The sequence below is a fragment of the Centrocercus urophasianus genome, unplaced genomic scaffold (assembly GCF_019232065.1).
Source record: "Centrocercus urophasianus isolate 14NV4802_14NV808 unplaced genomic scaffold, USGS_Curo_1.0 seq_10, whole genome shotgun sequence".
Lineage (NCBI taxonomy): Eukaryota > Metazoa > Chordata > Aves > Galliformes > Phasianidae > Centrocercus > Centrocercus urophasianus.
Window position 1 is genome coordinate 43,201,606 of NW_024884142.1, and position 135,110 is coordinate 43,336,715.

At 39.5% G+C, this 135,110-nt stretch overlaps 3 protein-coding genes across 8 annotated transcripts; all 3 read left to right on the plus strand.

Moving 5' to 3' along the window:
- The first annotated feature begins 19,584 nt into the window (after positions 1–19,584).
- Positions 19,585–72,125, plus strand: PKIB (cAMP-dependent protein kinase inhibitor beta). Of its 4 annotated transcripts, none has more exons than XM_042818390.1 (3): positions 19,585–19,663; positions 66,635–66,812; positions 71,231–72,125. In XM_042818390.1, exons 2-3 carry the CDS (start codon positions 66,662–66,664, stop codon positions 71,314–71,316), a joined length of 237 nt encoding a protein of 78 aa, XP_042674324.1. In that variant the 5' UTR covers positions 19,585–19,663; positions 66,635–66,661; the 3' UTR covers positions 71,317–72,125. The 4 variants fall into 4 exon arrangements, with proteins under 4 accessions (XP_042674324.1, XP_042674350.1, XP_042674333.1 ...); XM_042818416.1 differs by having other exon boundaries at positions 66,635–66,809; XM_042818399.1 differs by lacking the exon at positions 19,585–19,663 and adding an exon at positions 39,543–39,596.
- An 11,663-nt stretch (positions 72,126–83,788) lies between these two features.
- Positions 83,789–87,008, plus strand: FABP7 (fatty acid binding protein 7). 2 transcript variants are annotated; one of them, XM_042817679.1, is made up of 4 exons: positions 83,789–83,906; positions 84,426–84,598; positions 85,215–85,316; positions 85,399–86,834. In XM_042817679.1, the coding sequence occupies exons 1-4, from the start codon at positions 83,834–83,836 to the stop codon at positions 85,483–85,485; spliced, it is 435 nt and encodes a 144-aa protein (XP_042673613.1). In that variant the 5' UTR covers positions 83,789–83,833; the 3' UTR covers positions 85,486–86,834. The 2 variants fall into 2 exon arrangements, with proteins under 2 accessions (XP_042673613.1, XP_042673622.1); XM_042817688.1 differs by lacking the exon at positions 85,399–86,834 and adding an exon at positions 86,841–87,008 and having other exon boundaries at positions 83,791–83,906.
- Positions 87,009–89,646: 2,638 nt separating this feature from the next.
- SMPDL3A (sphingomyelin phosphodiesterase acid like 3A) lies at positions 89,647–103,162 on the plus strand. Of its 2 annotated transcripts, none has more exons than XM_042823336.1 (8): positions 89,647–89,817; positions 91,477–91,693; positions 92,189–92,333; positions 95,370–95,466; positions 96,648–96,826; positions 97,934–98,114; positions 100,206–100,330; positions 101,517–103,162. In XM_042823336.1, the coding sequence occupies exons 1-8, from the start codon at positions 89,703–89,705 to the stop codon at positions 101,826–101,828; spliced, it is 1,371 nt and encodes a 456-aa protein (XP_042679270.1). In that variant the 5' UTR covers positions 89,647–89,702; the 3' UTR covers positions 101,829–103,162. The 2 variants fall into 2 exon arrangements, with proteins under 2 accessions (XP_042679270.1, XP_042679280.1); XM_042823346.1 differs by lacking the exon at positions 89,647–89,817 and adding an exon at positions 90,503–90,521.
- Positions 103,163–135,110: the final 31,948 nt, after the last annotated feature.

The following is a 135,110-nucleotide window of genomic DNA, read 5'->3' on the forward strand; positions in this document are numbered from 1 at the left end:
CCGCGGCCTTACCTCACTCAGGGTTAGCGAGTGCTTGGTGTTGGGAATGAAATGGCTGCAGGGATGCAGCTGCCATTGGGTGACATCTCAAATGTATCCACTGAGCAGGGTGGCTATAGCGGGTAGGCTGCAACTCGTTGTAATGTTTCTGCTCTGCAGTGCAGTTCCACAGTTGGAAACCTAATTTAAGCCACCCTCTCACAAGCCTCAGATCTCTGTACAAAGATCAGTGAAAGTCACTGTTATGTGCTAAACCGTGGTACATGCCATGGGTGAGTGCTAGTTGTGTCCCCATAGGCCAACCTCTGACTTTATCCACAGGCAAGGACAGTTAGCTTTACCATGTGACCGTCACATTTTATGTTACTTCCCCAAATGCATTCAACTTTTGCTTCTTTCTTCCTTCCTTCCCTATACATACCTAAACCTGGGTATACTTGAAAGCAGAGATGTAGTCCAGAGTTGGTAAGTTAAGCCCCCTACATAGCAGTTGCTAGTGCTTGTTGTTTTCAAGCATATTTATTAATTATTTAATGAGTTAGAACTGGGCATACATAGTTAATGTCTCACATACCTGAATAATATTTCCAGGTAGGCTATGTTGCATGACTCTGTAAGATTTTCATCATACTAAATTTATTAGTGACTGTATTACATAATTTCACTAGTACTAATAAGAACTTCAGAAACAAAAATGATTTATAAAATAGTGGGACTATCAGGAAATAGAAAATGTAAATTTTAACAGTATAGGAAATATTAGTTACTTCGTCCGCAAAAATATGACCATCTAATTTGTCCAATGTGTTTTAATATCCAAACCTCTCTCTTCTACTTCCTCTACCCAAGCAGCATAGGGGAATTGGGAACAGGGGCTGTTGTCAGTCCCTAACACTTCATCTCTGCCCTGCTGTAGCAGGGGGTCCCTTCCCACAGGATTCTGTCCTTCCTGAACTAATCCCGCATGAGTTCTCATGGGCTGTGGCTCTCCAAGTACAATTCTGACATGGTTCTGTAGCATGAGGACCATCCTTCAACATCTGCTCTAGCACAGGGCCATATCAGCAGCAGCTCCCCCAGACCTCCTGCTCATTGCCTCTTGTCCTGTTGACAGGCACCACAGAAAACAGCCTGGCTCCATCCTGTTGATACCCTCCATTACCATATTTGTACACATTAATAAGATCATCTCTCAGTTTTCTCCAGCTCTATCAAACTTTCCTCATAGGATGCTTCAGCCTTTTATTAATCTCTGCCAGAGACACAACCAGCATTGCTCATGGCTCCGCTATGGCCAGTGGTGCTTCCCTTTTGAAGCTGGCTGGAGGTGGCTCTGATCTGACATGGGGCAGCCACCAGGCTCTACTCATAGAAGCCACTCCTGCAGTCCCCTGCTACCAAAACTTTGCCATGTAAGTCTAATAAAGCATCATTATTATTATTTTCCTTCCTCCCTTCCTCCCTTCCTTCCTAACGTATTCCTGCAGTCCATACTCTTTCTCATTGTAAAAACCCCTGACAGCCCAGTTTCTACGCAGACCAACCTTATGTCTTTTATTTCAAAATATTAAATCACATAATTGTTCTGGGATTACTTCATTATTTGTGTTATCTTATTTGTAGTATCTACTGTGAAAAAACATTGAAGCATTATGTGCATAGTGAACCAAGTCCTCCTTCATCACAGACTTTTTCCAAGAAATGGTGCAAAAACAATCTGCTATAGGGATTTGTCTTCTGGAATTTATCTTCAAGTGAAATGCAGCTTGTCTGATAGCTATTAATCATACTGTGAAATCTAGGTTGTGTAGAAACTAGTGATTTATCAAAATTGTTCTTCAGGAATTTGAACAGCTCTATTTTGGCTGTTCTTATGGCTGCTATGGAAATACCTAGAATTCTTTTTACCTTCAGCAATGATGGTAAGTACTTCCTTCTGTGCTGGAGTTTACGTATTTGCTATCATTCCATATGCCAAAGCTCTCTTGCAGCATTTCTGTGTTTTAGTCATTTCTTTATTGTAGTATTTGCACTTCATTTGATTTGAAGTGGGATAGAATCCATCATTCTCAGAAATTGCTTTCCAGTGTGATCTGTTTCCCTATGAACTTCTCGAGCTTGTATAGATACAAGAACCATAGCACCCCATTATTTGAGTAGCTCTCTGAAAATGTTTAGAAAATAACAGGACTCAAAGGGAAGGGAAAAGGGGAGAGGAAAAGCAGTGGTATCAATGTTAACAAGGCCAGGAGCCCAGCCTGGCATGGACAGACTCCCTCCATAGCAGTTAACGGCACAGTGCTAGGAAGGAATTGACCGCTGAAAATGAATCACAGAATCACAGAATGGCCAGGGTTGGAAGGGACCTCAAGGATCATGAATCTCCAACCTCCCTGCCACATGCAGGGCCACCAACCTCCACGTTTAATGCTAAACCAGGTATCCAAGCAGAAAAAGCGAATGTGTAGGAGAAGAAAAGATAAATAAATAAAAATTGAAGGTAACAGCAGCGGAGCCGCCCTCTTCTTTGAACTGTCATCTCGTCACATGAAACATCAGCCCAGTATTGTGAGAAAGAACAGCCTCAGGGGTGGGCGCTGGGGGGATCGCAGCCGTCCCTGAGGCGTGCGGCCCCTAGGGGGCACTGCGACACCGGAGTGGAGGCGACGCCCGGCCGCGACGCGCGGCGTGTGAGCGGCAACTGGAGCGGGCCGGGGCGGGTTCGGCGCGACAGGGTGAAAGAGGGTCCGTAGGGGTGCGACAGTCGTTGTGAGCTCTGGTTAAGTGAATGCTACAAAAAATCGGCGTTTTACCTCCTCAGTCCTTTAAATCAAATAGCAATAAATTTTGTGATGACAGATGAAGATATCCAGGCTTTCGTCTGTTGTGAGAGAGAAGTGGAGCACAAAATAAATTGCATTAAGCACAAGCATAACATCCTTGTTTCTGGTAGACTGTGCCAAGGCCCGTACAGGAGAGCTCTGAAGTGACTGGAGCTCAGAGGCCGTGATTTTTGGGGACTTGAACAGACACAAATGGGATTATGAGTAAAAAAAAAAATAAGGCTGTAGAATAAACATTTCTCTTTATTCTCCTCTTACAAGTGGTTTTCCTATTCTATTAAACATTAATGCAGATCAAAATCTAGTGTTGCAACGGATTTAAATGGGGAAGCATATCACTGAGTAGAAATTGATCAGCAACAGCCTTTTTTTTTTTTTTTTTTTTTTTTTTAAATAAGGATTTAATCCTTCTTTTGGAAAGACTGAATAACATAGGGTGGTTCTGTACAGCTGCTTTCACAAAGCAAAGAACAAAACACATTAGGCTACAGATTGCAGATTGCTGTCACTCCGCTCATGGCAGCAATAGATAAAATGATGGCTGGGCGCAGACGTTACAAGTGGGGGAGGAAAACTAATTTCTACCTCTGTTATTTTCTGCTGGGGAAAAAAAACACCAAACATACATACACACACAAAAACACTCTCCAAGCGTAAATTAACAAGACAGCTCCACATCACGACATAGTGCTTTACCTTCTTAACAGGAAAAGACAGGAACATTTGTAATAGAACACCTTCAATTTGAGCAGCATAGTAACATTCAGTGTTTTAAAATAATGAGCATCTTGTGCACTGCTGCTAGCACTGTGCCTTTTACCACTGTGTGACAGATGCACTTAGCCCAAAATTTACAATTTTCAGTCTATTCCCATCTTTCCCAATGATCCAGTGATGGAAACCTTTGCATTCATGTTATTTATACTGAGGATAAATCTAAAGAGTTCTATGGAATTCATCAAGGAATTCATTTTTCCTGTTATTTTTTATTAGTCAGTTAAATTTTAGAATACTTGGATCTGTTTGTGTTCTCCAGAATCATCCTATCCTGTGTACTGGAGAACTCCAGTGGGCGTCTGAGATGATCTAAGGACACAGAACTGGCAGCACATTGGGTTGGCTCTGTTTCCAAGCCTCGGTGATTGGAGATGTGGTCTCACTGGGTTTCATCACAAGTTGGAGGGATCTAGGCTTGCCTGGATGCACACTGTCAGGCAGCAATTTCTCTGGTGCCCTGTCTTCTGCCTATGCACAACCACTAATCAACATCCTAACAAGAACAGAGAGTTCAAAAGCTTTGAAAGCTGTGCATCTTTCATGTATCACAGGAGATTATGCTTTTGGGATATGGAGTCAGTCAGCTGTAAGCTTTATTTGAAATGTATCTCACAGTTTAGCAACATCAACTGCTTCTACTCCGATGGAGGATCAGGCTGTTTTGGCAGAAGGCTGTGAACTCTTCTGTGACACCAACCTTGTCCATGTTCCCACATTCCTGTGGGGAGGAAGAGGACCCAGCTCCAGGTCCTGCTCCTGCCCCAGGCTTTGCAAAGTGAGTATGACATCTCAGATAGAAATATTTCTTCTGATTCTGTTCTGAATCAAGTAGCACTTAGAGTCTATGGGTTTTGGTGAAGTGAGCAACCACCAGCTGTGTTGACAACGCTAAGGAGCTGGTACATCTTCTTATGTACAGGCTTGTGCAAAGCCTCCGAACTGTCAGTTCTCCTACACCTTCCAGCTGGCTAGAGAACAGCAGAAGTGAGTGGCAATGTGCTTCTCTTCACTGGATATATATATATATATATATGTATTTCCTCTTTCAGATTTCCTCATCTTTTATTCTGAGACGATTGAGTAAAAACTAGTTCAGGACTGTAAGCCATGCTGTCATCATCTATGGTTATGTGTGTAAATTATCCAATGAGGTGCAGCCATAAACATTTTTTTGTTGTTTGTCATTTTGCATGTAGATGTGTATATATAAATATGTGCACGTGCATTTACATATTTGCATGTTGCACACAAGTATATGATGCATATACATATATGCAAACACACAGACAGAGAAATACATGTATGTGTCTCCGTGTTAATATGTTACTTGAAATGATCTGCATTGGATCTGTATGTAATAGCTGCACTTCAAATGAGTTTGTTGGCACCTTGCTTTTCATTTCAACATAGTAGATACACAGCTATTCGTTTTTTACTTATTTCTATAAGTAATGGCTAATTTGGAGGCAAATTCTTTTCCTGAATTTTTTATAAATCCCTCTTAAATTGTGAGTGAAATCTGCCTCTGGGCCAAAAACCTTACCTGGCACAGGGTCACCTGTCTTCGCTGAATTTAATGGAGATATGTGTACTGCTATTAATTAAAAAGATGGCGATTTTTCTATATATAGTAGGCAGCATGTATAATTATGCATGCTGTAACATTTTTGTAATTGCTTCTCTTTTGACTAATACAAGTAACTCCCGCCTCATCTAAAAGTAGGTCTAGAAAAGTAGTTATTTTTAGCTTGGGATTAATAGGCAAGTTTTAAATGAGACAATTTAATTCTAAATGACCTCAGAATTTTGTACTTCATTCTTAGGGCCTTAGAGGAAGACAGTGGTCTAGCCAGCATCTTCCTGATCTGTTTTCTAGATAGATCTGGGGCCAGTTGAATACTGGAGCAAACTTTTTTTCAGTAACTTTTAGAATGCGCATCAATATAAACCCAAATTGTTACAGAGTGCTGATATTAATTTTTCAGATACAATAATTTATTTTAATTTTGATGATTATTTTGTACCTGTGGGGATGTTATTGCAGCTGTACTAATATACACCCGTTGTTAATAATCTGTTATTAATGAACTTCCTTTCAGTTTTGAAGTCAATGAGGACATATTACCCTCAGTTATGTACTCCTATTAAGCACAAATTTTGCCAGAGAGGAGTAGCAATACTCTAATCTTAAAATATGATTAAGTAGAACTGTAAGATTTTAATATTTGCTTCATAAAAACTCTTACCTGTTGCAGTAACGAGAAAACAACAGCTGAGGACCCTTCTGCAGACTAATATTTCAGGCACTGCGGCTAATATTGAAGAAATTAATGACATTGGTGGGTTCAGATGCTGCTCACTGGTTATTTTAAACAAACTGCAGATTTGCTGAACCACTGACTGTTATTTAGGTGGTTCTCCCAGAAGACAGGACAAGAGATCTGACATGATTTTTTTCCAGAGTTTCCAGGAGCACCTTTAGAGCTCAGTCTGTGGAGAATACATGCTTCACAGCTCTAATAGCATTCTTTTGAAAGGTTAGTGAGCATGTGAATAAGGGTGATTTGGCTTATACAGCGTACCTGGATTTTTAAAAGCCTTATGCAGGGTCCTCAGGAAGAGTGCTCAAAGAAACTAATCAGTTATGAAATGACAAAAGAGGCTTCATTTTTGATTAATAGCTACTAGTGAGATCTATCAAGGGCTATTAAACATAATTGTCCAGTCGCAACCTCTATTCAGGCAATCCTTAAAATGGTAATTGCTGGAACCGGGCTGGCAAAGATATCGCCACCTGCTCATCCTTCACTTATGCTCTTTCCTGAAGCATTTGCTATTGGCCTCTGTCAAGAACATAATACTGAGCAAGGAAAATTTTACTCTGACCTAGAGCAGCCTTTCTGATATTCTTAGCTAAGTATAGAAATTTACACCAAGGAATAAAAAGCATCTATATTTTTGCTCTTTTTAATGATAAAAGGTCTCTTCTTTATGTAATACAATGAATTTATTTAGAAATAGACCAACAGTTTTCACAACAGTAACTTATTTTCTGAAGGGTATCAAACTCACAACCTTTGAGACCTTATTGTCCTTTTTATTATTTTACTTGTTGCAGTACAATGCCGGGGGCAGTGCAGAAATACATAATTCATATAGGTTTTAGAACATTTCAGGGAAAAGAACATTGCTAAGGCAGTCCAGTGAGTTCAGTGAGTTGTCTGCAGAGCTCTGTGTGGCTGGCAGGAACAGGAGATGGCCAGAATGACTTGTGTGCCTGACATAACTGGCCTTGGGTAACTCGCACAGCTAGAAGCACTGAAGTAGTGAACACAAGGAGGGGTTGGAATGCAATGTATATGCATTGGTAACAATTTGTGACAGTGTAAGAGTTTAAGAGACAGCAAATTTGTTCAAGTCAACTTCCGTAAAAATGAGCATTCTACCCTTTCTTATATATTATTTCCCAGTGAGACTGCATACATACAGTGATGAGCTCTAATGTATACAGAAGCATCCCATAAGAAATACTTGTAGGAGGAAAGATTTATGCCTGCATTCTAAACAGAAAAACTGACCTCTCAGTCTGTCAAGCTGTCAGGAAGATCTCTTGGCAAGTTATAATTGTTCACTCTTACTTTTTGGCCAATCTATTTGGCTTCAGAGGTACAACTTATTTTAACAACAAAGATGCCATTCTTTTGGGGCACTAACACTTCTCTTTCACCTTTTTTAAACCCTTTTTTGATTTAAGACTATTTTGTCTGTTGGTAAGGATTGGCACTATGTTTTTCAACAGCCTCATACCATTTGTAGAATGCCCCCAGCCCCTTGTTTTGAGTAATTTGGCAAAAGGTGACCAAGTTGCAAATAGCATTTGCTTGTGTCCATGAAGTGAACCTGTTTTAGGTGAGAGGTCTAATAAAAGGCAAAGAGATTTCCTGATAGCAGTGAATCAGAGCTTGGTGACAAAGATGCTGTACATGCCTTCCCACCTGGTAACTAGATAACAAGAGCCAGATTCAGGCTACTCAACAACAGAGGCAGATTTCAGCTCTGGTGCTCCATAAAAAGAATAAAATGTAAATTGACTTTTTTTTTTTTTTTTTCTTTTTTTTTTTGAAAGTCTGCAAGTTGAGAGACCAGGTGTGAAAGATATCAGGGTGGTTTCAGGGTGATGTGGATGTTAACTGAGAGAGATCCACACAGAGCTGGACTGAATGGTGCTGGAGGTGTATTGAAGTTCACTGTCCAGTGCTCATTAACCTGGCAAAATCAGAGGCCAAGAAAAGCTCTTATTTATCTCATGCAAAGGGAAGGCTACTCAAAAGCTTTCCTAATGCTTTCTTAAATTACATGCTTCAGATTAACATCTAGTTCCCTAAGCTTCTCTAAGAAGTCAGTGAGAGGATGATAGTTAATCCATAGCTGTTTTTCTCACTGGCTTAAAGAGGAATTGGAGGAGAGGGGGGGCTTTAAACTCTGATAAACTCTGACAGGACTCAGAGCTTCAGGATAGCGGTGGGATGTGTTTCAGGAGGGATGAGCTCTTTCTTGTGTGTATTTCATAAACCAGATAATGGAGAATGAAAGTGGAGAGCAGCCAGAAGAGTTAGATCAGGTAGAATGAACCAAGACTTGCTCATTCAACAGACAGCGGTCTTTCATTTGCAGTCAGCGCAGTCTGTATTCATATGTAAAATGTGGACATTAGCTCAAAAGAAATGCATTAAATCCATTTTTTTTTTAAATACCATTTTTATCAATTAAATTTGCGATGATGGATTCTTAACATTAAATGCTTAGCTAGTGACAGATGCTATGGTACATTCCGAGTAACTTTCCTACCATTCAATTTAGTAACAAGCATTTTCACATAAGTGGTACAAATGCTGATTCTTGCTGAAAGACAGGAAAGAAAACCTAGATGAAATATGAATGTGTAATCAATACAGAGGTTGAACCACCTGCAATAAGAATATGCATCTGAACAACCCTGCCTAATCTAGCTTCATTTGATTTGGTATGTTTGGTATGTGTTATTTTCAACTTCTGATACTTGTAGCATTTCCTTAATATCTAGTAAACATCTGAAAGCAAGATAATTAGAAGTTTTATGCACACTCTTGCCACAGTCATTTTTTATTTCTGAGTAAGATATTTTCATACTTTTCTTTTTCAGATATACTTTTTACTTTACTTTTTCAGATATGAGGCTATACTCCACTAAGTACTAAAGGTTTGGAAAATATTTTTTCCTATGTTCCAATTAAAAGGTTTTTTCATCTCACGTTGGTGGAAACCTATTTGTATGTGCAGTCCTATTAAATTTAGAAGCAAATTCAAATGAGTAAATATTGCATGAATAACAGCAAATGAATTTTCCAATGATTCCATCAGATTTTTATTGATTTGTAAGGCCAGCCATCTACATATTGCAAACTAATCTTTTTTCTACTGGAAGTTTAGAGGGAACATATACGTCAAGGATTATGAGTATGGAAAAAAACCTCTCAGTCTGTGTATCTTTTACATACCAATGATTTTAAGTTTATGTGAGCTCTGCAGTGCTGCTGTCATGGCAGGAACTTCATGTTAAGTTTGAATTATGGAAAGATTACATATATCATTTCTGCAGACATCAAACTCTTGTGTGACTTGTTAAATCTGCTCTTACAATAGTGGAAAGACTGCAACCAAAGACACTGCTGTGGTATTCCAGTGACATATAATTAAGTTGGAGATACTCCCATCCATTGGTTCTGTACGAAGATATCATTTCTAATTGGTACCATCTGACTTAATTCAACTTTTCTTTGAATGTTTTTCTTGAAATTCTTTTGGTAGATTTGGTTTGACTTTCCCTGTTTTAATTACCAGCAGGGGAAAAATATTTCAGTTCTATTTCCTAAAAGCTCATCTCTTTTCCCAATCCTTCACTGACAGTCCCTCCGTCAGCTAGAGTCTTGTCTCTACTTGTCTCAGAAGTGAAAAAATCTCAGTTATGTTCATTCTTGATCTCTTCTCCTATGACATAATTACCTGATGTAATGTTTTGGACCTCCAATCCATGGAGATCAATCTCTTAATGATTTTCTCAATTATTAATATTTCCATTTTACAGAAGCCCAGAGAGCCTTGCACAAGATTACATAAGGGGGTCAGCCTGTATCTTCCAATCCATCACCTATACCCTAATTATGTTCCCCTGCAAAAGTTTTCTAAAGAACCAAATATTTGCTTTCTTGCCATTTTCAGGTAATTATGACTGTGGCCGAGACTGATAAACACGAAGTTAAGAACTTTGCTCTTCAAGGATGCTTACATTTGAGATTAATTGTATGACTTTTTTTTTTTTTCAGGAAAAAAAAAAATTCTTAACGCTAAGATCATTTAATGAAGGAGCAAGAATGAGATGATAGGTGATCAGTCACATTGCTTGACAGCTGAATTATGAGGATTAATACTCCAAGGCATTACTGAGAAATTTTCCTAAAGAAATTAATTCACTGATTCACTGCGGATTTCTGAACAGAGAATGCATAGAAACAGTCTGTTTTGTAAAGCTAACTTGGTGCACTCCAAACAGCTGATTCATTCTTTCATAAAACATCTCTGCCTTCCTTTAAGACAAAATGTACTTTCACTCCTCTTTGGACTTTCACTCCTCTTTGGCTGTTGCTGGTTTTCAGCATCCAAATTCCCTTTCCCTGGAGAAGGAACCAGCCACAAAATACATAACCCCCAAGAAGGCACAGTGCCTTTTTACATCACCTCTGACTTAAATATCTCTACATCTGAGATGTGAACTTAAATTCAAGTCCGTTCTGTTCTCTGAGTTCTCCAAATGAGTCGTGTTAAGTAAATGTCATCTTTTTTTGAAATTTTTTAGTCCACATTGCTCAGATTCCTAATTTACCTTGTGATGCCATGCAGATAACTCTTCATGGTGATTCTATTTCTTCTGTCTTTTTTCTCTCTGCTGATCTGCGTGTTATTCGTTATTACATCTCAGCTTTTTTTGCTCCTCTAGCTGTTGGAGCCACTGAGAAGCTGTTTTATAAGTTTCTGTATCTCCAGCTCCTTTATGCAACACCTGCTGCTGAGTGCTCCTTAGTTAACAAAATCAGAGGATGAGCGTAGAAAAGTTAAGCTGGACAACTTAATGTGGCTGGTTATTTAGATGGGACTAGCACTCTGATAAGAGCCATGTTCCAAAGCTCTGGACAATCATAGTTGAAGGAGGATGTATTACTTGCTTTGCTTCAAAACACACCAAAAAAAAAGAGTAGAGAGCAATGTTGTGAAATGGTTACAGAAGTATCAAATACATTATAAATGGCAAGAGAAATGGGACCTGACAGAGACATCACTGTAGCCTATTTGCATCATTTGATCAGTGAATGAATGAATGTGTTATCTCAGAGTTACAGGAGGGAATCAGGCATGCAGCAATTCTGGTCTTATTTGTTGCAATTCACTGAGCTACAATATTATGCAAGTAGTCCTTACTGCTAAAGTTATGCTGATGTCAGGAGCACTGGCTGGCTTGCTTGCTGTCAGACTGCATGTGTTGCACCTTGTGTTCATGTTTGTGTAGGCAGAAGGGATGTCCCCTGTTATTTGCATTTCCTGCAATTTGAGTAACCTGTGCTTTTGACAGTCCTGTTACATGGCCTGGTTTGAGAGATGGGTTAAACATCCTTGGAAGAGGTAAACATGGAAGGGGACTAGGGGGATGTTGTGAAAACCTGTTCCTTTTGAAGTGAGAAAATTGGAGACTATCGTTGTATTTTGGCTATTTTGGGTCCTCTTTCCTTCCCCTCCTCTCCACTTCCCTCGCCTCAGTTCTTTGCTTTTCTAGCATCTTTCCTCAGTAATTACAGCCTGCCATTGACATCTGAGAAGATTGCTCCTGTTAGGACATTTTTTCAGAGTTTCATCTAGGACATGTTGATAGTCTTACAAGTCTTTCATCTGAGCCAACTTTCTAAATAATGTCTATCAACAAAGGTCCTACGATCACTGAGTAGAGCAGATGAAATTACGAAAACTGAGAAGTATTAAGAAACCATTTGACAATATAAAAGCAATTTGCAAAAAAAAAAAAGGCAATTTTTTAGTGTCTACATTTTACTTTTATTGCACCTCATGCTGCAAAACTCAGGTAAGAAACACACAGTGGCCTTGCAATTTTTCTGGAATTTAGAGTTGTACAATGAAAGGAAACAATATTCTCTTTACATACTAACACATAAAAAGAACAGTGTCCAAGGACACTTCTTCCTGCACAGTCAATCCCACTTCTCAAAAATTCACCTGACATTTAAGTTAAGCATATTGGGGGTTGTGGTATAGCAGAGCTTGAGTGGAGACTGCTCTTTCATGATACCACTCTGTCAGTGTTCATGTGTGCCTGTTTCCCGTTCTGCTCTGTTTGCTTGTCCAGTTTACAGCATGGTCCTACACCCAGTTGCACAGAACAACTGATGATATGATGCACCATTCTGTAGAGCTAAAGCAGATCATCTGTAAACTATAAGTGCAGGGACAGAAGGACTCCATAAGTCGATGCTGCTGCCAGAGCATGCCTACCATGAAAAAACAGTCTTACTATGTGTATTTCAGTGAGAGCATCCCAGTAGTACCATATTAAGCTTGAAAAACAAAAAAAACTCTAGACGTGCTTGTAAACAGCAGCTCTTAGGTTTTCCTGAGCCTTTGAGACTCCAGCTTGCCTTTATTGTCTTTTGGGGAATGGACTTGGAACGGTGTTGCTGTGGTTTATCTGAACAAAAAGTTTGTCTGTTTATTGATCTGAAAAGAAGATATTTTCTCCCCAGCTAGATGAAGCATGTAAATGTAGCCTGGAGAATGACTGAATACACATTCCTATTTGCTATGTCTTTTTACCTCTTTTTTCCCCTCTTTGTTTCATATTTTCACCCCAGTTAGCTTAAGTTCTCAAGGTTAATCTGTGTATTTCAGAGAGTGATGCTTTGTAAAACAATTAGCTAAGCATTAATCATTTATTTTGTCATTTTGGCTGCTGCTGACATATATTAAACTTTACCTCAGGATATATACACATCTGGTGGTGACAGTCATTGGTTAATTGAATGTGACTTTTAATGAACTTTTCGCCCAGCAGGCTATACCGGGATTTATGAACCACTGTATTTTTTTGCAAGTGTTTTTGTAATTTTTGGTAGTTAGAGTCAAACACAAATATAGAGCCTTTGTGATAGCTGCTACAGATTGCAGTTGTACATGCATTGCCAGTTAATCTCCACGGGGACCAAAATCACCAGAGTTATGTTTGCCTTGGTGAAGGGGTTTATATATCATCTGAAAATGAATCATCTATGTATGGCTACTCATCATACCAGCCCTCACTGAGGGTGTGTTTCTCAGTGGCAGTATCACCAGACTTGCCTTCCTTTATCTCAGTTTCTCTGATAGAAAATGGCTGCCTGGTGCGTGTGTTATTGGTGAGACTGTTGGTGTGTTCTCCGTGGAGGTGGCACAAGGGAATACATTTCATGTTGCCTTAGAAAATGGGAACAGGCTTGAAAGGATTGTGCATGCTTTTCACACTAAAGAAGTGAGGGTGGCCAAAATTCAACTCAATTCAACAGCATGTGTATTTGGAACTCAGAAAAACAACCTGAGAGTGTGAAGAGACCCTTTCCCAATTATTTTGGTTTTGATACTAATAAGGATTTAGTTGTGATGATCAGCTCATCAGATTTCTTTTTATCTCAGTTTCTGATTGCCATTGTTTGTATGCCTTGGAAGAACAGACGATCAAAAACTGAACGGAGTGAGGGAACCTTTGGAAATTAGTTATGTATACAGAGAATTGGCAAGAGCATTAATAGATGCAAAGGAAATTTGCAAGAAGATAGGAAACAATCTAAATGAAGTCAACTCACAGTATGAATAACAAAAGAGAACTAGTTTGGAAATGGAAATCCAACACACTTGGAATTAATGTAGAATCATTCTAAGCCTGGCATGATTCACACAGTGCCAAAAGGCTGTGCAATTTGCATCAGTATCTATGTTTCAATACAATTTTGTAACCAGGCTATTTAAATGCTTTAATCCTTTTATGGCTGTGTGTGGGAGTCTGGAGATGAGGAAGGGTGGGCGAGGGCTGGATATCTGCACAGCACATCTCACATACAGCCCATCAGGGCCAACTGCAGGCTGAAAAAGCAGCATCTCTGATCAAACCCTTGCTTTTTCATTCTGATACACGCATCTCAGCTTCAGATCCTTGCAGCAGACATTCCTGAATGTAGGCAAAATAATCTTGCCCTCAGAATGCTTTAATTTAAAATGCATGTATAGTGGTCAGTTGTACTTCGGATCACTACGAGATGCAAAGCCTGATGCTTTACACTGCATGCATTTAGAAGTTGGCGTACATTTGGATGCATATATGTAATCTCACGAATCAGAAGCTAGATTTTTGCTTTACCTCCTTTAAACTTTCATAGAGTTAACTCTTGATTTGTAGTGATGAGAGATGAGTTGCTGGAGGCTGATATTTTGGAAGCAGTTTCCCATTTTTCATCAGTGTGCAGATATAACAGTTGCAAGAAGAAAATGTTACCAGTTTGAATAATGGTGCTGTCCAAGCTAGAAGGGGCTCCATGCATTGCTCATGCTGTCAGTATTGTAATGAATATACTGGCACACTAGAAATAAAAATTCTAGAATTCGTACTGAAACTTCTTTTCCAAATAACATTCTCACCTACAGTATTTTGGAGAGTAGAAAACTCAGAGTCTATTCTTTGCCCAAGCAAGTTGGCAAATTTCAGGCCTTAAAGATGTAGGGAGCTGTGACACCAATGATACACCTGAGCTTCCTTCTTTGTTCCCAAAGCCTATTGTAAGACATGTCACTTTTGGTTTTATATTAGAGGCCTCACACTAATAAAGAATGGGAAATTAGAATTTTTGTGTTTAATTTTACCTTACGAGTATTACTTCCATAACTTGCACTTAGTTACCTTTTCAGCTATTTTCCTTTTCTCTGCATCATTCTCTGACTATGTGGGCAAAGTGTCTCTTAATAATGTGCTTCCTTTTACTTTTTGCAAACATGCTGAGAATCTCATTCTGTGCCTTTTTTGCTGTGTTGAGACAAATTGCACCTGGACCATTTTCTCTAATATCCTTTGATGGGTCTATAAGTAATTATTAATCTCAAGATAGTTTGGTTTCTTTATAAAATTCTTCATAGATCTTACCTGAAAGATCCTGACAAAAGTATTGATATTAGAAAGACACCAAGCTGGCCAGATCATCTATGTATGATGATGCTTGTAGTAGGTAGTGGGGCATGGCTTTCTTCCACCAAAGTCAGGCTGATGTTTTCCATTAGTTCAGATTTACTTGCACATCAACTGATAGCATTGTTTAGGACATTTCCTATGTGGATTATCTCAAATGCAAATACCTTCTGGAGCCCTGTTGAAGATCTGGTATCTTCTGTTTTGCTTACTTCAAGATCTGTTTATGTGGTAAGTTTACCCTTCAGTTAGTTGAACAGCTGATCGATATCTGACATCCATAGGGACTACTGGGTGAATAATTTTGGCTGGCTGATTTTATTATTAATTTATGTGAGATATTTTTTCCTTCAACCATTCAAGACGCTGTAACTCTCCAGACCTTATTTCTGTGTAGAAAGTATGAATACGATATTCTCTGAATTCTTCAGTAGTGAACAAAGACTTCAGTTAGCCCCTCTTGTATGACCTCCTTAGAGATCCTACTCCTTGTTCAACTACAGAGAAGGAGTTTTATTAGCAATCAGGATACTTGCCTTTAGCAAAATATACCTTGAAATCTTTGTTTATAGTTTTAAACCTAATACCCCAATTTGTGTGGGTTTATGTCCTATGTCAACTCCCATGTCTGCACACAACTTCCTCTTTTGAAAAATGCTTTTTTTTAGCTTCAGATAATGCCTCTTATTCTTTTCAGCTCTGACAGTGTATTTATAGCCCTCTAAGTTCTTTTTTTTTTTTTTTTTTTTTTTTTTAACAACAAATATTCATTTATTCTGAATCTCTTAAGATGATGCTTTCAGTGAGGGCAAAATGTCAGCTTCCTAAAGCCAAATCTCCAGAATAGAAGGGAGTTCAGAAGCCTTACTGAGGCAAGGCCCTGCCTCCAGCTTAAAAGGCCACATAAAACTCTTATATATTGCTGCAGGCAGTCTCGTGGCTGTTCAGATCCTATGAAAACTCTGCTAAGCACAGCTCTACCCGTAGATCAGAAGAAGGGCTCAATGCTGGTGGTTTTCTTCATGGCTAATCCAGTGCAACGGCAGGATGTTTGACCTATCCTCTCCTGCCAGTGCCCACCACAATGCAGGCACCACACCAGGAGCAAAATAATCCAGGTCTGCCAGCAGACCTTGTGCATGTTCACCCACTGGTTCAGCCTCCTGAGCTTGCTGGGTCAGGCACAAGCAGCCAGAATTGGACATGGGTTAAGGGAGACAAGCCCTTTTTGCCAGCCCTTAAACTTAGCTATGTGGTAAAACCATATTCACACTTTCTTCCTCAGATAGAAGGGTAATCCTTCGTAATTCATGAAAGCAGTCACTACTATTGTGCAGCCCTGAGGCTCAAACAATCTTGCATTTTGCTTTTGTCTCATTTTGACTTTATAGATACACTGCTCATCTCACAAATTGTAGATGTTACTTTAGGGTCACAGGACTACTAAGGATCTCGGTCACTGAATTCAATCTCCTGCTTCTAAGCATCACTGTACAGCATAATCTTCACCAATTTCTCATCTGGAAATAAAAAATATTAATCTACAATATTTTCTTCACTGGATTTTTTTTTTTATAACAATCAATTTCATTAAAAGGTTATCTGGGATTTAATCTTCTCTTGTATCCTACCAGAAATATTCAACAATGCAAAGAAAGGCTTTCATGAATATTATTAAAATACATTAGGATTTTTCCTAATCCTCTGTGTGTCTAAGTATATATAAACTGCACAGAGTTGCATCAAAACTTCTCATCAAGGCTTTCAGGTATAAAATCTGTTTTTCAAGTGACATTGATTTTGCTATAAGAAGGGAAAAAATGAAACTATATCAAAGAAATACCAGTTTACAATGAAGAAGGGCTCTAAGTGAACTGTTCTGTGTTAAGGAATGTCAACAGCAGAAAACCACAGAGCCAAAGAATCACAGAATATCCTGAGCTAGAAGATACCAAAAAGAATCACTGAGTCCAACTGCTGGACTTATGGGTCAATATCAGTTGGAAGTACTGTCTTTCTTTTACTAAATTTTCACTGTCCATACAAAGGGCCTCCCCCTTAATAGGTGAATCCCAGCTCTCCCACATATTGTTCTTCCTGCTCTCCACTACTGAATATCGCTGCGGTCACTGATTTGCTCCTTAGCACAAAGGATTTTTCTCTTAGGGCTACGCTGGGAGCTTGCAGTTCTCTTAAGAACCTTTTGCCTTATAGGAGCCATTTCACTTATTGGCACCTTCTGGACACCCATCTTGAGTTTGATTCAGGTTGGGTGACTGAAGGGCTCTGTACCAAACAACACATGTCCCAGTCAGCCTGGATGCAGCAGACCTAGGCTGCATGAAGAGCGGCAATCATCACCATGGACTGCCTCAGAAGCACTCCCCCATCAGTCTGAAGCAATACGGAAGTTGGGTTTTCTCTCTGAAGACATCCAGATGGGCTACAAAGATGTTAAGACCTTCAGATTATATTGGCAAGTTAAATCCGAAAGTCTTGTGTTTAGACACAAATACCTGTATTGCAGAAATGCACAGAATTGGGCCTTTCTTCTCTTTCCTCATGCATCCTTATGCAAACGATGCACTGGAGGTGAACAGCACAGTGACTTCTCATTCCTGCAGCAAGAATGAACTGCTGAGTGTAAATCAGCAGCATAAATATTGCCTTCATGAGCAAATAATTGCAGTACCTGAGTAAGTCTTTTCTTTTTCCAGTCTTTTTCAACAAGGCCAAATGCTGGGTCCTGCACCTTGGCCACAACAACCCCAGGCAATGCTACAGGCTTGGGTGGAGTGGCTGGAAGATTGCATAGAGGAAATGGACCTGGGGGTATTGATTGATGCTCAGCTGAACGTGAGCCAGCAGTGTGCCCAGGTGGCCAAGAAGGCCAATGGCATCCTGGCTTGCAACAGAAACAGTGTTGCCAGCAGGAATAGGGCAGTGATTGTGCCCCTGTACTCAGCTCTGGTGAGGTCGCACCTCGAGTACTGTGTCCAGTTTTGGGCCCCTCACTGCAAGAAAGACATTGAGGCCATGGAGCGGGTTCAAAGAAGGGCAACAAAGCTGGTGAGGGGTCTGGAGCACAGGGCTTATGAGGAGCGGCTGAAGGAGCTGGGAATGTTCAGCCTGGAGAAGAGGAGGCTCAGGGCAGACTTTATTGCTCTCTATAACTACATGAAGGTAGCGAGCTGGGGGTTGGCCTCTTCTCTCGTGTAACTGGTGATAAAACTAGAGGGAATGCCTTAAAGCTGCACCAGGGGAGATTTAGGCTGGATATTAGGAAATACTTCTCTGAAAGAGTGGTCAGGCACTGGAATGGGCTGCCCAGGGAGGTGGTGGAGTCATCGACCCTGGAGGTGTTCAAGAAACTGTTGGATTTTGTGTTGAGGGGCATGTTTTAGTGAGAGCTAAATAGTGGTAGAGCTAAATGGTGATAGGTGGATGGTTGGATTGGATGATCTTGTAGGTCTTTTCCAACCTTGGTGTTTCTGTGATTCTGTGATTCAGAAAATGAAAGATGTCTGCCATTTATTTCCATAATTAAGTTAAAAATAGTAGTCATTACGGGTTTGGTGATTTTTTTTTTTTTTTTTTTTTTTTTTTGAGAAATCAAACCTTAAGACCCAGTGACAAAATAAATGACAAAGTGACTAATCATTAAAGGAGATGTAGTAAATTATATTCTAAGAAAAAGGATTCTAGAGTTTCGAGAATGTAATGGCAGAACTCCAAACCGGAGCTCTCATACTATATTTGGAATGGTCTAATAAAAATGCAAGATAATCAACCAATTTTAAACCATCCACTGAGTTCTCAGGTATTTAAAGCTCCCATTGTAAACTGAGTTACTGTAATAAATGGATAAAAAATCTTGACAACAGATTCCAGGCATTCTTGTTCACATCAGGAAAATGAAGATAGTAAAATAAGGGGATTTTAGGTTCAGAACCCCAATTTAAAATAGTATAAAATCCCAACTTTTCCACTGCCTTCATTTATTATCATATATAATGATGATAAAAAGCTTGACATAGTGTAGTGTAGTGTAGTGCTTTGTAGTGTAAGCATTGAAAAACCCACATGTAATACCCATCTTTAGCTGAACCTGTCCAGTCCTGGGTATTATCTATACATGGAAAACCTCTGTGAGGGTCACTCATCATTTGGCTGGAGGTTAATGGAAGGATAAGGGCTCAGGTAGATTTGCACCGGTTGTAATGAGACTTCCAAAAAAGGATTTCAGAGTGAATAGCCTAGAGCCCTTTGCAATAACATAAAAACTATATCAAAATCAATGTCTAAAATTTCGAGATCACTCAAGAAGCTTTCAAAGCTTGAGTAATATAATACAATCTTATGCAAACGGATGTCCAGGGCTGGATGATTCCTCCATACACCCTAACAAGCCAGGTCTTAACTTTCGAGTTTTCATTGCAACGCAACCATTCACACCCAGAACTTGCTACACTGTCCCCAGGGCAGCACTTCGGGAAGAATACTCAGAGCTATTGCTGCCCAGCTGCTGCTCGAGGCGCGTCCCGGCGGGCGGGAGCCCTCCGTCAGGCTGCAGGCGCAGCGCGGCCCCGGGACGGCAAGGGGGCGGCCGCCGGCGGGGCCGGGCTCCCGCGGGGGCGGCGCTCGAGCGGGCGGCAGCGGAGCTGCGGGGCAGCTGCGCCCGGAGCCGGGCTCCTGCGGCCGGCAGAGCCCCGCCGAGCGGGGACCCACAGGCGTGCAGGTAACGCGTGTCCGTGCCGGGACGGCCGGTCCTGCGGGCATCACCTCGGCTCGGGTCTGCCCTAGTACGCTGCTGGGGAGGAGGACGGGGAGAAGTGAGAGCAGGGGAAGGGAGCCCGGGTGCTCCGGGGCAATTTGAGCATCTGGTGTATGGGGGGGCTGCTGCTGGGCGTCCCACCGTGTCACCGGGAGAGTCTGCGCCGCGCTGCCCTGCAGATCGGCACCAGGTGTGATGTTGTTAGGGCTGTGTTCTAGCGCTTAGGATTTACCGGGAGAAACTACGAGTAGATGTCATCGGGAGGTTGCATCTCATCGCGGAGAAAACTAAAGTGACGTTTTCCTCAGGCAGAAAAGCAATCAGAAGTGCTCTTGTTGCGATTTCTCTCTCCCAGATTCTATTTCTACAATTAATCAGTACAAGGAACATAGAAAAGTACGGAGTTAAAATAATCTGCTCTGTTCACGTGGTGGTACTGCTTAGTAAGATTAAAATAAATTTCTGAAAAATAAGTCTTGTGCATAATGTCTGTAACTGAAGTTGAGTGACAAGAGAATGAAGTAACCCTTAGTTTGTCAGTGCAGAAGATGGCCCTGAGAAGTCAGTTAAAATACATCACTGACTTCCATCCTTCTGTGATTGTTAGGAGAGTCCTTATAAAAGAGTATTTTGAACACTGACAAGAAGAAATTTTTCTGATTGCAACAGAATTGTGGCAGTGTGACGGTTTTTCTGAATTCAGTTAGAATAGATGCGCCTCTGCATTTGTGAAAAGTTCTTTGTGGACTCAGGAGGCCAGGCAAGGGCTTTCAGAGAAGGAAAAAGTGAGAATATTATAAATATTTTGCAGCGATACATAAAGTGGTCTCCATCATGCTGTTTGGTTGGTACAAATACACCCAATTCTTGAATGTTTGAATTTTGGAAAATAGTGACATTTTGGTAATTTCAGGAAAATCTTTGCCTTTGGGAGCAGCAGAGTTAGAAATGATGAATGTGAAAATAGATAGGGTGTGCTGGCTTACCCAGTATACCTTCATCCCCTTTTGTACACAGCAAAAACCAGATCGGAGCCTGAAAATGTGTGAAGTAAAAGCCATGACTGTTTGTTTACCTTTCCTCACTGAAAAAGCCATAGGGATGATGATGGTCTAGATGCTTTTTGTTTATTTGGTTGGTTGGGTATTTTTTTTCTATTGTTATTATTCCCTTTGAAATAATAAATGTCTTTTTTACGATGTCTATGAAATGTTACACTGTGACTGATAAAAACCATTTATGTGGAAGTAAAAATAAATTGGAACTTCACTAGAAATATCCAATTAACTTCTGAAAACGATCGCTTTACCATTAGCATGTTTCATTCTATAGACATTTTGAAATAAACCCTGTTGGAATAGACTGATCTATTTTGTCTTTGATATGTCAAGACGGTTACAAATTTAAGCAAAGCAGCACAACATGCATCAGCACACTATGAAAATATTAATGGGCTTCAAAATCAAGACAAATATAAAAAAAATATTGATGTAAGTCATAAAATACAGAGGTAGAAAAACTCATTGCATATTGTTAATGTGCCTGGGAGAGCAAATTTTTTCCCTTACATCCATTTGTTGGCTGATCCTGTTCAAGTAATATTTTCTGCCAGTGTAATGGTGGACGTTTTTAATGTATCATTCAGAATGTACCTTTTTTCCTTGGCTTTCAAAACCTGGGAGAATCCTGTGTACTTTTCTTCATCAGCTAAAGATGATTCTCTTGTGAGACTGAACACTGTCTGAACTCCTATTGGGCTTCTTCCTGCAATTTATTGATTTATTTTTCTGGTGAGTGTACTCCAGGGCCTTACTTACCTCTGTTTTGGAGAAAAGAAAGGCTCTACGAAAACAGTGAAGGAAATTTGTGTTATCTCTCCATTTCTTGAGTGCTGAAGAACTTTCATTCACTGCACGTGTTAGCACGTTCCTTGTTTTATCAAACAGTTTTGTGAGCAGTGAAACAATTGAAGATCAAGAATTGAGCAATAGCTCACATGGAAATGAATTATCAACCTATTATGTCAGGCTTGGAAATGCCAACAGTTGTTACTGTATCATATTGACTCGATTTGTATTTGAGTAACCTCGAGCAGTGACTTCTCTTCAGAAGATACGTAATGAAGTCGTGGCTTTCTGAAGAATAAGGAAGCACACTTTAATACCAGACATGCCAGAAAGACAACCATACCAGCTTTATCCTAAGTCTGTCTTTGTCATTTAAAAGTGTACATTTCTCAAAGGCTGCTAATGACTTGATTTATTCCACTGTTTGGCAGCCAGGCTGGCCACACCCATGGGACTGTTTTGCTCTGTGACAGCCTGCACCAAAAGGCAGTAATTTTAAAAATACATCCAATAGATCTTTCCTGGTAGGCATATTTGAATAGTCAAGTACTTATGTTTTAGAATTTGGATAGTCAGATATTCTTTGTTAGAGTGGATTTTGATTCTGGCATTTAAATTTTTGCAAGGACATGGAGATCATCCAGATTTTCGTTGCAACCTGTGAGTGTGGCTTAGCAGAAATTGTAGGAAGTCAAGAATGGTGATCAGTGTGAAAAGCTCCAAAATCTATCTTTCCACGCATACAATAATACCTTCTTTACCAGACATAATAGTTCTAATTGTGGGAGGTTTCCCAGTTTGAGATTTCTGTATATTATTTCTTGCCTTCTGTACTGACTATATTTTTTCACCTGTTTTCCTACAGAGATGAAGTTGAAATAATAATGATGTCCAATTGATAACTCCACTCATAGCCCTGCAGTAATTCATTATTTTTTTTTTACCCCTGGTTATCAGTTTCAACCAGTATAAATATAAGAGCAGAGATTTCAAAGTGATAAAATTCTGACACACCTCAAGACTGCTGGTGACCAGGGAGATAAGAGAGGTGATGTTGATGCCCCACTGAGGGAAGGGCAGTGGCAAGCATTCAGCTTATTAGGCACCAGAAGAATCTTGTAGGTACTCCATAGGATGCTGAACATCATAGCTTTTGCTGCTCACAAGGTTGGTGATTACAGCTTTCAATTTCTGTGCTCCTTGGGAGTGCAGAGTCTCTGGGATGTTTTGATCATGCATTTTCTTCTCTGTAGTCAGTTCAAATAAGCTCTTGTCAGAGATGTTTCCAGTAATGAGATAGATGGCAGTGCTGCTGTTGTTCCTCAACTTTATAAATCTGATGTGTTGCTTTCCTAACCCCTAATTTAATACTTTTTGATACAGGTCAATAACCTACCGAGGAGTAATTTTCTTTGTTGTCCTGTCTCAGTGCAAACACTTGGTTGCTGTGAGCACAATAAAATGTACTCCTTTTCACAGTCAGTTTCTCTGAGTTTCATGCAAGTTTTTGATCAGGATGTTATTTGTTTCTTACTGTCACTACTGTTTCTTCTGGTTACGTCTGCATCTGAACTTCCTCTTCTGCTTTCTTTTCATAGAATGGTGTCAAAACAATGTGTGCATTATGACAGCAGAAAGATAATCAGGATAAATAGGAAAATGTGTCGTAAGCTTATCTAGCTTATTTTTTATAAATAACTATTGCTCTTATTGTCTTTTAAGTGGCAAGCGTTCTAATTATTTTTTTCTGTTACATAACTGCAGTTAAGAGAATTATTTGTGGGATACTGATGGATAATTACCAATTTTTTCCTTTCTTGCTTTTCCAGTATTAATGCTATTACAGTATTTGCCTTTCTTCTCTCTTTCATTACTTCTCTTGAAAATAACTTTGGATGTTTGGATCTAGAAAGTTTTAATGGTAGTTGATTTGCTAGCTTAATCCTACTGTACAAGTCCTATTGACTGGACTTGCTGTCTGTGCATGAATGTATACAGATTAAATCAGCTGAGAAAAGTGCTTAGTGGCTAATGCTGATTTCTTGTTAAATATTCATCTGCTTTCAGGTCGTGTTAAGTTCTTCTTTACATACTATAGAAATCATTTAAATATTATTAAAATCAGCATTCCCCACTCAGAGTGTTGAGCTTGAATAGCAATTACATTTGACTCTATTCTACTGGTTTATATTAGTCAGAGGGAAAAGGAATGAAGCACATAAAAATGTTTGTTTTTTTTTTCCTGCAGAAGCAAAAATGTATGCAGGTGTGACAGCTTGCCCTGCTTCCTCATCTTGTACTGTGACAGGGATGAACAGCCACCTTCCCCACTGCAAGGGTCAGGGCCTCCTGGCACTCGCAAAGTTGAGCTCCATGGCAGTGCCCACTACTGCATGCAGTGAAGCCAGGTCTGCGCCTCTGGTCATCACCCAGCTGGTTGGAGAGACATTTCCCTCTGCTGCCTCTCCACCCCAGCCAGCACCTCGAATTATTGCCTCTCTTCTGGGAGCGTGGGATGTAGCACCACATGTAGGTGCTACCCAGTCTGCTTCAGTTAAGCTGGATCCAGAGGGTCTTGGAAACCTTTGCCATTGAGAGTGTTTAATGTGAATCTCTTTGGCAGATCTGATAGGGTGTGGAAACACCTGGGGTTATGTCGGCAGGTCTGGGAAGGAAGGGCAGTGACATCCTGCAGAGAAAGGGAAACAGCCCGAGGCCAGGAGAGTGGGTTGGGATGTGACAACCAGCAGCTGGGCTCTGAGCAGCCTTCTGGCTTGACTCAGCTGCAGACAAAGCAGCATAGCTGGCTTCAGCCTGAAAAAGAGTGTCAACAGAAGGAGGCAAAGGTTCCACCAAATTGTCAGATATCTGTTCCTGTGGAAAGATGTGTACTTTGAGCAGTCTCTGAACTTAGGGACTAAGCATTTGTACAGAAGCTCTTACAGCTCACTTTCCGCAACACAGTAAGTACTGAATGTTTGCAGCAGAAGCTCTTCTCTATGTGCTTTCCTGGATATATAGTACAGATCTTTCCTTGATAATGGCAATTCTGTGCTAGGCTATGCTGCAAAGACACAGATTTTAATTAAAAATGCAATTTCACTGTGTTGTCTTTCGGAGGATCCCAGGGAAACAATTGCTGATCAGGAAGCACTTCCTTCTTTTTTTCTTCTGTAATCCACATTATGCAGTATTTGCTACATGTGTTATGTTAGCAACAAGTTGTGTTCCTCTCTGTTGGCTTTCCCCTTCCTGTCTGCACATTCCATCTGAATGAGGAAGGTGAAGTGGGTTTGCTGCCCACAACGTTTATGTCTGCAGACCTAAGCACACACTGATGTAGGACAGGGGAATCATTTCTGCCACTTTCCAGCCTTCTTGGACAAACAGACCACCATTTATTAGCCTTTTTTTGTTACTTTTAAACTGGATCACAGCATTCCATGGAGAAACCACAAGTTTGACAATAGACTCCTGAACAACCTGAAACTGTGTTCAATCATGCAACTGCAGAGTTTTTGAAGCATCCTTGCAAAAGATGTAGGAGCAGCTTTTCCTCTTAAATCAAAGCTGATTTGGAGGCAGCCTTGAGTGAGACTGAACTTATGCACCTTTCTTTGTGTAAGGAGGAGCTAGTAAGTCAAGAAACAAGTATTCAAGTGAATATTGCTGTAGTGCACAAAACATTCTTATAAAACAAATCTAAATGCTTTCAGATCTCTTTATGATTATTATTCCAAATGGAATAAGCTGACTTGTAGGATATCCTCCAAAGCATCTTGAGTCAGTTGTAAATTCGTAGTGACTAGCAGTGCTCACATGGTAGGTCTTAATAGAAAAGGAACTAACAAAAATTCAAGTGATGAAAACCAAGGAGGAAGTTTCAGTCTGTGTGCCCTAAGCATTAATAGCATTATTTCTTTGTACTTCGCAGACTTTATTGCATTAGAGCTTGTAAATTTTTGCCACGATATAGCATGTTACAACTAGGAAGCTTCGCAGAGATATCTTAGGAGCTCTGTGGGTTTCAGTACACTCATGTGCTACAGAAAAGACTTGAAAATGTGGTATTTCATGAGCTCTGTACCACTGTTTAGTGAAAGAGATACTAGACAGACATTAATAAAATTTATGCAACTATGTATTCTGTCTGGATAATGAATTCCTTTTTGTTCAGATTTGACACATTCTTTAAATTCCATTTTGCCTAGCTTTGAGTCCTGCTTAATTTGTATTCTCTAGGTGAGATCCTCACCCATTGGTATTTATGATGTCTTCATTACAAGGTGTCTGCTTAGGCAGAACCAGAAGTCTTGGCAGCTGCTGCATATTTCACACAAGCTAATGAAAGTGTTCTGTCACACACCACCGTGTGATGCCAGAAAGATTATTTCTAAGTTGAATATATGCCCTTCCAGTGTCTTGTAAAAAATAGCTGTAATTCTTGGTCAGTACGTAGTATGCTTTGTTCATAAGTAATCAGTAACTACAAAGTTGGATATTAGAGTCCTTAACAAAGAGAGTATTTGTCTAACAGTGTCAGTAAGATTTGCCATGGAAGTATTTATATGAAGTACTTGGTCTCTTCTGTCTGTTGTGGACAGTGTTTGGTTAGCTGTGAGGAATAAAAGAGCAGAACACAGGAAGAGGATATCTGGAAGTTCTATCTCCGAGTGGAAAGCAGTTCTGAAAATAGTATTTGCAATGTAACTAGAGTTTCCCTGAAGGTACCACACAGAAGGATGTGGCTTGCTCAGTGCCTGAAGTATATCGACATATGTCAAGGCTCAGGCAGTTTTGAATAGCACTGTTTGATTTGGCAGCTGGCGTGACAGGATGTTAAGCAATCATGTGGCACCTCATTTTAATTTAAGCCTAAGGTACAGTGGGAATACTGGAGCTTTTCTGCTGCTGTATGAATAAAAATCTGGAGGACTAGCTTTATATACAGTCCTTGGAAAAAGGAAAGCTGCTCTGGAACCAAGGAGCAGAACAAAGCTCTTTGTTTCTGCTGCCATTATTCCAAGGGTAAATGGGATGTTCTTACAGAGAAAACCTGTAGCAGGAAGATGAGGTAGATGCCAGGTATGGTGGTTTGCCTGCAGTCCTGCCTAGAGCAGAGACTTGCTTGGATGTACTTGGATAGTGCTGCAGCTCAAGTTCACCAGGGCTGTCAGCATGACCCATTTTCCTCTCATAGAAGACTTCTTCCCTCAAGGAATGTTGGGGGACCAGGGCTGGCCCAGCCTTAAGGAGGTGGTGGAGAAAGGGAGATGGAGATATGAGGAATCTCATCTGAACCAAGGGAAAAATTTACTCCTTGTGGAGCAAGCTACAAGGGAAGGCCATGCTGGCTCCATCTTCAGGGTTTCCAGCCCCAGCCACACTCAGCCTTGAGCACCTGGCCTGGCCTCAGTTCAGCTTATTTCCAGAGCTGGGCCATGAGCATCCTAAGCACCCCTGCCAGGCCCAGCTGTCCTGAGATCCCACCATCCGAAGTACAAAGCTAAGTCTCTGAGTGGTTCTTGTCAAGATCTCATTGCCATCTGCGCATGAGAAACAACAAAGACGAGAGACCCTTGTTTCCCAGACTAGAAGAAGGACGGTGAAAAATTATTAAGAAATAACAAAGAGGTCATTACAACAGCATGCAGGTTTGCAATCCCCACCTTTAAAAGAGATTACATTGCATTAGCAATATATTTAATACGATTGCATTCAATTTTGTGAAATCATTTGTAAGTGTACTCCACGTGCTCTGTTTCAGGCTTCAAGTATAACTCAGTGAGCAGCTGCTTTTGTTAACCTAAGAAAAGCTTTCTGCAGAGCACAATGAACTATTATGAATAGCAGGGACTTCTGTAAACATGTTTTGCTTGAGCGTTTGCATGTGATACTTATGTTCTACTAATTCTCTTGCTTTCTTGGAAGTAGTTGTCACTTGTAAAGATGTGATGTTGAGGCTTTGAAGAAAAAGGTCTCTTGGTGGAGATAGGCTCCTTAACATACATTTTTTATCTTGTAAAACTCAAATATTAAAAATTCTACACTACTGTTCTTGTGTTTTCTTTAAGTGTCTTCTCAGGGGAGCTGCAATGCAGTGAAACCTTGTGAGGATGAAGTCTCTGGAGGAGACAGTCATTCACTACTGTGTTATTAAGACTGTAGGTTGCTTCTACTTAGAGAGAGAGAGAAAGGCAAAATAAAAGCAATTGCTTCCACAGTCTCATTTAAACAAATATCAAGCAAAAAGCTCCTGTCAGTGTTGTCAAAGTTAGTTCATAAGCAGTAATTGAACATATGTTCCTGAGTAGTATAAAGGAGTTTGAGTTAACAAGCCAGAGGTGCTTTCAACCACCTCCTTGCTCTTCCCCCTCATTAGTTGGAAATTGTCACTAGCAGTGCTTGCTGTTTACATCAGAGAGCTTAAAAAAGCTTAAGAAGATGAGCGTGTGAGGGCTCATATTTTTTTCCCTCTCCTTGAGATTTCATTTGTTTGCTGGAAAAGCTAGAATTATGAAAGGAATTAAACTGAATAAAAAACCTCTTCCAGTTACTAATGGAGGCATCCCTTTATTGATGTGGTTATAAGCTCTCCACTCCAATGTGAAAGACACATATCACAGAGCCAGGGCACAATGTCCTTACAAAAAGGACACTGGGAGGACAGTGGTAGCTTTTGCTGTTCTGAATTTGGTAGCTTTGTTACTGATAGTTTGCAGAGAGTGCACGCACTCTCCATGCAGTTTCTTTTATAAATAGATTCCCTCTTTTGTTTACCTTTGCTCCTTCCAGATTCTCATTACTTAGACGTAGCTGGAAGTAGCACTTAAAATAGAATAAATGGGAACAAATTCTCAAACAGATTTAATAGAGCCAGCTTTTTTTTTCTGTTCTACCAAGTTTTGAAAGTAAAATAAGTATATATTCATAATACAAATTCATTAGACTTCACTGATTATTAAAGTAACTCCAGATGGAAATCTAGTTGCTGTAATCACATTTGAGTAGGGACAGCTACTTGTTTTGAGTGAGCTATAACAAATCATGCTTCTCACCATGGAAATTGAATTCTGTTATGGGAAACTCATTTATATTGAATGGAAATAGTAAAAGATTTAATTGTATAGTCTCTGTGTTAATTAAATGACTGGTTAATAACATTTGTAGAGAGTTTAATTATGTCACGTAGAGAACAAACAAGTTTGTATCCTCCTTTAGAAAGAAGTAGTAATTGTTGAAGCATTTAAAGAGAACAGAAGAAAACTGAACTAATTTACCCAGCTGACCTATTTTGCAAGTTCACATGAAGTGATATTTGCCTCTTTTGACATCCAAACAATATCAATTAAAGCCTTGTACTGTAAAGATATTAAAAGTTGTTTATTCCTTTAATTTCTATAAAATTTCTTTAAATTTCTATAGAAAGCTATTGCTTAAAACTGGTTACAATTTATACTATGGAAAAAGTGAAAGATGAGATGCAGGGACATATTTCTTTTTAAAAGGGAACTTTTAAGATATATTTGATTGCTTGATCAGCTTTTGCTGTAAGTATTTGACTATGAATGTTTTCTAAGCGTGTGTTATGAAATGGTCGTTATTTTATCTATTTCTGTGCTTTTTTTAGTATAATTTTTCTGCCTAGAGCTTAAGAAAAAGTGTTTAAGATTACAGTGGATGCAAATGTGTTTTGTTGTTGATGTAAATTCACATTTTGGACTATGGAGGCAAACACTCCTCCCCTCTGATTTTGTGCCTTGCAAATAGATACAAATACAATCAATGCTTTTCACAGCTTGTTGAAAGTTCATGGATGTGTTGAGTGAGTGAGTAATCGGTCTGACAGTGAATGGGAGCACGTGTTTTTAAAAGGGGGATGAACATGGAGGAAAGATGCTTAGCCCTATTGACCTGTGAGAGGAAGAATTGTGTTGCTGAGATGCAAGGCTCCCAGTCTCTTTTTGAGAAGCTTGTAAGCAGGTTGATTTGCCTGTGACTCTGTAGTTGGACAACATTTTCAAATTCCAAGGTGACAGCAACGAACCACACATGAGCTGAGCTGGCAGGTGGTTCTGGCTCCATTCCAGCCATTCTGAGCTGAAAATGAGACAATTTAGACAGCTGAACAAAATATGTGCAGAGTAAGACCTAGTTATGATTTTTCTGGTATTCATGTTGACCTGTCCTATATTTTCAGGCAAGGAGCTGGTGGAGACACATGCTCTCTCAACTGAGTTCTTTTTAAGACTTGATCTCACAAGAGAGAGTGTAGGGGTTCAGAAGCATGAGAATAGATGGCTCATCACTAAATGGGATGTGATGAGGAGGAAGACGCTAAGTCTAAAGCAATGTGGGAGCTAAAATCAGCTTGGTGTTTTGGGATCTGTATTTGCACAGATCCAGCAGGAGTGTGTCAGTTGGTACAGTAAGCACTGAAGTTGTGAGCAGTTTGAGTAGTTCTGGGGCTGTTCAAAGGTGTGTATCCTCGGGGAGGGAAAAACCCCTAAGCTGTGTAAAGAATACTACAGCATATCTATGGCTAGTGTCAGTATGTGAGTTTCAAAACTTGTTAAGCAAATAAGCATATGGGCTGCAGTGCCTAAAAGGCACATTGGCTTTTTTGAGCAAGAATATAACAGGCACTCTTCTCCATTTTATGTCTCTTTGGAAAGTGTCTTCACACATTTTATTGTATATTTATGACTCTGAATTTAGAGAGGGAGGCTGGGGAGAAAGGGAAGCTGAGGAGACAGCAGTGCTGGGATTTGATGGAGATAAGCACCAGTTTGTTTGCAAATTGAAGCTGCAGAGGAGCGCAGTGATGTGTTATATTGTTAATTATGTTTCAGTGTAAAAGCTGCTGCTCAGGAGAAAAAGGCATTTCCAGTAACAGCTCTGGAGCTGGAGCTCCAAGCAGAAATGCTTGCCTACACGAATGTGGTGCTTTGTATCGTTTGGTGAACTGTGACATGTGAAATGATCCTGCTGTAAATAAAAATAGAACCTAGCTGTGCTGAACAGTCAAGCACTTACTGAGACTCCAATTTCAATGTTTAAACTGTGAACATAATATCAAGAAAAAAAAAAAAACAAATTCTGTGGCATCTAGTTTCTGAAGAAAATTGCTTCCTCATTTTCTAAACTAGAGAACCAAAAATCAGTCATAGGTTTTGTTTGTTTTTGTTGTTGTTTTGCCTTGGACTGTGCTGCATTTGGTCACAAATAGCAGCAAAATAGCTCACAAAGTTCCTGTGCTTCTCATTTGGATCACTGAGTTTGTAGGATGCAGTTGCACCTGCTGTTAAACACATGGCGCAGGAACTGTGGCAGGTTATTTTCCTCTGTCAAGGTAGAAGACACTTTGATAGTAGTACTGAGCTGTATCATAGAATAATAGAATCGTAGCATTGTAGAATGGCCTGGGTTGAAAAGGACCACAGTGATCATTTAGTTTCAAACCCCCTGCTATGTGCAGGGTCGCCAACCACCAGATCAGGCTGCCCAGAGCCACATCCAGCCTGGCCTTGAATGCCTCCAGGGATGGGGCATCCACAGCCTCCCTGGGCAACCTGTTCCAGTGTGTCACCACCCTCTGTGCAAAAAAATTCCACCTAACATCTAACCTAAACCTCCCCTATCTCAGTTTAAAAACATTCCCCCTTGTCCTATCGCTATCCACCCTTATAAACAGCATTTGCCCCTCCTGTACTGTTAAGCTTCTTCTGTTCTGGTTGCAAACACTACCTTGTTCTCTTTCACAGCTTAGGAAAACTCTCATGTTGCAATGTACCATTTTTTTGGACAGGAAATGTAATAAAAGACTATACGTACAGGGTGAGTCTACATAATCGGGAAATAAATCTGTAATCAAGCTTGAACACCTGTAGGAAAGGTGACTTTTCGCAGTTTAGGCTGTGGCATCGCACAGATGCTCCCCATTGTGGTTTGGCAGAGGCCAGCAGTATGTTTTCAGTCTGAAGAAAGGGTTCTGAGAATGCTTTACAGGCCTGAGATCCTGTAAAACAGACTACAGGAAAGTGTGTGTTCTCATGAAGAAATTTCAAGTTGCCCTGTAATCTGTAATAGTCTTGAGAGTAAACTTTACCTTCTGAATTGTAAGTCAAAGCCTTCAGAATGCAGAACAGACAACGTTACAGGGAAACTCCATTGAAAGGTTGAATAGTTTCTTTTCTTTAATGAGGCAAATGGGTGACATCCTCAGGGTTCAGTTGTACCAAACAGATGATAAAGGAAAATCATTATTTGTGAAAAAGTTTAAAATTCCAGGTGTTTCTTGACACATAAGTAAAGCATTCTGTATAATCCAAGTGATCTGACATCACACTGACTGAGGTCCATTATTTCACTTTAATTATATTTCCCTACAGCCATCTCCAATGAACTATTTTGAGTTACTTAATAAGCAATCTGAAATGACTGCTATGTGAAACCACATCTATTAAATACAGCTTTTCTGGATATGTAGTTTCAGCATATTCTCTTGCTGATTGAAATCTCAGTAAGGCTGTTGTTTTATCCTGCCTTTTATTTATTTGTTTGTTATAGCTGTTTACAGTTTCAAGTAAAACTTCCACTTACAATGGACTTAAAATGAGCTTCAGGTTCACCATCCTTTGACTAATTTATTTTGTCAACGTCAATATATGGTATCTGGAAACAACTTTTCAACCTCCAATTCTGTAGCTGAAAAACTGTACTTACAGGAGAGCGATTTATTTGTGAATGGTGCTGCTTTTTTTTCTTCATAGAGATGTAAATTTCGTATGTTCATTGAATAATTTGACGGCCCCAGGTGTTTTCAAAATGAACTTGTCACTAGAAATAAATAATGAAATTTAGTGAGCATGAAAACTGAGAGGACAGTATAAGACCAGCTGACTGATGCATCTGTAGAAAAACCCATGGTAAGAAGAAAAATGAGCAACAGACACAGAACTGAACAGTGGTATTTGTGGCAGGGTAGCTTTCATGTTAGATAATAGATGTGATAGTGCTGCTAATTCTGTGCTGTCTCCTCTCATTCATGCTGCCCTGAGAATTCTCTGGAATACCACAGAAGCACTAAGTGCAAACAGTGAGAGAAGACCCAGTACCATACAGAAGAAGCTGGCTGTGGGGCTGTATGGGCATGCATTCTTCTGAGGCTGAACGCAACCCCAGAGGAAACCTGGCTGAATCATGAGGGCTATGCCACATGCTTATTTGGTTCTGTGAGATCTATCCTGCACCTCGCAGGTTATCTCAAAGCGAGAGCAGGTTCTTCAGGGCTTTCTGTTTGAGGAAAAAGCTTCACAGCCACTCTGGGCCCCATTTTCACAGCTTGAGCACGTTCACTACAAATCTTTGCCCAAACTGAACTTCCCTTGTGAATGATGTGTCTTGGATCGAATGGTGCCACTTGCTCAGCCTCACCTTGTATGTCATTTGCTCCAGCCCCCTAAATCATGCCGTGTCCCCCAGCAGGCTACCCTTGTATGCAGGGCTCTGGTGCTGGGTTGCCATTGGACACAAGCAGTCATGGCTTGGCCTTGCCACTGCTGAACAGTGGGAATGAATTATGGGATGTCTTTTTAATTCATGTAAGCTACAAATGTTCTATTAAGAGCAAAGTGGATTGTACATAAACATATTCTTCCTGTTGCTGTGCATACTTGAGAGATGAAGCAGGAGTAATAGTTGGTGAATTAAAATCAGAATTACATTCACTTACAGGCTGCTAAAAGCCACATAAGTAGTCTCCTGTCATATATAAACGATTTACATAGCAGACAGAAAGGCAAGAATGCCATTAGAATGCCTGAGGTTTGGTTTCATAGCACAGTGAATCCGGAGGTGACCTTTAGTTATCATCAATGTGATATCCTTGGAGATACCAGGCGCCAAGGGTTCCTTCCTTCCCAGGGCTTATCTGGGGCTTGATATCAGCGATACCTGATGCGGAACAATGAGCTGCTGATCAGCCTGCTAGGTTAAAAGCAACTGTAGCAGATATCATTGCGGATCCTGCATGACAGAAACTCAGGTGCTAACAAGCACAGGGATTTGTGCAGGAGATGGAGGGAGAAAGTGCTCTGATAAAGCGGCATGAAACTGAGGAGGGAAAATCTCTGAAGTGTAATAGAGTGGGGGATGCTGTGGTCAATCTGGACATAAGATGGCAGTTTTCAAACACACTTCTTTTTAGGCTTATCATCTTCCTGCTTTAGCATCAGTTATGTTTATTGCTGTTGTTGTCATTGCTATGTGAAAATGCAAATAGTGTGTTTTTCTGATGTGTAAAATTGCATTCTCATACTGATAGTGCCAAGAGGTCTTGCAAGGGGAATTGCAAAACACTTGTGAAAAGTCTGTTTTGTGGATGAACTATAATGGAATATGCAGTTGGTAGGGCTGGACCATAGCGATTCCTGCTCTCCCTCTCCTGCTTTTTGCAGAAATGCTGTTGTTCACGGGAAGGGCTAAGAGGTGCAGTCTTAATCCTCAGGGATCTCCTTGGGCTGCAGCTGTGCCTGATCTAAGCTTTGCGTATTCTAAGAACAGAATCCAAGGAAAACTTTCTGTTGTCCCTCTACACCTCCTAAGGGATCAGAGACAATTTACAGTCTTTCCCAGCGGCCCACTGCCCCTCACCTCCAAATGTCATTCAGCCTTAGGCAAGCCCTAGTGGAGCAGCAGATTTCTGCAGCTGAGCACTAGCAAGCCACTGCAAGCTGTGGCTGTGGTGGCTATGGGCTTCTGGCATCCTTTTCCTTCAAACATGTTTGTTTGAAAGAGGGTTTTAGTTTTGGAACTGCTGACTTCAGCTCTCATGTCCATGCTTTATTTACAACAGATGCAGCATATAAGCCGTCATGTCCTGACTGTCCAATGTCAGAGATGTCTCTGTAGGCAGGAGAGCAGGTGTTGCACCTTTGGAGCATTTGCCTTTTAAATTTCCACAGTGTCACCTTGCTTGAAAGGGCACTGCCTGTGGAACTGATTGCTGCCCTTTTGGAAGGGCAACCTGCAGCCCTGTAAGGCTGCCTCTGCAGCCACCAGCAAGAATGCCAGGGCTTTGGGGATGATCGATACAGAAAAACCTGTGTACTCAGCTGTATATACTCTGCAAAACTTACTTTTTCTCACTCGAGCAGAGTTCAGTGCAAGTACAGGGGTCACACAACTTCAATAGGAGGACAAAATTGATAATCTTTATGCTCTTTCCTGATTGAGCTTTTTCAATCACTAGAGAGTTTTTTCATTCCCTTATTCTTTTTTGAAATCAAAAACCAAACCAAATGAACAGATAATAGAGTCTTTTCCCTTGAAAGCTATAATGTCTTATTAGTCCAAAATACCCATGCAATTTGCCACTTTCACATTCTGCTTTTTGCCTTTCCAAAATCAGCAGACGATCTGAGTTTTCCTTGCCACAGGAGGAACTGGTTCTTCCCATCTGGAGGGCTACTGTAAGGCTAGTTGGAGGACATCTCATGGACCAACTACTGGAAGTGGAAAATCAAAACTGAAGATGTTTTTTATGCTCTTCTTTTCACTGAAAATCTGATGTAATTCCTTGTTTCAGCACAAGGCTGCAAACATCAAAGCCTGTGTGTGTGCTGTGCTGTGTCTGGAAAGGGATGGTTTTACCTAAATCAGTGTAGACTAAATTATTTGAAGGACCTGGGTGTCCTGGTGGACTACAGGTTGGCCATAAGCCAGCAGCACGCCCTGGTGGCCTAGAAGGCTGGTGGTATCCTGGGGTGCATTAAAAAGAGTTGGCCATCAGGTTGAGGGAGGTGATCCTACACCTCTGCTCTGCCCTAGAGAGGCCAGAATACTGTGTCCAGTTCTAGGCTCCCTAGAGGGAGATTTCATTTGTGTCTTTTTAGTTTATTATTTTATTTTCATATTTTCCTACAGATTACAAGAAGAGTTGTACTGGATCAGATTGAATGGCTGTTATTAATTATTAATATGTTATTATTTACCTGCTAGACTCCTCAATTATTTCTTCAGATGCTCACATCCAGGATTGATTTGCTATAGACATCCAGGTGTTGCTACTTAATGTCACCTGTGTGACACCAACCAACTTCTGTTTGGGAAACAGTTGAGATTTGTAACAACTTCCAGATTCTGTGGACATCTGAAATGCTAAGACGTGCAGTGGAAAGCAAGCCATACATCCACCTGTGGAAGTGTGGGAATTTGCAGTGCTGGTTTCCAACACGGATCCTGGCCAAGTGACAAGACATACAGAATGAAAGCCCTGGTCTTTTCAAAGCCGAGCCTTACTACTGCATTATCCTTATTTGTTTTCATTTATTCTTATTTCTTCCTTACTGTCTTCTGCCAGCTGTGTGACTGTCTCCTTGTCCCAACCCCAGATATGCCCACTGTTTTTGTTCAGGTGTGTAGAGAAGTTGCCGGTGCCTTATAGAGTAAGAAGTTTTGGGGGCAGGAACATTGTTTCCCAGCACACAAAGATGTACTGAGGTGAGATGAGTTGCTAGGTGCACTGAACACCCTTCAGATCATTTAGCTGCTGTTCTTTTGGTTTCAGAAGGTATACGTTCAGATGTCTCAGAGAAGAATGAAATAGGAACTTGTCACTGCTCTGGAAGAAACCAAAATAATCCTGGTGATTTCTAACATGCTGTTTAGGCATAGAGAGCTACTTAATGTTCTGTTTGTCAAACAGAAGAAAATGTATATTAAAGGTAGCTTCTAAACTAGTGCCATTAAAACTGAAGCCTAATTACAGTAGATGATTTCTATATTGTGTCACTTGCCCATGTTTGTAGAGCTTTCATATGAGAAGTGCAGATATTCAGCAGGAGTTCAAATCAGATATTCAGTAAGTACGCACAGCCAGAAGTTTTGAAGAGAAGGATGGTTACTTTGGCCTCCTTCATGTAGAATGACTTGGGCTTGAAGATTTTCTGTTGCTGGAAACAAGTTTTTTTGGGGGGTATTCATTCCTGAATGTTGAGAACAGACTTTAAATATCTCAATGTTTGAAATACTTATGAATAAGTTGAAGTAACACAGGATATGAAAAACAGTTTTTTTCCATCTGCAGCTGTGAAATTTCTTCTGAATGCAGCAGAATGTTCTTGCTTAGGCAAGTGACTGGTAGAGGAAGGAGCTACAACAGGGAATAGAAGCAGCTTAAGCATGATTAATCTCTTGATGTTCTGTTGACATTTTTCTTTTTAACTTAATAGAAGCAGAATTTCTGAAATATGGGTGTTTTTTTTTTTCCTTATTTCACTATAGATAACACTCATGACACAAGTTATGTAGCTTAATAGTTTACAGCATGAGATCAGAAATTAAATTAACCTCTTATATCTGTTCTGAGGTAGAACTCTCATATCTGTCCAGGAATGATGAAAATGTGGAAATTGATAAGCTGCATCCTTTTTTTTTTTTTTTTTTAAGATAAATTTCTCAAATGTGGGTTTGCAGTGTGGAAATCAGGCCTGCCAATATTCTTTCATATCTAGCACAGTCTGCATGAGGAGGATTAAGTGGTCATGCACCTTCCTGACATTCAGAGATGTCTGACCAAAGGCAGAATTCTGCATTGCTAGTCCAAGCCTTGATAAAATCCCTCTATTTTGAATCTGAAGTCCTGAGAAGGCTCTCCTGATTTCAGTGTGACTTGGGTTAGGTGCTCAATGCATGTTAACTTCATATATTTATTTTTTTAATACAGATACTTCCTGCCCCCCTTTTCTTTAATTCAGAGCTCTCTGTACTGCATAGGCCCAACACTGAAGTGGACAACACTGACACCAAAGTCAATATAATTAAGTTATACAAGGTGGGAATTACGATAAAGAACTTCTGCATTGGAGAGACCATGTGTAAACTCATTTAAAAAAAAAAAAAAAAAAAAAAAAAAAAGATGGTGGAATCTGTAAAGCTATTCTGTGTGCATATTAAGGTGTCTTATTAAAGCACTGCATGAACTAAACTTCTACCATGTTTATGTATTTCCAAAGATAGAGCAAGTTGTCCTTATGCAGCCAAAGAGATGCTGTAATTACTGTCATGGGAGCAAGTAGGAAACCTAAGAAGGAGACAGCTCTGTCCCTAGGATGAACTTTTGGTCCTTCATCTGCTGTAGGGCTTTCTCCAGCCAGCAAGCCTCTGGATCTCCACAGTTGTCATTAAATGCCTTTCAGGTGAGATCAGCACTCTGGAGGCTGACTCCTAACAATGGTGAAAAGTGACCTGAAGGCAGAGTGAGCCAAATACTAAGTGTGTCAGGATCCTGTGACTGAGAAGCACTTCATCAGTATGATCTATAGGCTGTGTCTTTCTGTGGATGATGGGACAGGGCTGTCTCCTCTGTGTTACTCTTCTCCAGTCCATGGTGGACAAGGAGCAGATGCACATTTGATATAAGTGTTTGGAGAAGCTTTCACTCCTCATTCTAAAGTAAGCAGGAATTGGGAGTGGAGATGCTCTCGCTGGCCTAGTTTAGCTTCTGTTTTTTTCTGAAAACAGAACATACACTAAAATCAAAAGAACAGCAGTAATATGTCATTTCTATATTTTTTTGTTGAAGTCAGTAACCTCTTATAATTTATCTTGAGAATGATTGGGAAAGGCAAGTCTACCTTGGGGAACAGTGGCAGGTGAGCATCTAGAAAGCGTACTGATGTTTGCTGTGACTTTCATGGCACATAAATCAGACATCTGGGTCCTTAAAGCTGGGCTCAAAGGTATTTTACATTTAGCCCATTCAAATCCCCTGGAAGTTCCATTTTATCTGAATAGGTAAAATTATTTGTGAAAAGACAGAAGCGAATGTGATGGGGTGCATCAAAGATCATAGAATCATAGACTTATAGAATGGCTTGGGTTGGGAGAGACCTTAAAGATCATCTAGTTCCAACCCACTGGTGTGGGCAGGGTTGCCACCCACTAAATCTGAAGTTCAAATAAGGACTCCCAAAATAGATGCCCCCATCCTGTGGGGAGGGCTAACCTGCAGGCTGGACCCAGGGCTTGTTGGTGTGGCTGGTGGAGAGGTGAGGTGTGCTGCAGGGGGTAGCAATTCCTCTTATTTTTCACAGCTAATTGCTGGTGGTTGCTCCATCTAAATCACAAGTAAATGAAAACCATAAATTCTCTCTTAGGAGGCATGTCTCTGTCTTCAAATGGTTTCGAGGCTGTTCAACAAGATTTGGGCAGTGCTACAGCATAGACTGTTGGTGCCCTTATTCCTCACTGCTTCTGAGAAATGTAGTTTTTAATGTTTTTCAAGGTTAAATAATAATAAAAAATTCAACAGAATCAGTGTCAGCATCATCTATCACAGCATAATGGCAAATCTGTCATGGAAGCCAAGCTCTGTCTTCGCTTTTTGCTCTTCTCTGAGACAAAGAAAGAGAAGGGGAAAAAAGCTAGCGAATACTTCCAGGTGGTTGCATTGAAGTTTAGAAATTAGAACTGGGCTAGGGGAACACAGCCTTCGATGTAGGTTCCAGAGAAGCAAATTTGAATTTGAAAGAGGAATACAAAAGATAGAATTTTTGACTTGTTTTGCTTGTTTGTTCTGATGCTCTGCTTATGTTTGCTTTTTATGGGCCAAATTTTTATCAGGCAAATGTCATTCCACTACAATCTTACACTAGTACAGAAGGAAAGTATATTATCAAATATAGTGGTTTGCTGTTTGTAGTCATATGAATAAATGTTCAGCAAGCTATTTACTATAGTTGTTTATAGAAATTATAGTTGTTTAACACCAGAAGAAACAAAAGAGCCAGAGAGTAGATGTAGTTATATAAAGATTGTATTTCCAAGAGAGCGCTGGGAGTGTAAAAAGGAAACAGTCTAAAAGGCACATATCATGTTTTTGAGGCTCATGTACATAAAGATAGTAGTAAAGAAAAGCAGCTGGAGCAGAGCACTGGTTTAGCATTTCTAAACTTGCAGTGTTAATGGCTTCTACAGTGGTGCTGAGTCAGCTGCATAAGAGTGCAAGGTTTGTGATCTTGAAGTCAGCAAAAGCATATGGAGAGAAGGTAATGAAAATATTCATGAGATTTGTGACCCTTACTGTTTTTTTTTTTGTTTTGTTTTGTTTTGTTTTTTGTCGTAATGATGACCTTGGTTTTAGAAATGAATGTGGAAGACAAATGAATCATCATTTTGGTGTGGCAAATACAATAGTATTGTGCAATATTCTGTTCTTTACTGGGTTTTTCTGTAATGCCTGCATGGGAATGCCTTCCATGTTGGCCTGCATGGTAAATGAGTTATTTATGACAAAACTCTTTCAGGTCAAAGGTAGGCTGTTTCTATTCATTCTACTGCATAATCTTTAAACTAAGGATTTTGGAATTGTGGCTTTTTAGTTTTTTCTTATTGGCTGTTAGAGCTCAGGGAGCTTTCTCACTTGCTCTAACAACTTACTTGCATGTTTCTGATCTTCCCTTGCCATTTCCCTTTGCAAAATGTAACGGATATAATCAAAGTACGGTCTTTGATCGTAAGGATCATCCAGCATCAGTGGGTCTGTTCTTCAGTTGATTCCTATGCAGTTTGAAAACCATAATTTGGCCCTGTCATAGTTTAAAACTGAAATCGTTAGCGGCTTCTGAATTTTGATTTTGGAACAAACATTTTACCTATTGGGGTCTGGTGCCCTGCTGGACAATATTGCCACCTGCTGAGAGACAAGTCAGAAGTGGAGCTGAATAGATTTAATTCCACACGATGAAAGCAGATGTAAAGCACAGCTTCCTTGCGCATAATGGTACTCTGTTACTGCCTATCCTTACTCCTGAAGTGTTACAGAGAGCACAAATACCTTGAACAGCTTTCAGGAGGTATCTGTATTTCATGATTACTTGTTAGTGAAATACATGTTAGTGAAATAGTGAAATGAACTTAATTTGTAGGAGAAAACTACAAAGATGATTGCTTTTCACTGAATTGCACTTTAATGAGGTGTATTAACACTCTGCTGCAAAGGCTTACATATCATCAATTCCCTTTATTTTTCTAGCTTCAAAACAGCATGCAGCTTGGTTCTATCTCTGCTCCTCGTTTTGGTCATGTAACACACATGTAAGAAAGAGGCCAACAGCACACTGAAGTTCAGGGCAACTCGATTTTTTTCCTATCTAAGCAAAATAAACATCTGTGTCTTTTTCTGATTTGACATTTCAGCTGTAGTATATGCAAAGTGATACAAACACTTATCTATCTTAACAGCTGCCATATATATATGTCATGAATGCCCACTTTACAAAGATTAGGACAGCCCTAGTGAAAGGAGTAGAATGGAAGAAGTTACAGCTTTTTTCTAAGTGATCTTCTAATGATTTAAGAAGTTATTCCTGGAGCTGACCAGTTGTCTGGGAATGAGTTGTGGGAGCATTTTTGTAAGCTATTTTTGTGTATCACCCCAGATAAGCTCAAAAACTTATGAGCATGTAACTTACTCTGGTGGGTCAAAGGGGGAGACAGGCTTCAGTAAGCTTAGTGAAGGATGTCTCATTACCCATTACCCACTGACCCAGTGTCTACTCACAGTATTTTTGCACACGTCTCCAGGGTGCTGTAAGAATTTCAAGCAAGTTTGTTACTAGCATTATGACAGCTAGATATACAGCTATGATCAGTCAATGGCATTGGCAGATTCAGTTGCTGTCCTGTTCTGAAATCGTGCCTAATGAAAGAGGGGCACTGTCACACAATAAATGTTTACACCTGAGACTTACATGAGAAATAAAACATAGATGAATGGAAGATATAAGAGGTGGTTGTTTCTGTTCAAATGGCTTCCATTTTTGAAGGAAAATTACAAAGTGCTAGGCTGTCAGAAAGCAGTGATATTTAGGGATATAATCAATTAGACAATACCAAGACTATCTTACTGAGGCTGGCTGAAGTTTGTGCATGGGTCTTTGCGTTGGAATTATTTTCATCCACATTTAGTAATGTGCCTGCTAGAATAACAACAGGCAGCAGGCTGTTGAAAACAGTTATAGCAGGAACCTGCTACAAGAGTGGAGGGGGGGGAGGGGAAAGGGGAAAACAAACAAACAAAAAACAATGTAGAGATATCAGCAACTTTGCTGATGCTTTGGCTGCTGGATATTTCTGGGATGAGTATGGCAGAAATTTGCCCTGCAAGCTGAATGCAGAAATCGTTGTCGAAAAGATCATTTTCTTCAGGAATTTTTACCCAGAGAGAGGAACACATTTCTAATGAAAAATAAAAGTAAGTAACAAGCTGGGAAAGAAAGGGAAAAGAAGCTGACGAAATTTCTATTTAATTAGCACTTGTAAAGACTGCTTTCTTGGGAAGGTGAAGAGGCATTATAGTGGAAATATTTATGCATTGTTTCAGCTACCAGAGTATGGCTGTATTCTCAGAAGTCACTTTTAATGCTCAAGGCAAAAAAAATGCAAGGTATCATTTACATGCTGCACTTTGTTGCTTGCCATTCTGTTTGGCACAGAACCATTGCTCTTTTACCACTGACCTTTTTTATTTTCTACCATTTTTTTCAATTGATATATAAAAATTAGGGTTGAATGGAGGAATTAAATGATTATAATGTACAATTTCCATTTTTGTTAGAAGAGAACATTTTCGTGGTAGACATAAACTTCCACCTGCAGTTTTCCAGGAGTCTGTTTCTTTAAAAAGATGTTTTCAAGATTGATTGGTATCAGGTGCGCAGTGCCGTGTGATTTAGGCGTTACTATGGTGATAACTCTTTTTAGAGAGGATATCAGGGACCATAATTGCACTTAAAAAATCCTGTGTGCAGTATGATAACCTGCACGGAAATAAGCTGTAGCCTCCCTCAGATTTAGGTCTATCTGTGTGACTGAGTCACAACTGCAAACCACCAAAGATTACAGACTGTTTTGGGGGGAGATTGCTCTCCCTCTCGCTTTCTGTGTGACAAATAGGCAGGATCAGCTCTAGCAGCTGAAAAGATGAGATCATTCTGAGCTGAGTCCCTTCCCATCTACTTTTGAGTCTGTGGCTTTCTCTGTGTCTCAGCCTAGCAGATCCAGCCTGTAGGTGCTCTGGTGAAGTCCACAGTCTTTCAGTTATGTCCACCTTGTGCTAGGGCTTATGAATAAAGGGATTTTTCTTACTTCCACACTAATATCTCCCCGGTTGCACAGTGGACGGGGATAAGCCTGGACCTCTTCCTCAGTCTTCAACGAATCTCTGACTGGTGATTAAAATTAAACTTCCCGAAGTTGAACTTACTCTTCAAAATGCTCCTTGCTCATCCCGTGTATGTCTTAGGTCCTAGCACTGCAGCCATACGTTTGCTTTTTTCACAGTGCAGCCAGTAGTGATACACTTGTTCACAAAATTCTAACTTGTGCCCCAAGCCCTGCAACTGTCCCTCTCTGTAGAGTGCCCATGCTCAGTTTCCATAGCCTGTAGATCCTGGATTTCTGCTTCAAGCCAAATAGTATATAGTTCTTTCTCAGAGTAATAAACTCACAAAGCTTATTAGCTTGAATTCCGTGTCAGTAAGATGGAAGGAAAAAAGGCAGGTTGATAAAGCATGAGGAAACCATGACCTGGCTTCAAGGCCAAGAGGCATGGGCTGAAGAAGCAGTGGAGTCAGGGGTTTCTGTGCTGTTCTGTCCCAGCTCCTCCACCCCAGCTATTGTTGCTCAGCAGCAGCAAGGAGCTTCATGCTCACCTCCTCTCATTGTGCATTAACAGGATGGTATGAGTAACAAGGTGAATCCTGTTTTTTGTGCCTTGGCCCTTTTGGTCTTCTCAGAGGATTTGAGCTCTGGGCCATGGCTGCCTGTATGTGGGCTTACCAGGCTGCTACATGCTTTCAAACACAGGGAATGAACTCCTGTTAGTAAATAACTTTTCCTTGGAGTTTATTAATGACAGAAACTTCTGATAAAAGCTTGCAGATTGCTACAATTTTAGTAGAGCTTGATCCTTTAAGTCATTAAGTAACTTCAGCTCTCCCCAATACCTGTAGAACTCAAAAATACTCAGGACTTATCAGCATTAAGAATATAAAGTTGCATATTTTGACCTGTTGTCCCTTGATGGTCTTAAGCTTGTGACTGCTATTTTGAAAGACCAAACTTGAAAATATGAGCAAATGAGCAATTATGGCCCCAGCTGAACAGAGTACTTATGTGTGTGCTTTTAAGTGTGCAATTACAAAAATTAAACACGACTGAATGCTGTAACCTACTGGAGCTATGCAGTACAATGATGTACAGAGCCACAACTTTAGAGTAAATGTGCCATTTGATTTAATATTGCTCTGTAGCTCAGTTCAGTGATTTGACATTATCCTCTATTGTATTTGAGTTTTCTTTTGCTACATAATAAGTAGGCTCTAATACAATAAATACACGGAATTTAGTAAAATAGCTAAAGGTGGGTGAATTCAGCACTCCCATGTCCCTACTCTTTTAAGAATGTGCCCATCAGCCATTCCTTTAGAAGCCAGGATTACTACCACAGTTAAATTATTTGATTTAATTTTCCCATTGATTTTTAATGGTATTTATCGGCTAATTGGATTTAAACAGTCCTTAATACAAGCACCAAGCAGTTTGAAAAATTTGCTCAAAAGCAAATAAGGAGCAAAACAAGTCAGACTTGGTAGAGCACAGAGTACAGACACCAATATGGAGATGGTTGAAATCCAAGGGGATGATAAACAACAACATCTGTCCTTTCAAAGACCATGTTTGTTAATAAAGTTATAAATAAACATGGTAATTGGCTGCTTTGCATCTAGCCATATAAATGAGACTGGAAAATGCCAGCCAAAGCTGCTATGGACCACAGAGTCAGCTGAATTGTTTGGCATAAAAGTGAGAGCTTTCACGTTTTTTTTTTCTTATTTGAGAAAACAGTGACACAGGATGTTACTTAATTTACTGATTATTGCCTTAGTCTTTTCATTTTTGCTTCAGTTTCCCTGATTTCTTGTTTCTCTTTGGGAAAGGCTTTCAATTCTGATTTTGCTGCATTCCCCTATGTAATAGAAACACACAACAGAAAACCATCTGGAAACCAGTATCGGTGCCAGCCCCATTCAGAATAACTGAGCTGATTTTTTGATGCCTGATTTGTATATCACATGCTCTGCCTGACAGGAAATCTGGTGCTATGCCAGTTTCACAAAGATAGAGGCTTTCAGAATGCAAAGTAATGTGGATTCAGTTGAAAGCTCTCCATCTTTTGGGCACTTCTCTGGGTGAGCAGCTCAGTCTGAAAACTTTCAGTAACTGTGATGGTCTTAATCCTGCTTTGTTCATTGCCTTCAGCAAACTTAATGTTACTTGGAGACTGTGCTGGCAACAAGGAAGGTGTAATGAGATACTGAGTTGCATTTGTTAGACTATGTCTGGAAGAACGTGACTCACTTTGCCTCTGCCTTACAAGAAGGATGTTGATAACTGGAGCAGAAGACCATGAGGTAAGTCAGGGAAAAAACATTTGCAGTGTTAATAGAGGCTGAAGGTTTGGGGCTTTCGCAGCCTGGAAAAGAGTCTAGGGGGGTCTGAGAGTGGCCTTCCCTTACCTACAAAGGATTACTGAGAAGATGGAGTTAGGCTCTTTATAGTGTTGCACAACAGAGAGGACATAAGATTGTGGTTTCAAATTAGAACGTGGCAGATTCTGACTTGATGTAAAGAAAAGCTTTTTTGCCATGAGAACAGTTAAGTCCTGGCAGAGATTGTTCAGAAAGGTTGTGGAGTCTCTGTCCTTGGAGGCATTCAAAACCCAAATTTTTGGACAAATCCCTGAGCAACTTGGTTTGTATAGTAGAGCCTGCTTTGATCAGGAGGTTGGAATAGATGTGGTCCCTTCCAACTTGAATTTTTCTTTTAGTATATATCACCAAGTTTTCAGCCTTACTTCATCCTATGCTTCTGGCTCTGTCCCAGACATCTCCTGGCTGCATGTCCTGTCCCATTTGGAGACCTGTGAGTAATCCAAGATATCACTGCTGTTCGCTGTCAAATGAGCCTTGACGTGATAGAAAGTATGTTGGTTTTGAGGTGTTGGCAGACTGTTACTTTGAGACAACCATACCTTGACTTCTTGAAAGAGGTGATTAACTAGGATTAGTAGGCAACTGTCCAAACAGGAAGTATCTTTTTGTTTTCCTTCCATGCTGCCAGAAATGCATTTCAACAAATACCTGGATGAGTTGATATAAGTAAAATAGAAAAAATAAATTTTATTTCTGCTTTTACAAATTAAGAAATAATATTTCTTTCAAGAGTTCTAACATCAAATAAGTTCAAAGGTTTTGTGTTCAGAGTCCAAAATTAAATGGAAGAATTTCTGAGAGTAGAAGCAGGAAATGAGCCAAAGACAGTGTCTTTGAATATCAAATGAACAGTGTATGTTCATTTAGACAAAAAGACAGATGTTTGTGGACTATACAACAGTAAGGGGCAAGGGAATGAGTCTTTCTGCATTAGTGAAGTGCAGAATATGTTCAACTGGCTCTGTACCAGAGTTGAAACGTATGCCACTCTATCCTTGCTGCCTTTTAACTGCTTAATAAGAAGATGGCTTTGACCAGAAGAGTAAATTACTAATTTCCACCTGTTTGCCATATCAATTTACTTTCATCTGAATAGCAAAACTTGTTCTGTTAGCCTTTTCTCAATGTGAAATAAATGGTTACTGCACCCCCCCCCCCCCCCCAGACATTGACATTTTAGGATATTCCTAAATTTATTTCTGTTTAGTATTCAGAAGAATGTACAAGCAGCCTCTGAAAAACCACCAGAGTTTGCTTCCCCTGAGATATTTCTTTACGGCTCCTTCACTCCATCTATTTGTAAAGTCTTCAGCAAAGTCAAGTAGGATATCTTGTTTTGATTTAATTAAGCTTTCGATTGTCCCAGAAGTGGTGACCCTAATTCATTTTCATATGCAGAACTCTTTTAGAAGACTGGGCAGGATGAAGTTGAATTATTTTATTTTTCCTAATGCTAATGCTTCCTTTCCCCCCTATTAGAAAATATTAGAAAAACTCAAAAAGCTCATGCTTTTCTTCAGGAACAAAGTCAGAAATAAAGTTAGGAAAATTGCAGAATTTATTTTCTTTCCTAAAATTAGAGGACTCTCAGGTCTTATTTCTAAAGTTGATTAATGATATATAATTCTTCTAAAATTGTGATGAAATATAACACTTTCTCTTTGGACCAGTCCTGAATCTTTAGTAAGGCATTTTTGGGAGGCTGAAATTTGCTAGTGGCTGACAGTGAGTGTTCTCTTAGCAGTTGTTAAGAGTTCACTGACTTCAAATTCAGTCATTAACTTGAGAAGTAACTGAGAATATCTCTCTAGAAAGGCAAATGCAACTTGAGTGTCTGGAGATTGAACTCATAGTGGAAACGCAGCTGATGTAGAGGTGACACTCAGAAATTCCAAACCAAATACCTAATTGTCTTTGATTCATTTTATGTGTATTAAAGACTAGTTTTTCTCAAGCACAGTGTATTCAACAGCTTATGCTGATCTCCTTTACTGTTTTTTTCAGGACTCTAACTCCAACATTTTGGACAAATTCATGCATGCAAAGCGTTTAAACTTCACTAAGACTAGCAAGATGAAAATGTTAATTTTCTTATGAGTTTTGTTGCCCTAGAAATGTCTAGAAGTTCCTCCAGAGCAAATAATCACTGATTGAGTATGGGACTTGCAATTAATACATGTAATTGAAAATCTTTCAATTCTTCAGTTGACTCTTCAGTTTTCTCTTAATCCTGTTTCTTTCTTACTACCATGGACAAATTCTAACAAGTAGGGAGAGGAGAGTGAGATAAGACAAACTGTTAGTTATTCTGAGCAAAGAGAGCATGAGTCAACAGAGGAAATCGTAACTGTCCTATAATCTGATTAGCAGGTCTGTTTTGTGATTCATCTCATTTACTTTCAGTTACAAAAAAGGTAGATCTTTTGCAACTGTTACTTCTAACACAGCATCTTGTTGGAATGCTTTCTTTATCAGTATTTTGCCAATGTAATGCTGGCAGTGCAAAGAAAATATTGTTTCAGAGAAATCATTAGCAGTGCCTTGGAACATGATCAGTGTTTTCAGTGTCAAGTCTTACTTAAATAAACGGACAATGTTTTTAATTTAATTTTGTTTTCATTTTACTCATGTTTTCTTTAACTCCTCCTAACAGCTCAGTGCTCTGGATGTTTTTACTTGCCTTTTTGGGAGCTAAATAAAGAGGACAGGCAAGAATTCATGATTTAGGAGTGCAAAATGAGTACAGTCATTAACAGCTTTAGTGGAAAACGTGGGAGTTTTGAACCTTGTTCTGACACCAAAGGCTCTTTCTTCTGCTGTAAGAACTAGTCACTGCACAAATCATAGAAGAAATCTAGATTTCAAGCATAATATTTTCCCTCTGTTTCAAGTGGTGGTCTGACATGCCAATCCTGACCTCAACTTCTGTGGCATGCCACTTTTTTTCCTATAAAGAAGACATTGTTACTTATAATCAAATAAATAAAGTAATATATTAGAATATTAGTCATTGAAGCGTGAAGATTGTAGCAAAAGTTAATTGACATTGAAAGGACTGAATTTCACTTAGAATACTTTCACTGTCTTATGCACATTGGAAAGTACTGTTGGTCAGCTTAATCTTTTCCCTAGCTATCAAAGCATTCACCTAGGAGACAGAAGCTCAAGGCAGTTTTCCTTAAAAACTCTAAGTATGCTCTTCTAGGCATATTTTCAAAAAAAGGATTGAGCCCTGCTTGGTGATTTGAAGGGGTCATAGAATTGTTTGAGTTGGAAGGTACTGTTAAGGGTCATCTAAGTCCAACTCCCCTGCAATGAACAGGGACACTGACACCTAGATCAGGTTGCTCAGAGCCCCATCAGCCTGACCTTGAACGTCTCCAAGGAAGGGGCATCTACCGCGTATCTGGGCAATCTGTTCTAGCGCTTCACCACCCTCACTGTAAAAAACATTTTTCTATATCCAGTCTAAATCTCTACTCTTTTAGTTTGAAATAATTTCCCCTTGTCCTGTCACCACAGACCCTGCTAATGAATCTGCCTCCTTCCTTATAACCCCTCTTTAAATACTGAAAGGCCACTGCCAGGTCTCCCCAGCGCCTTCTCTTCTCCAGGTTGAACAGCCCCAGCTCTCTCAACCTATTCTCAATAGGGAGATGAGTCATTGCAGAGGTGGTTATTTCTTCATCTGATTAACTTGCTGGTGAGTAAATGGAGGCACTTCTTCAGCAAAGCCAAGTCTGCAATGGCTAAGGATCCCTAGGCATGCCTTTCTCCCAGGTATTATCTATTGACTAGTTTCAGGTGACTCTCTTTTTATACGTGAGATCTGTAGATTGAAGCAGTTTTCTGAAGCATCAATCTCATTGGTGCTTTGGCATCTACTTGCATGATTTGGATTCGTTCTACCTTGCAGGGCTGGTACCTCAAGTGAAAGTATAGTGGCACCCATCTTAAGTGCACACACTGAAAAAGGAAGAAGAATCCAGACCCAGATGTTGTGAAGAACTGTAGTTCGTAGAACAAGAAATGAGGCATGATAAAGTCCAGGGACAGTATTGGCCTTCATAGTGACAATCCACAAAAAGCTTAATTTGTATATGGCTAATATGTAAGTTATTCAATTAATACAATTTACTCCATCTTTGCTCACTTCAGAGAGATTTTTTTTTTCTCATCAGGTGTAGTATGAGCCTGAACAGTTCCATAGCCAGTCAAATTTAGAGAAGTCTCTTTTCATCCATAGTCACGTTACTTTAAAGTCCTTTGCAACAGTACAAGGTGGAAAAATAATTTAGATGACATATGTCCTCAGACATCAATATAGAAGCGTGTGTATTATGTCCATATAATACAAAATAAATGCTAAATGACCTGAAATGGCCTTTATATGCATAGGTGAGCATTTGATTTATAAAACTAAGACCATTCTGGACATAAATATCATATCTCATGCTCTAGCTTTAATTTATTTAAAGATTTTGTAAAGAATAGCTTGGTTGAAGTATAGTCAGTAGTTCTTGAGCTCAGACTTAACTGAGCTCAAGCGTACTGAGCTTAAGTTGAGAAGACTTTGTAAACTTCCTTCATCTGTTTAAAAAATAATAAGTAAACTTCTTACTGTAGAAAAAGTCAGCAAGGAAAAGTCTGAGCAGTACAATTTGGAAAATAAATTTCTTGGAATGGAAATGCAAAATTCTTTCTTAATAAATGATAACATGCCAGAATAGACTTTCCACAGCCCAAACATCTTGTTGCGTGGGAGACTGTAATTACTCTGAGCATTGCAAGACCAATGAAGTTTATCCACATTTACAGCAAATAATCTGTCCTTACATGTGTAATGAGTGAACTTTAATCAGAGCATCCTGCTACTTGTAAGGAAGCTGTTAGATGAAGAATAGCTTATCTTGCACCAAGCCACTTGCCAAAAGTGTTGTTGCTGAGTCACAGTTTCAGAAGCTGCAGCTACAGCTCAGAAAAATCTGTCCTTGTGAATAGCTGATGAAAACCCTGGAGAGCTTCAAAGGTGTAGAATATATGTGCTTCTGAACTTCAGAATAGAAGAGAGAGAACACATTGACAGACTTTTTATGTATGCATGTTTTTTTCTTCCTCTCTCAGAATTTAGGTAAATACAGAGCATCTAAAGTCAACAAATGAAATGTCAAATCGGAAAGGGCACGTATGTGAAAAAAGCATTTCAGACAGGGTGTGGCTTGGAGCACTGACTGTACCCACTGCCTGTCCAGTAATACAGCAGCTCAGGTAAAAACATGATTTTCGGTATTCAGGAAAGAAAGAGATTTGGACTGAAAGAATGTTTTACCTTCAAATCCTGTTTCTTAAGTAGAACTCAATTCTTGCTTTGACTTAAAGCTGTATTTGTAAAATCAACAAAGTTATCTTGTATGTGATCAAGAATGGTTATGTTAATTGAGCAAAGCCAATAAGATAGGCATAATTGACAAACACAAGAACACAACTAATTTAGAAGGTGCTAAAGGCTACAGGGAAGGCTGCAATTTTTCATGTAAATGTTTGCTTATTTATGGTAGTAATTACTGTTACAAAAATACTGAGGTGGAGGTCAAGAAGTGATACAACTGATTCTGCATCATTTTGAAATACAGTAATCTCCATAATGAACTCACATCTACTTCAAAATGCTGATCTTCATACTACTATTCTAGTAACTTTCTGGACAGTTGTTTTTTATAATTAGTACCTTTGGAAGGTCAGGGGTTTGTACTGTGTTTGTACAGAGCTTCAAGAATTAATATCGACTAAGGTGATGAAGTGCAAAAAAGGAATGTAAATCTATGCAAACTGATCTCTATTTTTGCTAACTTACTTATGATTCTACTGACATCTACTCAAATATCCTGTTTTATATAAGCCTTTTTCTCTTTAGTAAGAAAACAATTGGCTGATGTGTACATTTTGTGGGATGACCCTGATCTCAGTTGCTCTGATATATGAGGGCTGCTCCAAAAGTAATGCATTCTATTTTATTTTGTCCGCCCACAACATCAGGGGCAGATGTTGGTGGCCTGGCAGTGGAGGTTGAATCTTCCCATCAGTACTCAAGTACATCTTGCTGCCATGTGACAGATGGCAGCAGAGGGGCAGCCTCTGGTATCTGGCATGGAAGTGTGTATGAAGCAAAGGTGTGTCATTTAATTTCTCCATGTGGAAAAAATTGCACCTGTTGATATTCATGGACACTTGCTGAGCATTGGAGACCAAGTGTGGATGTGAGCACAGTGAGGGGGTGGGCAGTACGTTTCAGCAGTGGTGACAGTGGCAGTGAATCACCTCCTCGTGTGCAGATATTTATGACCGCAGCAGGCAAGCTCTTCTTCATCACTCATGAAAATGCATAGCTAAAGGTGGTGACTGTGTTGAAAACCAGTGTTTTGTAGGTGAGAATTTGCTCTATCAAACAGTGTTATTGTGCTGTTTGTATCTGCTGTAGCTTCCATAAAAATAAATAGGAGGTTTTACTTTCAGAGTGAGCTACATACATCTGGAGGAATGCAATCCCAGAGGCGTTGTCCCAGATTCACAGCAGTAGTTTAATTCAACTTGGGTTCTGTGTCAGAAGAAGTCTACCCAGCAGTAAATAAAACCCCGTCTTCCCTTTGGTATACCTAGCTGTAGGTATCTGACCCTTGGAAAATGTCTTTATATAAGTGGTTGAGTCATTTTCTTGATTGAGAAGTTCGTTTTTCCTCAGTGTTCCTCTTCTTGTTTTTCCTTGTTGATGCACTCTGCATATAAGAGCTTTTTTTATTATTTGTATAGCTTCAAGTTGTTTCAGCCTTTCAGATTTTTAAAAGCAGGGAGGCTTTTCCAATGTCAGTCTGCCTCTCTGGCAGATGTGTACTTTATTTTTGAGGAGATGCTGGAAGCCAAGCTACCCTTGCCTGTCTGGATGTTCTCTGCTGTGATCGCTCACAGCTCCACCAATGGCTTTCTCCTCTTGCTAGCTCATACCCAGCACATTTTCAGGAACAATCATTTTGGGGGCCGAATGCATGCCTGAACCATGGACTGTAATGTACTTGGCATTTTAGTTGACGAGACTGGCCAACTGATTCTCTTCCCTGCAGGCCAGTTGATTCTCCACACAAATGTGCTGATATCTAATACAAAATTAAGCAATGTGGTTATTTCCAGGTAGCTTTTTTTGAGTGCTGTGACACAGTGTGTAGATGCTGAAATATCTGTTGTAGCAGACATTTGCTGCAAGTTGGGTGGAAAAGTATTGTTTATCTCATAAGTGTGAAAGCAGTTTTTATGCTACAGTGTTGTCTTGACTGGCTATTGACATCTTCTGAATTATCACTTCTGATAGATGCCATTGAATAGACACAGCTTGCTTTCTTATGTAGCATCCAGGCAGTAATTACTACCTTTGGAGTGAATGCGGCAGCACAGCTTGTGCAGAGAATTTCACTCTTACCAGAGGATGGAGAATTCATTCTAAGACACTGTTGTTAAGGACTGAGTGTAGAAAGTTGATTTTTCTACCATAAATGCCCTAAATGAAGATGTGGAAGATTTAAAGGCTTCCTGCAAGGCATATGATCTTTCTGTATGTGGACGTATTCTTTACTTATTTGAAAGGTGTTCAAGTTTTCTTTCCCCCTTGGCAATAATTCAGCTTTCCCTTGGAAAGCTGTAGTCAGTTCAAAGTCAGACACTGAGATCGTGTTTTAGTTGTTCCTGTGATACTCAGTAACCCCTTTTTGCTATCCTGTGAGCTCTCATTTTGCTGTTCTTATGCTCTCATCTGCTATATTCTGTCACTTAAATTCTCTACCTCTTGTAGGCAGGGATTTAATAAAAACAACAACAAACAAAATCAAAACAAATAAAACAAGCAAACAAGCGTAAAAAAACCCAATAACAATTATTTTATGAGGTTTCATAAATGTCCACCATTTCTAAGGAGCTTTAGTTAACGAGCTGTGCATATCTCTGTGTTGCTGTTAACAAATTAGGCAAACAGAAAAAGAACTCTTAAATGCAAAAGTTCCTAGCCTTGCTGATGTTTTCCTTCTTGCTTAGCTTTTCTAAAGATTTCTTCGTCTTCGTAGGCCTTCCATTTAAACATTAGAATAAGTATCTATCCGGAATAATGAATGTGGTTGGATTAAAAAAAAACCCCGAACCTCTAGATTTATGTCCACATTTTATTCTTTGCCTGTGAGTGTCAGTGCTTTACAGTGCTCTTTCTTGAGAAGTGCAGAAGTGGGTTCAATTTTATTGTGGATGCATTTCTTCCTGCTTCAGAGAGGTAGAGTGATTAATCGGGCAGGTCTGGGGAAAGCCTCTGTTTATGTGGCCCTTCACACGCAGACTGTCACGGCTGTCCTACTGAGAGACCTGTATCACTGCTGGATTTTTGGAGTGCCCCATAGCCAGGAGGAGCCTGAGATGGGGCATTGACCATAAGTAACTCTGAGCTGAACAAAGAATACTGCGTGCCTTGGACCTCCCCTGTCGGTTCTCCACACAGTCCTTGTGAATTCCAGGGACTTAAAATTTTGGGATGACTTTTACAGTTTTCAAGGCAGGAACAATTCCTGCCTCTTTTTTTTTTTTTTTTTAATCCCTCAAAATGAATGAGCAAGTCTTTTGTGGAGTGATATCTGCAGAGATTTCTTTTTTATCAGCTTTCTCCTAAACCTCTGTTTTGCTGAACAAATCTGTAGTGACTGATATTACAAGGAACTGAATATTAGTGCAGCACAGAGGGCTATTCAGTGAAAATCTACAACTAAGAAAAATCTGAATTATTTCTTCTTCTTTTTTTAAAGAAAAACTCATGAATAAAATAAAAATAAACTTTGCAACAGCTTACTTGAAAGTAGCCTGTACAAATGTGGCGAAGAAAATCAAACAAAAATGTGTCCCATGTTCCCTGTGGCCTTCTGTATCTCTTCCAGGTGATCATCTGAGAAAAAACAGTGGACTGAAATCACATCATCTGCAGTTCTCCACTCAGATTCACTTGAAAGTTTAGAGCTGTACTCATCTCCAATGTTGACTGGAGTTTAGAAAAACAGAATCCACTGTCTCTAAGGATATACGTTGAGCAGGAAAGCATAGCAAGCATCCTTCTTATTTTTGTCTTTTCAAAAATGCAAGCCTTAATGGAGAAGTAAATGCCAGGAGGCAAAACAGAAAGTAAATATTTGGAATGCTAGAACAACATTAAACAGAGCCCCAGTTATGCTAACACGGTTATTATAATATCTAGGGTTTTGTTTTGAAAATCATAACTCTATTTCTGTAAACAAAACTCTCCTGGATCTTCCATCAAGCAATGCAATTTAGTCTCTGTGTTTCTGGGAAAAAATTCATCTTTTTAGAGTGCATCCTCCAAGACTGTGTTTGTGTTGGTTTAAATCCATCTGAAAAAATAAATTTTGCTCAGTGATATTGCCTATCTATTTTCCTTCTTCTCTCCCTGCCTGCCTAGTAAGACAAAATTGGGGAAAATTCAATTCTGAGGGATTTGCTTGGAAAAAGAAATAAAAAATTAATTTACACTGCCAGGTATCATGCTGTAATATGATTAGGCTGGCAAAGATAAAACAAAGGAAATGTTTAGAGCATGTAGAAATTTTAGGAAAGGTCATTAGCTGAAGTGGATGGGAAATATTTTGTTTCTGAGCATTCAGCAGTTCCTGATCCCGCACAACATGTTACATGCACGTGCACATCGGCCAATTGCTGCGGACGCTGGTAGCTTATGATGGCGGTATTCCAGTTTAATATAAAGCCTTAGGGCTACAAAATGTCAGTGCTGAAGAGTAATCCGTTGCCAACTGGAAACTGCTTCTCTCAGGCATTGTTCAACTTTCCGACTGATCACAGACATGGTGCTTGCTGTTTAACTCCCTCCCTCTCGGTAGGAAATCCTACCCAATTCTGCTCTGAAGAAAAACTGAGTGGAAAAATCTTTCTCAGACTGCTCTTGTTTGTTCCTTTTTCTGTTGTTAGTGGGAGAAGGTCTTTCATCTGATGTGTCAAAACTAAACCCATTTTGCACTTTTTTCAGAATACAACAGACAGAAATGTTAAATTAAAAATAATGAGGACAAAGGACAAATGAAAGCTGATGGTTGAACTTTTAAAAGTAAAATGTTCATCAAGTAAACTAGTATGCAGGCCTGCAAACTGAAGTTATTTGTATGACAGACAGGAAGAAGACTCGTTGTCTTTTTTATGTTTTAGTTTCCACCCCTCCACCTTTCCTTAGGCATGGGTGGCCCGTGCAGATTAAGAAAGTTAAATAAAAATTCTGTGCTTGGTTGCATTCCAGCTAAAAATAGCTTAAGGATCTAGCTATGCTTGATTCAATTCCTTTCTAAAAGCACACTTTTTTTTTTTTTTTTTTTTCACTTTCTCCCTGCAAACTTTTAAGTGTCCTGTTTGTACTGGCTGTTTTCACAGCCTCATTATGATTTGGGACTTAAAAAGTGTTTTTGCTTGGTTCTTATTTAAAGCTCTTTAAAAGATGTTTCTATAGTTAGGCATGTTTACTGAAGGAGAATGTACCAAAATGGAAAAGACTGAGAGTGATCTGTCTTGATTAGAAGTATTTTTAATTGAATTAATTTACAATATATTAAATCAATCATGTGGAAATTTTCTGATTGCCAGCGCAGTACATGCCTTGGAAATGACAGTTTGGTGTTTATTCTTGTATAACAGGCAGGCCATAGTACTTGGTGGTAGAGATTTGGTTTTAGAGCTCACTCACTTTTTTTTGTGTGACAGTAATTCTCCTCAATTGCTGAATAATCTCAGTGAGACCGTAAAACCATTTCCTTAGTATATTTTACTGAGATTTTGATCAAAATGTCTGTTTCACCGAGCTACTCTGTAACTGTGAAGGTCTAAGACAGTAAGGCTGTTTAATATCCTAGAGTAAGGGCACTGGAGGGTAATCGAGCTGATTCATACTTTCATAAAATGGAAGTACATTGAAAGGCTGAAGTATTAAACCAAATGAATCCCAAGCGTAATTCCACTGACTTGTTTAGCCTTATAACTAGTATGAATTTCACCTATCAGGCCAATTCTCTTGGGGGAAGGAGATGCTCTGAAATAGCATAAAAGTCGGGGAGTTTATAAATCACTCTGATTGCTTTTAGGAGAGCTGCAGAAGGAAAAAAAAAATGGAACCATCTAAAAATAGGAAGGCAAGAGCAAGTTGAGTGCTACAGTAAACCCTTCACCTGAGTGTAAAATTAATCCAAATCAATTGCAAGGAAAAAGTTCTTAGTACGTACTGTGTTTAATCATACAGCCTACTTGTTTCCATCATTGGTCCTCAAGAAATTGTGGTTTCAGGGTTTTTTGGTTTTTTTTCTCAATAATTTGAAATTTTATTTCTGCAGTGTTATTCAGTGCAGCAGGCTGTAGCTGGTTTATTCCCAGGAAATTTAGGGACAAGATGCTCTCAAATATTTATGCCACTATTCTGTGGAAAACTTAGACAAGCTTTTACTCCAGTCTCATATTTTTCTCACAGATGAGTAAATCTAAGACTTGCCCCACTTTCAGCTTCTCTGCCTGTATGCACACGCAGATCTCCAAAGTCTCTGACCATTACATCAGCCATGATCATCTCTGTGTAGACAAATCACCAAGGGCCTGAACAGGCAGGTGTCTAATCCAGTGGAGATGAGTGTTGTCTCCACAAATCACAGTTGGAGAAATCCCTCCTGGTGATGTGTTGTTGAGTGTTAGAGAGCATATTCCTACATCAGTGTCTTAGAATCATAGAACATACTGAGTTGGAATGGACCACAAGGATCACTGAGTCCAACACAGGCTCCACACAGGACTGCCTGAAATTCTAACCCTATGTCTGAACCCTTCTTGAACATCTGGAGCTCTGCCCACTGCCCTGGTGTAAAGTGAAATTGAAATGAAAAATTATTAATTCGATACTGAAGAAATATTGTAAATGAGGTAAAATAAATGCTAAAGCGTAAGGAAAATATAAATGCAACGTGCAGAGCAAGGGAAAAAGGTGGAAATGAGAATCGAGATTTAGAATTCAATTTCAGAAGAAAATGCAGAAATGCAGTATAACACAAATTCTCAAAATGTAGCCTTACGTTCTACTGACTTTACATCTCTGTGAATGTTAAAGCCATTGGGTTGTTGAGCAGTAGGAGGCTTCAGTGCATCAGGATGACTTGCAGGTCAGAGTTAGCTCTCTTCTGTTTGTGTTAGGCTTCACATGCCAAGTGATTGTTTTCTTCCAGGGCTCACTTGGAAACCCTCAGATTACTGTGAAAAACACAGAAGCCTCCATTGGTTCATCTTTTTCAGAGGGCAGATTGAACAAAAGTGATTTTCTTTCCATCATCTGTGATGGCCTAAGGATGTGGTTGAGACAGAGGTTTTTTGGAGGAGAAAGTATCTTTTATTAGTTAGGTAAATGTCCTTGGAAGAACTTTTGGGTATACTAATTCTCCTTCAAAGTGAGATGGTATTTTAGAATTATCCTAAAATAGCTCTCTTATATTTATAAAGTCAAAGACCTTTTACTAGCATTGAGCTAATAAAATAATATTTTATTACCTAACTAAACATTGATTCAGTTGAGCAAACACATTTTGCTTTCCAGCATCCTATCCACTGAAGAATGCCAAATGCAGTATTCTGATGGGGTTTTCCAGAATCGTGGGTGAGCTAGAAGAAAATTTCCGGAAAACCAAGTCGTTTGTGGGTAAAAGAAGCAAGTGAGGGACAGAATAAACTATAGGGAAAATAGTTATGCAGAACTTCATGGTGAAACTGAAGAACTTGAGATGATGGAAACCCTGAGAGCCATGTCTTGTAGCCATCACCCCAGTATTTCACTCAAACATCCGAGCAGCTACTGAACTGATATTTGCTCTTTGTGAGTAGAGTGGAATAGGTGCTAGCATCAACAATAAGCACTAGTGAATTATCTGAAGTTGTCGTCAGCTTTGCCTTGCAATCTGGTTTTTAAAGAAGCTAGTCAAATAATAAAAACTTGACCAGTGTTAGATTTAGAAACTCCTTCATGAAAATAACAAGCAAGTTTTGTTGCAGTTTGCTGTTAAGGAAAATAAAATTAGCTTTTTCTACTTTGGTAGTACATTAGTTCTTTGATTACCCAATAAGGAGTTGAGGGTTAAGCTGGTTTAACTTTGAATACTGTATTCAGACCTGTATGAGCAATTAGCAATGAAATGCTAAATATCCCTTCAGGTTTTTCATTTTTTCCTTTAGAAGAAAAAACTGCTGCAAGTAATTATTTGTCTGGAAATAGTGACATTGTTGGTCTGGAAACAGTGACTTCTCCTTGTGTGTTTGGCACTATGAAGTTAGAATGCAGAAAAAAGGAAAAACTAAAGTAGGAGTTTTACTCCAGCATAAGGAGACAAGTTGGTGCTTAGATTTCAGTACACTTCAGCTCTTCCAAAACATCCAGCAGGCATGAACTATACATAGCATCTCAAGAAAGAGTATCCTCTCCTGTCTTTAGACAAAGAAGCATAATGGAATGCAATTGCAAAACTGGCTAAACACAAATGTTTCCACATCAGTGAGGTGCAGTTGACCCTGAAAAGGGAAGAAGCCCAGATGTACATAGGGTGCACTATTTCACAGGTTCAGTCCAGTTCAATCTGAGGTTGGGTCTAGTGCTGCCTATATGAAAAAGTGCTTTACTAATGTACATAGCGTGTCTTTTAAGCCAGTGTAGATCTATTTGTTTGAATTTCCCTGAGTTTCACTGCAGTAACAAAGGACAAAACATAGCCTTATGTAGTTTTATAAAGTGCTCATAAACCAATAAAGTCAGTACTTCAAATATTTGTTGTTATTTAAAAAACTGAAAGAAACAGCTAGTAGGTTCAAAGGAGGAAGAATCATACAAATAGATAATGATTAATATGTTTTAAAATATAATTATGAAATGTTACCTAACCATGACAAAGATAAGAAAACCAAATGTCAGCTTTCATTTGCATAAATAAAATTATAAAATGCTTCTGAGAGCTTGTATTGTTTTTTAATTGAAATTGTTACATGTTTAAAAGCCTAGGGACTTAGCCAGCTACCTGCTACTATTCATACATTATTCCTTTCTCACTAACTAGCTGGAAAGAAGGACTGAGTTTTATAAAGGCAGGACAGGTTTTTCTTCAAACTTGCTTCTGCTTCCCTCTGGAAGTCTGAACATATTGCAGACTGGGACATTGCTCCCTAGTAAGGAGCTGCTGCAGAAGCTCACCTTGCAGCTACTTGTTCTTTTGAGGAGTTCACACAATGTCAGTTGATGGAGGCCATCACTGATACTACATCGTCAGTTAACAAAATGTTCTATCATGTGTCATGTTAACAAAATTATTTATGCTTCTAAAAATAAAATTTAGAAATCTGTAGTTAAGTAAACTCTTCTTTTTTGCATGGACTCTTGGTTTTCTGTATGTGGGCATATTGGGATAATTGTACATATAATCTTTTAAGCAAATAAATGCCTGCTTTACTACTACCTAGCTAGTTTGCTGCTAATCTGTAGGTTCTGCTGGCGATCTCCAATGGAGCTGATCTTCTGAAAACATCCCCAAATGTTACAGATCTTGCCTGCATCCAACTTGCCATCCAGATGAGCTCCTCATTACATGATTTCATCCCTCTTCAGTAATTTTTCAGAGCTCTCCTTTCTTGTCTCTTCAGTTTGCCTCTCCCAATGTACAAACAAACACAGTCATAGTCTCCTATTTCTCTGTCATCCCTGTGCTCCTGTCTTTTGCTTTCTGTGCTGCTTCAGCTACACTGAGTGGCTTGTTGAAGCAGTTTCCTTCCACAGGAAGAGCAAGCTGAGGACTAAATCACTCACTGAATCTCATAAAGAATACAGTACTGACATGCATGTGTGTGCTGGCTTTTATAGCTATGCATTTGTGTGTGCTTCAGGAAGTGTCCCTGGGACTCTGGGGCCACAGCTATCAAAGCACAGGGAAAATTCCCCCCCAAAGAATTCATAGTTCAGAGGCTGGGGAACAAAATGATGGGAGAATGTGGGGAAAAAGTATGATGTGAGCATGATGATAGCAACAAAACTAATAGTCTCTCTTGCCTGGTATTGACTGCCTTCAGCTACTGTCACTTCATTTATCGCTTGCTGTAGAGAACTTCTGATTAAGTTGTCAGTATTATGACCCATTCCCCTTTATTCCTTATTTTCTTTCACAACAGGACATTTGTACCATTACTTAGTGCTTATGATTTGTTTTTCTGTATATCAGAGCACCATGCATATCGTGCATATAATGCATATCATAGCAAGCCTATTCTACTCTATATGGCTTTGTGGAAGGTAAACCTTACTGTAGCATAAAAGCAAAAAAGCAACACAACTAAAAAGTTGTGTAGCTTTTTCTCTCTTTTCTTTACTATAATACTGGCTATGTGGAAGTGATCAGAAAATCAATCAAAAGTATACCAGTATGAAGAATAAGAAAGCTCTCAAATATGGTCACTTTTCCATCTCATTTAATTTGTATAGAAAGGGGTTTCATACCCTATATGCCTTGTAATGTTGGCAATCTGTCTTACACCAGTCCTTTCAACTGTTGTAACTATGCAAGTGCACATAGATGATTTTCAGGTATTGCATACAAGGGAAAGTAGAGGTTAAGAACAATATTTTGCTTTCGGACAGAAGATGTTTGTGATAGTCCTTAATACTTAACAAAATTAATTCTCCATATTGAGCCATTTCTAATGAAAACACAGATAAGATATATCTAGAATTGTACCGAGGCATACAAACTGTCAGCTCCTCTATTTATTCTGCAGCTTTGGCTAAGCTTTCAGATTCTGTACCCCAAACTGATGAGCACCTGAAAATATGATCAAGATCTTGGACTTTGACTCAATGCTTCTGAAACCAGGGCAGGAAATGAAGGAATTGTGTAATCTTGCTATCTTGGGCTGACTGGTTTGGGACTAAGTGATAAAAATTTCCAAAAATCTCATCTGGGATCCACTTTCGCACATTATCAGATTGTATTGCCCAAGGAACAAAGAGGAAAGTAAGTCATACCCAGAGCATACCCAATACCTAGAGCAGAAAAGCACAGCTTTGTGTCCAGCTGTGTACATTGCCAATAACCCTGAATGAAAACCTGTTATACAACATACTGAGCCTTCAGATGTTATACTGCGAATGTCATATGACTTATGGGCCCCCAGCTGAGATATAAGATGCAAAAGGATCCAGGCATGTTTCTACACTGTAGATTCATTGAGACAGGAAATAATTTATTTTCTCTGAATGGGAGAACAGCTTGCAAATTTTTTAGAGGACTTGAGCTGGAGATGCCCTGGAATACCTGAAAGGTACTGGAAGGCCAAACCTATCATGGACAATTAAAAGGAACTTGTTTCAACTTCAGTGATATATTAAAAACCCTGAAAGCTAAAGAATTTACTTCTTTGCCTAAGTGCTTCATTTTTAACTTTTGTATACTTGTCTGTATTTTTTTCACCTTGCCATTTAAGAAATCTATAAGCCCAAAACAATAAAGATTTCTGTTTTTGATAGAGATATGCTATGCATGTGGTCTCCTAGCACTAGGCATAGATATGCATTATAAATTTAATTGGAGGGGAAAAACATAAAACAGAGATCTACTCACAAAAAATGTAACGTAACAGCACAGGCTACTATTAGTCATTGTCATAATCTCTGAGCTGTTTTCATTGAAATCATGACTGTTCTTAATTTTTTCCCTTTCTTTGGCCCAGTGCTACCTCAGCATTAAGCATGAGGATTACATTAACACAAATGAGAACATTCTTATTCTGATGTCTTTGAGAAAAGCAGCAAAGCCAGCAGGATGCAGCAGTACCAGAAGAGGATGTGAAAGCATGGCAATTGTATAGCAAGTGGTTTTCATTTGGGTTTTACAGTGAGAAGTTCTATTAAGTTTTCTGTTTTCCTTACTGAAACACTTCTGCAACTACAAACCTTAAGGGAAAAGGTGCTTGAAGAACACTCTTACTGCTTAAAAGTAAAGCAAGAAAATAAACACAGGGTACAGAAATGCATCTTACAGCATGAGACCATCAAGACACAAAATTGATCAGTCCAGCTCTAGCAGTATTACACAGCTACTGTGTTTTGCAGATGCTTCTTAGGGGTTTTCATTTTTTTCCAGTCTATTCTCAGTAATGGGCATTCAAAAGGAACAATGTTTGGGAAGTGCACCATTCTGTTCAATACTGCAGACAAAGACAGAGATCTAAGAGAAAAGTTTCCAAAAGGAGAAAAGTGTGTTTGAGTGGCAAATACTGATGTGTTTCGTTGTTCAGCCTCCTATGCAGAGCTCCAACAACACCAGTGTCAGAAACATTTTTGACATTTCCTGAGGAATGGTTTGTCCTTCTAGAGAGAACAAAACCAGTATTTTCAATCTGTGTAAGACAGTGAAAAGATCAGAGAGAAAAAGATCCTTCACAAACATGTATGGTGATGATTTATCTACTTCCTAGCAGAGAGGATGAGGAAGAGACAGCGCTGACATTTAATGTGGATCATAGTACTTGTTACAATTGAGCATTGTAAAGCATTTTTCCCTTGATCCTCAACATGAGTTGTTTCAGGAGAAGTATTTTTTCTTTCCCTTTGTCATTTATTTAAACAAATTCCTATCAGCTTCTGTGACTTTCCTTCAAAAGAGACCGACAATGCTGCTGACAAAGGAGGACTCAAAGATTAACTATCTGTCTCACATAGACAAAAACATGCTGGTAGTTTTCTTTGAGGACACTTGAATGTCTGATAGATTTGCTTATCAGTTTTTTCTTCTGTTGGTAGCCAGTTTGCACAAGCAGACGCTTCCTACTCCCTTGTACACCAGAGTGGTCAGTTGTGCAGCTGTGTGGTCCTGCAGGCATTTTGGAGGGCTATTGGAGAAGGTTAACTCCTCACTCCTGAAAACCCCTTAGCGCAGTGTCACGGCCCAGTAATAATAAGCAAAGTTAATCTGGTGTCATGGAGTACTGGTGGAATACTTGATGGCATAGTTTTTGTAATTTATCACAACAGTCAAAGACCTTGGATTCTAATTTAAGTAGGAGAGCTTTCTTGGAAGTCCACCTGCCTTCCTCTGTTAACACTTTGTGAACAGCCACCTTCCCTGTGTGACTCATGTCCCACTCAGTGCCTTTCAGTGTCTGGACCACATGGGTCTTGCTGTGATAAAATAAGAGAGACAGGAAAGCAGGCAATCTTTTGCTCTAGCAATCCGTCACTCTTCTTTTACAACTGTGTGCCAATAGTGTAATGAGTGGTGACATGGGAGGAACATGACAATAATTTAGAAGCTGAGAGAAGCAACTGCATGCTGACATTGGCAAGGTATGTGTGTATTTATCTTGGGTAAGAGTACAGAAAAATGAGTGCAGTGAAGCTGCAGGAGATGTTGCCAGCAGGAGGAGGAATGGCATTGGGAAAATTGCAGCCTTGCACACTGTGATTATTATTTACCCTGTGAGGAAGCAAGAAAAGTGCTAAACATAACACATGTAAGAAGATGCCTGCCTCAAAAAGGTAGTTACTTCCTGAGGGAAATATTAAAAAAATTAAAGCTAGAGGCAGATAAAGAGCAAAGAAACTAAACTATTCTAAGACAGCACCAGGATGAAACTGAACAAATTTCTTAGGATGGAAGAAAGAAATGGCATTTGGCTATAGTACAGTAGAAAGCTACTTTGAATATGGTCTGTTGAACCTTTGGAGTTACGTTTTGATTTATGTGAATGTAAATGGACCAAAGTTTTGATTTATATCATCAATTATAAGCCTGCTGGAGTAGTCCCTTATCTTTGGAATATACTTGGACAGTGTCAGTGTCTGTGTTCAGACCTTTCCTGTCCAAATTAGAAGTGTGCTAGCTCAGTGAGAAGCCCTTAGCATTTGAACCCAGCCTTCTCCTCATCTCTGATACCTGAAGGTTGGTACAAAAAAAAGCGAAGGTGAAACCTTCACTTTTAATGGTAACTGCTATTCAGAAGACAGTATGCTTTTATTATTTTTAGATAGCTACATTTGAATTACATCCACCAGTCTGACAGATGATGGGCTGATTTTCTGCCCAACAGATGTTCCAAGATTTGTCTCTGCAGGCTTTTTAAATCAAGTACATAAATCAAAATTCATGTACATGGAAGCAAGTCAGACTGTGTCCTTCATCATCTTTGCCTTGTGTTGTGCACTGGAGGAAGATTACATCTGGGAGAGAGAGCCTGGGGTGGAAAATGGAGAAAAAAGAAAAAAAAAAAAAAAGAAGAAGAAGATAGACTTGAGAAGGTCTTTGCTGTGTTTTAACGCTAATGTTGGTCTGTCGATCTTTAAATGAGTAGCAGTCAGCTCAGAACTGCATTGTCCTACCAACTGCATGACCCGAACTGAATGTGCAAGCACTGTGGCCATGCTGGTATTTTGTCACTGGGAACAAAACTTAACAGCTTTATCCAGCAAAGGAAGATGCTGAGTGTTTATTGTTCTGAAGTGTAATTTACAGTGTCTTGCAACTCTGAAGAAATATATGTTGGACACCTACAGTTAAGTGAATATGAACACTCAGAAAAAAAAAAAAGAGCAACCCATGAGACTACATCTGTGAATTTGGATTCATTCTCCTTATTTTGATATTTCTTGTAAAGTGTCAAGCTCATTCATTTCAGTGAACATACAGTATAATACTGTACCTAAATCAGAATTGTGATACATATATCTTGTATATTTTCTCAACATTGGATGCTCGAAGTTTTCTATTGCTTCAATGTTTTTGCTACTTATGGAAAGGATTCATTTGGACTTGCTCTGACATAAGATGGGAACTTCAAAATCTCAAGGTCAGAACCTTTAATCACTGACTTTATTTAAAGAAAGTTGTTTATTTGTTAGTTCAAGTCATCTTTCAGATGTGCAGATTTTATTCATGTCATCACTTCCTGCCAAGTAGGATTCATTTATTTTATTATTCAGTATTCAGAGATATAGAGATAGTTAAGAATATTTATTATTGTAGTTGGAGTATCACACATGAAAAGAAGTTTGAGAGAGAAAAGGAAAATGCTCTTTGTTGTTGATAAACAAGGGCAGCATCAGTAATTGAAGTGCTGCTGCTCCCTTCTTGCACTTCAGAATAGGTTATGTTTGATTTAACGATCTGCCTCAGTTTTTCTATCCATGAAAGGAGAGTACCAATAATTTCTAACCCTAGCAGGAATTTAGAATGGTGATCATGATGCTCTATTTCTTACACGAAGAACAGTAAAAATGGAACTTTGAACTTTGCTTATCTAATTCTTATTCTAAATACAGGCAGTCATCAATCAAGCTGGTACTCTTTCATCAAATGGTCTCCAACCCCACCTGTACACTTTCCTACATAATGTGCTGACTATAGCTACACTAAGACACAACATTCCTGTTGCACTCTACACAGAACTGCACTTATTTGAGCAAGTATTGTTTTTGATTGAGCAGTTAATGGCAAATTATTAGGAATTACTCTGTTAATTGATGGAAGTCATGATGTGCAAATCTGGTATGATAATCTTTTGTGATACTTAATAAAACAGGGGTAATGGAAGTTTTTTCAAACTGTCCTTGCATGCTACTTGCGATGAAGTATCTGCCTTCTGCTTCAAGCGCTCTCGCTTCAGCTACTGCCCTGAGGTGTGATCCTTCACACATATCTATGCCTTAACCGAAGCCCATTTTCATCAGCAGGAATCTTCACATTCAATTCCATGAGCTTTGAGAAAACTCAGCACCACTGGTTCTGTTAAGCACAGGATTGCATTATTTATTCAGAAAAGGTACATGCATGAGCTGGAGTTAGACCAAATTAGTTATTTCCGTAGGAGCAGAGGAAAGCAAGTGGTTTGGTATTTGTAGGCTTAAGAAATTTTTTGCAGATTTTTATTTTTAGTTTGTTGAGAGGCCTTTTTATACAATTTACTCCCCGTGAAAGGAATTTGTTGTAATAACATCCTAAATAAGAGTCCAAACAAGATTCCTAATAAAGAAAAGCTAATGGTTCATGGAGACAGTATGACTAAACAGAGTTTCAGTTCCCTTCCCCATGGCAGTGTGGCAAAACCACTTGAAAGCGATGCTCGGGTGGTAAGAAGCCACACAAGTGGTGGACAGAACAGTCTGTTGCTGACCTTATCTACAGGTTTCCTGTAGATACACAACTGCTCATTATGCTCCTCAGTTGTGCAAATGGCAACATAATGAAATACACAGAGGTTCTTCTCTAAGGCTTTAGCACCCAGCGTTGAAGTACATGGCTTTACTAAGAAAAGACCCTCTGGGGCAAACAAAGCCCATGGCTGTTGTGTTGATCTGGTGAATAGAATCCAGACTGAAGAAGCAGACCTGTTTAATGTTCTGATTCCAGGCTACACCTTTTTTCTTCTGTTTGCTCTACCTACAGATGTTGCTATGAGGAAAAGAGTCAGCAATGACTGATGTGGAGCCCCTGGTGACAGACTTCGCAGCATCGGGCAGGGCAGGCCGCCGCAATGCCTTACCTGACATCCTGGGCTCTCCTGCTGGTGCCGGGACCTCGGACTTGCCGCACAAACTGGCCGAGCTGTCTGTTTCTGAAGGTAGCACCTGTGTGTTCCAGAAGCGGGCATCTGCATGTAGCCATCCTTCGCTTTCTCCTTAAGACTTCTGGCACCATGTAATTTTGATATCAGTGCCATTAGTTCTTTCTTCATTCAGGTTTAAGTTCAGTCTTCCAAAACAGTTTTGTACTCCTAACAAGACAAGTTAATTTTAACCCAGACTGAGTCTGCCATATCCACCCACAGACTCACTGTGCAGCAGTCTGGGGAAGGGTGCTGGGAACTGAATGCTGGCTCACATGAAGAAGAGGAACCACAGTTACATTGCTGGACAGCTTGGCAAACCACCATGCCAGCTATTAATTAGAGTCTCCTCTCGCTCAAGGGTAGCTTAGCACAAGACAGTAAGCTGTGCTGCTGATCCAATTACAGCTATCATTCTAACTTAGAGATAAAAATTAGGAGTGCTGAGTCCTCCTGCTAAGCTTCAGACTTTGCTGTCTGAGATCAGTGCTGCATTTCTGATGCTGATGAAGTGAGAATTATAGGTTGCCTCTGAGCATGGGTTGCTCCTACTTTTTAAATCTTGATTTGGAAGAATATTCTTCTTCTCATGCCTGCCGCTCCCAAGGTGGTCCCACTTCCAGCAGCAGCAATGGTCTGCAGGCAGCAGAGTAGGAGGCAAGCCTGTGCTGAAGGGTACAGGGCTCATGAATTCCAGCTGAAATAGGTTACAGGAAAATTCTCAAGCTCGAAGGGTGTATATTGTGCTTCTATATTACTTGAAGTAGTGTTGAATTTACATCCTCTTAAAGCACCATAAAACTGTGGGAAATTCTTTGATTACAAATTGTCCTTGCTTTGATCATTTCATTTATATACATGTTTTTGGACTTTTGTAATCCAAGCCCATCTGGGGCCTGTTGAAGGACTTCTGGGGGTGAAGAAGAGGATGAATAGAGACATCACTTCTGCGAGGAATGAAAAGAGAGACTGGATCACAACATCCTCTCTTGAAACTAGGAAGGGGAGGAAAAAACATTATCTGAATGGGTGCTGGAAGAAGGCATTACTTTTGCAAAAGGAAAGGCCAAGGATTTATGAAGAGGAGAGGACAGACATAAATAAGTGAAAGCCAGCAAGGACAGTTATATATGCCTAGGTGAAAGGGCAGTACTGAGGAGAACTGGGGGAATTTGGAAAAGCAGATGGAAGGGCACCGTGTTAAGAGTGCATACAAGGTTATGCAGGTCAGTAACAGCAGATGAGACGCAGTTCAGACTCCTTGAATTTGAGATGTCCTTGCAGATGTCCTCTTTCTGGTGTACGTGATTGCAGCATTGCAAATCCATTCCAGAGTATAGACGGGCAATTAACATTTAATGCTTTCATTTTCAAATATCTTTTTTTTAATTCCGAAAAAGCTCTTCCACTTGGCACCATTGCACACAGTGACCACGGGCCACATTCCTGCAGGAGGGAACTGTTTCCCTTGTCAAAGAGGAGGCAGGTGGGAATTTGACATTGTGGAAGTAAAGCTCTTGGACTGGGAAGTCCAAGCCATTGGAATATTCATTGCTATGCTATGAATAACTAACCTTTGTATTGCTTAGAGCAATTAACCTTGAGGGGAATACATATGACCATGTTAAACAAAGCTCAAAAAATACAACAGTACAGGTAAGTTCCTCATGTTTGTTTCATTTTGACTCTGGAAAATTGGAAACAATATACTTTTTAAGGCATGGAAAAATTTTCTCCGATATATATATATTTTTTCCTGCATAAAAGTAAACATGAAAGAGTGAGTGTCTTCTTAAAAGAAATGTTACAGTACAAGATAATAGAAGTACTCCAGACAGAGTAATCCTTTCCTGGTGCTCATCCAAGTGCATTAAGAAGAAATGAAACACAGCTACATTAGTTTGAGCAGTATGTACCAGTGCTTTCTTAAAAACAAAAGGAGATTTGAAGAACAATTCATAGCATGGAATTATCCTTTGCTTTTTTCGTTGCCACCAGAGCACTCCCAGAAGGAGTAATTGCTATTATCAGCATTTTGCAGTCATGATAATAAGTGAATGCAGGATACAGTTAGACACACTGTGACTAGTGGGCACTGCTTGGGTGCTTTTGTGAATTGGGAATTCCGCAAGCATCAAAATGGGAATTGCAGCCTCATTTTCTTGTCAGTTAAACTTCCAAATGGGCAGCAAGCAAAACTGAGGGAAAGTCATCAAAATAAAATGAAAGTTTACGATGCCGTGACTGGGAAATTGTTTGTTTGTGATACATTTGGGGCTGTAATGGACAAAACTTGCTTGTCTTTGGCTTTAGCAATAAGCTGTTAAAATGAAAGCCATTGCCAGCTCAGAACAAAGAGGTTAGATAAATGAGAAAAGCAGAGAAGATAGAACATGTGGCTATATAAAGCATGCCCTATTTTTTTCTGAAAGATTTAGTGAAGACTACGGGGAATGGTGAGGAGGGCTCTCCATCTTGCTTCACATTTAGCTAATGCTCATTGGATCATACATTTCTTTTCCTTCTAAAAAGCTGTCACTTGCTGTCAGAGTGAAAGGTCAGAAACGGGATTTGCTAATACCTTCTGTCTGGTTTAGAAGATAAGAGACTTTGCATATATTCTTTATGAAAATGCAAGGACCATTGCTGTGTGATACAAATTTCTGTGCACTCTGGACATTCCACTAAATTAATATTCACTTTGAAATGAATGGAGATGTTTTGGCATCAGCTATTTTTCACAGAGCCCAAGTCTGACAGGAAGGCTATCTGTACCCTACCCACCTCTGCTGACGTGTTAGTTTTGGAGAGTTGATACTTCCCAAAGGTAGTCTGATGGGAAGCTATAGTGGAACCATATTAAACAATCATAGAGTCATAGAATCATAGCATCATAGAATGTTCTGGGTTGAAAAGGACCACAATGATCATCTAGTTTCAACCCCCTTGCTATGTGCAGGGTTGCCAGCTACTAGACCAGGCTGCCCAGAGCCACATCCAGCCTGGCCTTCAATGCCACCAGGGTCGGGGCATCCACAACATCCTTGGGCAACCTGTTCCAGTGTGTCACCACCATCTGTTGTGATATCAGTTGATATCACATGAGATTCCAGGATTAAAGAAGAATCTGCAAAAAGTTTGAGAGCAAAGAGGTTACACTGACCTTCTGTAATCTGCTCTGGGGGTCTGTTCTGCTAATAATTTATGTTGCTTGGTGAAAATAATTCTAGGTAACTGTGTATAACTGTCTGGATGTAGCTGTCTGGATGTAGCACCTGTGCTGTAAATAAGAGTTTGGATTTCCTCTAGCAAACTCTGTTTACCCTGTCTACAAGACTCCACTAATATTGGACATCAAGCCCCAAACAGAAGCAGACAATAGAGGACATGACTCTGTCTCCCTTTCCTTAAAAGTGCTGTGCTATGTAATACTGAAGAATGTCAAGTAACTGAGTTCTTAATTTACCAGTGTTAAACTATGAAGCCTCCAAACCAGAGGCTGTTGCAGACAACATCAAGCAATTTATTGTGTACAGTGGTGTAAATTTACTGTGGTAAGCAGTGACGAATATATATAATATTGTCTGTTTGTGATGTGTTAATGGCAAATCTCCAGGGAAATTCCTGACATTTGACCTCTTAGATTATGATTATTAAATCAGGTAAATGTTGGAAGATGATACAACCAGATTTGCAGAAGCTATGGTCTGTCTTAGGTCTGAGTACACAAACTGTTTTGTTACCATTGTTAATGCTCTGTGAGACTTGAGGATAGTGTGAAAATAATTGTGCTTTGCAAGGAAATCAAGGCAAGAGGAGCTGTCATTTCTCAGTGAGAGAATATGGGCTTCAGAAGGGACAGTGCAGAATTCCACATATCTAATGATGACCATAACCATGAATCAGTTCTGCTGGTGTGCTTTTATTTGTACTAGCCATGTCATCGTTCCATTCTGATCTATGAAAGAGTGAACTTCAAAATCAGAATTACAAAAAAGTATATATATATACCCTCATCTTGTGAAAAAAAAATTATTTCTGCTATGTTTTTAGTGGCAAAGAAGGTCAGACAAATAATGGACATGTTCATAAAATGTAATGTTATCTACCAGAATCCAAACTGTGCTCAGAGGAGTGCTATATTCTAACCTGACTTTGAAAACAAGTCAGAAAAAAAAAAAAGTTATATCTGATCTGATGCTTAAAATTTATTAGAATGTGCAAGGAACATGGAAATCAGAACCAATAGGAAATTGTTTTTGGACAATGTCTGTGCAGGTTCTTTATATTTTGAGTTTATCACTCTTTCCAGAGCACCCATGAGTTTGGTAATAAAGAGCCAATCCAAATAGAAGTGATCGATAAGCCCAAATATTTGACTGTAATTAAAAAGCTGTAAGACTGTGTGCATTATAAATGTTTGTGTTTTTTTCTAGATGGAGGAGCAGAGGGTGGAGAAGTATCATCATCCAAAGCCTTGCTGGAAAGTCAAGAGGCAGAGGGAAAGAGCAGCAATTCCTAATACCTGAGGACTGCTCAACTGAGGAAACCTGTCGACAGACTTTGCAGAGTTTCCCTGTTACCTATTTTGAAGTGTGGTAGCAATTGCAACAGCAGAGGAAAGACTTTTGTGACACACTTATATGTAGATGGCTTTAACATGGAACTACTGTTTTTTCTGCTGTTGTTCATCAGAAAAAATGTTCTACACATCCAAATGGGAAGAGAACTAAAGAATGTATCTGTTCTGCTTCTTTTTTTTTTTTTTTTTCTTTTTTTTTTCTTTTTTTGGTTGCTTAATGATTACTTTATTCATCCAAACTAATCTTCTTTGGGAGTTTTAATGAACATAGATAGCAGATGTACCAGGTAATGATTACTTTAAAATAAAAGTCCTATTTCTTAATTTTCTAAAATAGCTTCTTTGTTACACAGAGGTGTATTCACTCTCCTTTAAGATAATTAGTATGTATTAGATTACAGACCCAATCTGCAGTATATCTTCAGAGATTTTTGTTCTCATTAGGTATAAGAAGATGGATGTGACAAATAGGAAAACTAACTTTTTTCTCTCTTCTTCCTGACTTCAAAGCATTTTGTTTAGCATTTAAACTACCAGTGTTCATTTTTTAAGTCTCTTTACACTCTATTTAATTATGGCAGATCATCTCACCTATCCCACTCCTAGCAGTCTTGCTATTTCTGTCATTTCTGTTCTCAGGATTATTATTGTAGCTGTTCATGTATATCTGAAATAAAATAGCCATGTTTGTAAGTGATTAAAACTGTTCATCTCACTATGGAAATTAAATAGCTATCATATTTTCTGTCTTCTGTTGAATCTTTGATGTTTCTTTTATATGACAAGACTCAAAACCCCATAATAATATATTATTATTGCATCTCATTTTTGCTTTACTGTTTGCTGCTGATGAAAGTGTTCCAGTGTGATTTTTACAGAGTTTTATCTATTTAAATGTTGGGTTTTTTTTGTTTGTTTGTGTGTGTGTGTGTGTGTGTGTGCGTGTGTGTGTATGTGAAGGCCATGCTCCTGAAACTACCCAGCATGCAGTCCTTTACTGTAGGAATCCAAGATTCATGCACAGACACCCTTACTGCTGTCTAGAGCTGCAGCTGTTTTTTGTACTTTGTGAGACTTGACCAATACTGACAATCAAATTATTTTATTTACCCACACAATTTCTCTGCCGGACTGTGGCAAGATGGAAGAAGTGTCCCACATAGGCACATCACACAATTGACTGATATTCCACCTACAAAATATTTGTGAATTTTATGGCTGGTGGACATCTTGCAAGAGGCTTTTCCACACAGCTACCATTCATAATAGGCATCTGCATTTATTAATAGGCTGTCTTTTAGGGACCATTCAGTAAAGGGTAGATTTTATCCAGCTGAAGCAACACTGGGTTCTCTCCAGCTATCTGTGCTCGTTCAACAAGTGCAGCATCCCAGAGTTACTTTCAAGTTTGGAATAGAAAATAACATACTCCACTGTAGCAAAATGGGTGGCTTAAGACAGTCTGAAAACCTGAGCTAGCAGAGGACAAAAGCTGAAAAACACCATGGAGAGGGACATAAAATTAACTGTATTTGTGATGCACACTTTTGTTCTGTGTTACAGACCTTTTCTCATACTCCAGCCTCCTTTATAGCATCGGGACACATGAATGCGTTCAATTTTAAGATGTTAGAATGATCCAATGGGATTCAAGTAGTTGAGTATTACTGCAGCAGAATTCCTTATACGCTTTAAGTGGAGCGTATGTTAAAGTGCTCTTCTGGGTCACAGCCTATATTGAATTCTTCCTTCACAGTTGCAGCACTGGATATATTTAGAATTTTCTCTTACGTTAAACAGACTCTGAAATTTGGGTTACAGGAACAGATACTTAAATATTTTTCTACTTTGAAAAGCTTTGAAGGGTTTTGGTTTTTTTTTTTTTTCCTATTAAAATACCAATCATGTGAACCAATTAAAGTTAGCAAATTATTCATGTGTTAAACCGTCTATAAAATTACTCAGCAGACATACATACGTACCACTACTCACAGATATTGAATTTAGAACCTTAACCAGGGCGATAAACAAGTAGGAGAATTGGTGCTTACTTTTGCTGTATGAACCTGTCATTGAGAGTGTAGAAAGAAGCTTAAGAAGAAACTCTGCATAAGATGTAAAGACAAACAGGAAGATTTAAAATGCAACTCAGTTAAAAACAATTGGCATGAGAGACATTGTGCTGAAAACTTTGGTCCAGAAGAATTTATTAGTTCTGTATTACTCCTCACTCAGGCAGACAGGAGTTAGCCAAGCCCCTTCTGAGCTCTTTCGGTACCTCAAGGCCACAGTACCCAGGAATCAGGGGTTTAAGCCGGGTTACTGTCCGAAGTATAGCTAGAGTTGGGCAAGCTCTGGTTCCTTTTCTTGCTGGTATCTCGAAGATAGACAGTAACTCCTGCTGGACTTTAGCTGTGTCTGTAAAGAGCTAAGTGCTTCTGAATACTCCCTGCTGAGCCAGTTTATCCAGTTTTAACTAATATCCAGGACATACCACCTTCCTATTAGCTCAGATAATGAATAATTAATGCTAGTGTTTTCTCTTAATCCATATAGTTACAAAGTTATGGCCATGAATCAGCAGAATATTTTAAAATATGCTTAGCTTTAAATGTAGATTAGTCTCACTGAAGTAAGTAGAAATACTTAGTGCTTAAAATTAGGTGCATATTTAATTAACTTGATAAATTACAGCAGCAAACTTCTATTAAGGCTAATTTTGTATTATAACGCATTAATCCCAATTTCCATTTGCAGCAAGTGCAGCACAGGTAATAGCATCTTTTTCATCAGCATAAAAGCACCATCCTGGGCTTTTATACAGAGCCAAGACATTTATTTTAGTACCAAGCAAAAACAGTAACTTTATTGTCTCCAAATTTCAGAACTCAATGAGGTAAAGATTAATTCTCAGCCACTCTGCATACTTAAAAAAAAAAAAAGGATAGAAAATAAAACTCTGTAACTTAATTGTACATACATTAGAAAATTTAATAATTTAGATTCTTTGAACACATAAAAACAATGGCCTCACTCTTTTTCAGATATCATTAAGGAGGTAATTTTCTTTTGTTCAGCTGTTCATCATGAGCTCCATGTAAGAGGCAAGTGAACATGCTGAGGCATATCTTCTGTTATTATAAATTAGGAAAGTTCCATTTGTTTTCTGGAAGGCAATGAATGAGTAAGTAGATTTTAAGGTAGGGGACTGATTATTAGAACAATCTAGTTTATGCTTTCTCATGATTTCTCATGATTTATGCTTTCTTATGATTCCTCATTTAGCTACCTTCATCTGTGCCACATACTATCATTCTGGTGTAACTGCATAGGCTGAGCTTTAAAAAGAAATGCTGGATGAAATGATCATCAAAGCACTGGTATACTTTATAAGGAATTTCCAAAGCATTGATGGTAATGTATAGGTCATATCCAGTTGTCACTGAAGGAAAAGACTGTTTTACATCAACTGCAGTTTTAACTCAGGAGTTACTAAGTGTACAGAAAATGTCTCCCGTTCTGTAAAGTCCTTGAACAAATACTTGAGACAAGGAAACTACTCATTGGTAACATCATATAATTTTGCATTATTCAAGACATTATATTTGGTTATATGGACCTATGATCCTACTCACAGTGACCAATTCTCTGTTGCACAACATTCACTCCAGCTCATAACAGGGCAGTAATGACTTACAGTAATGACAAAACATATACAATGTTTTGCATACATTGTATGTTTCCAAATTGGGCCTTGCAGATGAAGAGTTATGCATATAAATATTTCTTCAAGCCAGTAAATTTCAAAGTGTATTTTAATTAGTTAACTCACTTCATGAATGCTGTTAATAAACAGATGATGATAAATGATAAACTGGCTGCTGTATGCATATATACCATGTATTTATTTAAATAATCCTTAGCTACTTCTATGTAAGAGTCGCATCAAAACATCAGCTGATTGTTAATTTTTGCTTGTTATACCAGTGCATTTATACTTATACCACAACAGCCAACTGTTTGACAATAGGATATGTGGAAGTGTATCTTCCATATCATTCCCAAATAGTGAGAGGATACACAGTTATTACACGTTGATAAATACAGTGGTGATCATATGGAGTCTTAACTGTGCTTGCATTAGTTAACAATGACACACAGCAGTAGCGATAAGATATGTAATGCACACTTTACCATCATGTATTCCAAATATGTTTTACAGATTTCAGGATGCAGCAGATTACTTAGGGTTGATTTTGATTTTGATTCCTCTGTTCTGCCTGCTGGTGCTTTGTGTGTGGTAAAACACATGAGGAAGAATTAAAGAGTCAGAGATTTCCATACTAGTTTTGCACAGACTGTTTGCTCTGCTGAGAGCTGCAGATCTGCTGTGAATCCTGAGGGGTGCCCAGGTCAGCCCAGCACAGACCTGAAGGGCTGAGCCCGCTGGAGTGCACTGATTGTGCTATCCAAAGCGGTTTGGCTGAAAGCAGCAAGAGCTTAACTGTCCTGCCATCTAGTGGGATCCTCAGCCTGCCAGGTAGCCTGCTTGAATAAACTGAGTCTGGTGATCAAGAAACCTCAAAATCAGCAAAGTGTGAGGCAGCTGGCCTGGCTAGAGATTGAATGTGTCCAGTTTATCTGAGGCACTCATAGGTTTTTACTAAGGGTCCGTGCATCTTGTAAGAGTCATGTGATCCTGAGCATGCAGAAAGGTAACTGCAAACAGCAGTCTCTCATCGCTGAGAATATTGTTCTAATGGATTACGTAGACTGAGAAAATAGCCCTAGCTAAACACTCTCAGCTACACAGTGCTGTCACTGCTCCTTCCTGGTGTCACTTCCAGCTCACTCCCTTGCACAGTGTATGCCCACATAGTGTTACATCCCTGCTCTGTGCTTTGGGTTGGGGTGCTAACACCACCACATGACAGTTTTGATTTTTTCAAGCAGAACTATTTCACCTTCCCTACTTGAAGCTGTTCTATACTGGGTAATAATTAGCAGTAAGTGGAGACCTGCTGTTTTATTATTTCACTTTATCTCCCTGCTCAGCTGGGTGAGAACCAGGTCACGCTCACGAGGCCGGGCACGAGATGGCGCCCGAGCCCATGCCAGGCCAGCTGCCGGGCCCTGGAAGTGTTCATTGTCGCGCCCGCCTCAGAAATGGCAGAGTTCGGTTCTCTCACAGTAAGAACCGAAGCGGAGAGCTGCGGCAGCGCCCCGCAGCCCGACCCCGGTAGGGACCCGCAACACGCTCCGCAGGGGAGCCGAGCGCAGCCGGCAGAGGGCGCTGCCGCCCGCCCTGCCGGGGCTTCGGCTACCGCTGCCAACAGCCGGTACAGCCGGTCTGCGTCTCGTCGAGCGGGTAGCCTTCTAGCATCCAACCAATCTGCCCATTCCGGTACTACCTTGTGCCTGAATTTCATATTTAACGCCATTCAAAGCTTGCATCAATCTCATCGCTGCCTCTCCTCAGTGCTTGCCCCTTGCTTTGCTCACTTAGACCTCCTCACGCCTCCTTATATCCAATATCACCAGGTAGTGCTTTAAACAGCAACCTGAGTGATGCAGTTGACACAACAGAAAGGAAGAGAGGCCGTCCAGAGAGACCTGGGCAGGATGGAAAAGTGGTCCACATGAACCTAATAAGGTTTAACAAGGGCAAGTGCAAGGTGTTGCTCTTGGGTCAAGGTAATCCCAGATTATCTGGGGAAGATTTCATTGAGAGCAGCCCTGCAAAGAACAACTTGGGGATTCTGGTGGATGAAAATCTGATCATAAGCCAGCTGTGTGCTCTTGCAGCCCAGAAGGGTAACTCTGTCCTGGGTTGCATCAAAAGGAGAATGGCCAGCAGGGCAAGGGACATAATTGCTCCCCACTGCTCTGCCCTTGTGAGGCCCCATCTGGAGTACTGCATCCAGGCCTGAGGCCCCCAACATAGGAAGGATGCAGGGATGTTGGAGGAGGTTGTTTAGCTTGGAGAAGAACAGGCTCTGGGGAGACCTCACTGCAGCCTTCCAGTTCTTAAAGGGAAGTTATAAGCAGGAGAGAGACAGACCTTTTACATAGCCTGATAGTGACAGGACAAGCGGGAATGGCTTTAAACTAAAAGAGGGGAAATTTATGTTAATTTTCAGGAAAAAATCTTCATTCAGAGGATGGTGAAGCACTGGTACAGGCTACCCAAAGAAGCTGGGCTCAATATTTTGAGGTGTTCAAGGCCAGGTTGGATGGGGCCCTGAGCAGCCGTATCTGGTGGGTGCCAACCATGTCTGCAGCTTGAGCTATAACCTGAATAGTCTGTATTCAACTTAAAGTTGCTCTAGAGAAAAGTAGCATGTGATCATGCAAGTAGAGCTGCTTTTGCAATGTAAGGAAGTGCTAAAATAAGTTTATCCCAGGCATGTCCTTTTAGACAGCCTTCGATCTCTTGACTTTATGGTGTTTTGTTGTTGTTGTTGTTGTTGTTTTTAACATGAGCTTTCAGGAGTGGGAATTTCTAGCTAAGTTTATAAAAGATAGAATGAAATACTGATATGTAAGAATGAAAATAATTGAAGTTGGGGAGACAAAGGACAGTGAGAAGAGTTAAAAGACAGAAAGCTGTGTCACTTCCCTCTTCAGTCCTTCATTAAGCAAAGCAGCCAAGCCCATCTTGGTATGAGTGAGTCAGACCTGCTCTTGCACCCTTCCTTGCTTCCGGACTCTGGATGTCTTTAGCACTGGCTGTAGCTCCCACCACCTGCTCAAGGAAGTTTCAAAGGTCTGGAGGAAGATGCTACTAGAAGCCTTGCTGAAATATTACAGAATGAGTTAAGGAGCTTGTGATAAACAGAGGCTCTTGATTATGTTTACCACGGTCCTATGGTGGAGGAGATATTTTGAAACATGAACATGGATGCATAAATTTAAAGGAATAGTAGATGTATCTATACATCTCCACTTGGCAATTGCTTTAGGACAGTCCTGGAAGTGAGTCCCATGATTATCAGGCAGGGTTACTACATGCCTAGTTTCTTTCTTATGCTTATCTGCATCTTCTCCTGTTGCAGAGTCTGGATCTGACAAAGCATAATCCTACACACATGGCTGGATGTGTCTTTTAAGTCTCTTAGTCTAGACTTACTCATTGTGACTGTCTCATGTGATTTCTTGCATAATCCAGGATATGGAACTTCTCTGAATTATTTCCTCTATCACGTCTAAAAAAAAAACACGTTTGTACCTTTTAATCCAGTTTACAGCTGACAGGAATTAAATGTATAATAAGGTGGTTTTAAAGTTATTCTGGTACTTTACAACAATTATGCACTTTATTGTAATATAAATTTATCTAGACTTAACTTCTACTTAGAAGCTTTCATACCTTTGTATACTAGACTGAAGATCCAGTCTTATTTTAGCTTCTCCAGGGTTAATCTCCTAACAGCAAAGACGATGAGTCTTCCCCAAGTTTGTCTTGTTATTAGTCCTTATTTAAAGCTAGTAATAGGCTATTTTGCAATGCTTAAACTTGCTCTTGAACTTTATGTTTGAGGAAGCTTATGTATTTAGACTTGTGAAAACTGAAAAATAATTCGTTTCACACAAACCAACGTGTAAAGCAGGGATATATTTGCACTATGTAAATGAATTGACAAGGAAGGTATGTAATTATATCTAGGTCACCTATTATGAGCTAACATTTCAGAAGTACTTCCGCCTGATCTGTGATAGGCATATTTTCCTTAACAACAGGCCCATAAGTTGATAATCTAATTAAATTATTTATCAAGACTGTGGAACTCAGCATTTTTTTCAAGGTTGCATTAACCATACCTGGATCCCTCTGCCAGTTTAGGACTTCAGAGGAAATGGCTTGTGCCCCATGAGAGATTTTGAATCAGAGGAAACAATGCCACAGGGGTGTGGCTTTGGCAGGCTGTGACTCCCCTGTCAGTCCACAGCTGGATAAACAGAGAGGCATCCAGGTAATATCCAAATGTTCAAGACTGCTTATGCTGAATGTCAAATATTCTCAGTAAGTATTAGGCAGCCTCCATGGCATATACTAGTGCTGCAGAAAGATAATATATTACTTAGAGATTACCTGTATTTTTAATACTGTAAAATTTGGATTGCTGATGTTAAAAAGCATTCCCTATCTTTGTTATAATCACAGAATTGCAGGGCTTGGAAGGGGCTTCAATAGAACATTGAGTCCAACCCTTCTGAAGGTACCCTACAGTAGGTTGCACAGGTAGACATCCACACGAGTCTTGAATATCTCCAGAGAAGGAGACTCCACCACCTCTCTTGGCAACATGTTCCAGTGCTCTGTCACCTTTGCCATAAAGAAATTCTTCTGCGTGTTAGTATGAAACTTCCTATGTTCAAGTTTTAGGCCATTACTCCTTGTGCTATCGCTACACACCACTGAGAAGAGCCTGGCCTCATCCATTTGCCTCTTAGCTTCCTTTAGATATTTATACACATTTATCAGATTCCTCCTCAGTCTTTTTTTTGCCAAGCTGAACAGACCCAGGTTACTCACCCTTTCTTCACATAGGAGGTGCTCCTGAACCTTAATAATCTTTGTAGCCTTCTGCTGGATTCCTTGTAAGAGATCACTCTCTTTTTTTGAACTGGGGAGCCCAGAACTGGACACAGTATTCTAAATATGGCCTTACTAGGACAGAGCAGATGGAGAAAGTAACTTCCCTTGCCATGCTGGCTATGCTTTTTGTAATGCAGTCCAAGATACCATTGGTCTTCTTGGCCGCAGAGTAATACAGCATCCTTAGATTCTGTTCCACTAGTATTCTCACTGGTCTGTTCTGAACACCAAGTTTACACAAGTCTTCCAGAATCGGTCCAACTAGAATCTAGTCAAACGCAAGTCATCTATTCGGCTTAAACGTGCACTATTCTTGTGTTTATACAAATTGCAATATTTTAACTTAGTGTGTTCACCCTATTTGTATGGCTTCAAAGTTTCACACAGAGTCATTATTGCCCCTGCAATAATCATTTATATTATATATTTATTTCAACCAAGCTAACCTCACACTTAGCCAGGCTGAAATTGTACAAGAGCTGCTTCAAAAGTAATGCCTCCTATTTTATTATGTTGGCCCACAATGTCAGAGGTGGATGCTGGTGGTGTCTTTTTCACCAGGCATTTCTCTCTTTTGTTTAAACAAGGATTTCTGAAGAGCTGCATATCAATAGAGTAAACCTAGTGTTTTTCTATGACTCACCAAAAGCACTTAAATTTTATTTTTATTAGCTGGATCAGCAAATCTCTTAGACAGCTAGAGAACATATGAGATAATTTTGGTTAAGGACATTTTACTGCCCTCTTTGCCATTAGATATTTCTGCAGCACCAAAAATCAAATCACACTCAGCCCTAAAGCTGAGTCCCATCTGACATAATAGCTACTAAACTCTAGCCCTTTCTGTATTACATTGACATCAGAGCCACACAGAAGTCACACCAGGGCTTCATACAAGGTTAGAGAGTGCTGAGAATACCCTAGCCTGCTCTATGTAAATGAAGGAAATATTTACTTTCAGATACACGTTATTTTTGATTCACTTAATTCATATGTAACTCCCTGTGTATTTCAGAATGCTAAGAGATTCCTCAAATTCCTGAATCAGTTGGGACCCTGAATCATGCTGGTTTTCAATGGAATTTTATACTTACAAGGCCTTGATGTTTCAATATTTGCTTTCACATCAGAGGAGTTAGGATCTGATATCACTTTGCATACATGAGAGCATGTGAAAATGTTCTCCAGCTGCAGAACCTTTGCTGATCCAAACACAAAAATGTTTCAATAATGCAGTCAACACTGAATTATCTGAAATCCTTATAATGTAATATCTCCTTAACTATTAACCAAACTCTACTCTATAGAGTAATGTCTTATTCCTGGCTATTGTACTACAAGGATGTGAAATGATAGGTTTAACTGAGTTGCTTTAGGAAGGGAACTCCTCCTGTGTTAGATCCACAGAGAGACTTGCAGAAGGCTAGATAAACCTTTCTTCAAACACTATTTCTTCAAACACTATTTGCACCAATTTTTCTACTTTTCCATAATCAATATACTAAGCCTTTTGTGATTGACTGCACTGATTCGTTTCTCAGCTGCTCCCAGCACTGAGTATGAGGTATTCATGTATAACAACTGCTTGGTCAAACTTTGCCATCACAGTTGCCTGATGACAGTTTTGTGCTGCTCTCCTTCTTTTTTTCCCCTTGAACAAGTGAATTTTTTTAAGGGCTGAGTGGAGCTGACCTGAGGCTGCTCCTCTATTCTTGGAATGCCTGAGGACATGTGAAGCAGGGCTTGAACACGAGGGAAGAGTAGCAAAAAGCAGGTTTTGTGTCCTGTATTCAAAGGTTGAAGGTTAGACCAGTCCCACATTCACCCTAAATGACCTTTGGGAGCCAGGGTTACTCATTACATAGTGCTGTCTTGCTACAGTATTTTCATCTTTCAAGTTGTTCTTTCACAGAGATTTCACATGTGCCTCCTTGACACTGCTCAAGTGGCATAAAGAGTTCAGTATAAATGAGAACGTCCCCAGGTGGCCAGAGGGAAATCTCTGGAGACACCATTCATCACATCAGTTTTCTGTGCTATGGCATATGCAGTCTGTTGAAACCTTCACAGTCTCCTCAGAGTTTAACAGGAACTCTAAGCTTGTCTCTTGTGCAGCAAATTACACAAGGTCAGTATATTTCACACTGCTGTGTGATTCCAGAGAACAGAAAAGCATTGCTATAGGCTTGTACTAGCTGTTGACATGAACACATCTCTGGCATAAAGACCTACAAGACAAGGCAATGGAAAGTGTTTCTGACTGTGGTCACCCCAGAAGATGTTGGTAATGCAACACTTCCTCTTTCTGGTTTATCCTGCTCCCAGATCATCACCACCATAGACAGGTGGGATCTCACCATCATATAACCTAGCGTCATGACTTTGGCAACCTGACTAAGAAGCAGAGGGAATGTGGACATTTTATCAGACCCTGTTTAACATCTAAAGCATGGTACAAAGTGTGAAAGTGTTATTTTTACTGAAGACTAAATACTTGTCTTAGCCAAGAATGTTGAGAAATCCTGGTACAACTGAGCCATCAGTGTAGGTGTGATTGCTTAAATTAGGTTGGATCCTGAAGTGGCTGCCTCCCGGGGGTCAGGCTGCAGTGCTGCAAAAATGAATATACAAGACAGAAGAATCTTTGAACAGTCCAGCTACCAGCAGTGGCATTGCTTCATTTTTACGAGTTTTCTATCCTGAAATATCCATGAGGCTGTTTCTGTACAACAAGACCCAGAGAGTAGAAAGAGCAAGGAGACATCCCAGGGCTCTCTGCATTCGTAAAGGATCAGAAGCAGCAGCACCAGAAGGATCAGCGGAGACTCCAGGGCTTCTGCCAATAGTATCTATTTGAGCATATATGTCCATGATGCTCTTCCTCTCCTTGTTTTTGATCACAAGTTGAAAAGTCTTGGAAATACAGCTCAGAAGAGTTGAAGACTCCCAGAAATAAAGGTTCAGAAACCTCCGAAACAAAGAAAGTTGGACATAAACCAAGGAGCTGCGGGAGGGCATGTGTAACTACTGACACTTTATGTCTCTGCCTGTACTTCAAATAAAGGAGATGGAAAATTAAAGAGAAGTAGTCCCTACCCTTAGTTAGGCTATCAAGACTAACAAAACTTGTGTTTTGTGATGTGAGGAATTAGGATTGTATCCCTGGGGTTCAGAGAGGAGTTAATTCTTCTGAGGACAAGTAAAAAGTGATAAATCAAGCATCAATGCCCTAGACTAAAAGAAGGTGCCACAGCACAAAAGCCTGAAAGAAAAGCTAATGGTGGCCTAAAAATAATGTTGAGAAGACTAATAGTTATTATGGCTGGCCCAGGTAGGCAGTTGTTGAGGTTTTATTCCCAAATCACAGAAAACTGCCTTCACTTAGCCCCTGAGCTTTGTTGTGAGAACTGAGAGCTAGAATCAAGGCTGTGGAATCCGCTCAGGAAAATCGCCCAAAAACCTTGTCCTACTGAGCTGGGCAACCTCCTGCAAGAAACAAAAGGGACAGGCCCCAGTGCTTCTAGTGGATTTCAAAGAATAAGTAGAAGAAAGAAAACTCTCCATCCAGATGGAAAATAAATAAATAAATAAATAAACAAATTCCCGCCGCTGGGATAATGATGCCGCCCTGCGGGCGCCCCATCACCGTCGGCCGCACCAATCCCCGGGCAGCCCGATTTGCCGCGGGGCGGGGAGAGCCCTACAAGCGGGGCGGGCAGACTCCGGCCCCGGCCCTGTCCGGCCCTGTGGGCGGCTCTCCCGCCGCTCCCCTCCCGCCGGCCCCCCGCCGGGCGCGGGCTTTAAATGCGGGACGGTGAGGCGCCTGTGGTGTTTCCCGGCACTCCGGCAACCGCTGTCATGGTTGAGGCGTTCTGCGCGACGTGGAAGCTGGCGGACAGCCACAATTTTGACGAGTACATGAAGGCGCTGGGTAGGTGCTACCGGGAGATCCGGAGCCGAGAATATGCATCACAGTGAAATACAAAATAAATCGGAGTCCCACAGAAGAGCTATCGGGGACAACGAGAGCCCCCTGCTCCTTGCCGGGGTTGCCCGGGTAGCTATGCTGGAAGCTCAGTGTCGGGATGGCTGCCCTCAGCCTGCTGCAAGCAGCCCCGGGTCACGGGAGAGCGTGGGATAAGAGCTGAGCTGCTGCAGCTACGCGGCAGACAAATAGAGCTAAGCGCTGTGCCGGGGCATCACCCGGGCGGCCCCGGTCCCGCGGCGTTGCTCGGGCTCCGCGAAGGGTGATCCAGCGCCTCACCCACGTGGAGGGACGGGTGTGCGGGGATGGAAGCGAGACGGGAAGCAGCATCGCACTGCGGCGTCCCAAAGCTGTAGAGCGGGGGAAGAATTGTCTGCGCCTGTGTGTGTGAACGAAAGGGTGTATAAAAAAAAAAAAAAAAAAAAAAAAGCGGGTGATGATTTCTGCTTTTCCCTGGCGGTGTAGGAGTGGGGTTTGCGATGCGGCAGGTGGGGAACGTGACTAAGCCCACGGTGATCATCAGCAGCGAGGGGGACAAAGTCGTGATCAGGACTCAGAGCACTTTCAAAAACACAGAAATCAGCTTTAAACTGGGCGAGGAATTTGATGAAACTACCCCCGACGACAGAAACTGCAAAGTAAGTGACCTCTCGTTCAGAGAATCCCTTCTTTTCTCTCCCTTCCCAGTGGTATCCTTGCACGGTGGGGTGGAAGGGAAAATGTAACTGCTGCCGCAATTGTAGCACTGCGAAGGATGGGGGGGAAAAGACAGGATTGCATTGTATTTGGTGACGTGTGCTGGGTCTTTTTTTGAATCACCGTATTGTGTTTTCAGCCCCATTTCTCCTGTCCAGTGCTGAGGAGTTTTTTTTTTTTCCATTTTTCTTTACTTTTGACACAAAGACCATTTAGTGTGACCCTTTCCAAAATGGAGGAACGCTTCTCCCTCTGTCTTTAGGGGCTCAACATAAATGTTATCCCAAAGCACATCCAAAATGATGGTTCCTGAGAGACTAGAACTCTAAAGAAACAATTTTTTTTTCCCATTTTTTGATACAAACATGAATTGTATAGATCCCATCCTTAAAATAAGGATGATTCATGTACTTTGCTCTGCCTGCCTGGGACCACTTTATTGTTGTAGGTCCACATATCTGTTGAAGAGAATTCCATTGAGAAGTATATGCTTATCCTGTGAGTAGAATTTCAAATATCCCAGGTAAATGAGTGTTTGTATTCTTTAATATCTCACAGTCAGTTGTGACCCTGGATGGAGACAAGCTAGTGCATGTACAGAAATGGGATGGCAAAGAGACAAACTTTGTAAGAGAAATAAAGGATGGCAGAATGGTAATGGTGAGTACAAAAGTCACTGAGCATTCATGTACACCACTAACGCTCCTTCTTCACATTTGCCTCAAGCTTGTGAATTTCACAGGTATCTGTAACACAGAACCAGGGTGAAGCTAGTGGACACTTCTCAGATCATTACTTTTTGTTTGGCATCTTGCTGGAAAATTGCTGATGGCTCTGTGGCTCCAGGCAGGCCAGTCTGTGGGTTCTCGAAGTGCATCCCTTCTAGAGTTCATGGAAATGCCCAAATGAATATATATTGCAAATCACAATTTTAAGACATGCATTTACACGTAACATAATTTCTTTTGAGTTGCGAAATATAATAATCAATAATTTAATATGTAGACAATGCTTTGTTCAGATTTCTTTAATAGCTTATTCCATATATGCACATGTAAATAATAGAGAATTACACAGAACAAGTATTTCTCCAGGAGAATAAAACTTCAGTGCTACAGGAGGTAATAGCTTTTCCTATTTCATACAAAAGGACTTATTCTCCCTTTCTTGTTTAAAAATGCTTAAAATAGCATTTGTACAAAAATAAAAAAAAGTAATTTTTGTTTTAAGTTTGTTCTCTTGCCTAATTTTCAGGAGTAGGAGTATGGGGTGAATAAGTGGCGTAAGTTACTCTAATGTCCAGGCTGGTTTTCATGGCTATGTTTGGTATACAGATGTATCTTGCAGGGGGGGGAAAAAAAAACAAACCACACACAAAAAAAAACCAGAAAAAACTTCAACCACAGTAATGTGTGTAAATTGGCTGTTGTATGAAAACAGTTTGCTTTGTTTTCTAAATACTTCAGAGAACACTCTTGTGGATGGAGAATTCCAAACAACAAAAACTTCTTATGGTCAGTGCAACACAATGTGACAGTGATTCAAGGAAAACTATGTGCTTTGTTTTTTGGGAACATCTACATGCATATGCAGGAAAGCATTTTCTTCAGAATTTGAATGCAGTTGGAGGCAGTATTCCACTTAGTGAAATACTCAAGCTTACATTCTGCAGTCAGTGTTGTACACTACTGTAGAAACCAGAATACTTGGTAGTTTTAGCCACATGAGTGTATAGGGTGCATTTATCTTAGTATGAGATTCTTCTTAAGTGTATGCTTATGTAGAATAACATAGAACATGAAAATAGAGAAGTTAGCTTTAAAATTCTACGTTTTGCAAGTAGATCAGCATTGGCAAAATAAGTATTAAATCTTTTTCAAACCAAAGCTGTGTTTGAGAAATTGTATTCACAAAATTAGAAAGTCATTTATGTCCTTACCTTGGTTGTATTGCAAAAGCGCATTACGAGCTTCTTAGATTTGAAAGCAAGGAGAAAGTTGGATTTATTATGGCACCTACAACTCTGAGATTTCTCTTGTTACTTACTTAAAATATCAGTAATCTCGGCAACTTGTTTATTATGCTATGTAGCTTATAGAGGAATCTTGTTCTTGTACAGAGTTCTTAATGTGTTAGCCGTTACAGAAAATGGTTGAGCATCTAATACTTCTCTTTTCCTTGCAGACCCTTACCTTTGGTGATGTGGTGGCTGTTCGCCACTATGAGAAAGCATAGAGTTCACCTTACCAGATGTTACATCTAGTGGATGGATTAATGTACTGTCCAAAATTGAAAGTAGCTTAAATGTACATTTCTGACATTGAAAGGTTAATAAAGATTTTTTTTTTCTGGGGGGGGCCGGGCGTTTTTTTTTTTTTTAAAGAAACTTTTTGCCATCAAATTGGCAAGCTTTTGCTGTATATTGCAACAAGATAAAATTTGCATAAAAACTCTGAAACGTTTTGGTTTGTTTTTACAGTAAATGAAATATATTTGAGTTGTTTTAGAATGGAGATCCAACAAATTAAAAGATTTTTTAAACTTGTGCTCCTTTTTGTGTTTCTTGGGCCAATAGTCCAGTGTTTTAGAGGGAGCTGCTGTACAAGTTCCTTTTTTCTCAGTTGAACAGCAGAAAAACATAGTCCTTGCTGCCCCAGTGATCTATACTATGTGGAAAATGGAAAAAGTGCCTTCCTACCACTGAAGTGGCTTTTTGCTGAAGAAATCTAAAGCCCTAGTAGGCAAATAGGTGAAAGGCTCAACCCAGTTTCAGCTAGTCTCTTGGATCTTGTGATCTGGGACAGGCTGAGGTCAGCACGTAGATAACCTTTGATATCGTTTTGGTTTTAATAGTTAAGAGAAGTTTGTTTTGTTTCAGCAAAACAAAACACAGCATATATACAAAAGACTGGAGTACATCAGAGTGCAGAGAATCAAGTGTTTCATAGGGTGAGAGGAAAGAACCAACGTGACAGGGTGGGTCTGGGGGAACCACAAGCACAAAGCTTGCCTTTCATCAGTCTCCACAGGGCTGGGAAGAGACAGGGGAAATAATATCAAACAAACCTTTTGGGCTTCTTCCTGTGCTGTAGTTTTACAGCTAATATGTAATGGGTGTAATAATAACATGCACTCTGAACAAAAAGAGAAATTAAAACTTTATCCTGTGTAATATTCCATAACAGATTAGTATGGTGGAAGAGTGCCCTACTTTTCAGCTTATTAGGAACACTGGAATGGGTTGTTGGCATTACAGAGGAGCATAGTTGGAAGATCTCATGTTTTCTAGTGTGCTGACCCATGACCCATTTTGATACGCTGGTACTATACCCTCTCACCCAGGCTGAGGGAGCACAGCACTCAGCTACTTGGGGCTGTGCAGGAGGGGGCCCAGTCTTCCAGGCCTCATCCTGCAACTGTTCTTCTTTTGATCTGCCCCCAGTGTCATGAGAAGTGGCCTCCTGCATCCATGTACAGCATTCTTCCCTTCACTTTTGCTTTTTCAGAAAAGGAAGAACATCAGGGTGTTTATCTCTTATGGAGAGCAGTATAAATGTAGAAGATTGAGTCTTCAACTGTAAACAATCATAAATACATTTTAAATGGTGCATACTGCTAGCTTTTAAAATCTAGGAGATGTCTTCTTTCATCAGAGAAATGAAAACTTGTTTCACTGACATAGGGAGCTTCATTCTCTGTGTTTTGGGCTGCTTCAGGTTTTCTATAGTACATGTACTTGAGCCCTTCTGCCCTTGAGTGTTTTTTGCCCAGTTACATTTCAGTCTCTGTGCCTAATGCTGTTCCCATCCGTCTGCCTGTGCAGCTGCCTCCCAATCCACACGCATTCACTGTGTGACTGCATTCCTGTAGCCCTTGGAGGAAAGCAGGAGCAGCCTTTGTCACAGGTAGTGCAGGGTTCCCCTCAGTAGGATTCATGTTCCTGATGAGTGATGAGACCATGAAGTAAAAACCCACAGTTTTGTCACATTTAGAAAAGGAACAAAGGGAGAGATTGTTGAAACTTGCTTTATACGTTGTTAAAGCTTGGTTTAAACATTTAATGGTGGATATTTTACATTGCTGCCACTTAAAAAAAAAAAAGATGGCTTTTTTTCTGTGTTCTATATGTAACATGTGAAACCATCATTACTGACAAAGTATTTTGCTGTTCTAAGAGGAACAGTGTTAACGCCAAAGTAAATATGGGTAAGAGAAGTGGTGGTTGGGAAGTGCCTGCAGCACTGTGGGAGAGGAAAGACCACGGAAATGCCGAATGAGGGGCCTGCAGCCCTGCCAGCCCTGCCTTTGCCAACACCGGAAAGCAGAGCCAAGCAGAAAGCACTCGCAGTGGGGGACCCTGAGGGGCAGCTGGGGATTCTTGACAGCTATTCTGATTTGCTAACCAAACTGACACTGAGCCATTCACAGGAGGCTGTTCCTTAGCAGATCTTTAACCACGAAGCAACAGGGACTCAGCAGCAACAGGGACAGCTTACAGTACGCCTCAGCACTTTCCTTAATAAAAATAGTACACTTTTAATACTGAAGCTGTATTCCTCGACTTTCTTAGATGTATGTTAAGCAATCAGAAGCAATTTAACGTGTATACTAAAAGAAACCTTCCTTCCGTAAAGATTCTGTGGACATGTTTTAAACTCCTGTATGACTCCCGAGCGCTGCCTGCACACAGGGACGAGGCCTTCCCTAGGGCTGCAGGCATTGTGGGCATGCAGCACCTCGGCCATCAAGGTGTTTCGCTTGACCAGAGCCATCAGGGTGAGGCCAGGCCGTGCTCCTGGAGCAGTGCTTGCTGGCAACGCGGCCAGGCCGGACGCCCCTTTTGGGAATAAAGGAGGCAGCCCTGGACGTCACACCGATTCCCCGGCACCGAGCAGGCAGCTCGGGTTCAGGCGCCGCTCGCACCGGGGCGGAGCGCGGCGGCGGCGGCTTCCGGCGGCCCCGGCCAGGTTGCGAAAGGTTAAGGCTTGCCCGAGCTGTCCCGGGCTTATCCCTTTCCTCCTCTAGGGCTCTCCCGGTACCGCCGAAATGGAGCCGCCGGGGGGACGCGCCGCCCGCCTGGCCCTCGGCCTGGTGCTGCTCTGCTCTGCGCTGCGAGCTGCCGCGGCGGCGCCGGCCGGCCAGGGGCCCCGCTCCGCTGTGGGTGAGTGCGCCTGGAGGGCAGCGGCCGAAGCGGGCGGCGGGAGGGTTACGGGTGAGGGGTGGCCCTGTCCCTGCTGACGGTGCCCGTCAGGGAGCTCGGCTGCCGCCTGTAGGAGCCGGGCACGCCCGCACCTCCTGCCCTGTCCGAAGTCGGGAGTCGTTTTGTGCCTCCCTTCGTGGCTTTACCAAATATAGCTAGCTGCGCTTCTATATCCAACTAGCTGCAATATCGAGTCAGTTTTAAATATGTAATTACGGTGCCGTTCAGGTTACGGAAGGGTTAAATGGGGCCTTTACGTAGCTCTCAGGGTACCTGGCACTCCAGGCAGCGGCGGGTAGGTGAGGTGAGCCCTGCCCTGCCGACGGTGTGTGCGCTGCAAACACTGGCTGTGCGTCTGTGCTGTCACCCGGCAAACACGCCTTGATCGGCCTGACTCCAGCACGGTGACAGACACAGGTGAGTGCTTTGGCACTGGCTCCGCGGGACTTTCAGTTCCTGTGGCCCACAGACACCACAAACCAATGCGGAGCCACGTTCACGTGCTTCTGTGTCTCTCGTGGTGTTGTGGATCTCAGAGGTTACTGCTGAGCTTTGCTTCCTGAAACAAAACTCCACAGGGTCAGCTCGTGTGCTGCCTGCTCTGTCACTGACTGAGAATGTGGCCCTGGGAAAATCAATTGGTGGCAGTCCCAGTTTCACAGCAGGTAACCCAGATACGCGTTCTTTTTCCAAATGCTTTGAAACTGACAGAAAGAAAATATTCATATATTTTACTGAATGTAAAAACTGGCAGTTTCACACAAGCATAGTTCATCATGTTTTTTTTTCCTTCACATGTGGTGCTAAGCACCACTAAGCACCATTCTCAGCAGTGGCTGAGAGTGTGTCAGCCTGAACAGTACTGAGTAGGTAAGGCTTTCTGATAAGGAGCCCAGTCAGTCTGTTGGCAGCTAGGGAGTGCTTAGAAATCCTTGCACTCATGCTGTATTTTCTGCTATTATTTTCTAGATTGTTATACTTTATAGTAACTTCAAGCCAGGCAAGATCTAGGAAAATAAGTAAGATTACAACTACCTCACTTTTTAGTTGGTGTAATTCATAAGTCCCTCTATCACCTCTTCTGCTCTCTACCACTTCCTCAACTATCGAGCTTCCAGATTGTTATAAGTGAAGAGCTTCATGTACCAGCCCATAACAACCTCCAATTTTTATTTTTTTTTTTCTGCTGAATTGCTTAAACCCGTGCTTCTGTTACCATTTTTTTCTAAGCAGATTGTATAAAGGACTCACACCAGGAATGCACCTCTCAAACACATTAACCAGACAGGAAAATTAGCAATTTGTTTTAAAATAGTTCTCCAAAACTTCAAAGAGAAATGGCAGTAGAAAAACTGGAGCAAACTGAGTTACCCATGTGTATCCTGTTCATGTCTGCAAGTTGTAATCATAAAGCCACAAAATCACTACTTTTTTTTTAAAGAAAAAGACTTGCATTTTTCAGAAATCAATGTCAGCAATTCCTGGTGATATTTAGATTCAGCTAATAAGTACTTTTTTTTTTTTTTTTTTTTTTTTTCCTCCAGGCTATATAAGGAATGGTATTCTTGAAAACCTGTTGGAAATAATGCATTTTCTTTAACTTTTGTTTTCTGAAAACAGGGCAGTTCTGGCATATATCTGATCTGCACTTAGATCCAACTTACCACATCACTCCTGATCACACCAAAGTTTGTTCTTCTTCCAAAAAAGGAGCCAATGCCTCTAACCCAGGCCGTTTTGGAGACTTTTTATGTGATTCTCCTTATGAACTTATTTTGTCAGCGTTTACATTCATGAAGGATTCAAAACAGCAGGCTTCATTCATGATTTGGACAGGGTAAGTTTTCAAGTCACTCTACGGAGCAATACTTCACAAATTTGTATTTGCACCAACACATCTCATTTTAGTATCTAAAAAATACTACTTCCTAGAGTCTGTTTTCTTGTCTGATTGGCTAGTAAGTGAATGATTGATTGAGCATTATAAGGCCTCAGGAACAGATCTTAATCTCTGTAATCAGTTGAAGATACTGTTCATTGGGACATTTACAACATGACTGTTAGTGCAAATTAATAGAAGTGGTGAAGGGAGGGTGGGAAATGACAAAAAACTGAAGTGTAAAGAAAGATAAGAGAAATAAGTGACTGGAATGAATTGTCATGGAAGGCACTGGATTTTCTAAGTCTTAAGGGCATTAAATGTGAAGTGGGTTCTTTTTTTTTAGAAGATGCCCTTTGTTGGATTCTGTGAGAGGTAACTAGAATCAACAGTATTACAGCTTACAACTTCTAATCTTAAATTCTTTGTTCATAAAATTTTCTCTTTTTTCAGAGATAGCCCTCCTCATGTTCCAGTGGAAGAACTCTCCACAAAGTTGGTCATTAATATCATTGGCAATATGAGTTCTACAATTCACAGTTTCTTTCCAGATCTTCAGGTTTTTCCAGCCTTGGGAAATCATGATTACTGGCCACAGGTAGAGCAAATGAGAAACTTGTTTATGTACCATACTGAACTTGTTCTTCAGAGGCCAAGTTTAAAAAAAAAACAAACATTACAGTAGTGGAATACGTGTAACTATTATTCTGGAAATAGATCCTGCAGATCTCCAATTAGCATTTAAAATTATCCAGAATTCCAATCAAGAATACAGAGTCACGTCTATGTGTTAAATTACCCAAACAAATGCTTGTGTCAGGTAAAATCTGTATGTTGCCTGAGGTGATGCAAATTTGGTTCTAATCATTCTTCATGGCTTAGAACAACCAGGTCTTACCAATGTATTTCATTTACACTCTCATTTTTCCTTGCTGTGTAAGTCAGGCAAGTGTGTATCACAACCATCTGACAGAGATACACCCTCAGTGCATACGGCAGCATGTGGTAGGATTCAAGGCATACTGGAATGCCTACTAGAAATCTATCTATGTACATCACTGACTTAATTTTTTTAATCAGAGACTGTTGGAAGAATTTTTGAAGTGTACAAATGTATTTTGTAAATAGTTTTGACACTATTATTAAAATACCATTTTTTTTCTTTCCTCATTCAACTGTTAGAAATATTCCCATTGACAATTTACTGGATATGTGGGCCACTGCAGCTGAGAACAGTGCTTCTTTGCTTTCAGTGTTGTATGGATATTGTTCTTGGCACAGCTCAAAAATAAACAGTTGCTTCGTTTGTCCTAGTGCAAGTTGATCTGGCAGTGCTCAGGACTGAGAAACAAATTCAGTCATTGGATCTGAGAGGATTGGAAGGGACGTTTAGCAGGTCAACTAAAATAATTTATAAAGACGTTTATTCCAGCCTTCTGTGCTATTCATTAGGCCTGTAATGGAATACTTGCTACAGTAAATGATTTTGGTATACTAGTATCATTGTCTGGAGTTAGTGGTTCCCAAAACTGGGAGTAATAGAAATGCTTGGAGAAGGGAATGGGTTGTATGAGAAGGAAAATCAGAGCTAATCATGTAGTGTAGCTTGGAGCTGTGGGTGCCTGGGTGAAGACAGGACTTCAGTCTTTTGCGTTCCGATGCTTGTAGTATAGCTTGACCTTGTCATTTGCAGTAACAGGAGATCAGGTTGGTTCACCAGAGACTATTGGTAGAACATTTTACCACCTTAAATGAGGTTTAAATTCAATTGAATTGGTTGTATTTATTTGTCTGCTTATTTATTTATTTATTACTGTGTTTGCAGAGAGGAGTTGTCCTTCAGCATTCTCCTTTGGTATAGGGGGAAAAAGCTGTGTACAGTAACCTTCAGACAAAGAATGAAGTAAATCCATGTGGCAGACAAGCCTAGTGACTTTTATGACAGATGAGAGCTTGTTTATGAAATTGAGTTTGAAGGTGGAAGAAATACTGTCAGCAGGGGCAACTGGACGCCAAATAGCATTTTGAAACAGGCTGCTCATTGGGAAAACTGTTGTATTTTCTCTGTGCTAAAACACACGAGTATTTCTGTGTTGCTTTGTTTGAAATGTCACACTTTTCTAATGTGCAGAACTGGCATTCTGTTCTATCGCTGTTGGAGAAAGACTGTGGGCTTAGAAATTCCCCCACTATGAGGTTGTTGGATTTTTTTATTTTTTTTTATTTTTATTTTTTTTGCTTTTAAAGATGTTTCTGCTTTTCTTGTGGATATGCTTGGCAAAGACTGGAAGCCATGTGGAGCAAACCACATGCCATAGGCTGTTTCAGGGTCTGTGAAGGCTGTTTGCTTATTGTGCACCAGAGAACTTTATTGCTTTCTTTTATGTACTGACCTATCATAACAATTTCATGATCTTGGATGATTTTTCTTGCAGAACCTATTAAAAGTACTGGTCAAGTTAATCAGGCACTGGAATACCTTTCAAGTTGTGTATTGTGACCTTCATTTTTCTGCATAGGCTCACTTTGTTTCACATTCTTGTCCCTGCTTAAAAAGTGCCCTAACTGCTGCTTGATCTGAGTGTTCACAGAAGGCTGGATTGCCTTTTAGAGCCTGAGACCAAACCAATTTCAGGCCATAATGTGGCCTGTTATCTAAAATCAGACTTTGCTGTGTCTGTTAGTGACTTAACTCTGGCTGAACTGATGTGGCACAAAGCTTTCTTAGTAACTAATATCTGTGCACTGCAGGCAACAAATGTCTGAACAGACTCCTGATTGCACCACTTCTAAGCTGAGACTTATTGCCTAAGCCTCTAATAAAGTATGTTTAGTTTCAAAGATCTTAGGTCAAATTTTAAGCTTAAGAAAACATGTACTGTAAGAGTGTTCCTATTTTTTGACCCTGGATTTTTTTTCTTCTAGCACTAAGCATCCAAACAGCTATCTTAGGAAAGACAAGGATAAGCTGGAATCATCCTGTTAGGCTCAGATGTGAGCATGGCAGTAGTGTAGGCTGGAGTAATTGGGCATTACTTGGCTTAGACTGAAAAGTGTTGCAGTCCTTGTTAGAGCAGGTGGGAGAAAAGACTAAAAACCTTATATTTTGAATGCTTTGTCATCAGAACTATATGAAGTCGAAGATATATTGGCAAATTTAATCAAAATATTTCTTAGCCCCTTAGTGGAATTTTGGGGAGCTGCTGTGAACCCCAAGTTGCATGAAAGAATCATCATCTATATAATAAACTTGAGTTCAAGGTTGTCCTCCAGGAGACTGTATTTTCAAAAGGCAAATGAACTGTAAATCTTCTGTTTATAGTTTTGCAGAATGTATGGTTTTCCACTCCACACTATGGTGTGCTCCTAAGGCTTGAAATATTTCTGGTGTTAGTTTATCAGTGCGTTAACATTCAAGAAATGTAAACCATGCTGTCAGTTCTGAATAAGTTCATATGTTTGTTCTTGATCAGCATTACTGGATGGAGAGAGGTTCTTTTTTTTTTTTTTCTTAAGTTCATCCTGGTGATGACTGGTTACATTTGTGTTTTCAGAAAAGTCAGGTGGGATGTTGGTTTAGTTTTTATACATGTGGCTGAATGACAGCACTTAGGAAGGTTATACTGTCTCACAGGATCAGCTTCCTGTAACCACCAGTGAAGTTTACAATGCTGTAGCAGATTTCTGGAAGCCTTGGCTAACTGATGAAGCCATCAGCACCTTCAGAAAAGGTAAAGAACATCAGTAATATACTGTAAGGCTAAGGCTTAGAGAACTAATAATCCTACAGATTTGCCCCCTTTGCTCAGGTAAGTCACACAGGTTCTATCAGTTCAATGAACTGATAGTGCTTCTTCTGGAAGAAGCTATTTATCTTTTTGTATGTCATTGTTTATCTTCAGGATACGTTTGTTCTCCTCTGGTGCAATAATTACTACTGCTTTTTGTAACAAGTGCAGTTTTATTGGCTTTGCACAAGTACTGGTAAGGCTACCTTCAGGGTTTCATAATAAAAATAGCTTTCTAGATGCACAAGAAGAGTTAACTTTCGCTTTACAGAAATTGATTAAATGCTGTCTCTGTTTTGATACTACATGTATTTCAGAGTAAGTATGTAACTGTGTATTTCCTAAATTCATAACAGCACATAATCTTTCTTACATTGTTAATTCCATTGTGTTTGTATTCAGCTTCCTAAACTGGGAAACTATTTATATCCTTATTATGATTTTTATTTAGCAAAGGACTAGAAGATTCAACTCAATTTCCAACCCAGAAATTATGGATTTGGAATTTTAATTTCTGTTTTTGTGACCTCTGGATAAGAATGGAATTAAGTATTCTAATAGTAAGGTAAAACTCAGCAAAGCAGATCTTATAGTGTTACAGCTGTATTGTCATTGCTTCTCTGGAGTCTGGTGAACTATGAAATTGCACTCATTGATGTTCTGTATGCCACGGAGGATTTTAGGAACTTGGACTCATAGAAAAATAAGATGTTTACTCGTAATTATTTTCCAGTCTAAAGTTAACAGACTTTCAAAGTACAAGGCTACTAAACTCAAACAGTTCTTCGAAGAGGAATGAGGAACCTGTGTGCTTGCAGTATTTTAGGGAATGTGTACTTTTAGCAGCTACTGCATCTCTGTCTATGGAAGAAATATGAACTGGATAAAGGCATACGAAAGCTCAAACACAAAGCAGTTAAGGAAAAAAAAAATCATGAAATATTCAGTATCAACTTTTCCTACTAAAATGTTGGTGAAAACAGATTCTTAAGATGTTCTGGTGGTGGGACATGGCTTGGCTAAGTGTGACATGTTCAATGTTACTAGAATGAAGAATGCTAGATTCTTTTTCAGTGACTTGAAACCTTTGTTTTTTTGAGATGATGTTGATCTTATTTTCACAGGTGGCTTTTACACACAACTGTTTGAATCAAATGTGAGCTCTGAACCACTCAGGATAATCAGTTTGAACACAAATTTGTATTACAGCCCAAACCATGTGACTGTGAATATCACAGACCCAGCCAACCAGTTGGCCTGGCTGGAAGGAATACTAGAAGCCTCTTCACAAAAGAAGGAAAAGGTAGGGGCCATGAACAGAACCCACTGGCGTGGTTTGTTTAAACTTTGACAATTGAAAAAAAAAAAAAAAAGAGAGAGAGACAGTGAAAATATAAACAATATTCATGTTACCAAAGAGATTGCAAATGCTGAAGTTGCATGTGAATGTAGTAATAGTTCTTCCTTGAATATTCATATTGTGTACATACTACAGTAATCAATAAATTAATTGAATACCCTTTCTGAAATTATGCAGAATATTAAAATTCCTTTTCTTACCTACCTATGTACAATACTGTAGGAACCGGAATGAAAATGTTTTCACTTTTGCTTCTGAATTATTTTGTTCATAGCCTTTAATTTTAAAATGTGCACTCTTGGTCTGAGACAAAAATTAGTATATTTTACATTTTTATGTAATTATGAATATAAAGAAAAAAGATTTTATTAACCACAAAACTTAGTCAAGCTGTAGCTATTGCTGCAGTCAGAGTGTTAATAATTAACTGCCTTATAAGTTCTTAAAATGAGGTTATAAAACGTTGGCTCATTTTAATTGACTGATGTGGGGATTGGATTGTTAGCTGAGCAAGAAAAGTGTTTAATTTGAAACCTGTTTATAGAGCTTGTTTTCTTTTTACTGACAAGGAAAATAGTAACTTTTTAAAATGTTGTAATACAAAAGAGAGAGTAGGAATCCATTTTCAGTCCAAGACAGGGATTTTAACTAGCTCTTATATTCTGCTGAATGTCAAAGCATGCAGTCTCTATAAAATTCTAACAAAACATTTTCTTATTATCCTCTTGAAATGTCAAGTCATAACTCTTGCTGTAATAACTTATTAATTATGTCAAATGAATGTTTTTCTTTGCACTGTAGTCATGCATAGACTTATCAGAACTTTTCAAAGATACACTGAATTCATGAAGAAAATAGTACTTTTCTCATTACAAGTTTAAACTTAGAGTTTGTATTTTGTCTAGCAAAACTGTTGTCATTTCCAGCTTTCAGAATGCCATGTCAGAGATAACAACGATTAACACGGTTTTATAATAATGCTAAGTTACAGTTAAAAATGTGAGTTTTGAAGGAAGATGCTAATTGTGCTTTCTCCATCTAATTCCTTAGGTGTATGTAATAGGACATGTACCAATAGGATACTTGCCGTTTGCAAGAAATACCACAGCTATCAGAGAATATTACAATGAGAGACTGGTAAAAATATTTCGCAAATACAGTAGTGTTATTGCTGGCCAATTTTTTGGACACACACATGGAGATAGTATCATGGTCCTCCTGGATGAAGAAGGTAGTGATGTTTGTTGAATCCTTTGTCTTATTCTTTTTGATTAAAAGCAAATTAATATTTTCTTGCATAGTGTTATCAGTCAGACTCTACTAGAAATGGAAATTGGGAAATTCTGCTGTTTTTCTGCAAGAATTCAAGTCTCGCACACTTCCAATTTTTTTTCTTTTTTTTTTTCTTTCTGAAATCAGAAAAGACTCTGTAAGCTTCCTATTTTTTTTTTTTTTAATGAATGCTTACGCCTAGACAAGAATTTCTAGTCTTAGCTCTCTACTTTCTCAGTGACAGGGGCAAATTGTACTAGCTAGTTGCTATTGTGTAATGTGTCAAAGAGAATGTTCTCAGGCCAACTAGACATGCTCTGTGTTCTTATGTTTCCTGCATCATTACTGTGCCTCTCTGCTGAGTTCCCTGCTGCTTTGAAGTTAATTAAGATAAGGGTAAGCAGGAGGCAGGGGAAAAAAAGTCGCTGCTTGTTGCATCTCTTAGATCAGCTAATTTCCCTTCATGAAAAGCACCCAGGTTTGAAAATGTTGTTTATTGCTTTGAAATCCCTTAGTTTTTTAGTCATAGATATGTATGTACTCTTACATCTTTAGCTGAATCTCTCTAACAATTAGCTAGTGAAATGGATATTTGTATATATACCACAGTGAGTGGTCCACTGCTTTGGTTTATGTAAAATACTCAAATGTTAAGCTGCTCTTCATCTTTCTGCTTTATGTGAACTCCTAAAAGTAGTGCCTGAAATAATGACTGGGATCATAGAATCATTAATGTTGGAAAAGACCTCTAAGATCATTAGTCCGACCATCCATATACAGTGATAGGTTTACTCAAAGAGATCTAGACAGCTGCCAAGATATGTCATATTCGAGTTTACCTTTTTGCATGCAGTTATCATGAATTAATGCCAAGTAAAAAGGAATCCAATCAAAGTGAAAGAAATGGCCTGTGATATGTTTAAATGGTTTTTCAAGGCAGACATATACCCACATATTTTTGGACCTTGTCCTATTTGTGCATAAAATCAACACCTGTACTGCAGATTTCACTCAAGAAATACAGAACTTATAAAAATTTTCATATGCAAGTAGCAAATTATTTTAATAATTCTGCATTTTTTGACAGAATTCAAACAGTGAACTTTAATGTAGCTAAATGCAGCTCATGTTTATTTGTACTGTTTTAGGCTCTCTTATTGATGTCATTTTCTTTTAGAAAATTTTAGAAAATTTCAGAGAATTCAAAGTTCATGTCATACTGATTGATGTAGCCAATATCAATGTGCTGAGATACAGAGTTCAGTTCTATCTCTTCTAGAAGCATCTACTGATTTCCTAGCTTTTAAAGCTTATGGCCTTGTGATTTCACTGCTGTGGTGTCAGAGAAGGGAGTAGTTAAGGTTGTGGGTTTTGGTTTTTTTTTGTTTTTTTGTTTTTAGGTTTTTTTTTTTTAGTTTTTTTTTTTGCTGTTATTGTTTTTTGTTTTTTTCCACAGGGAACCTCAAAATATCCTTGATGCATATTCTATTTATTGAAACCTTTGCACATCCTCATGTTTCAGTTGCTCTGAAGTGTTCATATCCTAGGTTCTGGGCTGGTCTAGATGTGTGAAGATATCAGTTTGTGATATCTTAATGTTTCTAATAATATTATAACTACATGAAGAAAAAGTACAAAAAGCAACATATAAAGTACAACATGAAGATTCAAAGTTCAGAATATTTCTTCAGTAGAAATGTGCAAAATAAAGAGACCTTAGTTGTAGGGAAGACCACTTAGCACTTAGGTAGTTGAATTGGTGGGAAGCCTCTAATATAGATAAATTTCACTGATATGCAGTGGAATGTGGGCTGTGGTAATTTAGTAATTTACCCTTTTTTTTTTTCTTTTTTTTTGGTTACCGAGTGGACGTGTAGAAGGAGTTCACAGTGATGCAGCTAATCCAGGGTTTAAAATAAATAAATAAATAAAATTGTGATGTACTTAAGTCAGAGCTATAGTTCTTGCTGTAGTGGTTTTCCCCAGAAACATTATTTAAAAAATAAATGACTGAAGGGTAACTGTTTCCTCATCTTTCCTTTTCCTACAGGGAAGCCAGTAAATTCCTTGTTTGTGGCACCTGCTGTAACCCCAGTGAAGAATGTATGGCAAATGGAGTCCAATAACCCAGGTGTCAGATTGTATCAATATGATCTCCTTAATTATAGCTTGCTGGTAAGTAAGGGTTTTAAAACATGTTTAAGGCTTTTGAAATACTTAAGTACATTGTCATTACAAATTACAGCAGGATGTCAGCCTTTGTAGTATTATGGTAATCGGTGGAACTTAGGTGCTTACCATTGTTTTTCTTCCTGGGAAAAGAAAATGAAATCAGACAATTTCATCAGTCTGTCTCTATCTGCAAGACTACTCAGTACTTCCTGTTCTCTATGAATATCTTACAATATGGAAGCAAAAATGATTACAAATTTCTGAGCAGAACCCTCAAATTTCAAGGAACAGGAGAGCTCTGCAATACTGAAAAAAGCTCGCCTAAATCCAGGGCTCCTTTACATGCCAGTCTTTGCTGGTATGTTAATGCTGAGCTCTGGGAGGCAATCCATGAAATGCTTCTAAGGGTTGTAGAACTGCAGATGAAGAAAATCACACTTTTAGCCATGTGATGCCTTTTATGTAGCTTTCTAAATGATGTTTCTACTTTTAATAGGAAATTGTAAGGAAACTTAGACAAATTAGGATACTTCTATAGTCTTATTTGATTTTTTTTTTGGAGAGAAATTGAATCCTATAAAGCTGTTTTGGCTCTAACTAACTTAGATGTTCTCTGGGTAATTCAGGGTAAAATCTTGCCCTTGCTGAGTACAGTAACAATGCATCCTGGAGCTTGGTTGAAACTAGGGATTTCCTCTGGAGATCTATGCTAATATGAACTGCTCCTTTCTTGCACAGATTTCATTCCTGTATCTTCATCATTTCTTTTTCCCTGAATTCTTCCTGGGCCATTATTTTTTCCCTCTCATTTTGCTGTTCAAGCAGAACCCATAGAGAAAAAAAAAAAAAAAAGGTTCTGTGTTTCACCTTGTTACCTCAGTCCCAAACCAGACACAACCAAAGTGGCATTTTCTTTACAGTTTGGACAGGAAAGATTTCTAACAGTGCCACTGTTTCCTTTTGTCTTCCTTTTTTCTTCTCCCCATCCCCCCACCATTACCACACTGCATGTTCCAGTTTTGGGTGTAAGCCCAGCTCTTGGGGTGGGACGTGACCTTCTATTCAGTTGTAAATAATGAGGAGTGACAGCTTCCTAATCAATATATCACTCTGGGGACTTAATGAAGCAGGGAAGAAAGCAATACAGCCGTGCCTTTTTTTTTTTTCTTTTTTCTTTTTTTAACTGTAGGATCTTTGGCAGTTTTACATGGACCTCAGAGATGCCAACAAGAAAAATGAATCAAACTGGAAATTAGAATACATCTTGACTAAAGCTTACGGCATTGAAGACTTGAAGCCAGAAAGTTTATATGAAATGGCCAAGCAGTTGTCTGTGCCACATAGCACGTTGTTTGAGCAGTATTACAATAACTTCATTGTAAGTTATAACAAAACCATTGTCTGTGAAGAGGGGTGCAAGATCTGCCAAATATGTGCAATCCAATATCTGGATTATTCCTCATACACAGATTGTATCAATCGGGAAGAAGCGTGGAGATGAAATCTCCAATGCAATTTACGCTAAAGTTAACCAGAGCCTTTGATTTAATGAACCCTCTCATCCTCTCACTCAAGCTCTGACGCACTGGTGTGGAACCTGTGGGACTTCTCCGAATTTCAGGGGAGTAATAAATCTCCCTAGATCTTCCTTCTTGTAATCATGTTTTTCTTCCATATCCAAATGAAAGTTTATTGGCTGTGTAACAGTGGGCAGATATTTGGCTGTTTTTTCAAGTGTCTTGTGCCTCCTGTAAGAGGCATTAGAAAATGTGGGAATGGAAGTTAGTTCTTTGGAAATCCAAGCCTGTTATTAGGGTTTATACACATAGGCAATGCCATTTCAGGCATGAGATTTATATATGGACAGATTTCAGTCATCTGCAGATATTTTCAAAGCATAATTTTCAAAACCTGTGTTTGCTGAGGCTGGAGTGGAGTTACCTTGTTGATATGATGCCAGTATTAGGCATCTTCCTGCCCCTGTGCCAAGTTTGCTTTTCTCTCTTAAAGAGCCGTGAGGCATGTTCTAATGTCAGCATCGATGTCACTTGATGGATCACAAAACTGCAAACTGAAAATGCTTAGTGTAATTTTAGAGTAAGTGTCCAGCACCAAGTGCCTCTTTCATATAATAGGGCTGTGTGTATTAGTACTGCTCTCAAGCAGTCAACTGCTATAAGATTTTGCAGTACACTGTGAATTTAAATTGATAAATAATAATCATTAGACAAAGCATATACATATTGTGTCCAGTACATGTAAACACATGTCATATTTTTTGGGTTTCTCAGGTTTATTTTTTCAAAGAGCACTCTAATTCTTAATGTGAAGCTTATCATATGTATCAATTTACTGTGATTATGTGTGCAAGATGATAATATTAAAAAGACAGTTTTTCTATAGTATGTAATCAAGAACAGCGAGTTAACAGGAATTTTCTGCAGACTGTGTGAGGAAGTACAGAAAAAATTCAGTGGTAGAAAGTGATTATTCTCTCTATGTTTCTTGGTTGAGTTTCTCATGGCTGCGTTCATTAAAAAATGCTTCTATTACCAGTGTCATTTCTCCAAGGGCAAGCAAAGTTATGGGTGGATAGCATGCAGGCAATAATAGGACAGCTGAGGTTGCTCCAGTTTGTCGGGTGGGTTTTGTTCAACTCAGTTTTGTGCTTTGGACAACTGTCTCTTTCACTGTTCTAAGTTTTCTGCTTTGTTTTCATTTTTTCCTGACTTCTGTTTAAACTTAATACTACCAAAAAAACCCCACAAAAAACAAAAAAAAACCAACCAACTACAAGGCATCCTGGAAACGTGCAATAAAAATTACCTAGCTACATTCTTTGTCTGTTGCTGAATCTTAGGGAAAGACTTGAACTATGTAGCAGATTATTAGCTACGGAGCTCTTGAATGCTGTTAATGATCTGTTTGGATTTTTGCTTCCTAGATTTTTTTTTTTTTTTTTTTATCTTTTTTTTTTTTTTTTTTTATATTTTTGAAAATAACCAAAAAAATATTTTAAAATGTCTAAATACCAAATTATGCTTGAGATTTTTTTTTTTTTAAAAGACATACAATCTGAATTTATCTGAACTTTAGCTGAAGCTTTAATTGGAGCCAATAGTTGGTATGGCACCAGCCAAGGAAGTTGTTTCAACCAGAGGAACTCTTTGAGGGATCCCTCAAAGAGTTGCATTTAGCCGAGGTATGTCCATCAAGATGCATCCTGTTAGGCAGGCTGGCATTCTCTGCTTCTACTATATGTAACTACTTGTGCAAAGTGCAAACTGAACTGGCCAAGAAGGATCCAGGAATAGTTTGACTGCATCAGCTTGTAAATAGGAAATAAAATACAAAGAACTAAGAGCTGCTAAGAATTTTACACTGAAAAAATCCTAAGGTAGATCACATAAACTTAAAAGTCACCTATATCTAAGACAAAATAGAAGGTGATATTTTTTCATTTCAGATTCATGCTGTATTTCTCTATGAATCTAAAAATATTTTAGAAGTAAGTTATGTTTTCCTGACAGCAGATTTCTTTTTTTTTTTTTTTTTTTTTTTTTTTTTTTGTGGAATCATAACAATTAAACATCAAAAAGGAATGACATGATAAAACTTCTGATTCCCACAGACAACATTCCACATTTCAAATGATATTTTGTGGACCCATCTTCAATGAAAGGCTCGGAGGAATATTTTTAAGGCTGCGTATGACAGAAAGACAAATTACACCACCTAGTGGAGTAGAAAACTTTGCATATATCTATACAGTTTGAGATGTATTGAAAGGGAGAGTTATTTCTCAAATATTCTAGGATTTACCTGCTAATTATCTCTTTTGCAGCAATACTGCCACGTTGCTCGTTTCTTCCTGGGTATTAAATGATTTCAGGCTCCTAGAGTCCGTACCACTTAAGGGGAGCCTGAACCCTGAGGTAAGTGCAGGTCTCAGCCGATAAACTGAGAATAACTGAAGTCTACAGGAGGGATCTTCAGAGGCCAGCTCAGCTAGCCAGGAGTAAAGCAAGTGATGGAAACGAAAGATTTCTTTCCAATTAGTTTTTATGCTTTACTTCTCTCCTGGAATTAAGTACCTGAGCTTATGTCTACCTTAGAAGGTACCGCCACCTAATAGGAGCACTTCCTTTAACAAGAGAGTTGGTTCTGAGAAACTGATTCAACTGCAGCAGATCCCGTTTGCAGTTGCAGGACACTAGATGTACCCTTGAAGTGCACCCACTGTCTGCACTGCATCTGAAAGACCACTCTCCATGAGCACTTTACAGTCTGAATGAAAACACAGTAAGTGGGAATGATCATTAAACTCAGATGAGAGGTGTGCTTCTGATTCAAGCTAAAAGTAAGGTACGCCCTGAGGCCACTATTAATTGTTTTAGATTGGGGAACTGACTGCTGTCTCATCATTTCTATTTTTCCACTTGTCAGCTTGAAGAGATGACTGGAGGAGATGGGCAGTGTGTGTTAGCGGAACAATGGTGTTGAGCTTGAGTTGCCTGAAGACAGAAATAGGTAATGAGGTACTCCTAGTTTCCTGTGATGCATTTTCTGTGTGGGCAATTGATGAACACACAGAATCTTTAAGGATGAATATCTAGTTTATCAGTCATGTAAGTTCTCTTTGTTGAAGCAGACATTTCAAGAGGGTGAGCTGTCACATTTGTCTAAGAATAAAACCACTGGGAAATCCCTGATGCACAATGAAGAGGAACTGTGCCAATGTTCATGAAGAATGGGACTGTAAATGTCTAGAAAAGACTAGCTGCTTTTCTTCTTTACTTCCCAAAAACTGGAGGGAGACTTTTTTTTTTTATCTGCTTAGTGCTACATCTTTCAGGAAAAAAAAAAAAAAGAATCGCTGTAATTTCACTTGTCATCTGTCAGCTCCAGCTTTCTTGTTCTGATGGAGGAAAATCCTACCTGGGAATTCTGCCCAGTTTTGTTAGTCACTGGTGACATGAATGTTGTTTTCATATTGATGTGAACTATCATAGCTATAGAAATTCGAAGAAAACACATGGACAAAAAATTAACCAAAAATGTTAACCATCACACATTTAATTAGTTTTTGATAACTGTGGAGGTGGCAAAGGCAGTTTGCTAAATGAACATTTCCAATGTTACTGGATGACTTACATCAGATCCTGTGAACGAGCAGTTTGTGTTTCTCAGAGCTGCCCCTGCAGGTGTAAGAGGAGTCACCAACAGGACAGAAGGTGCAGAAGATCTCTGACTGAAATCACAATGAGGGAGCTGCTTAAAAGCAAGGATACTGAAAGTAAAACCAGTGGAAATATGGCAAGTTGCAGTTCAATGCACTCAGTGAAGCAGTGGGAGGAGCACTGATGATGTTAAACACGTGCTTATAAATGTAGACAAATTACAGATTTTCACATGCAACTTACATTGCATTCAATGGTAGATCTATATTTAAAGAGCACCTGAAAAAAATCCTTTAATTGTCTTTATTTTAATCTAGTGATCTGAATCTAGCTGTTAAATGTGTGACAGATAATTGCTGAAATATTCCTTCGTCGTGTCTTCTAATGCACAGACAGTAAAAGAAAATTAGCACACTGTTCTCATACCCCCTAAAACTCTGAGTTAGATTTTAAAGCAACCACTCAGACATCAGGAATATTTAAGCTCAAAAAATTTCTGTGGAGCTGGATTTTTTCCTGTCCTGAAAATCATCCTGAGACTTCAATATGTTGCACTGGAATAAAACCAAGACCTTGCTGAGGTTTTAGGCAGGGAGATATGCAAAGTGGAATTTTGCACCTGAGCCTGATACCTTGTCTTTGGCAGTTGCTCTGCATCTGTCATGGTGCTGAGTGTGCTTTCTCCTCCTACCCTGGAACATACCTTTCAAATTAAAATTTGCTTTAGAGCCATTGCATTAATATGAAATACCTGGAACTTGAGCAAGGCCTTTGACGTGGTTCCCCACCACATCCTTATCTCCAAATGGGAGGGATATGGATTTGATGGGTGGACCACTCGATGCATAAGAAACTGGTTGAAAGGCCGCAGTCTGAGGGTGGTCATCAATGGCTCTATGTCCAGATGGAGGCTGGTAATGATCAGTGTCCCCCAGGGGTCTGTCTTGGGACCGGTGCTCTTTAACATCTTTATCAGTGACATCGATGATGGAATCGAGTGCACCGTCAGCAAGTTTGCTGACGGCACAAAGCTGAATGGTGCGGTCAACATGGTGGAAGGAAAGGATGCCAATCAGAGGGACCTCGACAGGCTGTAAAGGTGGGCCCGGGTGAACCTGATGAGGTTCAACACAGCAAAGTGCAGAGTTTTGCATTTGGGACGGAGGAATCCCAGGCATCCATACAGAGTGGAAGGAGTGGTCCTTGAGAGCAGCCCTGCGGAGAAGGACCTGGGGGTCTTGATAGATAAAAAGCTTAACATGAGCCAGCAGTGTGCCCTTGCGGCTCGGAAGGCAAATGTTATCCTGGGCTCCATCAGAAGAGGGGTGGCCAGCAGGGACAGGGAGGTGATTGTCCCCCTCTACTCTGCTCTTGTGAGGTCCCATCTGGAGAACTGTGTCCAAGTATGGAGCCCCCAGTACAAGAAAGATAGGGAGCTGTTGGAGAGGGTCCAGAGGAGAGCCACAAAGATGATCAGGGGACTGGAGCACCTCCCCTATGAAGACAGGCTGAGGGAGCTGGGCTTGTTCAGCCTAGATAAAAGAAGGCTGCATGGTGACCTCATTGCAGCCTTTCAATACCTAAAAGGCGCCTACAAACAGGAGGGGAATCAACTCTTTGAAAGGGTTGATAACTGCAGCTCAAGGGGAAACAGTTTTAAGTTGAGGGAGGGGAGATTTAGTTTGGATGTCAGGGAGAAATTCTTTACAGGGAGAGTGGTGAGGTGCTGGAACAGGCTGCCTGGAGAGGTTGTGGATGCCCCATCCCTGGAGGTGTTCAAGGCCAGGTTGGATGGGGCCCTGGGCAGCCTGGTCTAGTATTAAATGGGGAGGTTGGTGGCCCTGCCAGGGGCAGGGGGGTTGGAGATTCATGATCCTTGATGTCCCTTCCAACCCTGGCCATTCTGTGATTCTGTGATTCAGTGAAAAAATCTGATAGTGACACAACACTTTCAGCTGGGAAGTGTGTGAAGCAATTTTCAAGAACTTCTTCCACTTGATAAACAGTTGAACATCTTGCTTGTCCAACAAAACACACCAATATTTGCATTCAAGTAGTTCTTTCATCCTATGTAATTTATGATTTCTGATGGTTCTTGTGGGCTGGATGATCGTCTGATAAAAACTGACTTCAGACTACTGAGGTTAATTATGAATTAATTAATAAAATATTGAATAGCCTTAATTGAGATTTGGGAATAGGTTTTCAAGAAATAATCAAAATATTTGTGGGACATAATGCAGTCCTACCTCAATTAGCAGATTTGGGTAACAGTAGTAATTATTAGCCATAGTGCTTATTCTGGAATAATTCTTCTTGTAGACTGGATGTATGAGGTAACAGAGCTCTCCTGCTGTGTTATGCAGGTGAAATCTTCCAAGTTACCTGGGATGTTTGCATTGATTTGTGTTGTGTCAATACAATAGCATCTGACTTAAACATACAAACCCAAATTAAAAGAGTTGGAAGTTGGGCCTCCTGGGTCTGGATATTCTGACTTGGTGGTTGTTGGCTGTAGATGCAGAACACTTAAGCAGTGCTTCTGGGGAGGAGAGGTGATCTGCATCTTTCAGATTTTTATGTTTCCAAGGCTGCTAAATGATGGCAGTTTCTGTAGGTTCTTGTGTAGGCAATGGAACTAGCAACTTCTCCAGTCTAGCAGGATCTTTCTTCTTGTGGGTGTGATAAGAAAAGACTGTAGTGGTGTCACTCAAAATATATGCAGAAAAGTTCTTCTTCCAGATGGGGATGGAACCTTAAAACTTCTGCGTACTGCTGTGGCTTCTTACACCTTATAAAGTGGGAAGCACCTGTTTTTAGACATTCTGAAAAGCCTTTCCTGGCCAACTGCTCATTCCTAATTTGTTGGATGTTTGAGGCAGAACTTGTCCCTTGTATTGGAATATTTTACACCTACAGAAACTGCCATCTGCCACAAAACATTTCAAAACTAGTTGAAACAGGAGACTTTGGTAAAGTATCCCACTAAAAGATTCTGATGTTGTTGCAGCTGATTGCAATGAACCGTGCATTTTACTTAGCCTTAATTGAGTCACTGCAAAAAACATTTAACTTAGCCTCACAGGAGGGGATATTTCATGTTGTTTTTACATCAACCTAGATGAAACCTTCCAACATTTCTAACAGACTTTGTTGATAGCTAACAAGACATGCTTCAAGCCGTCTGTTCTTAAGTCTCCTCTTTTTTTCTTTTTTCTTTTTTTTTAATCTAATTGAAAGTATTTATACAGAACTTGAAATTCTGGACAGGCACAGGATTTTACTCAGAATAATTGCTGGTGTACAATAGAGGGCTTTTCTACAGTATTTTTTTTTTGTGTGTGTTTCTCTCCTCCTCCAGTCTGCAGCCAAAGCAAATTTCTGCTAAGCTGTGTGAAAAAACCATAGCAACTATCTTGTGACAGATCTGAGTAGGTTCTGTTCTTCAAAGGATTAATCTTACATTGCCATGCTCCCATCCAGTGTGATTCTGAGCATTTTTTGCTAAAAACTTGCTAAATATTTGTGTGAGTTGAGTGTTCCCATCATAGCAACTGATGGGCGAAGCATAGTGTGTTAGTCACAATGTGTGGCAGTGGGAGGTTTCAGGGATGCTGGGGGTCTCTCACCAGACGGGAGGAGTGGGAGGGAGCAGGTTGGAGGCAGAGCTAGCAGGGCAGAGGGGAGAACAGAGCAGATTGGTGGGCTCCTTGGGGCACACATCTGATGGTTTCCTTTGGGCTGTGGGTATTAGAGACCCACTCATGGCTTGAATGTGTCTCCTCTCATTCCAGCAGCAGAGGCTACCTGCTCTCAGCAGCTGATGAAATAGCCATCATTTGTTTCCTCAGCTCTCTACTCAAAGTTTTAAGCTTGTCCTCCAAATCTCCATGTTTTTTTGCCATTATTTTTGCTATTACTTGTTTCTTTTTGCATTGTGTCAGTTCAAATCAATGTGTGTTTTCAGTGGAGTTAAGGATATGCCAACTCCAAAGTTAAGCTTTGAACGATCAAAACAATCTGCGTTTACTGGCCTAGTGTTCCAAAAACTGTCCCAGTTGCCCACTGGAGTTTGCATTCTTGAGTATACCAGTTGCCTATGATAGTAACAGCCAGTTCAAATACTTCTTGGAATTTAGAGTCCAGAAAAATGAATAGTTAGCAAATTTTAATGTTGCTCTTCTTGTATCTTAATTGCCAATATTTGCCCTGATACACAAGTAAGAAAAGCCTGAAGACAGAAAGTATTTCTGCACTCTAATCATACTTGCTATTTTCATATGATGATACACAACAGCAGTTGTTATGTGATCAGCCGGGTGGAAGCAGAAGTGACTGTTCATGGAAGGCAGGTGGTCCTCAGCCCCCACAATGTTCTGGAGTGCCATTGGGATGGAAAATAGGATCCCATCGTACCTAATGATTTATGTGAAAACATGTCAGAGCTTCTCAATGCCTTGAAGGAGATGTTTTCCCACGGAAATTTGCATATCTGACCTAGTGCTGTCCTTATGTCTTTACATCAGACCATTCTAAGCAGCCACTACATGGGACAAAATAACAGTCAGAGCCTCATAGTATGCCATGTCCTTTGCAGATATGTTGAGTCCCTTTTGGGGCCCCTAACTGCATTTGGTCTCTTTTGCTTTGCTTTCCCCCCTGAAACAGCTCTAAGGCTTTTAGAAAGAGACCTTTCCTCTCCTAAGCTGAGGTGAGGCACATCACGACCAAGGGAGGGGAAAAACTGTTGCTTCAGCTGCACTTTGAGGAGCGTTATTATGCTACTGCTGAATGAAACCTCATGATAGATTTTTTTTTTGGCTGTCTCTGAATTCCCTCTTCTTAGGTTTGTTCTCAGGTGGCAATTTTTTCTAACACCTTGTATATGTGTAGGTGAGGTGAGAGAACAGCATCTGTCCTTAAACTGCAGTGTTTAGCTCTGTGTGATTTATTGCTTATTGGGTGTTCAGCTTGAAGAATCATCTCTGCTCATTTCCTTTGTTTAGGTATAAAACCCATCTGTCAGTCAGCAAAAGCACAAAATGTGTTTCTCATGATTTTAGAAATCAGACTACAGAAAGTGTTTGGTTTTTTTCCCCCCATGTATTTGAGGAAGGAGAGTGTACCCTTGGATACTCTGGAAAATGAGGAAGATGTGGTAAAAATGTGAATTAACCAACACTAGTGGGTTGAGCTGTGTGGGCTGAGTCTTAGACTGACAGGCATAGGATTGATATGACTGCAGTGAGGTCAGGATGAGCCCTGCATCTATGTGATTCAGCCCTGCATATGAGAAGGTAAATAACACATGGACTGCAAGCTGTGTTTTCCATTCATTGTACAGGGTGAAAAAAGCCTTCATATATATGCCAAGTGTACAGAAAAGAATGCATTAGAAACAGTGATTTTGTTTTAAACTTTTCATTGTTAACCAGACAGGACTTGAGCTTGTTGAATTCCTTACTTAATTCTGTGCCTGCCACTGTGGTTTTCAGCATCTGGCCAATTTTTATTTCAGGAATGTCCTTATTTGTATCTGTCCAAATTTATCAAGACTTTGTCATTCACTGACATGCAAAATAATTTGAATTTAGTGCTTACAGAATATATACTAAACTTGTACATACGTTATCTAGAAAGCATATAAAATCATGAGAAAAGCCATCTCTTTTCTATTGCAACTCTTCCGGCATTCAGAATCAGTAAAAATTTCTGTTTCCCTGCAGAGCTGATACCAGTTCTCCAATCTCACTTTTTTACACTCATTCTCTCTGTTCTACATCCGTTCATCTCCCAGTTATGAATCAGAAGTGTTATGAAGAAGACACACTCTTCATTTTGTTGAGCATTGTAAAATATTCACTAGAATCATGTAAGGATTTGTCCCACTCCTGGCAGAAAGCAGTTCTAAAAACAGTGTGGTCCTTTGTTTGCCAGAAGCATAGTAACAAATGGATTATGTGTAAGAGCCGTCTATAGAGCTTTTATTTCATCTCCATTCAGGCTCTACATGTTTTGCACTGCTTTTAATGAGGCTGCCTGAACTATGGTAACCCCACGGCACATTTGTAAGCAAGAGATATCAGACGAATTGGCCCCTTCCAGGGCTGCATTATGAGGTAATCTGCTTTCATTACAGGATTTATTTTATAGGTGGTAGACCTCAGTGAGAAGACGCTGCAGGCACAAGCAGCACTTATCTGCTCTGTAAGGCCAAGTTCAGAATCTGCATGAATGTGAATCTGCTTTCCCACAGTTCAATCTCCTTTCCTTGCGAGGCTGGAAACACAACCTTTTTGTGCATGACCCCTTGTTTGCTCCCCTTCTGATTCAGACTCATACTGGAATGATTGATAGTCTTTTATAAAATACTCCATAAAGAACTATTTTACTTCCACATCGGCATGAAAGCTTGGGTCCCACATACAAAACAAGTACAAAAACAAGCATCTCACATCAGAATGAAAAGCCTCTTCTTCCTTCTGCCTTTCTGAAGTGTGCAGATTATTCTCTGCAACTGGAAATGTTTATTCCCCTGGCAGTAGAACCGACTGTTGTCAAAAACAACCAAATACATATTCAGAGCATAGATAGATGACTTATTTTTTCTCTAGAGGCCTATGAATATTTTACTTTCTTTTCATGTACCTCTTTTTTTTTTTTCTTTATTTCTTTTCTTTTTTCTTTTTTAAAAATGGTTTGCAAATTTTACCAGAAAAAAAACAGGATTCACAAGTTGCAGAGCCTACTTAAGGCTTTTGTAGTTTGTCTGAATCTAATCTGTTCTCCTGATCTTCTGTTTGTTCTGCTGCCCTTCAGACACCATCAGAATCAAAACTAGCTAGTTTTTGTAGAGGAAATATTGCTACAGTTCAGAAGATGATTGTGAGCACAGTAACAAAGCCACTTAGCAGCCTCATCTTCCTCCTCTCTGGAGATATTTTCTATATGTTGCTTAAAGTTTGTTGTTGTTAGACACCAAAGTTCAATAAATTCTTACCTTTGTAAGTAGAGAACCCAGTGAAAAACTGGGGGTGGTGGAAGCGGTATAAGAGATGCTGTTGTTTTGGATCACCACAGATCCAAACCTGAAGTTCAGAACAGGACTTAGAAGTTCAAGTGTTGAAGTCAACACTTGACTTCTTCAACATTTGAAGAAGATTGCTAGGATTTCAGATCTCGTGCCTGGAAGGTGGCTTTCTCTACTGGCAGTAAGGTAAAATCAGATTGAGCTGTGAACTGTTGAGTCTTAATAAGAATCCTAACAACACCGAACACCTAGAAGTAATTGTTTTCTTCATCATCTTGCAACTGTGAAGAGCAAAACCCTGTGACTAACAGACTCATGAAACAAAAAAGATAGGTCTTATAACACAGCTTGTTATTGTAGGAAAAAAAGAAAAAAAAATTCTAATGATGCAGACAAATCGATTAGCAAAGAAAACTGCTTGGAGGAAGGCATTACATTTTTCTTTCTTTTTTTCCCTATCAATAATGAATTGACACTAAACATTTCCTGGCTCCGTTTAATGTAAAAATATTCAATGGCAGGTTCAGAAATTTTTCCATTTACTTTATTCATAGTTTTTCTTAGAAAAAAAGAGGTCAATTTTCCAAATGCTTTCAGTTTCTGGTGTTACTAGTGCAGTTGCAGCATGTGCATTAATGAGACACAGTAAGGTAAGGAGAAACAGACCTTGAATGTGAGTGCATGGCTTTGCTGTACATAGCAATATCACAGTTTTGGCTTTATCATTTTTTATATGTCGATCTCCAAATGCCAATACCTGGAAGGCAGCCTCTGATATCCTGAATGAAAAAGGTCATTACACTTTACGTGCATACACTTCATGTCATTGAGCTGCAGAAACAGGAAGCACCTGAATACTCCTGAGAAATGGACTGAAATAGAGCAAAGAAAGATTACTTACGTGTTTGGAAGTGCTTGAACAGGCTGATGAAAAACTTGAGGGAAGGGTTTTTGCAAAATTACTATTTATATTACTGGCTGATAAGAACATGCGTACTTAGTAGTGCTTTACTCTTGTACTTCAACTCAATGTTTTGATGAGTATGAAGGAATCCTATTCAATCATTTGGGTACCTGTTTCCATTATAATTAACAATTGATGAATTAATTTCCAAACTTTAATTAGGCAATTTAGATACAGCACATTTCAAATTCAAGGCTCTGGGAGGCATTTAAGAGAATGAAACTATACACTGTCAGGAGTCTGTTATGCGAGTTTAAGAGATACCTGTCTTGATAGGTTGCAACAGTAAGGTGACTTATAGTTTAGAGGATTTAATTTTAGAGTGAAAGATTCTTCCCATTCATCTTCCTCCCCTCCCCTTAACATCTAATATTTTCTTAGAAAAATATGGTTGTATGCTTTCAGTGTCTTGCCTGTATGAAAACAAGCTGCAGTCTTAATCTGTCAAGAGGCTGTAGCTATTTGTGAGCAACAAAGTGTTTGGATGTCTCACCACAGGAGTCAACCTTTGATGGGCTGAGTGAAGACAGAATGATGACTGAAAGAGCTAAGTTAGTTAACAAGTTTGTTACCAAGTGTAAATCCTGTATTTGCTAATGTGAAAGAACCTCAAGTATTTAATCAGACCTTTCTGTGGCAGGTGTCTGGTGAGATCACACAGTAAGCGTGAGAAAAGTGTCTCTCCTTCCAGGAGTGTAACTCATTTTAAGAATTAGAACTGAAAAGTCCATCATAAACAATCACCACATTTTGATAAAGGTTTTTGTTGTTGTTGTTGTATTTTTTTGTTGTTTTCTTTTTTTTGGGGGGAGGGGTGGGCTTTGGGGAAGGGTTTTAGTGGTGTTTTGGGAATAATGAATATTTTTAAAATAACATGAAAATTTCTAAAATAATAAAAACTGCAACTAGTTTTAAACTCATTGCCTAAATGCCTCAATTCAAATAGATACTTGCACACATTCACATTTGGCTTGCTCCTTGTCCTAGAAGAAGCTGTGCCACAATTTTGGGGTACGGCTACCTGTCAACCAACTTACATGCACTTGAATATACACTGAGGGCAATGATACCCATGATACCATGATACCATGCTGATTTATGTCGGTTGAGATCTGGCTTTATACCCTATAGGAAAGAAAAAAAAAAAAGGTTAGTTTTCTTCCCCTCTGCCAGACTCAGTTTCACAGAACTCTTCCTCCAGTTCACCATCATCATCATCTCCGTGCCCTGCCAGGATGCAGGGAGCCCTCAGTGCGGCAGGAGGACCCCATGCTCAGCTGGCACCCTGTTGGCCTCTCAGTGCTCCCCCCAGCCTTTCTGTGGGCCCGCCGAGGTGTGAGGCAGCCAGCAGCTCGTTGTGTTCCATATGTGGACAGAGCATGACCAGTTTGGCGGCAGCCACTCAGCACCGGGCTTTGCTGTTACATCAGCGTCAGCCCACAGCGTAGCCAGGCAGAGCCAAACAGGCTCTTCGTTGTTTTTCCTCTCTTAATGGACAAGAAGAAAGCCTGGGAAAAGAGCAGGGATCCCAGACCTTCCTTGAGAACAGCCGTATATTGTCTGCATGGTAATGAAGGGAACAAAACAAAGAGCGCACAACTCCTCCCGGCCTCGGGGGGCCCTCCAAGTCAGGATTCACAAAAGCAGAAGAATAATCCGGAGGAGTGAGACAGGGCAGCAAAGGATGCTGAGGAAATTACCGGCAGTCCCACAGCACCCTGACCGTGCTGAGGTCTCCGGGGGTGCCAGTCAGCTGCAGCCATCCTTGTTTCCGTCCGTCACAGTGATGCCCTGACAGCAGCTTTGCATTATAGTGCAAATTATATAGTGCATTGTAGTGGCAATGATAATGTAGTTATTTGGGAATTGAGATCTCTTGGTCTCAAAACACCTCTGAGAATTATCAGTAGCTGTCTAGCAATTTACAGTTGTGTTTTCTTCATCATCAGTCTTTTACCATGTTTTCATGAGAATATTGTTGCATAAATTAAGCTAGTCTTTCCCTTTTCCAGTGTTTAGCCTTCTAATTTATGGGAAACAATCACTCCTTCCCAGACTTCTCTTGGATACTCCTAAAAAGCCAACCTCTTTCTGAAACACTGTTTAACATTGTTCTTGTCTAGTCTGTGAACATGGCGATTCTTTTAGAGAAAATGGTGTGGAGAAGGGTTGGGTGCACATCAGGATTAGGCCTAAGGATGCTACGTTTGTATGTTTTCATTGCATACAACACATCTAGTAGCTCAAGTCAGGGCTCTTTGGTAGCCTTCCTCTGATCTGCTCCACTTTATCTTGTTCTTTGATCAGAGCAAACCAGAACAGTGGATGAAGTCCTACTGGTTTATAAAGCAGCATTCAGACCTCTTCATCTCTATGAGAATTCCACTTCTTTATGTGCCCTAAAACAGGCACTGCATAGCATTGCCTCACAACCATTCTGTGATTAACCAACACATATAGGTTTACTCCTTTTTTATTAGGTGTTGTATGATATGAAAGACAGTGTAAAAGTTCTCCAGAGAAATAAAGAAATTTATATATACATGGATTACCCATTCATAAAGCCTTTCTGTTCTCTGCAGTGATACGTTTTTCCACTAACACATGAGATCTGATTTTAGCCTGTATCATTATGAATGTTACCACTGGTTACCACTACTTAAAACAACAACAACAACAAAAAGTTGCTATAATTAAAACAGAGTCCTCATTCAGATGTGCTTTTACAAAGAAAGACCTCTGTGCATGTTCTCTGTTGTGACAGTACATTCTGACAGGCAGAAAAATGGGAAGAATTGTCTCAGCTTTTTACGCTACTGTGAGCATGATGGTAATTAGTTATGTAAATAGATGTGTGCTGTTCATTTTTGTTGACAAAACATACCCCCTTTGCACATGAAGATGAATTGCAGTTTCCCGTAAAGAACAAAGTCCCTAGCAAATGTAATAAACTTGCAAATAACCTTGCAAAAGACTTCTTGGAAGTGCAGTGTGGGTTGTGATCCATTATTTAAATGTGTCAGTTCTTCAGTGCTGTAGCCCACTTAGAGCAAGGACCTGAAAAAACACTTTTTTTTTACACTGAAACTTAATTTGAGTGAAATGGAGACAAACGAATACCTAAGCAAACTACAGTCTGCTTCACACCATCTCTCTACCCTTCCCAGAGACCAACGGGATCTTTGTAAACTCCTGACAAGGATGTATTTTCTCTTTCTCAGGTGGGAGATGATAAAACAGCAATCTTGGCTTCAGCAGCTTTTCCCAAAGATAATGGAATTGGTTTAATTAACTCAAATTGATTCTATCAAAGTTTCTCCTTCATTTACAAAACAAATAAATAAACAAATAACAACAACAAAACAAACAACAAAAAACAAAAAAACTCACATGGAGATGTATGATGAATCTGAAATAATTTGGGAGCCAATTTACATGTCGGGCAAAGCATTTCTTCCTCTTTCAAATTAGTGTGCAACTCTTTAGTGCCCTCCCGTGTTCCAGTTCGGAAATGCCTATGTCATGCAGTGGAACACTTCAGCCGTGGTTAAGAACATTACATTGTGAATTTATTCCTAAAAGGAAAAATTATTGTTGTTTGTTTTCTCTCCAAATTCCACTAATTTGTATCAGAAGTGGAGAGCATCACGTTTCATTCATTTGGAGAAGAAGAAATCAAAGAGCAGAATAGGAGAGTGTGAAATCTCTTTTTATTTTGCGTGTGATAGTGACTTCTTGGTGAAATACGTCAGAAATGCAAATGGAAATGAAGTTCAAGTTAACAGCTAAAACTCTCCACTCTCTACATCCCTCAAGAACTCTTTCATCTGGATCATTTAGCACTGAACATGCTGTACATTTTACACGGATGAGGGAAGATCTGTGTGCTGTGCACCATCTAAATAGTCACATTAATCAAAGAAAAGAATGTAAGGGTATCATAAGGAGCGATAAAGGCAATGTACAGAAGAGTGAATGAAAGATCTCTCGTGCTTGTAGAGGCAGAATGCTCTCATCATAAGTACTTGAAGACAGCTTCATGGATGCAGTGGACAGCCAGGGCACTGTCTCCACTGCCTATCTGCTCCATTTATGACTTCACATCCTTGGTGCAGAGCCTCAGTAAAATTTCCTTAGGCAACATCCATCTCATTTCTTATCTAGTAGAAAATAGTTTTCCCATATGTCTGATTCTTTCTGTCTCATCTTTCCTTTTTCCTCAATAATGTATTCAGTTCCTAGCTTTGGTTAGTGTCGTAAACAGTGGTGATGTGAGAGGCATAAGCAGCATGAGGTGTTTTTGTTGCTTTGTTCTATTCTCTTCCTATTATCACTCTGTGGAGTAGAGGGAAATTTAAGCCCTGCTTTCCACTGGTTTCCTTCTGCCATGCAGTGTGTACTAAAAGGATCGGTCCATATGTCTTCCTTTAGTACACAGCTACCTTTTTCATAACTAAAATTGGATCTTATAATCCATAAGACACTTATATGGGTTAGTTTATCTTAAAATTATGTAAAGACAAGTAAATGGAAAAAACACAGTTACTAGAATATATATGTCAAAGATTTCTTCTTCCTTCAGTTAATCCGGTTATTTTAAAAAGAAGCAGAAGTTAATCCTAAAAGCTTGATTTATACAAATCAATTATGAATGTTGCTTCAAAATCCCACATGCATTTAATTTTTTATTTTTATTTATTTGTTCGTTTGTTTATTGTTACATATTACATATCTCAGTTAAAGCAGTGGAAACAAAAATGCGTATTATATTTTTTGGTTATTGGAAGTAAACATTTTCAAGCAGTAGTTTTCAAATGGTAATTTGAAAATGTTTCAAATGTTTGGATTAGCTGTGGCTGTGTCAGGACTGAACTGAAGATTTGTAGCATTTATCAGAACATCTGAAACAACCTGTAGCTGATTTGTGCTTTAGCTTTGACTATATCATGATCATCTCTACAGATCAATCTGTGCAGACTTCACTTTAAGATCATACATTTGAGATATTCACATGCCACACAGCCATGCTCACAGATGTGTAGATAGATATCTGCCCACAGAAATTCAAATTTAGAAGGAACAGTGGGTTCTCTTCTTAGATAAGCCTGGTTAGAAAAAAATAGTCTTTGAATACAGAACAAAGACAACAGTATTCCAGAAATGCATGTAGTATCATTTCAAGATTTTGCTGAGAATAAATCCATCCTATTATTTGCTATTTCAACTACTCAGAGAATTTTAGAAGCTGGCGAGCTTACCACCCTGCAGCACCATACTGGCTAGCAGTGCCGTCTACCCATGGTCACTCTGAGTCAATTCACTTTTTATCATCACGGTGAAGCAAAAGCATTGTCTCATGAGACTATTATGTTTCTATGCCTTTATCTCCAAACACTGGGAAAATTTGTCTTTATCTGCCTTTTGCTGAAAATAAATGTTGGAGCACAGAGCTGTCTATGGCTGTTGCTCACAGCAGTGAGAGATTTTGTATCTGTTGCTAAGCCTTCAAAACCAAGATGTTGTTATGGTTGTCTAAACCTCATTAAAAACTTCTGGGTTTAACAATAGCTTTTTTTGAAGGATAAAGGTAAGAAATGATTAAGCTTCTGAAAGTATTCAGGGAGCTAAAACAAAAAGAGCTTCCGCCTAAAATAAAGACAAAGCATGAATATATTTTGCTGTATGATGGTTTTCAGATCCGTGAGGTATGGACTGACAAAAATAGCTGAGAAAAAAAAGTCCACAGGAGGCAGATAGAAATAGAGACGAAACTAGAAAATATTTGGTCTAAGTGTTGTTCAGAAAAGGATGTTGATCTATGTGCTATGAAATTTATTCTTGCTACTTAATTTCTCTTGCATTCAGGAAAGGTGACTTCGTAATAAGTTGCTTGGTTCTACTAATTTCTGCTCCATTCGAAATAACTCATGAGACCCCAGACTATAGGCTAGAAAGGGAAAATATCACCTTTTCTTTGAAAGAGATAATTTGGTTATAATGCTTCCTTTATTCTGAAATACAATTAATTGCATAGCATTAGATAGCATTCGAGTGTTCCTTACTGAACTGCAGTGGGTGTCTGTGGGTAACAAACAGTGAACGAGCCAGTTGCCTGTGCCTCAGTAGAGAATGTGAAGAAATCTGAGTCATGGGCATTATCATTTCTGATTCCAAATGAAAGCAGGAGAGGTTAATCTGAAATCTCCCAGCAGATGACTAATGTGTTCTAAAGCAGTTTAGAAAATACCACCAATATTGAAGTGTGGAAATACCTTCCAGTTATGATTGGATTTGATTATGATTAGATTCCTGAAGTCTACTGGGAGCAACCATATTTTCAGTAGCAATGTTCTTAGGTTATCTCGCTTCTACAATCCGACTGAATTTTTAGCAGGAAAATGTTTTCAAACTGTAATTGGTTTATTTTGGCAAAATACATTTTTAGTTTCTTTTCTGGCAAGGACTGTCTTTTACTTGTTGATCTGTAGCACAAAGCAGGAAATGTCACACAGAGTCTTAAACAAATATGGCTTGAAGATGTTCCAGCAGTGGCCATGAAGGTCACAGACTTTATCTGTCACTAGATTTCTCTACTTTGCTAGTTTATTTTCTTTCCTAGAAAAGAGACATTATTATTGAACCACCTGCTTGGAAAACAAGCAAACAAGCAAAGAAAAATCCATCCAAGCCAGTCATGGCTCCACAAGGCAGGAGCTCCTAAAGATCTCTGCTGACACTCAGATCTTGGCTTGCCATCAGATTTGGACTATTTTCTTTTCTCTTCTTATTTATGTAGTTGACATCAGCTGAAACTGCTAACTTTGGGATGTTCAGCTGCTCTTTCTTCAGTTTCACAAATGTGTACAGACTACTGCTGCAAACTCTGCTTCAGCCTTCCTTTCCCTCTAAGAAAGAGAGCTGTTTATCAGATGTTGCTGCTTCTTGTCCTAGGTTGTTGACTAGTGATCCATCAAAAACATAAATGCAGATCAAAGAAAGAGTTCAAGCAAATAGGACTGTATTGCAGCCTTTGAACTGGAGTATATTTGCTCAGTGTGGTGCACAAAATTCCCCCACTCCAAAACATTTATTCTTAATTATTCAAAATCCTATACCACAAAGACTGCTTTTGCTTTTTTGTTTTTTCCTCAAAAAACCAGAAGTTGGATTTTGTATCTGTCATGCTGTGAATAATACCTTAATACAGCTTTCAAAAATGAAAATAAAAAGTACTACAAAAAGTAATGTATTTAAGCTCAATATTTCATATAATAAGAATATGTCATTACAACGAGTCATGTAATTTACTGACCCAACAGTTCAGAAAACTAAATTTCATTTCAGATTGCACTTTAGCTAGCTAAGTGCTAGTTTAAGTATCGCTACCTTTTTGTTTTAGGACTGCTAATTCTTTTAGCTTGAGAAAGAACTTGATGATATTGCTGTATCATGGTACATTACATGCTGCATTAGTAGCAGATGTTGCATACCTGAGGTAAAAACATGCAAGCATTTCAGCTATAAGCTTTCATGCAGATAGTATGTAACAGATACAAGCAACTCATTCTATCCTAAGCAAAAACAGTTAATGAAAGGTAAGAATTACCTTTCAGATAGCTATTTATTATGCATGTAAAATAGTGACAGAATCAGATATGATTTCCTTGTACTTTTTTGGAATTTATTTACATATTTTCAGTTTATATGACTAACTATGCAGGGTTTAAAAATGGTTTCTAAATGAAATTAAATATCATGGTAATGTTACACAAAATAGTGAAGAATGTTTGACACTCGGTGCTTCTCTGAAGAAGGGTTATAATCCTGCAACATAGCACTGGATCACAAAAGTAACTGAAATATTCTGATACAAAATAAAATACTCCACTGTCAGCTTCTACAAATATGAAGTACATCATCAGCCTCTATTTTCAGACGTAGGCTAGGGGAGGACCCCATGTAAAATTCAAGAGGCTTGAGTTAGAGACAACAACTAGATCTGTTTCTCTGGATGCAGGCAGGCAGTATTCTGGCATTTGCAGCTTGAGCCGTAATCAGTCTGGGAACAAGGCCAGAGCTGAAACAGGCCTGGGCCCTCAGCAGGGCAGGGGAGTCCCCAGGGGAGGCTGGGTGACCCAGTGCCCTTAGAAAGTGTTTGGTTCGTTAGCGAGGTGCAGCCAGGTTAAAATGAAACCATTTTAGTGCAATATAACCCAGAGCTCTTTCAAAATCACAAAAGGAAAAACTGCAAACCATCTTTTTAGCGCAACAATAGCAATAATCTTACTGTTTTCAGAATATCTGCACCGTAAGAGGAGTCTGAAAACACCTAGTGTATAGCTCTTTATTAGTTGTCTCACTTTTTTATGCTGTAAAATGCACTGGTTACTTTTTCTAGCTTCTTCTGCAGAAAGTTGCTTGTCTCTTAGGAGTAGATTGGTCCCACGATCTCTTCTTCTGACTATGTCTTTTATCTCCTGAGGCTGATATTTTTCACCATTATCAAGTTTTTGCCTTTGACATAATTTTATGTCTTTCAAACTGTTAATTTCCTTGCTGTGTTTTACCTTCTGCTCACAGTTTTGCCCAGCATTTCTTCGGCTTGCTGAATTTTCATCTCAGCTATATTTAGCAACATATCTTCATGTCTCCTTTTTCACTCTAAATTTATCTATAAAACATCCTTTTTCTTCCTTTAGAGCCTCTTCTTCTAATTTCCTCATCCTTCTCTCAGTCAGCTGACCAAGGATATTTTGAGATCTTTGAAGCTTTTATTCCTCTGTAATTCTCTTGCTAAACTCATTGGCTTTGACCTGGTGATTAATTTACTTCAGACATTCATGTTTTCTCTTTTCTTTGTATGAGTTTAGAGTTTAACTCTTCTTCAGTTTCTTTCAAACACTGTTTCTTAAAAGCCTGAGCAAACTTGTCTCTGAGCAGAATACAGTTCACATCTCCAGTATCTCTCTATGATCTGCATCTCTCTCAGCTATTTTTCTTGAAAATGTTTATTTCTTCTACTATCTTAGAGATTTGATCTTTCAAGTTTTACCTTGCACTGGTTTTCTTCCACCTGTGGCAATCTCTGTCATTTCTTCTCTCAAAACATTGGTTGTTTTGGCCTGGCTTCCTGATGACATTCCCCATCCAGCCTGCACTCAGCCTTCCTTGCATCCCACTCTCTTTGCCACCTTTTTCAGGCTTTCTGCCAGCAGCTGCCACCTTTCTTTCTCTGCTCAGGATCTTATTTTCTTATTCTGTCTTCTCATCCTCAGAGGCCTGTAGCTGCCTCTTCTTGCATGTCCTGCTCTTTCTGGCAGCCAGACAGCATTAAAGCAGTCATCTCCTCTCCTCTTTCAAGAGTGAAATCCTGAGTAACCCGTCTAGCCTTGACCTGCGCTAACAGCAACAACTCTGGCTCCTTTCTTCCTGCCTTGCTGTAGATGGCCCATCCAGCAAGAAACAGGATAGGCAGGGGAAGGTAGGCACAATGACCCAGCCTGCCTCAGTTTCTGGGGATCTGATGCACAAAGGGCAGAAACTTCCATAGGAAAAACCAGGAAAGCTTCATCCAGAGCCAAGTGTCTTGTCAGGTGGATGGGAAAGTCCCCCAGCCTAGAGGAGTGCACTGATAGGCATGAGGGAGCATCCCACTCTGTCCTCTGTCCCATTTAATGAGGAAGACAATGCCATCTAATCTGGTTGCCATTCTCCTGGGATGCACCTCACTAGGTTGGGACTCTTGTAAGTTTTTTGGAGTGTGTCACATATACCACTGAATTGCTGTCACTTTCCCAGAACCCACACCTAAACATCCATAGGATTTCGCTAGTATTACAACCATCCTTCCTACCCTCTTTAAAATGAGAAGAGTGAAGTTGACAAAAATGTTATTTAGGGTGGTAAGGACTATACTAAGGATAATCAGGACTAAGGATAATCTTAATATGGTGTATTTCTATCAGAGATACTCATGAGGTGAGTATTGTTGTACTGCAAATACCATAAGGAGTCCACCCATGGTATTACAGAAGAATCTTAATGGATGTTTGTGAGCTTGCACTTCATTTTAGTCACAGATAGGAATGCCAGCAGTGCTTAAGCACTGGCCTTATGGACCCGAGGAGGAATGTCCAACACTCAATCCCTTCGAGAATATAGCCTCTAGTTCTGCCAATGTAATGAATACCTCTTTCAACAAGGAGCTTGTGGTCCATCTACTATGAAGGCTCATCAGATCACTGTGCCCCGTACCAAAGAAGGTCACTTGGTCTCTCTGTTTGCCTTCTAGTCATGCTACAGAACAGAATGATAGAGGCTAGTGTACTTATCTCTAATACCACTAAAATAGGTTGTTATGATTTAAATTGGCTGAAGCTCTTTTTAATCTTGGTATGCACATTGTACAGTTAGAAGTGTTAATCCACTGTGGATCTTAGTAAGATGGAGATTGTCTCTAATCAATAATTAGGAGGCACAGTCTTCTCAGAGATGGTTTTCAGTTAAACTTCCAATGAAAGAAACTGTGTTTCTATCAGACTTATCAGTGAGTGTTAACTATTTTAGCAATGAGTGCATTTTCAATAGTGCTGTAATGCAGGGTTAGTCAGTTTGATGTTCTCTGACAGTCAATATATTGTGTAAATTTCATTAAAATTATTAACTCTATTTCATTTTCAACATAAGTTTTTTTTTTAAATGTAAGTTCTGTTTGATGGCTGAGAAATTTCCATTTGATGTTTTCATATACCTCTCTTGAATATGAATATGTACTGCGTACCCATGTTGAAGATTTGGCCTGAGTTTTCTTAGGTCACACTACCTTCTTTAAAATTTGATCCAGAAATTTAGATTATTCCAGTACTCTGATACAGCAGCTTTGTGCATGCAGTTTCTTTAAACATAAAAATAAAAATAACTCCCTGAACTCATGAATGAACAGTAATGCAAGCTCACTGCCCCTCCTTGTGTGTATCTGCTCTTCTCCTATATTACAACAGATAAAATTTGTAGTAAGAAGAGTTCTTACTCTCTTTTAAAGAGACAGAGGTAATTCAATTTTAGGATTATTATTTTGGTAGTTGCTACATATGTAGCTCAGAACAGAGCTCAAATGGTGAATGACGCAAATGAAAACATATGGTCTTCTCAAACTATTTGATTTATGAAATGACTTATGAAAATGGAACATATGGGTAATGAATTAGAATGGGACCAGTTATTTGGTATGTAACAACAATGCCTACAGAAACAAGGAGATATACTAAAAATACAGTAAACATGCTGAAAATTTGAAAATTTGAATACTTCTATACAAAAAAAAAGAAGTCTGCCAGCCTACAACATTCCTTTCAATTGATATTTCAAAAAAAAAAACCAAAAACTTTTTTTTTTAAAAAAAGAACAACAACAACAAATAGAACTCGAACACCCAAACAAACAACAATCTAACAAAAATATTAATACCAATACTATTGATATTTTTCCTGAGGACCTCATACATCTCTGTAAGGTAAACAAAAAAGGTTGCCCTTGTTTTAGAGGTGGGGAACTGAAGAGGACAAATGGGAACATAGGATGTCTCTGTTGAGCAAACAATTGAATCAGCCTTTTCTGACAGGTTGCACTGACCTCCTCTTCCTCTCTGATAAACCAACTGCACTTGCATGTATTTGTAGTATAGTTCTGACACTACTGACATAACTGAATTTGGAGTTACTCACCATGGATTTTGTAATCAGAGGTGGCTCTTGCCTGGAATTTTACATTACTTAGCTTCCATTTCTTCATGCTGGACAGGTTGTGGGGAAGTGGGGCTTGCCTGAAGTTTTATCTGAAATATTGAGGAGCACCATTTTTCTGAGGAAATACCATTTTTTAAAGTATGAATGTCAGCTCTTTGGCTCCTCACATAGCTTAGAGAAGACAGCTTCAGAGCAGATGCCAGGCAGAGACACAGTGACTTCTGGCCATTTGTCTGAGTACAAAAGCTGCTCTGCCCCTATTTCTTTAGTTATGACATATACACACAGGTGCTGTCAGATGTTTAGGTCAGAGTCTGAGTGCTGTATCATTTCACTAGCCTTACAGCGCTATGAAAACTAAACAAGAACATGTTATACGAAGGTGGTATTATTAATAAGAATTGTGTAGTTTACACGATAGTATAGCTCATTAAGGCATATAAGTAGCCACGAGTTTCCTTTCACAGTATAAAAGGGGAATGGCTTTATGCTAATGATCAAAACATACTTCTAAAAGTTCATTAAAATGCTTAAAATGTCTTTTTGGTCTTCAATGGACATGTTGTCAGATTTTTGAGACACAGAATAGCTGCTGCAGTCAGCCATTAAATCAGTCTTTAGATAATTGAGTACTAAAACAACTGTATAAGTAGAGTAATAATACAAATGGAACTCAAAGCCAAATATTTTATGGTACTTCACTCCTTGTACCTGAAATGGCTATGTGTCTAGGGAAATCTAGCTTTCCTCTCACCTGCCCATGAGGTGGAACAATTCAGATAAACTCCTTGCTAAACAGCATTAGTAAGATATACCCATGAGAGCTGAAACAGAAGTGGCTATTTTTTCCCACTGTCATTGTTTCTTACTCCTGCAGTTTAGTTACAACACTTGGCTGATCATATAATGCATTTGTTTTGCAGGGTCTGAAGCAGAGATCCAGAGTTCATACTTTGGATTACATCGGTCAGGCACTGGAATGGCTGCCCAGTCGCTGTCCCTGGCAGTGTTCAAGAGGCGCCTGGATGAGGAGCTACGAGAGATGGTTTAGTGCTTGTGGCACTGATAGGAATGGGAGGGTGGTTGGACTAGATGGTCTTGCAGGTCGTTTCCAACCTTGCGATTCTGTGATTCTGTGTAAATGGCTATAAAATTTAATTATAAAAACCAAGCAATGGTAAGAATACATCTTTCACGATGTGGTCAGATATAGACAGTGAGGCTTAAAGAGATAAATGGATTAAGGACTCTGGAATAAATCTTTTCTTCAGGAAATAAATTAAGTATGTGAAAAAATTGCTATCTGATATGAGAAATGCTGGAGGTGAAAGGTTTATGACCTGAACCAAGACAGAAGTTTAGGGTGGATTGCTTGTATCACATGCAGTAAACAGCATATAACTGCATGCTTTAAGGAAGAAAACATTTGACAACATTATATTAAAACTAAACAGACTGGTTCTTTAACTCATCTGGAAAGGTGTCTGTCTATTGATTCTGATAGTGTGGTTTTGCATGTGGCTTGTCCTAAGAAAATGTTTCTTGGGTTTATCCCTAGGTGGTAAGAAATACTGCACATAGAGACAGAGCTGATCAGTAGAATAAATATTTAACTTGTCCCTTGTTTCTTGCGACCTAGATGTTGGTTCAACTTTTGCCAGAGGAGAAACTACCTTTAATGTTCATTTCCTGGTGTCTAAGAAGTTTAAGCCTGCTAGTATGATGGTAGACACATGAAAGCTGTCCTGTGTCAGCCTCCCTGCTGGAGGGGGAGCTGCCTACCAGAATAAAATGAAACCGTTATGTCTTGATGGTAAACAGATATGAGTGGTGATAGCAAGTAGTACTGATGATGCTTACATTTGCTTTAATTCAAGCCCTAAAAATGATAAAAATGTTGCAAGAAAGGACTGAGGGGTCTATGGAGGGGCGGCAATGTATTTTCTTATCTGAGTGGCTCAGCCCATGTGAGGTTTGTCACTGTAACCAGGTTTTTCCCGTTCAAGCTGCTCCCTGGCAGCAGAGAGCATTCTTGAGGGAGTCCAGTAGGGTGCACTAGGAGGCTGCTACACATGCTGCTGCTGGGAAATGGCACTCAGATCAAACAATGTGAGGATTAATTTTTTTTTTGTTTTTTTTTTTTTTTTTTTTTTTTTTTTTTTTTTTTTTTTTTTTTTTTTTTTTTTTTCCCCTTTAAAGGTGACTATATTAATTTGGAAAACAACAGTACCTTTTATGAGTGATCAAAGCTGTCAAGTAAGAAATTGCAGGGAACTTCACACATTCAGGCTATAACAGTGCCAAGTTGGGCAGCTTTCCTCAGAGAGGCATTTTAAATACAATTTCATTTTGTGAGCACTCTGAAATTGCAGCAGAATCATTCATAACGTGATTGAGGTCAGCGATTTTATCTCAAAGTAGGTCCCACTAATCACTCGGCTTCATGTGTTATTGGTTGTGAGGAAGACTCTAATTATGTTTCAACCCTGTGAAGGGGCTGGTTAACACAAAGAAATCTCATCTTCTTTTATGATGTGTTCAGCCCAGCAGTTACTTTTGTTCTAAATTGGGCCTGGCAGCCTCCAGGGTGAGTGATTGACATGTCAGTGTGCTAACAGAAGCCAGAACAAATTCTCTTGTCTGACACCTCCTTTCCTCCTCTGAATATTAATGATGAGTGACCCAGCTGAGTGAATGAAAAGTGCACGCATCCCTTGTGGCTCCGTGCAGATGCTCAGAGATGACAGCGAGCCCTGCCCAGGAGAGGATGCAAAACCATAAAGCCATCTGGTATTACGGAGTGAGCTTAATCTGTTCACTGGCTAGGCCAAATGCTTGGTAAATCAAATGTTGACAGGAAGGAATTCACAATATTTGTGCTTTAAAAATATAGTCAAAACAGCACTGAGATAACTAGCAACCATGGGTGAAACCCTAGACAACACAAGGAGTGTAGCTCAGATTTTGAGCTAGGTAAATGGCAAGAAATATCTAAAATTGTTTCAGATAAGATAATAAGCCATTTGTTTTCTTTAATAGTGTTTACAGTTACCTTGGGATTGGCTTGATATAGCACAGGATGTTGGTGATCATCACAGGTTTTATAGCACTTCATCACAATTTCCTAAAACATCCAGTCCTGGAAGCCATTACAGTCAATCAATATTTCTCAGCCAATAATTATTGTTTGATTCAAATTTTCTGTCTGTTTTTAGCCAGGAATGGGTGGTATTTATTATTACAAACTGACAGTACAAACAGATAGTATTAAATGTGTAGTAAGACTATTCAGACTAGAAGATACAGTGCATTATCAGTGAGCAGATTTCTTTATTTGATCATGTCAGTTTTATTCATTCCTTTAATAAAATAGATTGCCTTTGGTAATGCACCATTAAAGTTATCCTACTTAGGTGTTTCTAGTATCTCACTAAGTGACTGCCACAATAGACAACAACAAAAAGAATCCATACTAACAGGCAATGAATTATTTCTCATTGTGAGGCCCAAATTCAGCTCAAAGATGAAGTATCTTTTCTCACCACATTTTGCATATAATCTCTTTTATCTCCAGAGCAGTAAAAATACACTCTATTTCCACATTCAGTGCCTTTCATCTTTTGCAGATGCTGTAGTTGAATACCCTTTGTGCTCTCACAGTACCCCAAAGATTGGTGATTCTTTTGGATCCCTACAGGACACTCTTGTATTCACACATGAAGCAAATCTTGCACTGATTATTACAAACCATTCCTCTTGACAGCTTTTCTGTTTCCTTCTATACCACATGACAGCCCAGTCAGACATATCTAGTTGCTGCAAAATCATTTCTTCTTGCACTTCAAATCCTTTTGTGTGGTCCCATTTGATTACCTGCCTTGGTTCTTTCCCATCTTCCAAATTTTTTCCACTCACCCCAAAGGGCCCTGCTCATCTCCCTTTTATTTCTCAGCAGCTGATGACATTAACTTTGGCTGATCCTTTTTCCTTTGTCATGGCATACGTTTCACCTAACTTTTCAGTCTAAGAGCTAAATGTCTGGTCTAAGCCAGATGCCTAAGTTAGTGGAGAAAAAGGATACCTTCAGAGCACATTCATTTCATCCAAGTCAGATATAAGTATCTAAGTTAAGTCAGGTGGTCTCTGCATATTCCCTTCATGGTTTGGCTGGTGCCTTACAAAGCATGGAAAATCAATCTCACTTTTAGTCCATTGTCCCAGAGGTTTTATAAGTACCATTGTTCCCTTTTTCTTCAAGGTCTTCTATACTAGTACCTCATCCTCACCCCTGGGATCCATCCATTTGCTATTACTTTTTCTACTTAGATGTGCTATTTAAAATCTTGGTCATTGAGAATGTACATAAACTTTTATTATAAAAAAGAGCTTGAAAATAATTTTAAAAAGTTTCTGCTAACTTCTCAGCACTTTATGGATTGAACTTTTGTTTCTAGGGTACGGCCATGTTTCTCTCAGAGAGTGCCTTTCTATTCCTGTTGTACATACAGTAAGAATGCTAAAGTTTACAAATTAAAAAACTTCCAACAGATACCTAAATGATACCTGTGACACCAGCCCCATAAAGATAGGGTACAGCTGATGGCCAGGCCTGCTGTATGCAGAGTGATGACTCAGGCTCAAGTTTGGACATGAGTTATTTAGATTCAGAATGTTTTTTTTTTTTGTTTTTTTTTTTTAAATTATGTTACTTGTTTGAACACAATCGTTTCCCATCATTACAGCAGCAAAATCAATGATCCAAAATGGCCCGTAACGTTTGATTTTTCATTATTCTACAACAAAATATTTGACAAAATATTATAAGCTGATAAAAATCGTATCTTCTTTCTTTAATTTTGCATTTTAAAAATAGCCAGGTACTTCATTTCTAAGCATTTACAAAGGGAATCACTCTGGGGTTAAACCACTGCAGGAAAAAAATCATCTGTAAGCAGGATTTTGTACTTTTAGGGTTTTTTTTTTCTCCATGCAGATAAAAAGCTAAATCATAAATGTCCCGTAAGAACAATTGTCAAAGGTTCATGAAGAATATAGAGCTGCACCTCAAAGATTTATGACAATTCGTTTATTGGTCCAACTGTAAAGTAAAGAAGTTTTTTTCAGCTGTAGCTTGCTGTCTAATGGGTTGTGCTTCTTCAGATTAACTAGAATGAGATGATGAAATGTGTAAGTACTAAAAAAATTGATAAATGCCATGAGATTCTTTTTCCAGAATTAAAAATATATCACAACTATGTCATTCCAATGGACAAAGCCTCTTCAATAAAGCCATATGCTTTTTCTCATGTCTACCAAATTCAGCTCTGAAACTGCCAGAGAAGGCATTATTTCCTCATAAAGTGTTTCTAGGTTTGTTGTCCCATCTGCCTGGATGCCCAACTTGCTTTCTGCCTCTCCACTGCAGTGCCCTGAAAAGACAGTTCAACAAAGAACAGGTCTCCAGGGCTTAGATCCAGGGCAGCAGGTACATGGATTTTGCTCCTGGAGGAAAACTATTTTGCTAAAGCATGCTGTAAGAAAAAGGAGGCCTTTCTATGATATTTTAAATGCTTAACTTTGACTTTTCATGTTGGATGTATGTATATATTTTTTGATGGGTGACAGTCAGCAAGTTCTTTTGTAGACGGTGCCCCATGATTTTCAGCCAAGGCAGAACCAGTGCTGGAAACCTCATAGCAAAAGTGAATTTTCTCACACTCATGAGAGCAAATTCAGTCTGTGAAGAAGCATAGTAGGTGTGTGTATGTATCAGTTCTTCTGGCTAAGCCATGCTCTAAAAGGAAAACCAAGAACCAACCAACCAAAAAAAAAACTGGCAGGAGAACAAAGTTCAATCAGAGAAAGCTTTTATCACAACAGATATTCCAAGTGCCTCCAACAAAGAGAGATGGTAATAAATCAGAGCTAAATTATTGAAAGGTTAGCTGCATTGTTCCCCTATAGAATGCTAAGAGAATTGCTCCTATTAGGATGAGATTTAGGGAGATGGGAATTAGGAGAGGCCAAGTTTCCATCTGTCAGGGCCAAAGCAGAGGTACTGTGCAGATGGGATAGATCTCAGTGGAATGGATGCAATCCAGTTATCCTGTGTCTCAAGGATGCATAGGATAGAATGTTAGGATTTTTAGTGTCCAGTTCCAGGGAAGAAAAAATCTGTTACAGTAATTCAGAGTGCCACTCTGAGTGGACTTAATTCAGTTTCAGATGGTCAGAACTACTGAAGAACATTTCTCTCTTCTAAAAAAGATGTTAATCTGAACTACTTGGTCACTACTTGAACTACTGAGTAAAGCCCTCACACATGATGGATGATCGGGCAGGAGCAATACAGGAACACAGTGTGCCATAGCTCTCCATGTCTACTCATACTGAGCTTTCAGGCCAGTGGGAAACCACTGTTGTGCTCATGGTGTTCAGGAGGATTAAAAATAGCACTGAAAAAAGGCTTTCTATTCTATTTTTTAAAAGGGTGGACATGCACAATAAAAAATCCAGCATGGATTTAAGGTTAGGGATAGAAGGGAGATAAGGAGCTTAAGCCCCTTGCGTTAGCACTAACTGATGCTGTGCACACACGCTGTGACTGTGACTCTGTCTGAGCTCATGCCAGTGCACAGCCTTCCCACTGCAGTAGGGCCAGGAAAGCAATTGGTCTGTCAGCTGGGCACACCATAGACTCTGCTCTTCAGCTGTGTCCTGCAGGTTAAGTAAAACTAATGAGAACATACAGAAGTAGCCCTGCTGTCAAGGAGGGGGGTCCAGCCTGAACGTACCTACTAGAGTTGCTATGCAGCTGAGTCAAAATCATTACAAGAAGCACACAGTGAACATACTTGTTCAAGTGTAAAGCAGGTTGTTTCAAATATTTAATTTCATATTCAAGCTCAGGGAGGGTAGACTGAGGTTGGATATAAGGAAAAAGTCTTTTACAGTGACAGAGGCAAGGCACTGGGACAGGTTACCCAGTGTTGTGGCTGATGCCCCATCTGTGGAGAGAAGACTGGATCAAGCCCTGGGAAACTTAATCTAGCTGTGATGTTCCTGTCCATTGCAGGGGAGTTGGACTAGAAGGCCTTCAGAGGTCCCTTTCAACTTTCAGGATTCCATGATTCTATGATATTTCAATCAAACACTGCCTCCCTCCTCTCAGCAAAGCACGAACACCCCTATACAAGCACTACACTAAACCAAAAAACCATGTCTGACAGTATACCCTGACATCTTGAAGGATCAAAGAGATCAATAGCTTGGGTTTACCATAGAAATATAAACAGACTTCTGAGTCTTTATTAGCCATATCCCAGTGGATGTTAACCCTGTTCACAGCAGGGTGTTGGAACTAGGTGATCTTCAAGGTCCCTTCCAACCAAAACCATTCTGTCATGTGATATTCTATGCTGATTTCCTTTGCGGCTCACTGAATTCCTACCTTGGGATTTACTATCAGTACAACTGAAATAAATAGCACGTGAGGCTTAGTGTTAACAGATTCTAAGCACATGCGTCTCTAACTGAAATAATTTTAATCTTATCTAACTACATCAATATTATGAGGTGAAACAACAATAGACATGCCTTCATCTTATCTACAGTGCAACTTTCACTGTCTGCATCAGTGATGCTGCAAAACAGCTGAATTAAGCTGCAGTACTTGCTATTCTGAACATGGGCTAAGTGACTGAAAACTGTTTTGAGAGATTAGCGGATGAATTATATACTGTTCACATTTTTTTTTGCATCCACAAAGATAAGGATCCAGTTGTAGCGAGAGCTGAGCATAACAGATGATCCATCCCAGCTGAAGTTAGTGATAAGCTGTCTTCTGACTTCAGCAGTGCAAGATTTTTACTTTGCACGCTTTTAATGAATTTATGAGGTTTACGTTTTGTTTTCGTTTTTTCAGTGGAAACTAAAACGTGAGGGAAACAAATTATACTCTATTTGTGGTTCCATTTAGGAATACATTGCATCTATTATATCTTCATTTTATTTCCTTCCTATGATATACATAAGCAGAGATTCATTGATCTTCTTTTTATCGTTCTCGCTGTATTTTCCTGGGAATAGATCTACTTCTAAATCAGGCATATATTGCAGCTGTCATCAAATGCTTAATGATTTTTCCAATTCTTGTGTCTTGAAATAATTCTGAAAAAAAGATTTATTTGTCCATTAGTACCATGTTGTTTTCTCAGTGGAAGAGGTAAAGTGTAAATAATGCAACTGTAACAGAATTCTAAGAGATTTTTAAAGCTGTAATTTGTCACAAGTGGAATTACTGAAATATTATTTTATAAAGTCATATTTATTATAATTTTCCCTTCTTCTTTATGTATTTGGCTATCATGAATATTTTTCCCTCTATCAACAAAGTTTATTACTACTTAATTTTTATCATCCAGAAAAATTACTCTATTTTACTTCTAGCCTCTTTATAACCATGCTCTGTTCTCATCAGACTTACCCATTATTCATGGAAAAATTTCTCACTACAAAGAGATTTTCAGCTACTGATCAGTTTACGTCACATGAAACTGATAGAAAGTACAGTTCAGGAAGGCTGCATTAAACTTGATCAACCCTGTCCACAGTGCGCTTCCTACTAATAGCTACTCACTTACAAATGCATTCTCTGCATAGAAGGACTAATTGTGCAGTAATAACCAGGAAAAGGTGACAAATTTATGGTCGTGATCATGCTATTAGTAGAGGGGGAGGCAGTACAGTATAGCAGCAGAACTGATTTATGTGCAGATACCAACTTTCTCTTCAGCGTAGCATGTTGTAGAGAAAAGCTGGTTTTCACAGCTCCTAAATCGAGCCAGTTCTTACCTGGAAAGGGATTTTAGGTCATTGCCATTCAAGACACCCCTTGAATTTTTGGAGAAATAAAAAGTTTGCAAATAAAATGTTATTTCATTTCATAACTGAAAAGTTTTTGTGTAGTTCGAAAATATGAGAGATCTATGAGATTTTTTTTGGAAACAACAATACTTTTGAAGAACAAAATTATTGATGTGCCATTGGGAATCCCCGTGGGTTCACTAAGAATCTTCTAATATTGGTTTGTGAGGTAATGAACTTTGTAGCAGTCTTTGTAAGTAACACTTTGTGGTGTTCTACAACACAGAACTTTCTTAGATTATGTAATAGGTGATACATAATAAATGAATTAAAGCAAACAAAATGAACTGGCAAAATATATAGGTGTATAATATGCATACATTTCTAAAAAAGTACATAGTATGAGAGTCAGCACTTCCATACTTTTAACTAAACTAGTGATATAGTTTCTAATTCATTATCTTTAAACTGTCAGTAACCCACAGAGCATGAAAATGAGTGCTATCAAAGATGTCTGTAAATGCACTTCAAATGCTGATAATGCAGTATGTTGAGGTCCTTGTCCATCACAAAATGTAGTTTTGTGGGCAATGCTCCACAGAAATTCTCTTTCTCAGCAGCTGTGCAAGTCTAGTTTGAACCAGCAGCTAAAAAATCCATCTCACTGACCACAAAGAAGAAAATTTCCAAAACTGGGGGAGACCTTGATTTGCACTCTTCTCAGTTACATGTCTTTTCTTTAGAGGAAATTGCCAAAGACTTGTAAAAGACTGCCTTGAAAGAAGTATTCTGGAATAAAGGTAGGGTTTTTTGGATAACCAATTATTATCTCCTCCTTTGCCCGTTTTTCCATTGGGGAATGTGTTGTGAGGTTTGAACTGCTCCTGAGAGTTCTCAAAGCCACAGAATGAACAAAGAGTGAGGGAGAGATTGAAGGAAGGAAGGAAGGAAGGAAGGAAGGAAGGAAGGAAGGAAGGAAGGAAGGAAGGAAGGAAGGAAG

Bases quoted from the DNA above. Each gene is read 5' to 3' on its own strand.
- PKIB (XM_042818390.1), top strand. From the start codon at position 66,662: ATGACTGATGTGGAGCCCCTGGTGACAGACTTCGCAGCATCGGGCAGG. The intron at 66,813-71,230 runs GCACCTGTGTGT...GTTTTTTTCTAG, and splicing joins GCTGTCTGTTTCTGAAGGTA to ATGGAGGAGCAGAGGGTGGA.
- FABP7 (XM_042817679.1), top strand. From the start codon at position 83,834: ATGGTTGAGGCGTTCTGCGCGACGTGGAAGCTGGCGGACAGCCACAAT. The intron at 84,599-85,214 runs GTAAGTGACCTC...AATATCTCACAG, and splicing joins CCGACGACAGAAACTGCAAA to TCAGTTGTGACCCTGGATGG. The intron at 85,317-85,398 runs GTGAGTACAAAA...TGAATTTCACAG, and splicing joins AGGATGGCAGAATGGTAATG to GTATCTGTAACACAGAACCA.
- SMPDL3A (XM_042823336.1), top strand. From the start codon at position 89,703: ATGGAGCCGCCGGGGGGACGCGCCGCCCGCCTGGCCCTCGGCCTGGTG. The intron at 89,818-91,476 runs GTGAGTGCGCCT...TTCTGAAAACAG, and splicing joins GGGGCCCCGCTCCGCTGTGG to GGCAGTTCTGGCATATATCT. The intron at 100,331-101,516 runs GTAAGTAAGGGT...TTTTAACTGTAG, and splicing joins TCCTTAATTATAGCTTGCTG to GATCTTTGGCAGTTTTACAT.